Genomic DNA, 144,179 nt, shown 5'->3' on the forward strand with positions numbered 1-144,179 from the left:
AGACAGCATATTCAAAAGCAGAGATATTACTTTGCCAACAAAGGTCCATCTAGTCAAGGGTATGGTTTTTCCCGTGGTCATGTATGGATGTGAGAGTTGGACTGTATGATCACCGGAGAATTGATGCTTTTGAACTGTGGTGTTGGAGAAGACTCTTGAGAGTCCCTTGGACTGCACGGAGATCCAACCAGTCCATTCTAACGGAGATCAATCCTGGGTGTTCATTGGAAGGACTGATGCTAACGCTAAAACTCCAATACTTTGGCCACCTCATGCGAAGAGTTGACTCACTGGAAAAGACTCTGATGCTGGGAGGGATTGGGGGCAGGAGGAGAAGGGGACGATAGAGGATGAGATGGCTGGATGGCATCACCGACTCGATGGACATGAGTGAACTCCGGGAGTTGGTGATGGACGGGGAGGCCTGGTGTGCTGTAATTCATGGGGTCGCAAAGAGTCGGACTCAACTGTGCGACTGAACTGAACATTAACTTTCAAGGGTTAAGCCACTGAAACCCAGTGTTTTCTTTCTTACAGAGTTACAGCCATTTCCCTGACTAATACAACTTGGTATATTCGTTTGTGCTTGGCTCATTTCATTCCATATAGCAGGTACTCAAAAAATAATATTTATTAAGTTGAACTGAAAACTCAGACACAAACACAAAGAGATATAAATTAGATTATACTGTTAGAAGATAGTATGAGATATCCATTCACACCAAAATGCTCTTCCAGCCCTATTTTCTGAAGAACAAAAAAAACCCAAAAATCCCTCACCCCAAGTCTCTTGTTTTACATGATAAGTACTCATACTTTGAGATCAGTTGTCACTTATTCTCAGCAAAGAGAAAATAAGATGTTTTGAGAAGTGACAGTCACTCTCATTGGATGAAAGTGCCAAGTTTTCTTCTGGTTATAAGAACCAGATGGAATAACTGTGAACAATAATGGCAAGATGAAAGCTATCCTCTTTGATTGTCAGTTACTTGGGTCAGATTTTCAAATAAGACATAATTAGTGGAAAAGGGCCCTTGGCCAGTAGCACTTTCATTCACATTCCAATTCAACTTTCATTGTAAAATGATACTGTTATTATTGCTGGTATAATTTTTTAGGCTGAGCTAAGTTAGACAAAAAAGAGATCTCTATTAGCTCCAAGTTCAAAATGTCATCAAAACAAGATTGGGTTATCAGTCCTCCAAATCAAGCTTCAGGTTAATGTAGTATGATTGAATTATTGCATTAGAACATCAGCATATAAAGTTTGAAGAGTAAGAGGAAGGTGATAAGGTAATCAGAAACTTGGCATAGAGAATCCGAAACTGGCATACGGCTATACAGCTCTTCCTAGAATTACTCTTTAACCTCTTCTCAGAGTGCTTCCCCCTGAATCCCCCCACACCCCTGCCCCGCACCTGGCTGTGTGGCTTGTGGGATGTGATTTCCCAGACCAGGGATCCAGGAACCAAACTTACACCCCCTGCAGTGGAAACTTGGATTCTTAACCACTGGGCCACCAGGGAATACTCCTCAATGTTCTTCTTCCTTTTTTAAACTTCCTTCACCCATTTTGGGCTTCCCTGGTGGCTCAGATAGTAAAGAATCTGCCTGCAATGATCCTTGGGTTGGGAAGATCCCCTGGAGAAGCAAATGGCAACCTACTTCAGTATTCTTGCCTGGAGAATCTCACAGACAAAGGAGCCTAGTGGGCTACAGTCCATGGGGTCTGAGAGACTAACACTTTCACTTTCACATTTTCCACCCACTTTATTTCTCATCTATCTCAATAAGCAAGCATCCACATGGAGCCCTAATCCTGCCTCTGTGTGTTCAGATATATTTTCTTAAGACCTATCTATATTCCTGGGCTTCCCTGGTGGCTCAGCAGTAAAGAATCCACCAGCAATGCAGGAGAGGCAGGGAATATAGGTTTTATCCCTGGGTCGGAAAGATCCCCTGGAGGAGGGCATGGCAACCCATTCTAGTATTCTTGCCTGGAGAATCCCATAGGGTTGCAAAGAGTCAGACATGACTGAAGTGCATGCATCTATATTCCTGCTGCTGCTAAGTCACTTCAGTCGAGTCCGACTCTGTGCGACACCACAGACGGCAGCCCACCAGGCTCCCCCGTCCCTGGGATTCTCCAGGCAAGAACACGAGTGGGTTGCCATTTCCTTCTCCAATGTGTAAAAGTGAAAAGTGAAAATGAAATCACTCAGTCGTGTCCAACTCCTAGTGATCCCATGGACTGCAGCCTACCAGGCTCCTCCATCCACGGGATTTTCCAGGCAAGAGTACTGGAGTGGGTTGCCATTGCCTTCTCCGGATCTATATTCCTAGATCACTTAATTTGCCAGGCTGTCCTATTGTATCATCAGATTATTTTCCATGAAAACATTCATGAACATGTATACATTTGTTTTTGATAATTTTTTTCCAAATATTTTTTGCTTTTTCCTAAAACAAAACAAACAGGTTGAACCCCTACTTTCTGATAGCAAGGGGACTAACTGATTTAGACCCACTTTTGGGCACCCATTGTGCTCAGTTGTGTCCGACTCTTTGTGACCCCATGGTCTGTAGCCTGCCAGGTTCCTCTGTCCACAAGATTCTACAGGCAAAAATATTGGAGTGGGCTGCCATTTCCTACTCCAGGGAACCCATTTGTGGTTCATAAAAATAAATTTACTGAGTCATGACCGGCATTTCCAAAAATGAAATAAAATAGAACAGGAAAAAACTTTAGAGGTTGTTATATATCAGTTCAATTCAGCTCAGTTCAGTCGCTCAGTAACCCCATGGACTGCAGCATGCCAGGCCATCCTGTCCATCACCAACTCCCAAAGTTTACTCAACCTCATGTCCATCAGGTTGGTGATACCATCCAACCATCTCATTCTCTGTCATCCCCTTCTCCTCTCGCCTTCACTCTTTCCTAGCATCAGGATCATGTCAAATGAGTCAGCTCTTCGCATGAGGTGGCCAAAGTATTGGAGTTTCAGCTTCACCATCAGTCCTTCCGAAGAATACCCAGGACTGATTTCCTTTAGGATGTACTGGTTGGATCTCCTTGCAGTCCAAGGGACTCTCAAGAGTTTTCTTCAACACCACAGTTCAAAAGCATCAATTCTTCAGTGATCAGCTTTCTTCACAGTCCAACTCTCACATCCATACACGACCACTGGAAAAACCGTAGCCTTGATTAGACAGATCTTTGTTGGGAAAGTAATGTCTCTGTTTTTTAATATGCTGTCTAGGTTGGTCATAACTTTCCTTTCCAAGGAGTAAGTGTCTTTTAATTTCATGGCTGCAGTCACAATCTGCAGTGATTTTGGAGCCCAGAAAAATAAAGTCTGCCACTGTTTCCACTGTTTCCCCATCTATTTGCCATGAAGTGATGAGACCAGATGCCGTGATCTTAGTTTTCTGAATGTTGAGCTTTAAGCCAACTTTTTCACTCTCCTCTTTCACTTTCATCAAGAGGCTTTTGAGTTCTTCTTCACTTTCTGCCATAAGGGTGGTGTCATCTGCATATCTGAGGTTATTGATATTTCTCCCGGCAATCTTGATTCCAGCTTGTGCTTCTTCTAGCCCAGCGTTCCTCATGATGTACTCTGCATATAAGTTAAATAAGCAGGGTGACAATATACAGCCTTGACGTACTCCTTTTCTATTTGGAACCAGTCTGTTGTTCCATGTTCACTTCTAAACTGTTGCTTCCTGACCTGCATATAGGTTTCTCAAAAGGCAGGTCAGGTGGCCTGGTATTCCCATCTCTTGAAGAATTTTCCACAGTTTGTTGTGATCCACACAGTCAAAGTCTTTGGCATCATTTATAAAGCAGAAATAGATGTTTTTCTGGAACTCTCCTGCTTTTTTGATGATTCAGCGGATGTTGGCAATTTGATCTCTGGTTCCTCTGCCTTTTCTAAAACCAGCTTGAACATCTGGAAGTTCATGGTTCACGTATTGCTGAAGCCTGGCTTGGAGAATTTTGAGCATGACTTTACTAGAGTGTGAGATGAGTGCCATTGTGCGGTAGTTTGAGCATTCTTTGGCATTGCCTTTCTTTGGGATTGGAATGAAGACTGACCTTTTCCAGTCCTGTGGCCACTGCTGTGTTTTCCATATTTGCTGGCATATTGAGTGCAGCACTTTCACAGCATCATCTTTCAGGATTTGAAATAGCTCAACTGGAATTCCATCACCTCTACTAGCTTTGTTTGTAATGCTTCCTAAGGCCCACTTGACTTCACATTCCAGGATGTCTGGCTCTAGGTGAGTGATCACACCATCGTTGATTATCTGGGTCATGAAGATCTTTTTTGTATGGTTCTTCTCTGTATTCTTGCCACCTCTTCTTAATATCTTCTGCTTCTGTTAGGTCCATACACATCTGTCCTTTTTTGAGCCCATCTTTGCATGAAATGTTCCCTGGGTATCTCTAATTTTCTTGAAAAGATCTCTTGTTTTTCCTATTCTATTGTTTTCCTCTATTTCTTTGCACTGATCACTGAGGAAGGCTTTCTTATCGCTCCTTGCTATTCTTTGGGGAATACTGATTAGTGAAAATTCTATTTAATTTGCTTGTATATTAGTATGGGCTTCCCAGGTGGCACTAGTGGTAAAGAACCAGCCTGCCAATGCAGCAGATGTAAGAAATTTGGATTTGATCCCTAGGTCAGGAAGATCTCCTAGAGGAGGGCTTGACAACCCACTCCAGTATTCTTGTCTGGAGAATCCCATGGACAGAGTTGCCTGGCAGGCTACAGTCCACGGGGTCACAAAGAATTGGACATGACTAAAGTGAATTCAGCGCAGACGCCAGAGATGCCGACCACGCGCAGAAGCGTGGCGGAGAGGAGCTGTCCAACGTCCAAGAGGCGGTGGCTGCGTGGGCACAGGAGGGCCGAGAGGAGCTACTCCACATTCAAGGTCAGGAGGGCCGGCCTTGAGGAGATACCCCTCATCCAAGGTAAGGTACAGCGGCTTCACTTTGCTGGAGCAGCTATGAAGAGATACTCCACAACCAAGGTAAGTGAAACCCAAATAAGATGGTAGGTATTGGGAGGGGGTATTAGAGAGCAGACACACTGAAATCATAATCACAAAAAACTAGTTGATCTGATCATATGGACCACAGCCCTGTCTAACTCAATGAAATTAAGCCATGCCGTGTGGGGCCACCCAAGACGGACGAGTCATGGTGGAGAGGTCTGACAGAATGTGGTCCACTGGAGAAGGGAATGGCAAACCACTTCAGTATACTTGCCTTGAGAACCCCATGAACAGTATCAAAAGGCAAAATGATAGGATACTGAATGAGGAATTCCCCAGGTCGGTAGGTGCCCAGTATGCTACTGGAGATCAGTGGAGAAATAACTCCAGAAAGAATGAAGGGATGGAGCCAAAGCAAAACAAATACCCAGTTGTGGATGTGACTGGTGATAGAAAAAAGGTCCAATGCTGTAAAGAGCAATATTGCATAGGAACCTGGAATGTTAGGTCCATGAATCAAGGCAAATTGGAAGTGGTCAAACAGCAGATGACAAGAGTGAATGTCGACATTCTAGGAATCAGTGAACTAAAATGGACTGGAATGGGTGAATTTAACTCTGCTGCTGCTGCTGCTAAGTCACTTCAGTCGTGTCCGACTCTGTGTGACCCCATAGACGGAAGCCCACCAGGCTCCCCTGTCCCTGGGATTCTCCAGGCAAGAACACTGGAGTGGGTTGCCATTTCCTTCTCCAGTGTGTGAAAGTGGAAAGTGAAAAGTGAAAGTGAAGTCGCTCAGTCGTGTCCGACCCTTAGCGACCCCACGGACTGCAGCCTACCAGGCTCCTCCATCCATGGGATTTTCTAGGCAATAGTACTGGAGTGGCTTTGCCATTGCCTTCTCCGGAATTTAACTCAGATGACCATTATATCTACTACTGTGGGCAGGAATCCCTTAGAAGAAATGGAGTAGCCATCATGGTCAACAAAAGAGTCCGAAATGCAGTACTTGGATGCAATCTTAAAAACGACAGAATGATTTCTGTTCATTTCCAAGACAAAACATTCAATATTACAGTAATCCAAGTCTGTGCCCCAATCAGTAATGCTGAAGAAGCTGAAGTTGAACGGTTCTATGAAGACCTACAAGACCTTTTAGAACTAACACCCCACAAAGATGTCCTTTTCATTATAGGGGACTGGAATGCAAAAGTAGGAAGTCAAGAAACACCTGGAGTAACAGGCAAATTTGGCCTTGGAGGACAAAATGAAGCAGGGCAAAGGCTACTAGAGTTTTGCCAAGAGAATACACTGGTCATAGCAAATACCCTCTTCCAACAACACAAGAGAAGACTCTACACATGGACATCACCAGATGGTCAACACCGAAATCAGATTGATTATATTCTTTGCAGCCAAAGATGGAGAAGCTCTATACAGTCAGCAAAAATAAGACCGGGAGCTGACCGTGGCTCAGATTACAAACTCCTTATTGCCAAATTCAGACTGAAATTGTAGAAAGTAGGGCAAACCATTAGACCATTCAGATATGACCTAAATCAAATCCCTTATGATTATACAGTGGAAGTAAGAAATAGATTTAAGAGACTAGATCTGATAGATAGAGTGCCTGATGAACTATGGACGGAGGTTCATGACATTGTACAGGATACAGGGACCAAGACCATCCCCATGGAAAAGAAATGTAAAAAAGCAAAATGGCTGTCTGAGGAGGCCTTACAAATAGCTGTGAAAAGAAGAGGAGTGAAAAGCAAAGGAGAAAAGGAAAGATATAAGCATCTGAATGCAGAGTTCCAAAGAATAGCAAGGAGAGATAAGAAAGCCTTCCTCAGCGATCAATGCAAAGAAATAGAGGAAAACAACAGAATAGGAAAAACAAGAGATCGTTTCAAGAAAATTAGAGATATCAAGGGAACATTTCATGCAAAGATGGGCTCAAAAAAGGACAGAAGTGGTATGGACCTAACAGAAGCAGAAGATATTAAGAAGAGGTGGCAAGAATACACAGAAGAACTGTACAAAAAAGATCTTCACGATGAAGATAATCATGATGGCGTGATCACTCACCTGGAACCAGACATCTTGGAATGTGAAGTCAAGTGGGCCTTAGAGAGCATCACTACGAACAAAGCTAGTGGAGGTGACGGAATTCCAGTTGAGCTATTTCAAATTCTGAAAGATGATGCTGTGAAAGTGCTGCATCTTGAGGAGATAATAGTTGAAAACTTCCCTAAAATAGGGAAAGAAATAATCACCCAAGTCCAAGAAATCCAGAGAGTCCCCAACAGGATAAACCCAAGGCGAAATACTCCAAGACACATATTAATCAAATTAACAAAGATCAAACACAAAGAACAAATATTAAAAGGAGCAAGGGAAAAGCAGCAAATAACACTCAAGGGGATTCCCATAAGGATAACAGCTGATCTTTCAACAGAGACTCTTCAGGCCAGAAGGGAGTGGCAAGATATACTTAAAGTGATGAAAGAAAATAACCTACAGCCCAGATTACTATACCCAGCAAGGATCTCATTCAAATATGAAGGAGAAATCAAAAGCTTTACAGACAAGCAAAAGCTGAGGGAATTCAGCATCACCAAACCAGCTCTCCAACAAATGCTAAAGGATCTTCTATAGACAGGAATCACAGAAAGAGTGTATAAACTTGAACCCAAAGCAATAAAGAAAATGGCTACGGGATCCTACTTTTCAATAATTACCTTAAATGTAAATGGGTTGAATGCCCCAACCAAAAGACAAAGGCTGGCTGAATGGATACAAAAACAAAACCCCCATATATGTTGTCTACAAGAGACCCACCTCAAAACGAGGGACGCATACAGACTGAAAGTGAAGGGCTGGAAAAAGATAGTCCATGCAAATAGAGACCAAAAGAAAGCAGGAGTAGCAATACTCATATCAGATAAAATAGACTTTAAAACAAAGGCTGTGAAACGAGACAAAGAAGGAAACTACATAATGATCAAAGGATCAATCCAAGAAGAAGATATAACAATTATAAATATTTATGCACCTAACATAGGAGCACCGCAATATGTAAGACAATTACTAACAAGTATGAAAGGGGAAATTAACAATAACACATTAATAGTGGGAGATTTTAACACCCCACTTACATCTATGGATAAATCAACTAAACAGAAAATTAACAAGGAAACACAATCTTTAAATGATATAATAGAAGAGTTAGACCTAATAGATATCTATAGGACATTTCATCCCAAAACAATGAATTTCACCTTTTTCTCAAGCGCACACGGAACCTTTTCCAGGATAGATCACATCCTGGGACATAAATCTAGCCTTGGTAAATTCAAAAAAATTGAAATCATTCCAAGCATCTTTTCTGACCACAATGCAGTAAGATTAGATCTCAATTACAGGAGAATAACTGTTAAAAGTGCCAACATATGGAGACTGAACAACACGCTGCTGAATAATGAACTAATCATAGAAGAAATCAAAAGAGACATCAAAATATGCATAGAAATGAATGAAAATGAAAACACAACAACCCAAAACCTCTGGGACACTGTAAAAGCAGTGCTAAGGGGGAAGTTCATAACAATACAGGCATACCTCAAGAAACAAGAAAAAAGTCAACTAAATAACCTAACTCTACATCTAAAGCAACTAGAAAAGGAAGAAATGAAGAACCCCAGGGTCAGTAGAAGGAAAGAAATCATAAAAATTAGGGCAGAGATAAATGCAAAAGAAACAAAAGAGACCACAGCAAAAATCAACAAAGCCAAAAGCTGGTTCTTTGAGAAGGTGAATAAAATTGACAAACCACTAGCCAGACTCATCAAGAAACAAAGGGAGAAGAACCAAATCAATAAAATTAGAAATGAAAATGGAGAGATCACAACTGACAACACAGAAATACAAAGGATTATTAGAGAATACTATCAGCAATTATATGGCAATAAAATGAATAACCTGGAAGAAATGGACAAATTCCTAGAAAAGTACAACTTTCCAAAACTGAATCAGGAAGAAATAGAAAATCTGAACAAACCCATCACAAGCACGGAAATTGAAACTGTAATCAAAAATCTCCCAGCAAACAAAAGCCCAGGTCCAGACGGCTTCACAGCTGAATTCTACCAAAAATTTAGAGAAGAGCTAACACCTATTCTACTCAAACTCTTCCAGAAAATAGCTGAGGAAGGGAAACTTCCAAACTCATTCTATGAGGCCACCATCACCCTAATCCCAAAACCTGGTAAAGACCCCACAAAAAAAGAAAACTATAGGCCAATATCACTGATGAACATAGATGCAAAAATCCTTAACAAAATTCTAGCAATCAGAATCCAACAACACATTAAGAAGATCATACATCATGACCAAGTGGGCTTTATCCCAGGAATGCAAGGATTCTTCAATATACGCAAATCAATCAACGTAATACACCACATTAACAAACTGAAAAATAAAAATCATATGATTATCTCAATAGATGCAGAGAAAGCCTTCGACAAAATTCAACATCCATTTTTGATAAAAACTCTCCAGAAAGTGGGAATTGAAGGGACGTACCTCAACATAATAAAAGCTATATATGACAAACCCACAGCAAACATTATCCTCAATGGTGAAAAACTGAAAGCATTTCCCCTAAAGTCAGGAACAAGACAAGGGTGCCCACTCTCACCACTACTATTCAACATAGTTCTGGAAGTTTTGGCCACAGCAATCAGAGCAGAAAAAGACATAAAAGGAATACAAATTGGAAAAGAAGAAGTAAAGCTTTCACTGTTCGCTGATGACATGATCCTCTACACAGAAAACCCTAAAGACTCTACCAGAAAACTACTAGAGCTAATCAATGATTACAGCAAAGTTGCAGGATATAAAATCAACACACAGAAATCCCTTGCATTCCTATACACTAATAATGAGAAAATAGAAAGAGAAATTAAGGAAACTATTCCATTCACTGTTGCAATGAAAACAATTAAATACTTAGGAATATATCTACCTAAGGAAACAAAAGATTTGTACATAGAAAACTATAAAACACTAGTGAAAGTAATCAAAGAGGACATGAATAGATGGAGAAATATACCGTGTTCGTGGATTGGAAGAATAAATATTGTAAAAATGAGTATACTACCCAAAGTAATTTATACATTCAATGCAATCCCTATCAAGCTACCAACAATATTTTTCACAGAACTAGAACAAATAATCTCACAATTTGTATGGAAATACAAAAAACCTCGAATAGCCAAAGCAATCTTGAGGAAGAAGAATGGAACTGGGGGAATTAACCTGCCGGACTTCAGGCTCTATTACAAAGCCACAGTCATCAAGACAGTATGGTACTGGCATAAAGACAGAAATATAGATCAATGGAACAAAATAGAAAGCCCAGAGATAAACCCACGCTCCTATGGACACCTTATCTTCGACAAAGGAGGCAAGAATATAAAATGGAGAAAAGACAGTCTCTTTAACAAGTGGTGCTGGGAAAACTGGTCAGCCACTTGTAGAAGAATGAAACTAGAACACTTCCTAACACCATACACCAAAATAAACTCAAAATGGATTAAAGATCTAAATGTAAGACCAGAAACTATAAAACTCCTAGAGGAGAACGTAGGCAAAACACTCTCCGACATAAATCACAGCAGGATCCTCCAAGACCCACCTCCCAGAATATTGGAAATAAAAGCAAAAATAAACAAATGGGACCTAATTAAAATCAAAAGCTTCTGCACAGCAAAGGAAACTCTAAGCAAGGTGAGAAGACAACCTTCAGAATGGGAGACAATAATAGCAAATGAAGCAATTGATAAAGGATTAATCTCCAAATTATACAAGCAGCTCCTGCAGCTTAATTCCAGAAAACTAAGTGACCCAATCAAAAAATGGGCCAAAGAACTAAACAGACATTTCTCCAAAGAAGACATAAAGATGGCTAATAAACACATGAAAAAATGCTCAACATCCCTCATCATCAGAGAAATGCAAATCAAAACCACAATGAGATACCATTTCACACCAGTCAGAATGGCTGCTATCCAAAAGTCTACATGCAATAAGTGCTGGAGAGGGTGTGGAGAGAAGGGAACCCTCTTACACTGTTGGTGGGAATGCAAACTAGTACAGCCACTATGGAGAACAGTGTGGAGATTCCTCAGAAAACTGGAAATAGAACTGCCATATGATCCAGCGATCGCACTCCTGGGCATACACACCGAGGAAACCAGAATTGAAAGAGACACATGTACTCCAATGTTCATTGCAGCACTGTTTATAATAGCCAGGACATGGAAGCAACCTAGATGTCCATCTGCAGATGAATGGATAAGAAAGCTTTGGTACATATACACAATGGAGTATTTCTCAGCCATCAAAAAGAATGCATTTGAATCAGTTTTAATGAGGTGGATGAAATTGGAGCCAATTATACAGAGTGAAGTAAGCCAGAAAGAAGAACATCAATACCGTATATTAATGCATATATATGGAATTTAGAAAAATGGTAACCTAAACCCTGTATAAGAGACTGCAAAAGAGACATAGGCATTTAGAACAGTCTTTGGGACTCTGTGGGAGAGGGTGAAGGTGGAATGATTGGAGAGAATGGAATTGTAGCATGTATATTATCATAAGTGACCAGTCCAGGTTCGACGCATAAATTTTCCTCTGTTCATTTCTTTGCATTTGTGCTTTTTTAATAAAATTCTTTTTTAGAAATAAAAAAAAAATATGCCAGCAGATTTGGAAAACTCAGCAATGGCCACAGGACTGGAAAAGGTCAGTCTTCATTCCAATCCCAAAGAAAGGGAATGCCAAAGAATGCTCAAACTACTGCACAATTGCACTCATCTCACATGCTAGTAAAGTCATGCTCAAAATTCTCCAAGCCAGCCTTCAGCAATATGTGAATTGTGAACTTCTGGATGTTCAAGCAGGTTTTAGAAAAGGCAGAGGCACCAGAGATCAAATTGCCAACATCCGCTGGATCATGGAGAAAGCAAGAGAGTTCCAGAAAAACATCTATTTCTGCTTCATTGACTATGCCAAAGCCTTTGACTGTGTGGATCACAACAAACTGTGGAACATTCTGAAAGAGATGGGAATCCCAGACCACCTGACCTGCCTCTTGAGAAACCTGTATGCAGGTCAGGAAGCAACAGTTAGAACTGGACATGGAACAACACACTGGTTCCAAATAGGAAAAGGAGTACGTCAATGCTGTATATTGTCACCCTGCTTATTTAACTTATATGCAGAGTACATCATGAGGAACGCTGGGCTGGAAGAAGCACAAGCTGGAATCAAGATTGCTGGGAGAAATATCAATAACCTCAGATATGCAGATGACACCACCCTTATGGCAGAAAGTAAAGAGGAACTCAAAGGCCTCTTGATGAAAGTGAAAGAGGAGAGTGAAAAGTTTGGCTTGAAGCTCAACATTCAGAAAACGAAGATCATGGCATCTGGTCCCATCATTTCATGGGAAATAGATGGGGAAACAGTGGAAACAGTGTCAGACTTTATTTTTTTGGGCTCCAAAATCACTGCGGATGCTGATTGCAGCCATGAAATTAAAAGATGCTTACTCCTTGGAAGGAAAGTTATGACCAGCCTAGATAGCATATTAAAAAGCAGAGACATTACTTTGCCAACCAAGGTGCGTCTAGTCAAGGCTATGGTTTTTCCCGTGGTCATGTATGGATGTGAGTTGGATTGTGAAGAAAGCTGATCGCTGAGGAGTTGATGCTTTTGAACTGTGGTGCTGGAGAAGACTCTTGAGAGTTCCTTGGACTGCAAGGAGATCCAACTAGTCCATTCGAAGGGAGATCAGTGCTGGGTGTTCATTGGAGGGACTGATGCTAAAGCTGAAACTCCAATACTTTGGCCACCTCATGCAACGAGTTGACTCACTGGAAAAAGACTCTGATGCTGGGAGGGACTGGGGGTAGAAGGAGACGGGGATGACAGAGAATGAGATGGCTGGATGGCATTACTAACTCGATGGACTTGAGTTTGAGTGAACTCTGGGAGTTGGTGATGGACAGGGAGGCCTGGCGTGCTGTGGTTCATGGGGTCGCAAAGAGTCAGACATGACTGAGTGACTGAACTGAACTGGACTGAAGTGAATTTAGCAAGCATGCATATGTTGGCATTTTCTAGGAGGCAAAAGAAAATATTTCTCAGTGTGAGCTGAAATAAAAAAGCCTGAAACCCACTGAACTAGCAAATATGTTTCTGGTTATTGTTGCCTTAATAATTTAGCTACCAATTATTGGGGCTTCTTAGGGTGGAGGGAAAAGGGGAAAGATCAAGATTTTAATAATTAGTATTGTTTCTTAAGGTAACAATGAAAGAGAGAAAATTCTTCAATGAAGAAACAGAATACAAACTTCAGCAAGTCTTTTTACAATGAAAAACTTTGAGGCTTATTTCCTAAACATCCATAAAATTCATAAGAAAATTATCACCTTGTCCTAAAATTATAGTAAAACATTAATTTGCTTAATTATTAGCTTTAAAGGCTAACTCACTTTTTAAAAACAGCTTCATTGAGATATAATTCACATACTAAGAAATTTATTTAGTTAAAGTGTATAACCCAGTAGTTTTTAGTACATTCAAAGAATTGTGCAATCATTACCATGAATTAATTTTCATCTTCACCCAAAGGCTCACACCCATAGCAATGACTCCCAGTTCCCCACCTCCCCCAGCTCTAATAAGATACTATTCTATTTTCTGTCTCTATAGATTTGCCCATTCTGGTCATTTCATATACAATTGACTCTTGAAAAATGTGGGGGTTGGAGGCACCTATTTTCCTTGCAGTAGAAAATCTATATAACTTTGCAGTCAGCCCTCCCTATATCCAAGTTTCTTCAATCTTGAATTCAATCACCTGCTAGTTATGTATTACTGTAGTATGGATTCAACAAGAAAATTCACGTATAAGTGGACCCACACAGTTTAACTCCCTCTGTTCAAAGGTCAACTGTAAACAGTATCATACAGTACATGTAGTCACATATAGACAAATTCTTACTGTCTTTCATGTTTGGCTTCTTTCACCAAGCATGTTTTCAAGGCTCATCCACGTTGTAACATGTATAAATATTGCCTCCTTTTTAATGGGTGAATAATATTCCCATGTAGGATATAAACATTTTCTTTATTTATCAGCTGATGGATGTTTGAATTGTTTCTACCTTTTGGCCATTATTGATAATGCTACTACAAATATTTTTGTACAAATTTTTGTGTAGATATTATATGTTTTCATTTCTCTTGAGCATATACCTAGGAGTTCAGTTCAGTTCAGTTCAGTTCAGTCGCTCAGTCGTGTCCGACTCTCCGCGAACCCATGAATCACAGCACGCCAGGCCTCCCTGTCCATCACCAACTCCCGGAGTTCACTCAAACTCATGTCCACAGAGTCGGTGATGCCATCCAGTCATCTCATCCTCGGTCGTCCCCTTCTCCTCCCACCCCCAAACTAGGAGGCCTTACAAATAGCTGTGAAGAGAAGAGAAGCGAAAAGCAAAGGAGGAAAGGAAAGATATAAGCATCTGAATGCAGAGTTCCAAAGAATAGCAAGGAGAGATAAGAAAGCCTTCCTCAGCGATCAATGCAAAGAAATAGAGGAAAACAACAGAATAGGAAAAACAAGAGATCTTTTCAAGAAAATTAGAGATATCAAGGGAACATTTCATGCAAAGATGGGCTCAAAAAAGGACAGAAGTGGTATGGACCTAACAGAAGCAGAAGATATTAAGAAGAGGTGGCAAGAATACACAGAAGAACTGTACAAAAAAGATCTTCACGACGAAGATAACCACGATGGCGTGATCACTCACCTGGAACCAGACATCTTGGAATGTGAAGTCAAGTGGGCCTTAGAGAGCATCACTACGAACAAAGCTAGTGGAGGTGACGGAATTCCAATTGAGCTATTTCAAATCCTGAAAGATGATGCTGTGAAAGTGCTGCACTCAATATGCCAGCAGATTTGGAAAACTCAGCAATGGCCACAGGACTGGAAAAGGTCAGTCTTCATTCCAATCCCAAAGAAAGGGAATGCCAAAGAATGCTCAAACTACTGCACAATTGCACTCATCTCACATGCTAGTAAAGTCATGCTCAAAATTCTCCAAGCCAGGCTTCAGCAATATGTGAATTGTGAACTTCCGGATGTTCAAGCAGGTTTTAGAAAAGGCAGAGGCACCAGAGATCAAATTGTCAACATCCGCTGGATCATGGAAAAAGCAAGAGAGTTCCAGAAAAACATCTATTTCTGCTTCATTGACTATGCCAAAGCCTTTGACTATGTGGATCACAACAAACTGTGGAACATTCTGAAAGAGATGGGAATCCCAGACCACCTGACCTGCCTCTTGAGAAACCTGTATGCAGGTCAGGAAGCAACAGTTAGAACTGGATGTGGAACAACAGACTGGTTCCAAATAGGAAAAGGAGTACATCAAGGTTGTATATTGTCACCTTGCTTATTTAACTTATATGCAGAGTACATCATGAGGAACGCTGGGCTGGAAGAAGCACAAGCTGGAATCAAGATTGCCGGGAGAAATATCAATAACCTCAGATATGCAGATGACACCACCCTTATGGCAGAAAGTAAAGAGGAACTCAAAGGCCTTTTGATGAAAGTGAAAGAGGAGAGCAAAAAGGTTGACTTGAAGCTCAACATTCAGAAAACGAAGATCATGGCATCTGGTCCCATCATTTCATGGGAAATAGATGGGGAAACAGTGGAAACAGTGTCAGACTTTATTTTTTTGGGCTCCAAAATCACTGCGGATGCTGATTGCAGCCATGAAATTAAAAGACGCTTGCTCCTTGGAAGGAAAGTTATGACCAGCCTAGATAGCATATTAAAAAGCAGAGACATTACTTTGCCAACCAAGGTCCGTCTAGTCAAGGCTATGGTTTTTCCCGTGGTCATGTATGGATGTGAGAGTTGGACTGTGAAGAAAGCTGATCGCCGAGGAGTTGATGCTTTTGAACTGTGGTGCTGGAGAAGACTCTTGAGAGTCCCTTGGACTGCAAGGAAATCCAACCAGTCCACTCTAAAAGAGATCAATCCTGGGTGTTCATTGGAAGGACTGATGCTAAAGCTGAAACTCCAATACTTTGGCCACCTCATGCGATGAGTTGACTCACTGGAAAAGAGTCTGATGCTAGGAGGGATTGGGGGTAGGAGAAGACGGGGACGGCAGAGAATGAGATGGCTGGATGGCATCACCGACTCGATGGACATGAGTTTGAGTGAACTCCGGGAGTTGGTGATGGACAGGGAGGCCTGGCGTGCTGTGGTTCACGGGGTCGCAAAGAGTCGGACATGACTGAGCGACTGAACTGAACTGAACTGAATGACCAGTTATATTGAGCATAGTTTCTTCTACTTATTGGCCATTTGTAATTCTTTGAATAAACCTTTATTTAAAGACTTTGCATATTTTTAACTGGGATATTTTTTCATTGCTAAATTGTAAGTGCTTTTGATATACTTTGAATACAATTTTCTTATCACAAATGATTTGCAAATATTTTCTCCTATGATTATCTTTTCACTTCTTGATGGTGTCATTAGTACAAACATTTTTAATTTTTATAAAGTCCAATTTTCTGTTTTTTTTATTGTGCTTTTTATGCTGTATCTAAAAAGCCACTGCCTAACACAAGTTTAAAAAGATGTATCCCTATGTTTTCTTCTCATTTTTTTATAGTTTTAGCTCCTAACTTTTGATCTAGGATCTATTTTGAACAAATTTTTGTATAAGCTATAAGATAAAGATACAACTTCATTCTTTTGTATGTGACTATCCAATGGTTCTGGCATCCTTTGTTGAAAGATGCAGAACCATTGATTTGGCCATCGAACTATGTTGGCACCCTTGCCAACAGTCTGCTTACCATAATTACAAGTGTTCATTCCTGGAATTTTGGTTCTATTCCATTGGACTATATGTCTCTCTTTGTGTCGGTACCACAAAGTCTTGATTACTTTAGCTTTGTTGTAAATTTTGATATTGTGGACTGTGAGTGCTCCAAAACTGTTCTTTTTCAAGGTTGTTTCATCTATTACAGATATCTTCCATTTCCATTTGAAGTTTAGAATCAACTTGCCAGTTTCTCCAAAAAGTCCAGCTGGGATTTTTGATACGCATTGCATTGAATCTGTAGATCAGTTTGAGGAATACTGTCATTTTAATAATATTTTCTAGGTCCATCTATGTCATACAAAATGAAGTCAGAAAGAAAAACAAATACTGTATTTTAATGCCTATGTGTGGAATTTAGGGACTTCCCTAGTAACTCAGAGGTAAAGAATTTGCCTGCAAGGCAGAAAATAATATAGATGATCTTATTTGCAAAGGAGAAGTAGAGACACAGATGCAAAGAACAAATGTATGGATAGCAAGGGAGAAGGAGTGGGTGGGAGGAACTGGGAGATTGGGATGGACACATGCACACTACTGATTCTGTGTCTAAAAGAGATAACTAATGAGAACATACTGTATAGCTCAGGGAACTCTGCTTAATGCTCTGGGTGGTGACCTGACGGGGAAAAAAGTCAAAAGAGAGGGGGCATATGGATTTGTATATGTATGGCTGATTCATTTTGCTGTGCAATAGAAACTGACACCACGTTGTAAAGCAACTATACTTCAATAAAGATTAGTTAAAAAATAATATTGTCTTGTGAGCCTCAAACATGGGATGTCTTTCCATTTATTAAAGTTTCAAAAAAAAAAAATTTTTTTTTCGCTGCATCCTGCAGTGTTTGGGATCTTAGTTCCCCAACCAGGGATTGAAACCACACCCCCTGCAGTGGAAGCCCAGAGTCTTAACCACTGGATTGCCAGGGAAGTCCACCAGGGGAGTCCTTGTTTATTCTTTCCTAACCTTTTTTAGACCATGGGAATTTCTTTCATGCTTGCTTATGCCCTAACTTCAACGTTTGCTTCTTTTTTTATTTCAGCGTTAATGATGTAGAATAATTTTCCTAGAGCTGCTTCAAAAACTTGAAAAAAGTCTTAAATTTGAAACTTCTATTTTAAAAAATCTCTGTTCTATTTGACCACTTCTAAGTCTGTAAAATGCAGACACGTGGATTTATTCTGATGGAAGCTAGTGCATCTGCCCTCAGCTACTTCCATAATGTGACTGGCATCAGAATTATTTTTGGCCTCATAAACTGTTTTTTTTTTCTCTTTTTTTAATTATAGGTAACTCTAATGCTCTAGAAATTCACATATACAGCAAAACACACACCCACATCCCCTGAAAAAAACCTATTTTAGCAAAAAGCTTCTCCATCCAGCTGGTTCTGTTCAGCTTCTCTTTGCTCCTTCTTCAGTTCTGCAAATTCAGGTTTATATTTAGCTCCCTTTTGATTCTCCATATGCTCCTTCTAAAAACATTTCCTATTAAGGACGTTTCAACGGTTGATCTCTTGGAGAAATACTGAGTGAATGTGACCCGGAATAGGTGTGACTGAGGTTTGTCTGCTGGGGGCATCCTGATCAAACCTCAGTCGAGGAAGCCCCTCGGGGCAAGGTCTGGTCTGCAGCTCTCCCGTTTTTCCAGAACACTTACTGCTGATGACCAGAGAGGGTTAAACACGGTGTGTGTGTCTTGGGGCGGGGGCGGGGCGGGGGTGGTGGTGTTTGTGTGGGGGCGGGGCGTGTGGGCGTGGTCAAAGTCACCTCTCTTTGCTCATCTTTTTCACTTCATGGGGAGGGGGAGTGGGCAGAAAATGGGAAAGGTGGGGTCCCAGCACCACAGACAAGAGCAAACAATCTCCTGGCAGGGAGAGGCCAGCATGCCTACCTGCCCAGGGTCAGGTCAGGTGGGGGCTTCCCAGCCCAGCCAGGTCCCTGACTCCCAATGGTGGTTCTATGACAGAGCTGACCCTGGCCCCCTGCTCTCAGAGCAACTGCTTATGCTTGGCCTGAAGGACAGGAAGGGAGAGAGGAAGGGTTTCTGGTGAGACTAGCCTTGGAGTTCCTCCACTGGCCCTTTAAAATCACTCTGGGCCTTGGTTTCCTGATCTGTAAAGACTATATAGTGCATTACTCATATCTGCTTTACTGCGTTGGTCTGGAACTGAACCTATATCTCTGAGGTATGCAACTCAGGTGAATTTTTTGTCTTCCTAGTGCATGTAAGTGCATATAAGGGAGAAGGAAATGGCAACCCACTCCAGTGTTCTTGCCTGGAGAATTCCAGGGACGGAGGAGCCTGGTAGGCTGCCGTCTATGGGGTCGCACAGAGTCGGACATGACTGAAGCAACTTAGCAGCAGCAACAGCAGTGCATATAAAAGTTATGGTTACGTGACACTGGAGTCTATTAATGTGCATTAATATCATGTCTAAAAAAATACATACCTTAATTTTAAAATACCTTATTGCTAAAAATGATAACCATGATTAGCATTCAGCATGTTATAACATTTTGCCTGTGGAAGGTCTTTCCTCATACTGATGGCTGCTGACTGATCAGGGTGGTGGTTGCTGAAGGCTGGGGTGGCTGTGGCAATTTCTTAAAATAAGTCAATGATGACAGCTGCCTCATTGATTGACCCCCTCCTTTCAGGAATAATTTCTCTGTAGCCTGCAGTGCTGTTTGATGGCATTTTACCCATAGTAGAACTTCTTCCAAAATTTGAATCAATCCTCTCAAGCCCTACCACTGCTTTATCAACAAAGTTCATGTAATATTCTATTTTTTTTTTTTTTTTGTCGTTGCCATTTCAACACTCTTCACAGCATCTTCACAAGGAGTTGACTTCATCTCAATAAATCACTTTCTTTGCTCATCTGTCGGAAGCAATGCCTCATCTATTAAAGTTTTATCATGAGATTTTATTGGGTCTTCCTGGTAGTCCAGTTAGCAAAGAATCCTCCTGCAGTGCAGGAGACCCAGGTTCAATCCCTGGGTGGGGAAGATCCCCTGGAGAAGGAAATGGCAACCCACTCCAGTATTCTTGTCTGTAAAATCCCATGGACAGCGGAGCCTGGCAGCTACAGTCTATGGGGTCGCAAAGAGTTGGACACGACTTTCCACAAAATTCCAGTAATTCAGTCTCATCCTCAGGCTCCACTTTTAATTATAGTTCTCTTGCTATTTCCACCATATCTGCAGCTACTTCCTCCATTGAGGTCTTGAACCCCTCAAAGTCATTCAGGAGGGCTGGAGTCAACTTCTTCCAAACTCATGTTCATGTTGATATCTTGACTGCTTCCTATGAGTCACTAATGTCCTTCATGGCATCCAGAATGGTGAATCCTTTCCAAAAGTTTTTCAACTGAGTTTGCTATGATTCTTCAGAGGAATCATTATCTCTGGCAGCTATAGCCTTATGAAATGTATTTCTTAAATAAGACTTGAAAGTTGAAATCACTCCTAGATCCATGGGCGGTGGAACGAATGCTGTGTTAGCTAGCTAGAAAACATCAGTAATCCCACTGTACATCCCCATCAGAGCTCTTGGGCGACCAGGTACATAGTCAATGCCAGTAATATTTTGAAAGAAATCTTTTTTTTCTGAACAATAGACCTCAACAGTGGACTTAAAATATTTAGTAAACCATATTGTAAACAGATGTGCTGTAATGCAGGCTTTATTGTTCCATTTATAGAGCATAGGCAGAGTAGATTTAGCATCATTCTTATAGGCCCTAGGATTTTAGAAATGGTAAATGAGCATTGGCTTCAACTTCAAGTCATCAGCTGCATTAGTCCTAATAGAGTGTTGTTGCTGTTGAGTTGTTAAGTTGTGTCTGGCTCTTTGTGACCCCACGAACAGTAGCATGACAGGCTTCCCTGTCCTTCACTATCCCCAGAGTTTGCTGAAACTCATGTCTATTGTATCAGTGACGCCACCCAACCATCTCATCCTCTGTCATCCCCTTCTCCCACTGCCTTTGATTTTCTCAGCATCAGGGTCTTTTCTAATGAGTCGGCTCTTCCCATCAGGTGGCCAAAGTATTGGAGCTTTAGCTTCAGCATCAGTCCTTTCAATGAATAGTCAGGGTTGACTTCCTTTAGGATTGACTTGTTGATATCCTTGCTGTCCAAGGGATCTCAAGTCTTCTCCAGCACCACAGTACAAAAGCGTCAGTTCTTCGGTGCTCAGCCTTCTCTATGGTCCAACTCTCATATCCGTACATGACTACTGGAAAAATCCTAGCTTTGACTCTACCAACATTTGTTGGCAAAGCATTGTCTCTGCTTTTTAATACAGTGTCTAGGTTTATCATAGCTTTTCTTCCAAGGAGCAAGCATCCTTTAATTTTGTGGCTATAGTCACCATCCACAGTGATTTTGGAGCCCAGGAAAATAAATGAGTGTTAGCCTGTTGTTCAAAGCTCTGAAGCCAGATACTGGCTTCTCTCTAGAAATGAAACATCTAGATGGCGTATTCTTCCAATATAAAGCTGTTTCACATACACTGAAAATGCTGTGTAGCCTAGCCACCTTCATTAATTATCTAAGCTAGGTCTTTCTAGATAACTTTGACACCAGCACTTGCTGCTTCACCTTCCACTTTCACGTTCTGGCGATGGCTTCTTTCTTAAACCTCATGAACCAGCCTCTGCTGGCTTCATACTTCTCTTCTGCAGCTTCCTCACTTCTCTCAGCCTTCATAGAATTGAAGGCCAGTTAGTGTCTTATTCTGGATCAGGCTTTGCTTTAAAGGAATGTTGTGACTGGTTTGATCCTCTATCCAGATCACTCAAACTCTCTCTACATCAGCAATAAGGCTGTTTTCCTTTCTTACCACCCATTGCTCACTGAAGTAGCACTTTTCATTTCCTTCAAGAACTGTCCCTTTGCACTCACACATGGCTAACTCGTGCAAGGTGCCTAGCATTTTGGCCTCTCTCGCCTTTCGACATGCTTTTCTCACCAAGCTTGATGGTCTCTAGCTTTTGATTTCAGGTGACAGATGGTGACTCTTCTTTCACTTGAACACTTAGAGGCCACTGTAGGATTTTTAACTGGCGTAATTTCAATATTGTTGTGTCTCAGGGAATAAGGGGGCCCCAGGAAAGGCAGAGAGATGGGGGAACAGCCGGTCAGAGGAGCAGTGACACGATTCTCATGAATTAAGTTCACTGTGTGGTCAAGGTTCATGGTGCCCCAAAACAGTTATGATAGTCACATCAAAGACCACTGATCACAGATCACCCTAACAAATACAACAATCATGGAAAAATGTGAAATATTGAAAGAATTACCAAAAAGTGACACAGAAACACAAAGTGAGCAAATGCTGTCAGAGAAATGGTGCCTATAGACTTGCTCGAAGCAGGACTGCCACAAACCATCAATCTGTAAAAACACAATTACTTGTGAAGTGCAGTAAAGTGGAGAGCAGTGAGGCGAGGCACGCCTGGGCTTTGTAGGGTCGTGAATGTGCTCGGCACCTGCTGCCCTCAATAAGTAGGATGATGCTCCCTCAGCTGCCACCCCTCCATCTCTGCTGGTTGCCGGTCTGTTCTCTTTCCTTCTCTCTCTCTCTCCGTTATTTTCCTGAATTTAGCTCCATGTCCTCAGCACATCTTGGATTCCCTTTCAGCTCTTCATCTTCACTCCTTGGCCTTCATTTTCAGTGCTTTCCATTCTATTCGAACGGATGCCAGCTCGATCCTGTTGATTCATTCCAGTTGATCCCAGTGGTCAGTGGGTTCGGCTTCTTTCTTTTTAGCCTCTTCGTTTTCACTGTTGCTGAATGTTACCATATTTATTTGCCTTGAGCTAAAAGCCACTTGAAGAACTCACCACCACCGTGGGAGGAGACGGCTTTTATCGGCTTGGCACATTCTGGAATCCTTTCTCCAGACGTCCTCAGCCGAGTGTTCCCGGGGGCCAGGCCAGCAACCTGGGCTCCTTCCCTTTTCTGGGATCTTCAAGACCATCACTCCAGGCCTCTCTGCCTTTTGACACATTTGGGGAAGGATAAACTTCTGAGACGTGGCTCAGTTCTGTCCTTTTTCCTCCTGGAAGCAGGTCTGTGCACAGAGCCCATGTTCCCTGTGCTGTGAGAGTCACCTGTATGTCCTACCCTCACCCAGTGTCACCTGTGACCTGGACACATAAATCAGCTTGGTTTTGCCTGCAGATATAATCCACGCCCTCCAGCCTCTTCTCTCTCTGTAAGTAAAAAGGATATTTTTGTTTTCAGCTTTATTCACTGTTTTCTTTCTCCAGCTTCTTTAGAACCCAAAGAAGGAAAAGAGAGATGCTGTTTATTAAAGGCCCCTCACAGACTCCCATGGTGTTGGCAATGCATGAAACTGGCTAAGGAGAAGACACTAAGGAATGGAGGGGACTGTGGCAAACTGGAGAGTGTACCGTCCAGGGAGGAAAGTGCCAACTCAGCTTTAACTCATTGCTGTCTTCTGGGCTTTTAGGCTCATTTTAGCCAGATACTTTCAAAAATTTCAAAGAAAGCCAGAGATCTTGATTTTTACTTGACATTTCCTCATTTTTTTTAATAATTTAATTTTAAATCAAAAACTTTTTTGGGGCCACATGTGGGATTTTAGTTCCCTGACCAGGGATCAAACCCATGTCTCCTGCATTGGAAGCTCAGAGACTTAACCACTGGACTTCCAGGGGAGTCTCTTATCTCCCTACTTCAAAATGTTGACAACAAAATTAAAATTAAAATCGTGAGAGCCAAGTTGGTGTGGAATGAACAAAACCTATCTGTAAGTCAAGGCTGTCCAAAGGCTGTCAGTCAGGGACAGCTGCCCGAATCCTGTCCTGGACCCTCAGCACTGCATCCTCCCTGCTCACATTTGCATGTAATTCCACTTCCAGCATCCCATCTGGAAAACTTCCTTACAGCCCATCAGCAAAACTTGAATTCCAGATTCAAGTAACACCTGAAGAGAGGCATTGCTGTAAGTGAATGAGTTCTTTTGGAACTGCAAGCTAATAATTTTCATCTGATAACATTTGATTCTCCTTTTGATCTGACTTACTTAAAATGTATCCACTTTTATACTAGTTACATATCAATTAACATGCCCAGTATGAAAAGCAAATGGCTCCATCCCTTTTTTTGGAATCATGTTGATAAAACACTGCTAACTCTTCAGCATCATTGACTCAAAGGTGCCTAATAAGTGGAATTTGAACTTAAAAACTCTTGCAGTGAGGTGGGCAATAATTTCGTGTGATGGTTCTAATCATAACATTGATTCAACAAATATTTACTTAGTGTATACATATGTGTGTATGCTCAGTTGTGTCCGACTCTTTGTGAACCCATGGACTGTAGCCCACTGGGCTCCTCTGTCCATGGGATTTCCCAAGCAAGAATACTGGAGTGGGTTGCCATTTCCTTCTCCAGGTGATCTTCCTGACCCAGGGATTGAACCTGAATCTCTTGCATCTCCTGCCTCAGCAGGTGGATTCATTACCACTGCACCACCTGGGAAGCTGTGTTTACTCAGTAGTTCTCTAAAAACCACAGCTGTGATGGCAAAATCCACCAGAACACAAGCCTGGAAACTTCCCCTGAAGCTGCCTTTTGTGCTGTTGAACAAGAACGTCAGGCTCAGCTGCAGCTGCTATGCAGCTGTGAACCAGGGCAACCTCACCGGCAACATGAAACGTCCGAATATGGCTACTGATGCTGCCCATCCCCTTGGGGTAGAGCTCCTGGAAGTCCCCCTCTTCTCTCTCGGTGAGGTCTTATGGAAACTTTGACATTCAGAAGCTGCAGGATAACTTCAGGAAGATGGTAATGAACATGGTCATGCCAGGGCTGTGAATGTGATTAACTTTCTGTAGCACCAATGTGAGCCTTGTTCCTTAGGCTTCTCGAATATCCTCGAGAATGCCTCTCTCTGGCTGTGTTCACGTCATCCAGGGCAGTCAGCTTCACCCTGGAGCCACCCAGGGCTCTGTGACTCACCCAGAGGAGCTGGGTGGGGGTGCCCCAGAACCACCTCTCCTGTGGGTTGAAAGCCGGGGGGTCGGGTCCTTCAGTGGTTCAGTGCCAGGTCTGACTGTTCTTCAGGCTCATCTCCTGCCGCCCCCCTCTGGCTCACAGCTGGTCTTCCTTCCCTCTGGGGAGCTTTTGTATTTTCCACTCCCTTGCTTGGAAAGCCTCCCAGCCTCTTTAAGCAGTGGTTTCTTTCTAGTCTTTAAAAATTTCCATTTAAATATCACTCCCTTAGAGTCCTCTCCTTCCAGTGAGTTCCCTTACGTATTAGTGAAGATGGGCCAGGCTATCCTGCATTTGTGAATAAGCTCCAAATCTCCATGGCTTAATAAGATGAAGATTTATTTCTTGTTCCTGTCTCAATCCAGGAGCTCAGGGCTCCAGCTCCTCCAGTCTGTCTGCCTCCGAGGCGTGAGGATGGGCGAGAAAAGGCTTTCAAGCAGGGTATGGCCCTCACCCTCATGGCCAGACCCAGTGCCCGGCCCCACCTTACCTGAAAGGTGGCTGGGAAAGCAGTCTTCCTTTATAGGCATTATTTCAGTTAAACCCCACAGCAGGCCTCTGAGGTAACTGGGAATAGCTTGCTCATTTTCCAGGTAGGACACTGAGGCTGAGAGAGGCTATGTGACCCCTCACCCCTGACCCAAGGCCGTGCAGCTAAGAGGTGGAGCCAGGATTCTACCCAGGCCATCAACCTCCTGAGTCCACTCAGAACCCAAACTCTGAGTATTGCCTATGTTGCTTTCCTGTTAAAGATAACAAGAAAATTGATAACCTGTAACTATTTTCACAATAATACTGAGATGTTATTCACCTTCTTTCACTCTCATTCTCTCATGAATAGATTATGGGGCTTTCCAGAGGCTCCCTACATATGACAATGCCATTGCTGTAACAGTGACACATAATGGCGATGTGGCTGTAACTTTACAATGAATTAACAAAGAGTTTGTTTTACTGACTTAAAACGTATCCTTTCTAATATAACATTAATAGATCTTACCCACACAAAGGGCTTCCTCAGTGGCTCAGACAGTAAAGAATATGCCAGGCCTGCAAGGCAGGAAACCCAGATTCGATCTCTGGGTCAGGAAGATCCCCTGGAGAAGGGAATGGCTACCCACTCCAGTATTCTCTTGCCTGGAGAATCCCATGGATAGAGGAGCCTGGTGGGCTGCAATCCATGGGGTTGCATAGCGTCGGACATGACTGAATAACTAACGTTTTCACTTTCAACCCACACAAAAGTTCTTTGGGGGGGGGTCCTCAATAATTTCAGAAAGTATAAAGGATCTTGAGACCAAAAAGTTTGAGAACTGCTGCTGGGTTAGAAGTTCAGGGCAATGTGTTTTCTAGTCACAGTTTAAATGCTAGTGTACAGCAATTAAGAGTCTCAATTTAAACTTTGCACTCAATTAAGAGTGCAAAGTTTAAAAAATACCTTTTAAAAATGCCCACATCTTGGGGGTTCCCTGGAGGTCCAGTGGTTAAGACTCTGTGCTTCCACTTGCAGGAGTCTTGGGTTCAATCCCTGGTTGGGGAACTAAGAGCCTGCGTGCTGCAAGGCATGGCCAAAAGGGGGGAAAAATGCCCACACATCTCAATTTCTATATCTTTAAAAAGAGGTTATGGTACAACTATAATATATTACAGGCTTCCCTGGTGGCTCAGATGGTCAAGAATTCGCCTAAAATGTGGGAGACCTGGGTTTAATCCCTGGGTTGGGAAGATCCCCTGGAGGAGAGCATGGCAACCCACTTCAGTATTTTTGCCTGGAGAATTCCATGGACTGTATACCCATGGGGTTGCAAAGAGTCGGGCATGAATGAGTGACTAAGCACAGCACATAATATATTATAACCATTTAGTACAAATAATCTGTATCACAACGTTGAATAAAAGAGTAATTTAAAACATTAATCACAGTAGGTTGGATTAGATTTGAGCATTCTAAAAACTAAGAGAGGAATATTACTACTTAATAATAAATTCAAAGAAACTTCCCATATTTTCTATACCTTTTCTCTCAAGTCCATTCCTTTCAAGAATAGTGGGGAAATGTGGCCAATTTGCTCTTACTCTAATATTCAATCAGTGAGAATTCTACTTTCCAGAGATTGATAGTCTAATCAATTTACCTTGGCCCATATTAATGGAAAGCCACTACAGGTAAAATTTATCGTAGCAAAACCCATGTTACCTATGTACTATGTAAACAGCTCTTGAACTTGGCTGATGGGTTGTCATGTTGTCCCATGCTGCTGTCATTGTGGGAAATTTCAGTTTAAATAAAATCAAGTAGGCACTGTCTTCCAGTTCACTGCAGTGGCTATACGGTGTCACAATGGCTCAATTTTATAATCTGATTTACCTTCCCATAGAGGGTAGGCCATGTGAGCAGAATGTTCATGGCAATGGAATACAGTGTCTGAATAACTTGATATTTATAATCCCTGTTACTTAATAGAAGGTGAACTGTATGAGTATAGAGTAGCCTATTTACAAAACGACAGCTAAAGATTGCACAAGTGCAAATAATGCTTGATTTAAGGTGCAATTACAATTCCTTTAAGATGTTCTAGCTTTTTGAAAAACTAAGATTCTAAAGAATAAATTAAAAAGGAGTAAATCAGAATAAGTGGTCAAATACTACTATTAGGTCAGGTGTTATACGTGGTAATTGACATGCTTATCATGTTATGTTTAGCATGTTAAATTGACATGCTCACCACCTCCCAACAGTTCAATGACATAGGCATTAGTAGTTTTGTTGTTATTCAGTCACTAAGTCATGTCCAACTCTTTGTGATCCCATGGACTGCAGCACTGCAGGCCTCCCTGTCCCTCCCTATCTCCTGGAATTTGCTCAAGTTCATGTCCATTGAATCTGTGATGCCATCCAACCACCTCACTACTATTAACCTATTTCTGAAAAAGGGAAGAAGTTTATCCTTTTAGGATTTAAACTCAGACGCTATGATTCAGTGGGCCAAGCTCTCGACCACTATCCATACTGGTGTCTACTATAAAATCGTGAATTTTAAGCAAATGTGGAGTTTTTTAAAAAAGCTATTTTTCATTAAAATTTTGTTATTTGTTGTCCTCACTGCTTTGTTGTGGATTGAGTTGTGTCCGCATAAAAGAGATGTTAAGCTCGAACACCTGGCACCTGAGAATGTGACCTTATTTGGAAAGAGGGACTTTGCTAAGATGTCATTAACAAGACATGCTAGATTAGAATGGGCCCTACGTCCAATGACGGGTGTCCTTATAAAGAGTGGGAAATCTGGACATACAGGGAGAAGACTGCCGTGTGAAGATGGAGACAGAAATTCGGGTTGCGTTGTCACAGACCAGGGAACACTGAGGTCACCAGAAACCGCAAGAGGCAGGGAAGGAGTCTTCCCTGCAACCTTTGGAGGGAGTATAGCCCTGCCTGACTACACCTTGATTTCAGACTCCCAGCCTCCAGCTCTGTGAGGAAGTATCAATACATTTCTGTTTTTATAAGCTACCCAGTTTTTGTACTTTGTTATGGCTCCTCCAGGAAATGGATACAGACTCCATGGGCTGGAGCCCCAGCTGAACTCACGCTCCTGAGAGTGAGGCCTTGACTACTGATGCACTGCTGTGCCAGGCACAGAGTAGATGCCCCTGGAGACAATGTTGGCAAGTGAACGGATGATCTGAACAAATTAAGCTAATAATTCGGTCTGGATTCTGAGACTGTTTTGAAGGTCTAGTTTTGTAGTGTGATCACTAAGAAGCTCAAAAAAGTAAGTAAGATCCTAAATATCCTAAATATCTTTTGGAACAAAGGAGGATAAAAAAAACTTAGGTTTTTGAATTTGATGCAATGAATTGATAGGCAATAGGGAGCTACTGAAATGCATGGCTAGAAAGATCGTGTGCAGGCAGAGTGGTCTCTTTAGAAGTGGGCTTTGAGAAGGGGACCAGAAAAGTGAAAGTATTAGTTGCTCAGTTGTGTCCAACTCTTTGCGACTCCATAGACTGTAGTCCACCAGACTCCTCTGTCCATGGAAATTCCCAGGCAAGAATAATGGGGCTCCCCTTGTGGCTGCAATGCAGGAGACCTAGGTTCGATCCCTAGGTTGGGAAGATCCCCCTGAGAAGGGAATAACAATCCACTTCAGTATTCTTGCCTGGAGAATCCCATGGACAGAGGAGCCTGGCAGGCTACAGTCCATGGGGTCACAAAGAGTTGAACATGACTAAGCGACTAACACTTCACTTTGAGAATGGGAGGGTGGTAGAGTGACGACCTGGTAGGACACTGACGCGTGGGCATGGCAGCAGGTCAGTCAGCCAGGAGACCAGTCTTGAGCAGCCAGCTCAGGCAGCTCACTCTTAGCAGCTTAGGTTCAGCCAAGGCTCTAGCCCATGAAGTCAGCGTAACCATTTCCTAGAGCTGCCACAACAAAGTACACCAACTGGGTGGCTTATAAAAAACTGAAATGTGGTGTGTGAAGTGAAGTCGCTCAGTCGTGTCCAACTCTTTGCGACCCCATGGACTCTAGCCTACCAAGTTCCTCTGTCCGTGGGATTCTTCAGGCAAGAATACTGGAGTGGGTTGCCGTTTCCTTCTCCAGGAGATCTTCCCAACCCAGGGATCGAAGCCGGGTCTCCCACATTGGAGGCAGACGCTTTACCATTTGAGCCACCAGGGAAGCTCGAAATGTGGTGTAGACAATCTTATTTCTCAAAGCAGAACTAGAGACACAGAGGGAGAGAAGAGACATGTGGATACAAAGGAAACAAGGGCAAAATGGGGGTGGGGTAAACTGGGAGATTGGGGTTGACACATACGTACTTGCAGCCAGTATTGGAATGTTTCAGCAGGGCTGCCCAATGTGTTCTGATGTTGGTGGCAGACAGGAGACCAGGAGGCCAGTCTACAGACAAGGGGGTTTGTCTCAGAGAAGGAAAGTGTTTATGAAGAAACAGTAAGAGCCTGTTACACATTCAGACAAACAAACTGAAGGACGGCAAATCATGTAAAGACTTCACGGTGCCCTCAGGTCAGGGGCAGACCCCGCGCAAGCAGCCTGGGTGGAGGAGGATGTCAGGATGGGATGGGGAGACCGAAACCACAGGCTTCTTCCCTGGATGTGCACCGCCAGGGCCAGTGCCTTGAACACACCTTGGTCACTGAAACCACTTGGGGTCACACGGGCACCGACGCAACAGCCTGAAGGATGTGAACACTGAAAGGCGGGAAGGTTACAGATCCTGTGAACTAGGGAAAAGCTGGGATAGCAGATAAGGGTGATGAAATAAGTAACAGCAGATGTTTAGTAAATATTTCCTGTGTGCAAGGTACTGGTCGAAGCAGTGAGCTTGTGGTCACCACCTTTCTCTTCCCATCAAGCTGGCAGGGTCATGATAAGACGTCCCTTTTGCAGATGAGGAAAATTCACAAGATGCTAATTCATGAGTCAAGGTCCTACACTTAGGAAAGGATATGGCCAGCAGTAAAGTCCAGGCCTTAGACTCTAAGCCTGCTTTCTTAATTTTTCACTCTAAAGATACTCAATACCATGCATTAAAGTGTTCAGTGAGCTCTTCCATACAGCATCCCTCTTGGTGCCTGCAGCAATCCTGTGAGGTGGGTATTATCATCAACCCCATCTACAGATGAGGAAACTGAAGCTCAAGGTGTGGTATTAACTTGCCCAAGGTTGTGAGATTCGGGACCAGTAGAAGTGGGACTCGAGTCCACATCCTGCAGTTCCAGCCCCCCACTCTTCCACTGCTTGGCCGAGCTGCTGAGCACAGCACTGCTTGTGCGGGAGTGGTGATTTTGAACGCACTGAACCCTGAAATTGCAGTAAAGGGGCTAAGTAGGCAAGAGCATAGGAAGAAAGGCCAGCATTCTGAGAAGCTGCAGAAGCCTGGAGGACCCTGGTGGCAGAAGGGTCCTGATGTTCTAGAGGAAAGAACCTCTTTAAGTCCAATGCCCAGAGAAGGCTGGTGCCAGGACAGAACCAAGACCTGGCACTGGTCAGAGGCGTTCTGAGAGAACATAACATGTCAGTGGGGCGCTGAGAAGAGTAGGCAGGTTACAGGCAGAGGCAAGCCTGCAGCACTCTTAAAATCCTGAATTTTCAGGTAACAGGGGACTGACTCTTAGACTTGTTTGAAGGCAAAAAGGAGCAGCCATTGGTGGAAAAAGTTGGGGAGCAATCCTCCCCACTTCTGGAGAGGAGACAGAAGTCCTAGGGCTGTGTGGGGGGGGGGGGCGCCTTTTCATTCTAGAGTAGACAAGAAAGATGCAACCAGAGATCACACTTATGTTTCGCCAACATATTTATCAAGGTGGGAGGGGATGCTTCCCAGGTGGTGCTAGTGGTAAAGAACCTGCATGCCAATGCAGGAGATGTAAGAGACATGGGTTTGATCCCTGTGTTGGGAAAACCCCTAGAGAAGGGCATGGCAACCCACTCCAGTATTCTTGACTGGAGAATCCCATGGACAGAGGAGCCTGGTGGACTACAGTCCATGGGGTCACAAAGAGTCGGACACAACTGAAGCAACTTAGCACGCATGTGTGGACTCCAGTCATCTGCTGACAGTGAGTGTGGAGAGGAGACTTTTTGTCTTTCAAACACAAGTCCATCTATCAGGATCATATTTGTTGTTTGGCAAATACAATAGCAAGTTATTATACAGGTGAAAGTTGCTTAGTAGTGTCTGACTCGTTGTGACCCCATGGACTATACAGTCTATGGAATTCTCCAGGCCAGAATACTGGAGTGGGTAGCTGTTACCTTTTCCAGGGGATCTTCCCAACCCAGGGATCGAACCCAGGTCTCCCGCATTGCAGGCGGATTCTTTACCAGCTGAGCCACAAGGGAAGCACTATTATATACATGAGGACCTTATAGAATATTCATTTTTCTGTTTACATTACTTCCTAAAAAAACACATCAAAAAATACAATAGCTAAAGCAAAAAAAGGGAGCTTTATTATCAGGTTCAGAGAAGGCAATGGCAAGCCACTCCAGTACTCTTGCCTAGAAAATCCCATGGACGGAGGAGCCTGGTAGGCTGCAGTCCATGGGGTCGCTACAAGTCAGACATGACTGAGCGACTTCACTTTCACTTTTCACTTTCACACATGGAGAAGGAAATGGCAACCCACTCCAGTGTTCTTGCCTGGAGAATCCCAGGGACGGGGGAGCCTGGTGGGCTTCCGTCTATGGGGTCACACAGAGTCGGACACGACTGAAGTGACTTAGCAGCAGCAGCATTATCAGGTTACACTGGCGTCCTGTAGACCCTGGGAGCCCAGGTGCAGCAGGACCTGGAGGACCATCTGGAGGCCTGGCTTCTCCACTCACAGCACACCGGGTGGCCCTGATGGGCATGGCTTTTTCTTCTTTGTTCAAGGAACCCGCCCAGACTGAAAGTATCAGGATTGTTTTTCTTCTGCAGGGGACACAAAAGGGAAAAAGCAGCTCAAACTCATTTAAGCTAATGAGGAAATTTAAAGGCTCAAATAGCCAAACACTTCTGGCTCACTGGATCCAGGTGGTCACTCGGCACCACAGGAGGCACTTCTCCTTCCACTGGCACCTGCAAGGGCTCCAGTCGCTTCTGGTTCAGCCCTCCTGGGACCAGATGACTAACAGGACTCGGATTTCTTGTCCTCCCTAACCCTGATTCTCCGAGAATCCCAGCAAGTCTCACGACTGGCCACAGGAAAGTCCAGTTTTGGTCACATGCCTACTTCTGACCCACCAGATGGAAGGAAGTACTCTTTGGCCAGGCTGGGGCCACAGGCCTGGTCCTGGAGTCAAGGCTGAGGTCAGTCCCACCCCAAACATAGAAGAGTAAGAGCAAATGTTACATGAAGTTCACTGTTTGCTGGGCATGGTTTTAAGTATTTTAGACAACTCATTTTAACCTCACCTTGCGTGCTAAATAGTTTCAGTCATGTCTGACTCTTTGTGATCGTATGCACTGTAGCCCGCCAGGCTCCTCTGTCCATGGGGATTTTCCAGGCAAGAATACTGAGTGGGTTGCTGTGCCCTGCTCCAGGGGATCTTGCCGACCCAGGGATTGAACCTGCGTTTTTTATGTCTCCTCCATTGGCAGGCAGGTTCTTTACCACTAGCACCACCTGGGAAGCCCTTGTTTACTAACTTAATCAGCACATTATCCCCTCTTTATAGCTGGGGAAATTGAGGCACAGGTGAATGCAACTTAGCTAAGGTCTCAAAACTAATTGAAACTAAGTTGCAGAGCCGGGATATGACCCAGATTCTTGAGCCCCAGGGCTCTTGACCATTAGCAAAAGGGGACTGCTACCAACAAAACAAGAAATAAATTTTGAATTAATAAAGATAATAACAAGAGATGTTCAGTCAGTCAGTCAGTTCAGTCGCTCAGTCGTGTCCGACTCTCCGCGACCCCATGAATCACAGCACGCCAGGCCTCCCTGTCCATCACCAACTCCCGGAGTACACTCAAACTCATGTCCACAGAGTCAGTGATGCCATCCAGCCATCTCATTCTCTGTCGTCCCCTTCTCCTCCCGCCCCCAACCTTTCCCAGCATCAGAGTCTTTTTCCAGTGAGTCAACTCGTCGCATGAGGTGGCCAAAGTATTGGAGCTTCAGCCTTAGCATCAGTCCCTCCAATGAACATCCAGGATTGATCTCCTTTAGAATGGACTGGTTGGATCTCCTTGCAGTATAAGGGACTCTCAAGAGTCTTCTCCAACACCACAGTTCAAAAGCATCGATTCTTCGGCGATCAGCTTTCTTCACAGTCCAACTCTCACATCCATACATGACCACGGGAAAAACCATTGCCTTGACTAGACGGACCTTGGTTGGCAAAGTAATGTCTCTGCTTTTTAATATACTATCAAGGTTGGTCATAACTTTCCTTCCAACCCTGAATTCTCGATCTGCAGAGGGAATTATCTGCCCAGCCCGGGCTGGGTATCCATCTTGGTCCAGGGCAGGATGACATTGTACCAGGGTGGCTGCATCTGCTGTGACCTTGTATATGGACCAGTTCCAGAAAACAGGAGGGATGAAAGAATAAACTCCCTTCTACCATTATTCTCTAGTGAGGAGTCATAAGATTGGGGAACGGCAGTTTTAGTCACAGGAATAAAAATAAAAAGCTATAAATTAAAAGGCCCTGGGTATACTTATTTATATTCTACCTTACCCTAAATTCTGCTCTCCACAAGGGGTGAGTGGGTATGAGGGTCCAATAGACTAAAGGTATATGGGGAACCTGGAGGAGATGACCAAGCATGGTCCCTTTTATTTGTCTGGGTCCAGGAGATGACCAGGGACCTTGCTATAAGCAAAAAGCACACAGATTTAGAGATTGTTATATTATGAACGAGCTGCACTTTGGAATTATAAATAATCCAAAAAGTGAATCTACCTTTTTGCACATCTCCCACAAGACTGTCTTCAAGCCTTAGAATCACAGTTGGATAAAGTCAGTCAGTAGTCTCAGTTGATGCTGATGCTAACAAGGGAGAGTGGGAGGTGTGTGAGAGCTCAGTTGTGTCTAACTCTTTGTGACCCCATGGACTGTAGCCCACCAGGCTCCTCTGTCCATGGAATTTTCCAGGCAAGAACACTGGCGTGGGTTGCCATTTCCTCCTCCAGAAGGTTGAACCCAGGTCTCCTGCATGGGCAGGCGGGTTCTTTACTATTGTGCCACCTGGGAAGCCCCATGTTCCCAAAAAGGATCACCTTTACTGAAATTGAGCCACCACACTATAAACTTCTCCCTGTTTTGAAATTTCCATCTTTTTCATACTTGTGTTTTGGCAGCTTCTGCTGCATTACACTGTAATAACCCCCAGTCTCACTGATGAGCTCAATAAAGGTTTATTTCTCACTCATGCTTCACGTATTACACAGGTTGGTTGGGGCGCTGCTCCACCGGGGGATGGGGTTAGGAAGCACCCCCATCTGGGGTCTGCAGGTCTATAGCAAAGGGAAAAGGAGCAGTGACAGGGCTCCAGATAGGGGCGGTCCCTAACCCCATCCCCGGGTGGAGCAAAGGTAATACAAGGGAGAAAAAAAACTGTCTTTTCAACAAATGGTGCTGGAACAACTAGACATCCTCATGGAAAAAATAATTCTAGATACAGTCTTACACCTTTCACAAGAATTAACTTGATATGGATCACAGACTTAAATTAAAATGCAAAACTATAAAACTCCTAGAAGATAAAATAGGAGAAAGCCTAGACGACTTTGAGCATAGTGATGATATTTTAGGTATAATACCAAAGGCATGATCCATGAAAGAAATAACTGATAAGCCTAACTTGCCTTAAAATTAAACATTTCTGTTCTGCAAACGAAACTCAAGAGAATAAAAAGACAAGCCACAGACTGGAAGAATATTTCCAAAAGACACATCTAATAAAGGAGTATTATCCAAAATATACAAAGAACTCTTAAAATCTAACTATAAGAAAACAATCAGATTTTAAAAAGGTCCAAACAACAGGCATGTGAAAAGGTGCTCAGCATCATTAATCACCACAGAAATGCAAATCAAAGCCACAATGAGCTATTTGTTGAATGCCTATTATCACCAAGGTAAGAGATTACAAGTGTTGGTGAGAATGTGGAGAGAAGAAAACCCTCTTGCTCTGTGGGTGGGAACATAAATTGCTACACTCACTATGGAAAACAGCATGGGGGTTCCTCAAAAAATTAAAAATAGAACAGAATTGCCATAAAATCTACCTAGAGGCTTCCCAGGTGGTGCTAGTGGTAAAGAACCTGCCTGCCAATGCAGGAGACATAAGAGACGCAGGTTTGATCCCTGGGTTGGGAAGATACCCTGGAGGAGGGCATGGCAACCCACTCCAGTATTCTTGCCTGAGAAATTCCATGGACAGAGGAGCCTGGAGGGCTACAGTCCATGGGGTCACAAAGAATTGTACATGACTGAAGCAACTTAAGATAGTAGATCTTAAAAGTTCTCATCATAAGGAAAAAAACTCTGTGTGAGATTATGGATATTAACTAAACTTACTGTGATAATCATTTTGCAATACTTACATATATCATGTTATTATGTTGTATACTGTAAACTAATACAAAGATATATGTCAATTATATCTCAATAAAACTGGGGAAAAAAAAGATGCTCCATGTCACATGTAATTAGGGAATTGAAAATTAAAACAGCAATGAGAGGCCACTACAAGCCCATTAGAATGGCCAACATCCAAACACTGACAACACCAAATGCTGGTAAGGATGTGAAGCAACAGGAACTCTCATTTTTGGTGGGATTGCGAAATCATACAGTCACTTTGGAAAGCAGTTCGGCAGTTTCTTATAAAACAAAACATACTCTAACCATGTAACTCAGAAATGATGCTCCTTGGTCTCTAACCAAAGGAGGTGGAAACTTATGACCATAGAGAAGCCTGTACAGGAATGTTTATAGCAGCTTTATTCATAACTGCCAAAACCTGGAAGCAACCAGGCTGTCTTTTAGTGGGTAAATGGACAACTGTACTACATCCATACAATGGAATGTGTGTCATTCAGAACTTAAAAGAAATAAACTACCAAACAATGAAAAGACATGAAGGAACCTTAAATGTACACTAAGCAAAAGGCTGCATACTGTACGATTCTAACTATATGATGTCCTGCAAAATGCAAAACTTTTTGGAGTTTAAAAAAAAAATGGAGAGTTTAAAAAAAAATCAGTGGTTGCCAAAGGTTATGGATGGATATGTAGAAGATAGAGGACTTATAGGAAGTGCAACTACTCTACGTGATACTATAATGGTGGGTATGTATCTTCATTTGTCCAAGTTCATAAAATGTACAACACCAACATGCTATGGAGATCAGTGGAGAAATAACTCCAGAAAGAATGAAGAGACGGAGCCAAAGCAAAAACAACATCCAGCTGTGGATGTGACTGGTGATGGAAGCAAAGTCTGATGCTGAAAAGAGCAATATTACATAGGAATCTGGAATGCTAGATCCATGAATCGAGGCAAATTGGAAGTGGTCAAACTGGACATGGTAAGAGTGAACATTGACATTATAAACTAAAATGCACAGGAATGGGTGAATTTAACTCAGATGACAGTTATATCTACTACTGTGGGCAAGAATCCCTTAGAAGAAACAGAGTAGCCATCATAGTTAATAAAAGAGTCTGAAATGCAGTACTTGGATGCAATCTCAAAAACGACAGAATGATCTCTGGTTTGTTTCCAAGGCAAACCATTCAATATCAAGGTAATCCAAGTCTAGGCCCCAATCAGCAATGCTAAAGAAGCTGAAGCTGAACAGTTCTATGAAGACCTATAAGACCTTTTAGAACTAACAGCCAAAAATATGTCCTTTTTATTATAGGGGACTAGAACGCAAAAGTAGGAAGTCAAGGAACACCTGGAGTAACATGCAAATTTGGCCTTGGAGCACAGAATGAAGCAGGGCAAAGGCTAATAGAGTTTTGCCAAGAGAATACACTGGTCATAGCAAACACCCTCTTCCAACAACACAAGAGAAGACTCTATACATGAACATCACCAGATGGTCAACACCAAAATCAGATTGATTATATTTTTTCCAGTCAAAGATGGAGAAGCTCTATACAGTCAGCAAAAATAAGACCGGGAGCTGACCGTGGCTCAGATCACGAACTCCTTATTGTCAAATTCAGACTTAAATTGAAAAAAGTAGGGAAAACCACTAGACCATTCAGGTATGACCTAAATCAAATCCATTTCAATTATACAGTGGAAGTGAGAAATAGATTTAAGGGACTAGATCTGATAGACAGAGTGCCTGATGAACTGTGGACGGAGGTTCGTGACATTGTACAGGAGACAGGCATCAAGACCATCCCCAAGAAAAAAAAATGCAACAAAGCAAAATGACTGTCTGAGGAGTCCTTACAAATAGCTGTGAAATGAAGAGAAGTGGAAAGCAAAGGAGAAAAGGAAAGATATACCCATTTGAATGCAGAGTTCTAAAGAATAGCAAGGAGAGATAAGAAAGCCTTCTTCAGTGATCAATGCAAAGAAATAGAGGAAAACAACAGAATGGGAAAGACTAGAGATCTCTTCAAGAAAACTGGAGATACCAAGGGAACATTTCTGCAAAGATGGGCTCAATAAATGACAGAAATGGTAGGGACCTAACAGAAGCAGAAGATATTAAGAAGAGGTGGCAAGAATACACAGAAGAACTGTACAAAAAAGATCTTCATGACCCAGATAATCACAATGGTGTGATCACTCACCTAGAGCCAGACATCTTGGAATGTGGAGTTAAGTGGGCCTTAGGAAGCATCACTACAAACAAACCTAGTGGAGGTGATGGAATTCCAGTTGAGCTATTTCAAATCCTGAAAGATGATGCTGTGAAAATGCTGACTCAATATGCCAGCAAATATGGAAAACTCAGCAGTGGCCACAGGACTGGAAAAGGTCAGTTTTCATTCCAATCCCAACGAAAGGCAATGCCAAAGAATGCCCCAACTACCACACAATTGTACTTATCTCACACAAGAAGGCAATGGCAAGCCACTCCAGTACTCTTGCCTAGAAAATCCCATGGATGGAGGAGTCTGGTAGGCTGCAGTCCATGGGGTTGCTAAAAGTCAGAAACGACTGAGCAACTTCACTTTCACTTTTCACTTTCATGCATTGGAGAAGGCAATGGCAACCCACTCCAGTGTTCTTGCCTGGAGAATCCCAGGGACGGGGGAGCCTGGTGGGCTGCTGTCTATGGGGTCGCACAGAGTCAGACACGACTGAAGTGACTTAGCAGCAGCAGCAGCAGCACACGCAAGTAATGTTCAAAATTTTCCAAGCCAGGCTTCAACAATACGTGAACAGTAAACTTCCATATGTTCAAGCTGGTTTTAGAAAAGGCAGAGGGACCAGAGATCAAATTGCCAACATCCGCTGGATCATTGAAAAAGCAAGAGAGTTCCAGAAAAACATCTATTTCTGCTTTATTGACTATGCCAAAGCCTTGACTGTGTGTATCACAATGAACTGTGGAAAATTCTGAAAGAGATGGGAATTCCCGATCACCTGACCTGCCTCTTGAGAAACCTGTATGCAGGTCAGGAAGCAACAGTCAGAACTGTACATGGAACAACAGACTGGTTCCAAATAGGAAAAGGAGTATGTCAAGGCTGTATATTGTCACCTTGCTTATTTAACTTATATGCAGAGTACATCATGAGAAACGCTGGTCTGGAGGAAGCACAAGCTGGAATCAAGATTGCCGGGAGAAATATCAATAACCTCAGATATGCAGATGACACGACCCTTATGGCAGAGAGTGAAGAAGAACTAAAGAGCCTCTTGATGAAAGTGAAAGAAGAGAGTGCAAAAGTTGGCTTAAAGCTCAACATTCAGAAAACTAAGATCATGGCATCTGGTCCCATCACTTCATGGCAAATAGATGGGGAAACAGTGGAAACAGTAGCAGACTTTATTTTTTTGGGCTCTGAAATCACTGCAGATGGTGATTGCAGCCATGAAATTAAAAGATGCTTACTCCTTGGAAGAAAAGTTATGACCAACCTAGACAGCATATTAAAAAGTAGAGACATTACTTTGCCAACAAAGGTCCATCTAGTTAAGGCTATTGTTTTTCCAGTAGTCATATCCGGATGTGAGAGTTGGACTATTCTTTTTAGCTGAGCGCTGAACAATTGATGCTTTTGAACTGTTGTATTGGAGAAGACTCTGGAGAGTCCCTTGGACAGGAAGGATATCCAACTAGTCCATCCTAAAGGAAATCAATCCTGAATATTCATTGGAAGGACTGATATTGAAGCTGAAACTCCAATACTTTGGCTACCTGATGGGAAGAGCTGACTCATTTGAAAACACCCTGATGCTGGGAAAGATTGACGGTAGGAGAAGGGGACGACAGAGGATGAGAAGGTTGGATGGGGTCACCGACTGGATGGAAATGAGTCTGAGTAAACTCCAGGAGTTGGTGATGGACAGGGAGGCCTGGCATGTTGCAGTCCACATGGTCGCAAAGAGTCAGACACGACTGAGCAACAGAACTGAACTGAATTGACAACACCAACAGTGAAGTCTAATGTGTAAACTCTGGTCTTGGGGTGATAATGATGTGTTAGTGTAGGTTCATCAGTTGTAATAAATGTACCTTTCTGGTGGGAGATGATAAATGGGGGAGGCTAGGCACCGGGCAGGGAGTGTTTGGGGGCAGGGAGTGTTTGGGGGCTGGGAGTGTTTGGGGAATCGTTGCACTTTCTTGCCAGTTTTGACATAAAGCAGCCAGTTTTATGCCACTAACATAAAAAAGTTAGTGATGAATAACTGAACAAAGCAAAGAAAGGAAAGAAAAAAGCAACAGATTTTCACTGGTGACCTTCAAAGTTCTTCAAGTCACTTTTGCAGCCCAGGGTCCCTGCTTTCTAAGGAAATCTGGACAGAGAGCAGAGCACGCCCCCTGCGGGATGCGAGAGGAATAGGAAGCGGGGACGCAGGAGTGGCGCGGGTGGTGGTGGTCCAGGCTGCCGGCCAGAATCACTCGGGAAGCTCTGAAAAACAGGATTGCTCTGGCCCCACCGCTTACCAGCTGAGACTTTGCAGTGGCAGCATCCAGCTTTGCAGGGTTGAAAAGCGCTCCAGTTTATTCCAAAGTGCAGGCGGAGCTGAGACTTGCTGTGAGAGAGCAACGGCGGGTGGGTTGCGGGGTCTGGGGGTCAAGATCCAAGAGGAAAAAGAAACCTTCCAGGGAGAAGGAAGGTAGCCCTCATCTCGCCATTTTCGCCCCCCTCCCTCCAACCCCCAGCGCAGTCACATTCCTGGATGCTCACTCCAACCACGTCCCTCCCAGGGGCCTGCGGCCCGATGCCACACTCTGAACAGCTTTCGCCTCAAGAACGGGTGCCCCCAGGGCAGGTGCGCTGACCTTTTGGCCGCGGGAGGAAAGAGACAGGATCCCGGCTGACTGCGCGTCCCGCCGCTAGCAACAACCCTGGCCAGGGAGCCACGTGAGGGCTCCGCGAAGGGCTTTGTCGCGTCTCCCACTCCGCAGCCACGGAGCGCGCCAATTCACTAATTCGGACTTCACCTTGGTGAGATGGTGAATGGTGATGGGTGGTGGATGGGTGACCACGTGTTCTTAGGGGCGAATTTTCTCCTACACCCGCTAACTGACCACCCTTAAAACGAAAAACCAGCAAGTGCACAAATTTGAAAAACACACACACACAAAAGCGCGAGCGCTGGAACTAGCAAATAGACGGGCAGGTGGACCCACCGCCTGTCCAGCGCCAGGCGGGTGGCTTCGCCGTCCCCGGCCGCGGTGGCACCCACGCCCTCCGCGCCCCTGCATCTCCAGTGGTGTATATCCAGTAGTGTAGTACTGTTAGTCACTCAGTCGTGTCCGACTCTTTGGGACCCCGTGGACTGTAGCCCGCCAGGCTCTTCTGTCCATGGAATTCTCCAGGCAAGAATACTGGAGTGGGGTGGCATTCCCTTCTCCCATCCTGATGGTAGTGGACACTGAAAACATTTAGGCATAAAGTGTTGGCTAGCATAGCTCACCAGTAGAATGAGATCACCTGTTCGTTGGCTTTCAGCATCGCCCTCAGTGTGGCGATCTGCTCCCGTTTGGTGCTCAGCAGAGACTTGAACTTGAGGATCTCTTCCATTAGGGCTTCCTTGTCTTTATCGATCACGGGGGTCAGCTCCCGTGCTGCAGCTCTTCGACGAGACCGTTGCAAGGACCGGTCCACGGCTTTCTGCAGATGTTTGATTTGGTCCCGGATTATGGCATTAAGGTTGTAGATATTCACTGGCTCTTTGCGAATGTCACTTGTATCTAATACTGGAGATGATGGTGGGGCAGTAATAACAGAGGGTATCGTTAATATCCAGAGTATCGTAAAGCGGGATAATCATACCGTTAATGCCCAGTTTAAGCTCAGGATCGACTCCGCCCAGTTTAAGTTCAGGATCGAGTCTGCGGTGGTCGCTATAGAACGCACCGATTTAGACTGCGTGGATCCCCCACGAGCTGCACCCTCGGCGGCCAGAGAAACTGACTTGCGGGTGCGGATACCTTGCGGACTGACGCAGAGGGAACCCCGCCTCTGCCCCGCCTGCGCCCCGCCATCCCCGCTCTGGGTCCCCACACTGCACCCGCAGCTCCGCGTCGCCGGCGCTCTGGGATCACTTGTTCTGGGAGGGCGGGGGACCGGAAACGGGTGGCCCGGCGCCGGCCGCCCGCCCCCGCCCGGCCCGGCGGGCTACCCGCTCTCTGGCCCTTTAAAGCCGGTCATTTCCGCCGCCGCCCTTGGGGGCGGGGAGAGCGCCGAGCGCGCCACGCGAGGCCGCCTCCGCAGCCGTAAGTAGAGGCGAGGCCGTGCCGCGGGCCCCAGCGTGTGGCCCGCCGGGCTCCCGGGGCGCTGGCCGCCCCTCGGCGGGGAGGTTCCAGCGCGCCCGGGCGGGCTGAGGCCGGGCCGAGCGGGCCGCCCCTCTCCAGGCTCCCGCCCCTACCCCGCCGCTTCCCGCCGCCTCGGGCCCGGGGGAAAGACGTGCGTCCCTGTCCGCCGCCCCTCCTTGGGGTCGGGGGGCGGGCGACTCCGGGGAGGGCTCCCAGCCACGGAGGGGGCCGACTCCATGCGGGACCCAGGGTCCCGCTCCCCGCGAGTGATTCAGAATCCCCGAGTGTCTTTCACTTTCAGTCTCCAGGAAATGGATCTGCGTAGACCGTGTATATCCAGGTGGTACCATAAAGCAGGATAATCACAACGTTAACCCCAGGTTGAAGTTCAGGTTCGAGTCCGTGGTGGTCGCCATTGAACGCACCGAGGGAGAGGGAGCGAGGGGAGAGCAACACAAAACAATAGATGCCCCGCCGACCGCGGCGGGTTGCAAGCCGCAGTCCGCGCGGGCCCAGGCGGTTTAGAAAGCGCTACTTCTCCGCGCTCTGAGCTGTCACCTCCACTTTGCTCACTCTTACCGCGCTGCGAATTCAGTGAGTGGTTAGGGCATCCAGGACCTTTGGCATGAATTCAGAGCGAAATCTCACTTCCCAGGAGGGCCGTGCAAAAGGGATTAGAGACTTCGCCCCAACTCTTTCTTCTTTTGAACTTGTAACAACTGGCTTTGAGCATTTGGAGCTGCTAAAGAGGTCATGCATTTTCTGGCTACAGCCTCACTCGGGATTCTTTTGCCCCACAGCTTGGAGGGAGCAGAGAGCTGGGCGGGGACGAGATGGCCCTGGTGCCCTATGCGGAGACCGCGGAGATGGGGCTGCAGAGATTCCACAAGCCTCTGGCCACCTTCTCTTTTGCAAACCACACGATCCAGATCCGGCAGGACTGGAAGCAACTAGGAGTCGCAGCGGTGGTTTGGGACGCGGTAAGTGAGCCCCGGAGGCCTCTGAAAATATCAGCAATTGATGATAAGACTGCTCTTATTTTTGAAAAGTTAACAGCTTTGTTGGCTTGTAATTCATATACTGTACCTTTCACTTAAATTTTTTTTAGTAAATTCACAGAGGTGCAAGTACCACTATGCTCAGTTTTAAAACATTGCGTCACCACACCCTGTCCCCAGAAAACCTCTACCCATTAGAATCATTTTCCTGCCCCCTGCCCACCAAATAGATTACATTTTAAGGGTGAGGAAAGAAAGCTGAGAGAAATTAAATGACTTGCCACTGGAGCCCCTAGCTGCTTTGGACACTTAGTTTTTCAGTTAAGTTTAACATTTCACAAAGAAAATGTAACTGACAAAGCCCCACATGAGGATCATGTGTTTTCTTTAAGTTTTCCATGGTTGTCATGATCAAAAAACGACACTGTAATTGCTGCTTTTTCCTCTCCCCAGCCCTGTTCTTTCAGCTGCTTCTGGCAGACTTGCCCTCCGCCTCTAGCCACACCTGGGATTCAGTGGGAACTCAGGATTCAGTGAATGCTGGATAAATGATTGGCATAGATGCAGTTTTACAATCTTAACATTGTATTTGGGGTGTCAGAAACATTCAGGGATACAAAATATTGATATATCTGTAATCCAGTAGTACTACTTCTAGGAATGGAGTCCAAGGTAACTACAAGAAAAGTTTTCTCAGAAAGAGTAATAAAAATACAGAATAGTGAGGAATGGGTGAGTCTCCTTCATTCTCACCGAGAAGAGGAATTGCTCGTAATACTAATAGTATGTGGCCATGAAAAATTAAAATGATGTTAAGAGCATACATTGATTTTTTAGAGTTGTTTGCAAATGCTAACTCACATATCAAGTCCAACCCTTCATCTGAAACTTACCCCTTGATGTCCAGTCGCTGTGGGGTGATGAGTGTTAGGGGCTCAGGAGAGCAGGAGAGAGGGATGCAGCTCCTAGAGCCTTAGTGGGGCTCTGCTTGTCCCCTTTGGTTGTGGCCTTGCTGATTTGAACTTGGTTTAGGAACTGGACATTCCTTAAGCCGAATCACAGAGACTGTTCATGTCAGCTCTGCCAGAATGGGTTTGTAAACCTTGGTGCTGTGACACAGAAGTTAACCTTCCCAGATTCAGCAGGACCCGGTCTCGGGTGGACAGAATCACTGCTGCTGTCTCCTCAAGGGCCTCCGGTGGGGCTGGGGGCAGCTGGGTTGTGGGACTCAGTATCCATGTTTGCTCTTGGTGACCCTACCAGCAGCAGCTGAGTTCCCATGGGTGCTGTTAACCTGGGAGTTGAGCCTTGCAGTGGGAGAGGGTATTTGGTAACTTCCTGGAGCATGGAGCCTGCTGGAAATCCTAAAGCGCTTATTGATCTTAACTGTCATACTGTGTTTTGACTCAGGCTGTCGTTCTTGCCACGTATCTGGAGATGGGCACTGTGGAGCTCAGGGGCTGCTCTGCTGTGGAGCTGGGTGCTGGCACAGGGCTGGTGGGCATAGTGGCTGCCCTGCTGGGTGAGTGTGACGCAGGGCTCCCTCCTGTTTGAGTGGAGGGGTCGCCTTTTCATGACGCAAACCCATTGTTAGTTTCCCTCTTGCTGGGTTACTGTCCTTCTCCTTGTACTTACTATGAGTCACGGGCCACAACTGCTATGCTCACAACTCCAGGAAAGCTCATTCCTTCTCTCTCTCCCTCTCATCCCGTTATTTATATTCTCACTGGAGATGCTTTGCCCCCTTCAATTCTGTGATGATCTTAAGGAGACTGGGTTCAAAGAGAATTATCCAATCCATGTATGTAGTTTTTTTTTTTTTCCATTTTAGGTATCGACCTCCTGCAATGCAGGGGAAGGAGGTTTGATATCTGGGTTGGGAAGTTCCCCTGGAGAAGGAAATGGCAACCTACTCCAGTATTCTTGCCTGGGAAATCCCATGGACAGAAGAGCCTGGCGGGCTGCAGTCCATGGGGTCTCGAGATCTGGACATGACTTAGCAACTAAACCACTATCCCTGTCTCTATGTTTGGATTTACCTCAAGGAAGTAAGGAGAGCAGAAAATCTTTTACCTTTGTTGCTGAGGCATCTTTGGTGGTTTGTTCCTTTTAGGAAGGGCTGGGCTCCCTGCCATTTGAACCGACATCTTCTATTAAACAGTATTAGTTCTGACTTGATGTCAAGGTTTGTGTTTTTTTTTTTTTGCATACAGACATTAATTTAGGCCTACAGCATTTTTAACCTTCATTTCTATTTCATAATTCATTGACTCTTTGTTGACAAAGAGTTGACTGTTGACAAATTTTTTGATTCTTTTCTACAACTTCTGGCTTGTGCAGTTCAAGCTATTCGATGATTGGGTAGACCTGCCTCTAAGATACAATATATCCTATTCCTCACTTCAGTATTGTCAGCTGGGGCTCTTGTTTCTGCTTCCCTGGGACTGGAGTGGGGCCCCAGAGCCTGCATCTCTCATGAGCTCCCAAGTGGTGCCAGCGATGCCCAAACTGCTGGTCCTCAGACCACACTGGGGTGGTCAGGATCTAGAATTCCATCATGTGTGTACAAGTACTTGCTGCTGCTAAGTCACTTCAGTCGTGTCCGACTCTGTGTGACCCCATAGATGGAAGCCCACCAAGCTCCCCCGTCCCTGGGATTCTCCAGGCAAGAACACTGGAGTGGGTTGCCATTTCCTTCTCCAATGTGTGAAAGTGAAAAGTGAAAGTAAAGTTGCTCAGTCATGTCCGACTCTTAGCGACCCCATGGACTGCAGCCTACCAGGCTCCTCCATCCATGGGATTTTCTAGGCAAGAGTACTGGAGTGGCTTGCCATTGCCTTACTTGAGGATCCACTAAATCCCCACTTTTGTCCTGTTCTTTTTCTGGTAACATATGTTTTTCAGTTTTCCTTTCTCTGTTTAGATTTTGCCTTCCGATGGGGAGCACAGGCAGGGGCAGTGGATGGAAGTATGTACCTGGAAGCTGATTTAGGTCCATCTGTCTGACATCACAGGTGGCACTAGTGATCACCTGCCAAGGCAGGAGACATAAGAGATGTGGGTTTCATCCCTTGGTTGGGAAGATCCCTTGGAGAAGGGAATGGCAACCCACTCCAGTATTCTTGCCTGGAGAATCCCATGGACTGAGAGGCCTGGTGAGCTACAGTTCCATGGGGGTGGCAAAGAGTCAGACACGACTGAAGCGACTTAGCACACAAGCGTGTCTGACGTCACAGCAGTTTCAGTCACCGGGGAGGCCCTCACTGATACCATCTTTCGTTCTCACATTAACCTTGTATCATCCCTATGCATGTTAAGTATGTTAAAATTTTCATTTTGCCAGGAAGCTGGAAGTTCTGGGAAACTAACCCACTTTCTGAAGTCTGGATCAGTGTCGAGCTGAGCCTCAAACCAAGCTTGTTGGATGCAGCAGCCTGAGTTATTTTCATTCTGCATCACCAACCCTCGTCTTGGTGACGTGAGAGGAGTTAACTGGATGCAGAGATGAGGTTTCTTCTGTCTCTTCCTGAGAACAAGGGCCTCCTCACTGCTGTCAAGACAGAGTGTGGTGATGTGCACAGGGTTAGAGGCCCACTAGGCGCTGACCTTTTTTTTTTTCAATTTAATTTTACTGAAGCATAGTTGATTCCCAATGCCAACTTCTGCTGCACAGCAAACCGACCCAGACATATATACACATTTTCCATTATGCTCTGTCACAGCACACTGAGTACAGTTCCCTGTGATGCACAGTAGGACTTTGCTGCCATTCATCCCACATACAATAGTTTGCACCTGCTGATCCCAAACTCCCAATACACCCTCCTGTCCACTCCCTCACCACCCCCCAGCCGCAAGTAAGCACTCCACCGCCTCTGACTTCTTTTAACTCTTACTGGCTGTGTTACCTTTGGCAAGTTGCTGAATCTGTAAACCTCAGTTTCCCAATAAAATGGGGATAATGACCGTATTCACTGCCCCGCGAGGATCAAATTAGATCATGCGTGGACATCTGTAGGTCATTGACTGGCACAAAGTAAATGCTCAGCAAGTGTTCCTAGCCCTTCTGCATGTTTGTTTCTGATCTGGAAATCTGAATTTGTGGGCTTGGGAAAGCCAGGATAAGGTTCTTCAAAGACCATCCTGGAGCGAGGGACTAGTTAGTTGTTGCCACAGAAGATGGGGCCTCTGGGAGGGACCAGCGTGCAGAATGGCAGACAGTGTGCCCGTGGTTGCCCCGGAAGTAACTGCTGCCTCATTTCTCTAGCGCCCCAGTGCTCGGTGTCCCCTCTGCCCCCCAGCACTGTCACGTCTGGCTCTGGGCAGTTGTTTCAGGCGTCTGTCTGTCCTGGCAGGCTGAGGCTCCTGAGGAAGGGGACAATGTCTCATTCTGTGTGTCCTTGGTGCTCATACAGAAGCTGGCACACAGTAGATGCCCACATAGCTTTGGAATGAAAGATGAAGTAGAAAATCAGGAAAATTACTGTTAGTTATAAAAATGATATAACTCTATTACAAAAACAGCCCTAGAAGCTGTCTAAAAGGAAAAACCCACCAAAGATTCTGGTTGTTCATGACTTTACAACATAATTACCATTAGCATTTTGGTGTATTTCCTTCTTTTCCTTGTCTCCATCCATACTTTTACAAATGTATTTTTAATTGAAGAGTAATTACTTTATAATGTGTTGGTTTCTGGCTTACAACAATGTGAATCAGCCATAAATACACATGTCCCTTCCTTCTTGAACCTGTCTCCCACCACCCACGCCATCCCACCCCTCTAGGTTGAAACACAACTCTCTGCCTGTGTTTTACAGCAGCTTCCCACTGGCAGTCTATTTTACGTATGGTAATGTATGTGTTTCAGGACTGCTCTCTCTACTTACCCACCCTGTCCTTCCCCAACTATGACCACAAGTCTGTTCTGTATGTCTCCGTCTCTATTCCTACCCTGCAGATAGGTTCATCAGTACCATTTTTCTAGATTCCATTTATTTGTTAATATATGGTATTTTTTTCTCTTTCTGACTTACTTCACCCTTATAACACGCTCTAGATTCATCCACCTTACTAGAACTGACTCAGATTCGCTCCTTTTGGTGGCTGAGTAATATTCCATTGTATTTATGTACCACAGCTTCTTTACCCATTCGTCTGTGGACGGCTATCTAGGTTGCTTCTATGTCCTAGCTATTGTAAACAGTGCTACTGTGAACACTGGGGTACATGTGTCTTTTCCAGTTGTGGTTTCCTCAGGGTGTATGCTCAGCAGTGGGATTGCTGGGTCATATGGTAGTTTTATTACTAGTTTTTTAAAGGCATCTCCATCCATACTTTAATCATAGTTATAATCGTGATTCCATACATGTGCCTATGCATTTGGTTATTCCCCTACCTAAGTTTCCTTCTCAGGGAGGCCTTCCCTTTCAAACCAACTCTCTTACTTCCTGATGTTTTATATCTCTCTCCTCCTTTATTGTTTTCCTTAGTGTGTACCTCCGACTAACACACTGGATATCCTACTTTTAAAAACGTCCCTTGCTGCCTCTCTCCTAACTTAAATGTAGATTCTGTGAAGGTAGGGGTCTTTGTCCCCTGGCTGATGGCGGCCACTTGGATATTTATGGAATTGGTGGATGTTTTGGGGAATGGTCAACTGACAGTAAGGTTCTACTAAAACTTGTGGCACACTTGGCAGGTCAGAAGCAGCCTCAGATACTTCTGAGGCAGGCATTCAAGGAGGTCTCCATCTAAGAGCTATCACGTGAACACTGAGGCGACATGGAAAACCACATCACCCCAGTGCTGACAGCAGAGTGCTCTGTAGCCTGTTAGGAAGTCCAGAGGTGAAGTGCTAGGTCAGAGCAGGAAAAGGCTTGTTACCAGGAGAGATGGAAAGTATCACTGAATTCTACTCGCCAGGCAGCATTCTGCCTAGCAACAGTGATAGGTGCATGCATCTGTCAGCTTGCACATTTTCACAGTGTCACACTCAGGACTGAGTCACATGTCCAACTGAATTATATACTCTAATATCTTATATGTCAAGATAAGAAACTTTCAGTATAAACTGTAATGAAATGGTGCTGCCAACAGCTGCTCTGGGGGATTGCCCATGAAGATTGCAGACTGAAGGATGCAGATGAAAAATAATTTATGAAAGAATGAAATGTAATGTTTATGTTTTAGAACTTACAGGGTTAAAACCAAGCAGGATTATGTGTACGATAGTGTTAATGCAGTGTAGATGAAGTGTTTCAGGGCTGACCTTATGTAGCTGCTTCACCTGAACGGTAACTCCCAGTTCAGACTTCTCCCCGCCATACTGGTTCAAAAAGTTGAATCTCTTAGTTCATTGTAAACAACACACAAGAAACAGATTAATACAATACTGCCTCTTTCATTTTACACATTGCTTGTAGAAACTTCAGTTCAGTTCAGTTCAGTCGCTCAGTCATGTCCGACTCTCCGCGACCCCATGAATCACAGCACGCCAGGCCTCCCTGTCCATCACCAACTCCCGGAGTTCACTCAAACTCATGTCCACAGAGTCGGTGATGCCATCCAGCCATCTCATTCTCGGTCGTCCCCTTCTCCTCCCGCCCCCACCCCTTCCCAGCATCAGAGTCTTTTCCAGTGAGTCAACTCGTCGCATGAGGTGGCCAAAGTACTGCAGTTTCAGCTTTAGCATCAGTCCTTCCAATGAACACCCAGGACAGGACTGTAATACAATCTTGTGATTTTTAACTTGACCATTTTTCCTTAATTATATATAAATTGAATGATTACATATAGATTGGCTGCTTCCTGACAGCATAAGTAGAGGTAGATTGAAATTTCTTAGTAGCCAGTTAATCTTTTCCATGCTTCTTTTTAAAGCTTTAGCCCCAGAAAGGAGCCTTTCTGTGTTTAAAAGTATCTCGCTGTCTTCATAATCGTTTGTGCGCAGAGTTTTCATCTTTGGCTTCCATTTTGCCCTGAAGCCTACTGACTTGAGGATGGTAACCTAGTGAGTGAAGTGTCGTGGCAGACACCTATGGAGGGTGGGCCACTTCTGCCTGCAGAACTCAGCAGCAGCAGCTAGCTTATCGCTTGGGGACTTTGTATTTAACAGGCATAACTTCTGCAAACAGTAAGAAGTCATAGAGGCAAACCGAAGGTTCACGTTTACCTGCAGGCAGTAGAGGAGGCGCTTCTGGCCGTTGTTCTGATGTATCAGGGGAAATGTGTAGAGACGCTCACCCTGCTGTTTAACGTGACCCCTCTACTTGTTAATTGTACTGATGTGCGCATTACTTTCTGTCCCACATTCTAGGTGCTCATGTGACTATCACGGATCGAAAAGTAGCGTTAGAGTTTCTTAAATCAAACGTTCAAGCCAATTTACCACCCCATATCCAGCCCAAAGCTGTTGTTAAGGAGCTGACTTGGGGACAAAATTTGGGGAGTTTTTCACCTGGAGAATTTGACCTGATACTTGGAGCTGATATCATATATTTAGAAGAAACATTCACAGATCTTCTTCAAACATTGGAGCATCTCTGTAGCAACCACTCTGTGGTTCTTTTAGCTTGCCGAATTCGCTATGAACGGGATTACAACTTCTTAGCAATGCTGGAGAGGCAATTTACTGTGAACAAGGTTCACTATGATTCTGAAAAAGACGTACATATTTACAAGGCACAGAGGAGATGCCTGAGAGAGGACTTATAATTGGTTCTAATTAATAAGAATGTTGTCACTGAGTGTATCAATTGAGGTCTTACATGGGGAATGTAATCATATGTAATAAAGTAGCCCACTGTACAAGTTTAACCAAAGGTTCTCAAAAGACAAAGCAAATGTGCAGTTTTAAAACAAAGCAGCACTTTGTCCCATTGCTGTGACTTCTTTAGTTATATTTTACTAACTCTGAAATTCAATTAACATTAAAGGAAAGTGTGTGATTTTGGTTTGTGTTGTTTCTGTATCCCATATGCTCCTTCTCAATAAACAATTTTCACCGATGCTGTGATGAAGGGTTGGTATAAAGAACTTGTTTTGGTGAGGCTGCTGCTGCTGCTAAGTCGCTTCAGTCGTGTCCAACTCTGTGCGACCCCACAGACAGCAGCCCACCAGGCTCCCCCATCCCTGGGATTCTCCAGGCAAGAACACTGGAGTGGGTTGCCATTTCCTTCTCCAGTGCATGAAAGTGAAAAGTGAAAGTGAAGTCGCTCAGTTGTCTGACTCTTCGCGACCCCATGGATTGCAGCCCACCAGGCTCCTCCGCCCATGGGATTTTCCAGGCAAGAGTACTGGAGTGGGGTGCCATTGGTGAGGCTAGGTCATGCAAATCATTTAAAACACATTGTAAGACATATGTTTATCCCAGTTCTCTAATTTTCTGAGTATAAGACAAGAAGTTTAGTGTACATTCCCTGAGCTGTTAATACTATTGAAATCTTTTGTCTGATGTGTTTAGGCCTTAAGTACTTTTGGTTACTAGAGATTAGGATGTGAGTTTTCAGAGCTCTCATATGCTTTTTTGGTGTAATTCCAGATTTAGGTATATAAACAAAAGAGTAAATAAAAATAAAATCTTAGTTACTTTTTGGTAAGCTTCTAAAATCTTGGACCTCTGTGTGCTGGGAATAGGTTATCTTCTTCAAATCAAAAGCTAAAGTATCTCTCTTCAGCTTTACCCTTTCTCGAATGTTTTTGTATTTCTCAAATGTTGTTTTGTAGGCTTTCCCTGCCTCCTCATGATGCACAGGATGACACTAAAAGTTTTAGACCTCATCCCTCCATGGGAGGTTAACTCCCCAAGTCTCAGCTCCTTCCACATTGCACTTGTAATTGTTTATTCAATGTTTGTGTGCCCCAGAAGGTTGTACAGTTCTTGGGGTGCCAGGAATGCTTCTGCCTCTTTCATTATGGTCTCCCCAGTATCTAGTATATCATAACCAAATATTTGTTGAATGAAAAAGATACATTACAGTTAGAGGGTATTGATCTTTGGATTGATTGCTACATTGTTTTATGATTACCTTTGATAGACTTTATGAATTCACACACATAACCTGCTCTTTTGTTTTTTACCCCCATAATGGAAAAGCTTAAACAGCTTAAACATTTAGACCATAAGACTATTATAATCTCAGTATGATGTTTCCTACTAGAGATAGATTACTTTGTAAAACATTAGAAATAAGACCTCCTCCCTCTTAACCTTTTAATGACTATTTTGGATGTGTCATATTTTAAATAGAGGTTTAGATAGAGGTTTTACTTTAATAAAGGTGAATTTAAAGTTCTGAGCATTGTGATGTACCAGTTCAACACAATTCTGATAAATGCACATGAAATGGAAATATCCACAGATAACCGAATCCATAAAATGCTAGAACTGTACCATGGGCCTGGAACATCTTTAAAAACAAGTAAAATAAAAGCCCTGCAATATTAACAACACTATAATGAAAGGCCATTCCCATCTAGGTATGTTACTAGAAATGAATATATTAATTGGAGTTCAGCTCCTTTGCTTGAACATGCCTGACTTTGGAGAGAGCTATGAGAATGGCTGTGGGTATGGATGGGGTGGGGTGGGGTGGGGTGTGGGCAGGAGAGTGCTTGGATGCACCACCAAATGAAGTAAGCTGTGATTGGGTTCTTTTACATTTCTGTAAAACATTAAGAATCAGAAAAGGTAGATGGTAATTTTTTCCCCTTGCCCTACAAATAGATGAGAAAAATTCACCAGGAATGGCTCGGCTGTCTAAGTGAAAATCAAGTCATTTTTTTTTTTTTTTTTTGGCTTTGGGTTCAAAACGTCACAGGTCCAGTTCCCCAGGGAAATAGACTCAGGGTTGAAGGTTAAGGTTCAGAAAGTTTAAATGAGAATGCTTTCAAGAACACCTCTGAGGGAGTAAAAGTAGCAGGATTGGGAAAGAGGGAGAAATTGGGTTGGGATGTAGGTGGGAAAGCCCTCAGCAGAATTTAGAGCTGGGGTGGCCAGAAAATGGGTATTGAGGCAAAGGGGTGGGACTTACATCCTTGTGTAGTCAGTCATTGGATCCAAGCGGCTTAACACTGGGGTGGAGACAATTCCTGAGAGACTCAGCTGAGTGCCATCAGCCACCGATGTTACCAGAAGCTGGGAAATGAGTGTTTCAGGGGTGTGTACAGAGGGAGGGGGGTGTAAGAATATATCTGGTCCACTATAAATGTCAACAAAGTTGTGACTTTTTTTATTTCTGAAAAAAGGATTAATTTATCCCATAAATATACATTTTAAAGTGTGCTTATTTTGTCCTCAAGGACAGAAATCTAGTCTCCTCTAGATCTACTGTACTAAGCCTTGATTCTCACATTGCTGTTTCTTGTATGTGGTTAACAGCCAGTGGGTATCAGTAACTTTTTTTTTCCCAGTTAAAATCAAATGCCAAGATGCTGAGTTAAAATATACATCAGGTTTTTAGAACTAAAACTATAAAGTACACTTGTTTTCTAAGATCCCTCTTAAGGGTATCTTGCTGTAGTTCATGACAGAACCATCTGAAGCCATGGTTTCTAACAGCTCTAACAGTACATTTATTCTTCGTACTCAAAGATCATAATTATAATTGATCAAAACACTGTCTAAGTGAACTGAACACTAGATTGAAAACTGAGGGCAGAGTAACATTGTCTGAAATGTTTCATCATCTTTCCAAGTATAGTTTATGCTCCAGCAAGGCAAGGATTGTACCTCATATTTTATATTTCAAGTGTTAACAGTGTCCTCTTCATAAAAGTTGTTCAATAAGTATATACTCATGAAAAATCCATATTCCTTTATATATCAGTTACCTTATTAAATTGCCTATTCCCAGGGATATCAAAATGTAAAGCATATTCTCAGTAACAAAATTGTTATGAACTTATATAATTAAGATTCAGTTCCAATATCATTTGTTTAATCTATGTTTTTAGTTTATGGTGGTTGATAGAATAATTTTCAGTCATTTTTAAAATCAAGAAACACAAATAACAATTTAAGATACTGTTCTTAAAATTCAAGCACTTTAATTTTTTAAATTTCTTATTTGACTGCACTATGTAGCTTGTGGGATCTTAGTTCCCTGACCAGGGATTGAACCCACACCTTTGACAATGAATGGGCAGAATCTTAACCACTGGACTTGCCAGGGAATTGAAACAATTTATTAATAAGATTCTTTTAAAAATCACTTTTAATGCACTACTATTGGTAAAAGTCCCTTGGACTGCAAGGAGATCCAAGCAGTCCATCCTAAAGGAAATCAGTCCTGAATATTCACTGGAAGGACTGATGTTGAAGCTGAAACTCCAATACTTTGGCCACCTGATGCGAAGAACTGACTCACTGAAAAGACCCTGATGCTGGGAAAGATTGAGGGCAGGAGGGGAAGGGGAGGACAGAGGATGAGACAGATGGCTGGATGGCATCACCGACTCAATGGACATGAGTTTGAGTCAACTCCAGGAGTTGGTGATGGACAGGGAGGCCTGGTGTGCTGCAGTCCGTGGGGTCGCAGTCAGACATGACTGAGTGACTAAACTGGTAAGAGGTCCTAGATATAGTTGGTGAAATAAACATGTGATTTAGTGTGAGGAAAAAGTCATGTTACGGCTCCCACAACCTCTGCCGAGACAGAAACAGCATCTTCAAGTGCTTTACAACAATGAGGTGAGACGCTATAGTGAGTATATTTCTGTGTTGTTGGAAACTGGAGACTTGGGTTCTCTCACCACTGACGTGAGCTGCCAGGAAAAGCAGGGCACTCCTCAGGGCTCTTTTTGTCACTTCAAAAATCGAGGACTTGTTAGCTCAGAAGTTTCTGCTTTAAAATCATGTTATGCTTTTCTTCCTACAACCAGAGAAAGGTTAAAATTTAACACTAAAAAGATGGCATCACCGAATGCTCCCTAGCTGAGGACAACTGTTGCTCAGGAAGATTAGAAGGGAAAACAGTGTAACAGAAATGAGAAGGACTAACTTTAGGCTGCTGCTGCTGCTAAGTCGCTTCAGTCGTGTCTGACTCTGTGCGACCCCACAGACGGCAGCCCACCAGGCTCCCCCGTCCCTGGGATTCTCCAGGCAAGAACACTGGAGTGGGTTGCCATTTCCTTCTCCATTGCTTCTAATTTTTCTTTGAATATGAAAGAGAGACTGTGAAGTTTGACATTAAAAATACTAATGAATATGACATTTTAAAATTAACTGAGCAGTTTCTTAATACTGCTTAGCAAACCACCTCCAAATATGAAGAAAACTATACTTAATAAGTAAGTTTCCACTTTTCGGTATCTATCCTGGAGATACACTAACTTGTGTATATCTTAACAGTCAGCAGTTTCAAACAAGTTAAATGTCCAGAAAGAGAGTACTAGTTAAATAAACTATTGCTATATCTATACAATGGGATACTTCACACCTGTCAGACTGAGGTAGACAGACATGTAGTGAAATACAACTATTGCCAAGACACATTCAGAGGAACAGAGTACCATTTATATAAAAAAGGGACAAGGAGAGAAGAGACATTTACATTTGTGTGTACATTTAGTGACAGACTGTCACTAAAAGGATATACAAACTCACCCATTTGTACTGTTTTTTTCCAAATATACATTATTACTTTAAAAAACTAAGTTAAAAAATTAGAATGAGGACATTATCAAGAAAATGAGAAGAAAACTTACAGGATAGGAGAAAATATCTGCAAAATCTGTTATTTGATAAGGATGTAGTATCCAGAATATATAAAGAACTCAAAACTCAAGAAAAAAAAAGCCAAGCAATGAAGTTGGACACGTCTCCAAAGGATATACAAATGGCCAACAAACACATGAGAAGATGTTTAGTATCATTAAGGAATTACAAGTCAAAACCCCAGTAAGATACCACTTCCCCATCCGTGAGAATGGCTTTACTATTTTTTTTTTTCCAAAAAGTAAACAAGTGTTGGCCAGGATGTAGAGAAACTGGAACACTTCTGCGTCACTGGTGAGAATGGAAAATGGTGCAGCCACTGAGGCAGTTCCTCCAAATTTAACTCATAGAATTATCATATGACCCAGCGATTCCACTCCTAGGTGTACATACCCCCGCAAAGTTGAAAACAAGCACTCAAAACACAAAACTTGCACATGAGTGTTCACAGAAGCATTATTTACAATGGCTCCAAAGTGGAAACAAAAAAAGTACAACAGATGAACAAACTGTGGCATATACATACATTGGAATATTACTCGGCCATAAAAATGAAGTACTGATAAATGCTACAATGTGGAGGAACCTCAAAAACAGTATGCTAACTGAAAGAAGCCAGACACAAAATGTCACATATTTTGATAATGTGAAATACCCAGAACAGGTAAATCTACAGAAAGATTGGTGGTTGTCAAGGGCTGAAGGGAGGGGAAAATTGAGTGACTCTTCTTTAATGAGTGCAGCATTTCTTTGGAGTGATAAAAATGTTTTTACTAGATATAGGTGGTGGGAATACATCATTATGAATGCACACTTCAAAATGATGTTATTTAAATTTGCACCTCAAACAAGAACAAACATCACATCCAAACTCAAATTACCTTCTCTCTTCACTCGTTAGGCCCTCACTGGCATTGAGCCCTAGTATGGTCAATGTGCTTAAGTTGTGGAGAAATTAAAAATGAAGAGGAAGGACAACCCTCATTACGGCAGCTTAGTGGATAATGGTCTCACCTTCAAGATGGAGAAGAACCAGCTTAAGGGACAGTAGATTTAGAGGAGACATTAAAAGTTCAGTTTGGACCTCTATTTTGCAGTCGGAGTACAGATGACAAATGAGAGTCTAGAGTTCAGGACTCAAATTGTATAAATGTGTTAGAATTGTTTCCTTGGCTGTGCGCCTTAGGTTCTTGAAGACAGGAACTTTTCAGTGACCCGAATTGTGTTCTCAACAAGTACGTGTTTGTGAAATGAGCAAGTGACAGTGAAGTTGTGGATGGAGAGGCTAGGCACTCTTTGCTTTTACTGGAGGTCCAAGCACCTGAACTCAGCTTACAAGGAGGGTCACCCATAGGTCCCAATTTGCTCAGCACAGTCCTGGTTTACACCTCACCCTTTCCCTCTCAAAAATGTCTGTCTGTACAATACATTATGTGGTCACTCTTTGTAGAAGAAAAAAGGAATAAAATTCATGTATTTCTTTCAATACAATTGCAGATATAACAGGCTTAAACAACATGGCAATTTTTAAAAGTCCTTTAGACTGCAACGGCTAATTTTCAGAAATTGAATCAATAGTACAGGAGAGAATCTTTTATTCTTGTGCTTTAAGAGCAGATTAACCACATCTCCTCCCCTTTCCTTCCATTTTATGTGATCACAGAACTTTAGAATTACAAGGAGACCCAAGAAGTCATCTATTCTTATCCTTCCAATGCAAACATGCATTTTGTGACATTAAACACAGCTGGCTATATGTCTCCCATCAGTTGTCTCAACAGGGCAGGTAACATCTCTAAAACCCCAAAAAGGCACTGTTGATTAAATCTTACTGAAAAAAGAAATCTTGTGCTAAAAACCAGGAATACAGTGAAATTAAGTAAAGATATGTTGTTTGAGTTAGTTTTCTGCTGCTGTGCAACATAAGCTTGTGATATATTCTAGCATAACTTTTGCCATTTAACAAAATAAACCAAGTCCACAAAATATTGCTTAACACACCTAGGAAAAACCATAATGGAGATGATCCCATCCCAAAAAAGAGACTTAAGGAGTTTTTAAAAGCATGTTTATGTGACAGCACATAAATGTGTGTAAAAAGGGCATTATGACAGTTGATACCACAAAGAGTACAGTAAGAAAAAGCACTTTATGACAGTATTTCACAAATTCACAAGGATTACTTTAATATACAAAGCAACTGCTACCATTCAGAACACAAAGCAGCTAATATGTACATAGTGTTAATAAAATGCATTATAACTCAGTACATTTTTTTCTCTTTACACAAAGCACAAAAAGATTTAGGTAATAAAAAAAAAACAACAGGGATGCTTCTAGAATGTAGGGAATTTTATTAGAAATGTATTTTCCTCACTATAGTTACTTATTTAGTATTCAACTCCAATAGCAACATCAGAGTTAAAAGTCAATACCCTGTTTTGTGCTGACAGTTTTGGGGGGAGGTATTCTTGACCCCAATCCTCAAGGAAAAACAAAACAACAAAACCAAAAACCTGACAGCTTTCTCTCTAGAAACTTCCCTGATTATTTTGTTTCTAAAGTTTCAAGTGATACAGCTAGGTTAGAAATAATTCCTTTTTTGGGTGGGGATGACAACTGACATGACAAACCAGTCAGGGACTTTACATGGAAAACTGCAAACTAGGACTCTTCTCTGCCATCCTAATCTATACTCACGAATTATTTCCCAATTTTAATATAAATAATTACATACACAAATTGGAGTGGCACCTGGATAAAAATACAATGTCTATAAAGCATATACCAATTCAATTTTAAAAACGTAAGAAAATAAAACCTCCCAGACACAATGACAGATCGTTTCACTTGGCCAGCTGACTAAGGTCATTATCTGCAGGGATTTTCTTCCTTCCCTACCAATTCTTGAACTATGTTAGATTTACTCTCACATCTGAGACGCTCCTCAGACACCAGCTTAGAAATGCCATACTTCTACAGGCAAGTATTAAATAATGCCTGTACAAAGCAGGTAAAATTTGCATTTCCTATGGTTTGACCTTTTCAAAAGACATTTACTGAAGAATATTCATTTTCCTTTTACTTGCTGGTGAGAATAACTCAAAATGTATCGTGTTTTACCCAACTAGGACCTGTATGCACAGTACCAGAATGCAGACAGGTCAATATTTTCTCTCTGTGCTAAACAACTCAGCCTGCTTATAGTATCAAATTGCTTCACAGGCTTTGTTCTTTTTTTTTTTTTTCTATTTTTATTTTTTTAAAAAATAAATTTCAAGCTAAAACACCTGAAATATAATCCCTCCATTCAAACGTTATCTGGTCCCTCTTAAAGTTTGTCTGCCCCCTGAGGACACATACAAAGGCTTAAGCTACATTCACTCATCAATAAGAACTTATCATTAGCAGATGAGACAGATGGAACTGCAGCACCCTGTTTGATTGATTTGAAATTCTTCCATACTGACTCAGCTCCATGATATGTTCGACCCCTCAGGGATTAGTGCCTCTCTCAGCCGTTGATTCTAGACAGTCAAGGAAACCAGTTCCTAGTACATACAGTGACTGTGCAGTCAACTTAAAAAAAGTCAACACATCAACATTAAAAGTATTCAAGATGTATGTAAGCCATCCAACAAAAAGTTATAGTTGTGCTTTGTACAACTGAGTGAGCAAATTTATCCCACAATTCACCTGTAGGCTTACTATAAGCACACCTCACTTTTCCTCTCATCTGAAACCAGTCAAATTTAGAGAGTTATTTTTTATGTTAACGAAGACAATTTAAAGTGAAAAAGTTAATCAAATTATTACATGTTCTCCATGACAATAATTAATTACCTTGAAGTCTTTCACTGTTCTGCACAAATTCAAGGATATCTTAGGATCCTATAGATAGTATTAATGTTGGGGTGAGGACAGAATCTCATTTAAAATTGGAAATATTTATTCACTTGAGTTGTATTTCCTTCTATCTTTATTCATGATGAAAGTGAATTAGATAGGGTTTGAACCCATTTTTAAATTAATTGAGCTAGTCTAATTTCCTTATTTTCCTCTTTTTACAGCTATTTATAAGGCTAGCGTTTAGGTGTTAAATAAAATATTTTAATCAATAAAAAGCTTTGATAAAAAAGACACATGATTTGAAGAGAGGAGAGACATAAAAAGTCAGATGACAATTAATTGATGAGGATATTTCTCAAGTTTGCTAATACCCCAAACAGGGTCATTTTAAAAGTGCAAGTTACACCAAACATTTACAAAGAATATAATGTAAATATAATCCAAATAAATATACAACTTTTGTATTAAGTCAATGGGAAACAATATACCAACAGTTTTCAGGGTTACAAGGGCAACAAATAAAGCCTCTTGAAAAAAATGAAATGGTGTGTAACAAGTGTCTTTGGAACCTACTTTAATTCAAAATTTTAACTTTAAGATGTCAGGCTTATTTAATCCTGCAAAATGAAGCAGCCAACCCTCTGATCTTCAAAATAAAGAGACCAATTTATGCTGACAGCTGACTATAGCTGATCACAGAATTAAAAATATTAGAAATGAAAATAAGAAATCTAGATTGAAGTCACTTAAAGTAAGTAAAAGCATCCTGGTTTAAACAAACTTGTATCTTCCTAAGCCTTTGTATGATTCCACATGTCACCCTAAATGGTCAAAAGGATCAGGGATTAGGCCTGAGAGGCAGAGATAAACTTCAGCCAGATGACTTCTGATCGGACAGCCTGCCTGACTGGTATTGTGCTTTCAGATACTAGCACTGCTGCTGACTTACCATCTAAGTATATTTTGACAAAAATCCCTGCTCAAATGAAAACACCAAAAATTTCCCCCCAGGATGATTTTTGAAAAAAATCAGTGGTACCTTTTAGAAGCTATCTTCAAAATGTTTTTACCACTGTTATAGCTGCCAGAGACAAAGCATAAAAACCAGATACTTTGGGGGTGGTGGTGGTTATGGTGGTGGTTCAAGTGACTAGTAACATGTTTAAAAGTATCAAGTCAAAGAAAATTAACAATTAAAAAAAAAAGAAAATTAGCAGATAAAATCCATCATGAGTGCTGGAGTAATGCAGTCCAAGAAACTACCAAAAGGGATGCAACAGATCACGCAAAAATGTAAAATTTCATCTGACCTCAATAGACTATAATACTCAGCATTCCTGACTTAAGAGCTCTCAGAGCCTCAGATATATACTGTATGTATATATATATGTACACATATATTATACAAATGCCATCCCTCCAGAGTATCTAAATGAGCAGAGCACCTATGACAATATTACGGTTGCCAATATGGTACTTGAGTTTGAAAAAGAATGAACTTAAAAATTACATCTGGTATCAATTCTTTTTAATAATGTGAACACATTGGATCTAGCCCTTTCTAAACCACTTTTCAGTTAAACACTATCAAAGCCTAAAAACTCATAAGAGCAATATATCAAAAATAAACCCCTCCCACTTCATTTTTATTAGAGTTAATCTGTCCTATAGATAAAAGTGCCACATGGCCCTATATTTGCAAAGTGAGCAATACCAAACTTGCTATTGTCTAGGCAAATCAGTAGCATATGTACAGATTCCTATGATGACATTTTTATTCCCTTTTGGCCAATATGAAGAGAAAAAACATTTATAATGTGGCCACATATATTCTTGGCTGTAAGATTTTTAAAAATTATGTTGTTAACAAAGATTCTCAAAGTTGCATGCTTAAAAACAAACACATTTTCCCCAATTCTCTTAAAAAAAAAATTCTTCACAAAAGATGCTTAATTTCTATCTGTATAAACAAAAATCTTCAAGTCTCTCCAAGGTCTAAACAGATTTAGCAACAGAATATACTTCTTACCTCACCATTAACTGACTTCAAACCAGAGCAGTCATCCTCAAAGAACTTATAAATCCAACCAGCTAATATGGATGTGATTGCCTTGATTTATCAGGGACTAAGAGACCACCAACTTGCTAATTAAACAGAAAGCCTTGATTTCTGAGAACATTTAATTTGCTAAATATTAAGCAATTTTCATTTCTAAAGCTTATGACTTTAAAAATGTTCAGTTTTGACATTCTGACTCATTTAAAAATTCTTATTTGTGAACAGATTTGTGATTTTGCTTGGTTTCTATCAAACCAGTTTTGGAAAATGGTATATCTATGCTGGCATACAAATAACTTTTATGCTATAACTTTCACCGTTAGCTCAGCAGGATAAACAACAAAATTTACAGTCGTTTGAAAGCCTTCTTGAGAATCTGGTGAACTGTCCAAAGATAAGACTACATCACTCAATTCTTAGAATGATGCTGGCTTCATAAACTCTGTTCATCCTTAAAAAAAGACAACGGTTTGTTACAAACAAAAAATACCATTTACAAATATTAATTAAAAGTCTTACTTTTCAAAATGGACTCAATAATTAACACCCACATCTGCATATTGTTAAAACATTAACAAACTTTTAAAAACAACCCATGACATAACTAAATATAAAACATTAAATCCTAGACTCTCTTAAAAAAAGAACACCTTCTCAAATGAGAAATTATAATCTAACATTATATCAGTTTCAAAGTTTTCAGATCTCAGTCTTATTTTTTTTTTAAAGGGTAACTTAAATTTATCGACTTTGAATAAAATGAGTATTACTAATTAAAAGCTGTATTGGAAACAATGTGTGATACATACAAATACAGATGGTTCTAGTCAGGAGTTAAAACAGGTAGCTCCTTTACAGAATAACAAAGGCTATATATAGCACACTGGAAAGCTAAGCATCCCTATCCCTTTTGGAAGAAAACAACAAAAAAGGTCTTGCAAGAAAGACAATTCAAATATTGTAGTACAGCAGTCATTCAAATAAGTCTGAAGAAAATTATTTTCCTTGTGTATATCTAATATTGTACTTTTAAACTATATCCTTATAACTTCTTTCATTAAAAAATTCACTAAACTGTTAAAGTATGTTAATATGGAAACAATTTTAAATCAGTATTTTTCTATAACACATAACATTTTATAAACAAATATATCACTTTGCGTCAACATCTTGAAGGCTTTCCTGTTGGTGGTGTAAGTGCAAAGGGGAGCAGTTTAATTAGAAAAACCTTTTTAAGTAAATGTGTGACAATATAAATATTTTTGAAGGTGATGACAAAAACATTTATTTAAAAACCTTGTTATATAATTCAAGGAACTGGTTTACTAACGAGCATCTATGTACTAAAAATTTAGTACTAAACTAAATGAAGCTTTGTAATTTTACTTACTTTGATTTAATTTAAAATCAAATACCATGCTTTTTCATTCAGTTGGTTACTTCTTTTAATGTATTCAAAAATGTTGAACACATACAGAACTGAATTAAGAAGCAACAACTGCCCTATCGAAGAGCTATAGTTAATACAGAATATTTTTAAGAACCAAGGACAAGTGTTCAGTATTGAAGAGAATGTACATAGAAAGCACTCTGAATTCATTCTTAATTTCTTCAACACCATCCTAAAATTCTTTTCTCAGAGGGTCTGTCTCTTTAACGATTTTACATAATTCACAATGGAAATGTGAAAACGTCAATTTGGCAATCAACACTTCTTCATTGCACCTTACTTACTTTAAGCATGTGGCCCAAACATTACGTCAACTCAAGAAGCTGGGGTAATTCTGTCCCTAAGGCAATCAAGGAGCTCAGCACAAACCTTGAAATCATTTTAAAAAAGATTTTCTTTTCCTCATTTCCCCCATCAATTTACAAGTAAACAAATTATTACTTCTTGAAGAGGGCAGGGGATAAAAAGCAGAAGTCTCTTCATGATTCCTGGTGCTGAAAATTTCTTGAGGGGAGAAGTGGAGGCAGGTGTTGGAGCATTCACAGTTTAATGCAAAAGCACAAATGAATGAAATTCTGTAGTTGCTTTCAGGCAGTTTTGCGCATAGAAAAAAAGAAATGTTTAGAAAATAAAATGTTTATTTCGTCTTTCTGGTTGTGGCCAAGCCAGTCCTTTTCCCACCATAATAGGTGAAAATTTAAATCCCAAATTAATCTGATTTGTGGCAGTAAAGGTCCTTTAGTGCTTTTAGCTCCTCAATCAGTGTCTTGTTTTGATTTTCAAGCACTGCCACTCTGTTTTCTAGACATTTCACATATTCTTTCTTCTTTCTACGACACTCTCGTGCTGCTTCCCTATAAGCAAAAGACAGGAAAAATTATGCACCATTTCTGCATCCTTTATTTTGTGTTAGATAGAATACATTAAAAAAAAAAAGATCTGGCTCAAAGCAACAAACATTTTAATATATTATAGATTAGGCACTTGAAAAAAATAGAATGACTTGGAAATTGCCTAATGTAAAATTTTCAACATACCATAGAAAACTGATTAAGAAAAAAAAGAACTGTTCTGAAGCACCAATTTTAATTGATGGGGCAGAAGGGTAGCAAGCTTTCTCACATGAAAATAAAAATTATTATATTTTGGAGTAGAATACAAAATTCAAATGAGCTTTAAATAAAAAATTTAAAGAACTCTTTAGCTTGGAGAGTGCCTCTTAAAGTGTCTCAAAAATTTCTATCTGAGTATTTTTAAGAACAGAAGAGAAGAAAAGATTCTCCCAGTGGACTGGATGGGCAAAAGGGCAGATACACAAAACAATGAAGCAAGCCAGACACCCCAGAAACAAGCCTATACAAATATGGTCAATTACATTTTGACAAAAGTACAAGGGCAATTCCACAAAGAAAGAATAATCTTTTTTAACAAATGGTGCTAGTTTAAACAGCTGATACAGAAAGATGAACCTGAACACACTTCACACCTTACAAAAATTAATTCAAAAGGGATCAGAGACCTAAATATAAAATATAGTTATAACATCTGATACAGAGCACTTGGAACTTTCATACATTGCTGGTAAAAAGGCAAATGGTATAGCCACTTTGAAGAACAGTTTGGCAGTTTCTTATAAAATTAAATTATACTTACATTCCATCCATCCATGCCACTCCTAGATATTTACTCAAGTGAACTGAAAGTTCATATAAAAACCTGTATATAACTTGTTCATTGTAACTTTATTCATAATCCTTCAAAACCAGAAACGAAGATAAACTTTAAGGTGAATGGATAAACCACATCCATAGAATACCAGGGATAAAACCAACTACCTGATTCGTACACCACTAACAATGAATCTTGAATGCACTGTGCTAAGTGAGAGAAGTCAGATCCAAAAGGTTACATCTATAGGAGATTCTGGAAAAAACGGAAGAAGATGGAAAACAGTTCAGTCGTTTCCAGGAACTGGGGAAAGGGGTAGAGGCTGACCACCAAGAGTTATCACCGGGAATTCTTTTTATAATGGTATAAATGTACTGTACGGCACTGTGGTGGTAGACATGTCTGTCAGATGCCATAGAACCACACAGCACAAACAGTAAAGTAATGACAATTTAAAAACAGAAAACAAGATGTCAGGTAATCCCAGAATTGAATGAACATGTTGACAAATCTAACTTCACTGTAAATGTATGACATAACCTCACTGAGGGCATCCCAGGTGGTTCAGGGGTAAAGAACCTGTGAAGCCAGAGATGCAGGTTTGATCCCTGGGTCGGGAAGATTCCCTGGAAGAGGAAATGGCAACCCACTTCAGTATTCTTGCCTGGGAAACTCCATGGATAGAGGATCCTGGTGGGCTATAGTCCATGGGGTTGCAAAGAGTCGGACAGAATTGAGCAATTAAACCACCACCACCACCACCCACATCACTGAAAGGAGTGGAGAAAAAAAAAGCACAGCTAAGTAACTTTGAAAACAGTGCCTTCACTAGTACTTTAAGGTTATAAGCAAAAAAAAAAAAAGAATTGTACATAAATGTTGTATTGTAAATTTTGTTTCTCACAGGGGTATAAGTTAGCAATTATAAAACTATTTTATATGATACTAACATTTAATAAATACATTAATAAACCATCTTTTTTGGGAAGCCAAGTTTCTGTCAGAGAACAAAGTTACAAATAAGCAAAGGGGGAAGAAGGGAAGGCTAAAATAAACCCTGTGGTTACAGTCAGTGGGGTTAATAAAACATAGTAACTACTACAGTATATGTAATACACAGAACTATAGATGTGTGGATACATGAGCTAGTGTGTATACACACACACACATATATATTTCCGAGCTCTGTCCTTAAGAGGGCCTGTGAAACCTCAGTGGCAAAGAGCACTTCAAAAAATTTATAGAAAGAGAAAAATAACTGTAATGGGGGGACAGTTGGACAGCACTTTAACCAAGTGGTCAAAGTAAACCATTTTCCAGTGAAAGAAACTAGGGCTCACTGAAGAAATGGCTGATTTCAAAGCTAAGGCAGAGAAAACCGTAAGATGAGAAGTTTAACCTGGATAATGTAGTGTCAGAAAATAAAGATGTGCTTCAAGAAAATTAAGATGCCATCTAAAGGACACAGGAATCAACTTACAAGAACTCCTAATGGCCAAAGCTGGAATAATCTTAACAATACCATAATTAAGTAAAATGGAATTACAGCCCAAAGAATAAGGTAAGTAGCTGTAAATTCATACTGATATAAATAATAAATACATGGGGAAGGGACAGATTTTCCTTAAAGAATTCCAGTTAATAACTGCAGAAGGGATGGGGAACAAAATCCTCATTGGAATATCACAGTAATAATCACCGCAGCAAAGATCCCCCTGTGAATACTAAAATTAGTGGGGAATACCTAAAAGAGAAATAAGATATTTGCATAGTCTCCAAGTATCTTTGTGAAATTACACCAATTACTGTGTTAGTTTTCACCTTTAACCACAAATTCTTTGATACTCTCTGTTCCAGGAGGTGGCATTTAATAATCCTCCATTTCAGTGTGGGCTGAATGTAGTAACTTGCTTGTAAGGAATAGGGTGTAAAAAGAGAAAAATAAATGTAGTGGAGCAGCTGGACAGCACTTTAACCAAGTGATCAAAGTAAACATCGTCAGGAATGAATCATGCTAGTATGTGCTTCCTGATAAGTGACAAGAAGGGGCAGACTACATCTCTGTGGGATTCTTCCCCCAAATTTATCACCTTCACCTAATCATAAGAAAACATCACACAGGTCCAAAGTGAGGGATATTCTGAAAGAAACTTAATTACTACTCTTCAAAAGTGGCAAGGCCACAAAAGACAAAAAAAAAAAAAAACCAAACTGCTACAGACTAGAGGAGAGGAGCTGCAATGAGTAAATGCAGTGTAGCAACCGGATTGGGTTTTGGTAGAGAAAAGTGGAATAACTGAGGAAATCAAATAAAACGGATAGTTCAGTTAATGGTATTATACCATGATAAAAAAGAAAGAAAGTGAAGTCGCTCAGTTGTGTCCGACTCTGTGCGACCTACCAGGTTCCTCCGTCCATGGGATTTCCCAGGCAAGAATACTGGAGTGGGTTGCCATTTCCTCCTCCAGGAGATCTTCCTGACCCAAGGATTGAATCCTGGTCTCCCGCATTGTAGGCAGAAGCTTTATAGTTTTAGCCACCAGGGAAGTCCAAAAATACTATGTTTATTACTATCCATAGTATATGACAGAATGTTAATTTATTTGTTTCAAGAAACACAGACTAGTTATATAATATGCTAAAATTTTAAGAAAGTTGAGAAGGTTGATAAGAGTATCTAGAACTCTGTACTAAAATGTTTTTAACTGTTCCCATAAGCTAAAATTATTCCAAAATAAAAAAAACTATACTAAAAATGTTATTTATCATTGCACATATATACTAGGGGAAAAAAATTATACTCCAGAATGTTAACATTTTGGGTGGCACATTAGTGGGTGAGTAAATATTTTAACTTATGTTTTCTAATATGCTTATAATGAGATGTTTATCTTCTGTAATAAAAATAAATAAAAATGGGATTATTATATATATATTCCACTATATGCATCTTCCCATCTCAATAGAAACAAATCTTCATTATTAATGGCTGGTTTTATATAGTTGAATGAAAAAGTGAAAGTCGCTGGAGTCGTGTCCCGACTCTTTGCAACCCCATGGTCTGCAGCCTGCCAGGCTCCTTTGTCCATGGAATTCTCCAGGCAAGAATACTGGAGTGAGTAGCTGTTCCCTCTCCAGCAGATCTTCCAAACCCAGAGATTGAACCCAGGACTCCCGCACTGCGGATGGATTCTTTACAGTCTAAGCCACCTGGGAAAGCCCAAGAAAACTGGAGTGGGTAGTCTATCCCTTCTCCAGGGGATTTTCCTGACCCAGAAATCGAACCAGGGCCTCCTGCTTTGCAGGCAGATTCTTTACCAGCTGAGCTACCAGAGAAGTTGAATGGATGTATCTTCACTGACATAGCATACGCTTTACTTGGTTTTAATTTTTTTTTTTAAACCCTATTTCTAATTCATTGTCTTTAAGTCTACCTATTACATACCTTTATCAGTCTTCTGACTTTATATGTTAAAAAGGTTTATAGTTTGTTTGCTTTGCTATTTTATCTTTTCCTTGGGTAATCATAGGTGTCATACCTACCTAACCTTTTCCTTTATGACTTCTACTTTTATGAAACCTGTTAAATTCTTCCTGCATTCTAAAATTACAAGACAGGGGTTGCATTGCTTCCATAATTTTTTACTCCTCCCTCCCTGTGGGAAGAGTATACATCCCCATTTCACTGACGCTGGGCTTGTCCTCACCTGTGCTTTCGCCAGTGGTACTCGAGTGGACGTGATGTTCACCACAATCAAGCAGATGCTTCAAAAAGCATTGCCCCTTTCCCTTTGCTACAAGGACAGGCCTCAAAGAGATGCTCCTCCTTTGGCTGGGAGCATGTGGAGGAGAACCATAGCATATGACTTGCAGCTGCCAAAATGTAAGTAAGTGAGGAAGAGATTTTTGTTTCTAAGACACTGATTTTTTTGTTACTGTAGCAACACAATTAATGTAACCATCTTTACTTTTAGAACATTTACCACTTATTTTTGAGTATAAGGCAATTTGAATGTTACAGAATTTGAAGGATCACAACTTTTCCTTATCCAAGTTTAGAGGACAGCCTTTGTGTGAGGTACACAAAGGGCATCTATCCTAGTGAGTATGTTCAGGAGAAGACTGATTCTCTAACTTTTCCACCTAAGTAACCATAATACCAGAGAAAACTAAGGATGGGGGCACAATCCAAAGCAACTACTGTTGGTATGAATTTAGTTTTACCTTTAGTTTTGAATCTTTAGTTTTACCCTTAAAATTTTGTTTCTGTCAAATTTTTGAGCAAAATAAATATTCAAGGAAAGTGCCCATGTTTGCTTCGTGGCCCTACATACCTCCAGCACACTGCCACCATGTTCTCCAGTTTGAGTGGCTGAGCATGCTAGAACCGAGAGGCAGCATGTGCACATGCTCTGGTGCCAGATCCAGGCTCATATCCCAGTTCTACCCATTTCTTAAAAGGCGTGACCTCTGGCAAATATTTACCTGCTTACTGTAAAGTGGAGATAAGCTTCTTTCTTACTGTGGGCAGAACTAATGAAATATATAAAGAAACAAAGTACTGTGTCTAAAATATACTGGTATCTAAATAAGTAATATCTCAAGGGAAAGGTAAAAACCAGTATATAATTAAGTTGTATCAACATAAAGGTGATGCCTGAAATACAGGTAGGCATGAAAGTTTCAAGGGAAAATTTGAAGTAGGCAGAAAACCAGGTGAATAAGCCAAAGAAGAGTTTAGAGAAATGAGCAGTGAGAAGTGTCAAATACTCCCATAAAGGTAAAATGAAATGAAAAGAGAATACTAGATGTGCCAAATGGAAGGGTATCTGTACATTTCTGTAGACACAGGAGTGGTATGGTGGACACAGAAGGCAAATTCTAGTGAATGAAAGTTGAAAGGGTAGAAGCAGCAGACATCTGGGAGTAAAGGAAAAAGGGAGCTATAGCAGTCAACGGGAAGTTTCCCTAGAGTGAAATTAAATCCAAGCCAAAGTATTCTATTAAAGAGTTCACAGTAAGTTAGGTAGCTTCCCTGAACACCTCAGGCAAGCAGAGGTTGTTAGGAGCTGTAGCTCTGTGTGCCCTATCCCCAACCTGGGGGTGTGTGTGTTTGTGGGTGGGTGGGTGGCTGTGGGTGTGGGTGGGTGTGTGGGAAATCATAAATCAAATGAATAGAGAAAAAGGAAAATTTGGTATGCCGGTCAAATTAATTTGCTTTTATAAATGGGCAGCTCACTCTCTGTACACCAGAGCAGACAAGAAGCTACAGTGCTGCCTCACCTAATTCTTAAGTGTTTCTGTTCTACAGAGCCAGACTACATAGACATAATCTGAAGTCCTTCTGATGTTTTCATAATCAAGAGATTTATTTTTTACCTGACTGCTGTGTCTGGTGAGAACTTGTTTCTTCAGTAAATACTGTTATCTTGTATTTTTTAACCTAGGCTTTACTTGAGACTTCTAATCAGACTTGCTTCTAATTTTAAAAAGGGTTAAAGATTTCCTTACAAACACTTAAAAGTGAAAAAGTTTAAACAGTTTATATTTTTAAATACATTTAAATATGAACATAGCTTTTATGTTTCTGCTTATTATTCTAACTTAAATACTTACAGAAAGTCACAGATTGATGGAGCACAAATAAGTTACCCACCTTGTTTCCAACTCTTTTCCTAATAACCCGGAAAAAAACCTGCCATTTCTCATAGTCTAGAAATGGCAACCCACTCCAGTGTTCTTGCCTAGAGAATCCCAGGGACGGGGGAGCCTGGTGGGCTGCCGTCTGTGGGGCTGCACAGAGTCAGACATGACTGAAGCGACTTAGCAGCAGCAGCAGCAGATGTAATTTACTAACATTCTGTAATGCTGCTGCTGCTGCGTCACTTCAGTCGTGTCCGACTCTGTGTGACCCCATAGACAGAAGCCCACCAGGGTCCCCCGTCCCTGGGATTCTCCAGGCAAGAACACTGGAGTGGGGTGCCATTTCCTTCTCCATTGTGTGAAAGTGAAAAGTGAAAGTGAAGTCGCTCAGTCGTGTCCGACCCTTAGCGACCCCACGGACTGCAGCCTACCAGGCTCCTCCATCCATGGGATTTTCTAGGCAAGAGTACTGGAGTGGCTTGCCATTGCCTTCTCCAACATTCTGTAATAGCTAGGAATATTTTAGGAATGAAAGAGGCTGATCTGAGCTGAAAAATGAAATTGCAGAAAAACAGATGTTTCAATAAAGCACTGCAGTTACAAAGTGCTTTCAAAGGAATTATCTTATCTGACCCACAGAACAACCCTCTGGGTAGTGGGATCCTATTTTACAACAGATCCTTTGTAAAAACGCCAGAAAACGAGGTTTAGGAGGTTATGTTCTGAAGTCACAGCAAACGGGGTAGATCCAGGATTTGAATCTAGATCCTCTAAATTCAATTTTCATGTTTCCTTCACTTCATCACAGATTATGAAAAATCTTGGGGTGAAAGGCAGAGGAATATTTTCAATGTTTCAAACTTTTAATATCTTTATTTTCCTTTTCTTTGGTTTGTCTTAGGTAACTTCCATATCTTAAATATTTAAATCCTAAGCTAAATACATAAAAATACTGAGGTAAATACAAGTAAATAAATTTTTTATTCTGCTTTTGTTTTTTAATGACAAAGCTATTTATAGTTATGGATTTACTTTATGGAAATAACTTTCCCATGTTTAATAAATTTTTGACATCTAGCATGTTCATTGTTGAAGACTAGCTCTATTTTAAGATTTTTGTCAATAAGATATTCTCAGAATTAATCTACTTTTTGAAAAATCTTTATTTAGGTGTTTCCTGCGTTAAAACTTGGACTGGCCATCATACATATATCTTATTACAAATACATTTAATGTAAATAAAGCTTACCATTTATACACACACATACACAACTCTTAATTTTCTTAATGATACTACTCGTGACAAAAAACAATTTTTAAATAACTGAGTCAGCTGGCTGAAGCAACAGTGAAAATATAGCAAAGTTTTGCATTATCTCTCTCATGGAGAAACTGCATGAAAGAAAACTACTCATCATCAAAGACTAACCATTAGCCATCTCATTAAGTGCAGCTTTTTAAATAAAGAAGTTTTAGCAGGATCCATCAATTTTACCAGAAAAAAAATCCCAACGCAAAGATCCTACTGACATACATCTGGCAGAATCTGAAGTTATACTTGACTTACAACAGTCTAAGTAAATGCAATGTATGTACCTGTTCTTCATTAAGCGAACCTCTCTCTTTCGTGCCGCTTCTTCAGCAGGCTGTGTTGGAAGTGCTGGGGAAGACGCCATAACAACTCCAGGGGCAATGGTGCTAGTGGGTGCTGTGCGAATCTGGTATGTCTGTACATCTCCAGAGGCAGCTGAAAAGAGAAACAGTGAGCATGGTGTGAGGAAGTGAAGCACTGTGACTTGGTAAAACTATGGGTCAATAATCAATCAGAACATACATTTTGGATTAAAAGGAAAAAAAGCAACAGATGATTCTGACTAAAATGTTGAGAATCAGCAGCAAGCACCCTTTGGGTCATTCATTACTCAGAAATAATTCCCAATTTTATTGTATTTATTAGTATAGGCACTTGGATGAAAAAGGATCTTCATGACTTATATCTGCTGGATCTTACATTTATCTTTCATTGGAGCGTAGTTCTGTTCTGTTGTTAACATATTTACCAACCTTAAACCTAAAAGGTAAGTAGGGCACAGCTTGGATGATATTCCTAGACAGAGTATTGTCTTCAATGTCTTCCTTTGATATTGGAAAATTCATATTAAAAAATTTCAAGTAGACTCTTGCCACGACATAAAAATGACCATGACTTTTCATAAAATAGCAAAATGGAAGAGAAAATAAAGCATTATGGTCAACTATTATACATTCCTATAATTGTAACAAAACTGAAAGAATGAAAAAGTGTATCACTTGATAACAATTATATTACCTGTAAGCACTGTTTTAATGTAAATGATAATGGCTAAATAAATTGAAGTTTTATTTTTATAATTAAATGATCCATCATTTGTGAAATAAAAGTCACTTTCTAAAAACAGCTTAATAATAAATATGCCCTCCTAGGAATAAGAAACCTGACATTATCTGAGAGAATTTGAAACTCTTTAAAAATCATCCATATTTGTTATTAATATCAATTAAAATGTGTAGTTTGAGTCGAAAAGATGTATATACTAAATGTGTTACCATCTTCAAACTGACGTTCAGAATTCAAATTCACTGACATCCTGCTTTACAATTTTTGAGTACCTGCATGTAAAGTGAAAAGGTGTTTTACTCCCATTAATAAGCAAAATATTATCTTCTTCAAATATTATTTGTTTAGTAACAAAATATTCTGTAAGTACATTAGGGCCCTTTAAATATATTATGATTCTTTAGCTGGTTTTAATTATTGAAAATTAATCATCCATGGTGAAGGGGCATATCTGTCATTACCTAATAGAGACAAAACATACTATTAATGAAATTATTTTTAGAAACAGATTTATTATTTCCTTAATATGCAAATCTGGCATAAATCATTCTTAAAATATGCAATGAATTCAAAGAAAAATGATCCACTATTCATAAAGGTTTCTGAAACAAACAGGAAGAAAACAACAAGAAAACAAAAAAGAAAAAATTTTTGTAATTCACCATGGATTTAACTACTCTTGCTCATAGAGAGTGGACTTGGACACTGGCAAAAGATTTTTCAGAATATAATGCTTTCCTTTGAAAAAAATGATGACCACAGAAATGAAGATATAAATTACTTTTGACTAAAAGCTGAGAAACAGAATTTGAACCTCCAAAGATTCTTATCAGTGATTTAGTACAACTTTTCATTTGACACATTGAAAAAAAATGAGGTCAAGGGAGGCTGGCTCTTACTCAAGGTCACAAAGCAAATCTATATACTTAGATTTAGAAACTAGCTTTTTAAACTCCTAATTTTATTGTCTTTCCCTCTAGCCTACCCCATTTCTCCTACATCCAAATGTTAAAGGTGTTAAATATAGAAGTTATATTTTTAAAACTGAAAAGTTGTTTTTATGCCATGACATTTTGGTCCAATTGGAATAACGGAAGAGTTCATGGAAAATATTATCTATGATGCAGAAAATAAGCTATATTTTAACAGTGCTTTGCATTACCATACTTACTTTTTTCTCAGTCTATAAAATTTTAACCTTTTAAAGAATTTACCACAACTGTGAGTTCTGAATTCTCTTACCTTGAACAACAACTTGGTTGCTGGGCACTAGGATTTGCTGTCCATCAGTGGTTTGTGCATACTGCAGGATGGTAGTACCTGGCTGAGTGGCAGCTGCATTGGTCATGGTTAATGTCTGCAGGCCTTGTACCCCATCAGTACCATTGTTAGCCAGCTGTATTGCTCCTCCCTGGGTAATGGCAACTAAAATCCAACAGATTTTATTGTTACAAGTTTACTTAATACCATATAGGACATGCATACACTAAATTCAAAGAATAATTTGCAAGACATATCTACGAGAAATTATTACAGCAGATAACATCACCAAGAAAGATTCTGTATAGTCAAGTAACTTTCTGCTCTGCTGCTGCTGCTAAGTCGCTTCAGTCGTGTCCGACTCTGTGCGACCCCATAGACGGCAGCCCACCAGGCTCCCCCATCCCTGGGATTCTCCAGGCAAGAATACTGGAGTGGCTTGCCATTTCCTTCTCCAATGCGTGAAAGTGAAGTCGCTCAGTTGTGTCGGACTCTTAGCGACCCCATGGACTGCAGCCTACCAGGCATCTCCGTCCATGGGATTTTCCAGGCGAGAGTACTGGAGTGGGGTGCCATTGCCTTCTCCAAACTTTCTGCTCAGGAAAACTTATATCCAGTTTCTAGAATACAAGTATACTCTATGAACATTATAATTTGTAATAATGTCAGTTAACAATTAAAAAAATAAAATGAGAAAATGTTAAATTCCATTTGAAGTTATTTGGTTGAGAAGAGGTACCACTCTGTGACCCACACTTCCTTTATTCTGGCATTAACTATGTACTATATTTCTTCTCTATATTCATGTACTTATTAGCACAGACATGGGTATGTAATAGGCACCCAATAAATGATTACTTTGATGCATAATTAATAAAGCAGTTCAGTAGTGCATTCTGTTCTCTTACCCAATTAGGAATACATAAAGTATAACAGAAGTCCACTCAATGAGACAACTGAAATGTCCTATGGAACTTAATTATCACAGACCTCTCATAGAATTTAAAACTGGAGCCCAAGACGATCATTTAGAAAAAAGTATCTTATTGCTATTTCTAAGTTACATATTCAAGCCTTCTCATGTAGAATCCATTGATTATTCACATGTCATTCATCTGCTCCAAAGGAAATAAATTTTGGCTCAATTAAGACATATCACTTGAAAGAGAAGGACTAAAAAAATCACAATATTACATATAAAACTGCATAATATGGATTTTAACAAAGTCAACATGTCTGACTTGAGCATGTTACTTTGTGTCTCCTAGAAGGAAATTATTGATAGTCTGGGATCAACTGTCAGCTAGCTCTGCGTGACTAATATCCCGGAGTCATCTGTGTATTAAAAATTATATTATTCGAACTGTGGTACTGGAGAAGACTCCTGAAAGTCCCTTGGACAGCAAGGAGATCAAACCAGTCAATCTTAAGGGAGATCAACCTTGAATAGTCACTGGAAGGACTGAAGCTAAGGCTGAAGTTCCAGTATTTTGGTTATCTGATGCAAACAGACGACTCACTGGAAGAGTCCCTGATGCTGGGAAAGATTGAGGGCAGAAGGGAAAGAGGGTGTCAGAGGATGAGATGGCTAGATAGCATCACTGACTGCAATGGACATGAACTTGGGCAAACACCAGGAGATGGAGAAGGACAGGGAGGCCTGGCGTGCTGCAGGGCATGGGGTCACAAAGAGTCGGACATGAATGGGTGACTCAACAACAACAACAACTGTTTAATCAAGAAATAATAACAGTCAATGGCTATGATTTAGTTTAGTAAATAATACCTGTGAAAATTCAGATACTGGCATATACAATCCATCCACTTTAGCCAATTCCATAAATTTTACTTATCTTAGACATGGGGGAAAAAAGAAATATGTAAAAAGTATTCTGAGATTAACACTGCTGGATAACTTGAAACAATTAGAAGGTTAACAGAATCAAATCACAATTTCTCAAGTAGAGTTAATAAGCAAATTCCACTGTATTCAACACACACAGCTTTCTTCTTGACTATATACCAATGAAATCAAGGTAGAAGGAAAGAAGGAAACTAGAAATCAGGAGATCTGGGTTCTAGTCCAAGTTCTATCACTAAACTATTATTTGAATCTGTTATCTCTTCTGTAAAAATAAAAATATCTGGTTCTAGCCTGTAAGTATAATCGTTATAAAACTCAAATGAGACCATGTATATAGGAAAGTACTCTGAAAACTGAAGTCTGATCCTATCAAACATTGTTTTTCTCTTAATATTTCTATACATATATTCATATTTTATATACATATATACATAATGTATGTATATATCTACACACATATGTACATGTATATATGTACATATTCATATTTTAGAAGGACTTAAGATTGCTCTCAAAAAAACTAAATTAAAACAAAAGGCAAGTAACTAATGTGTATTTAGATGTATATAATGATTCTATCACAATATAAGGAAAGTATATAATTAAACAAACTTAGCTGAAAGTTTGAGTAGCCAAAACGAATAGAAAAACAATTTTATTTAGTCAAACATGTTTTTCTCCCTAAGAATAACATCTTTCAACACTTATTATCAGGGATTGTGAACCAAGTAATGGACAAAACTAATACTAGTGTTAATAAAAAAACACAACAACCAATTTATTGGCTACAAATTGATGTAATAACTGGGAAGGGTAACTGGGCAGCCTGACTAGGATTCAACAATTCCACTCATTAGATGCTACCCCACTGACAGGATAGGACACTATATACTAGAAGAATGTTTATATAGCATTATTTGAAACAGTAGAAAATCCTCAATATTCATCAGTGTATGTGATTTTTAAATAAATGTTGTATTTATACAGTGAAACACAATGTAGCTATTAAAAGAAACCACTTACATAACTATATATGCATATATTTGTCTGTAGTATATAAATAATGTAGGTCTCACATGTATACAAATACATTTTACATGTGTATGTATAAACAGAATGAAAAAGAATGAAGGATATATACCAAACTCTTTCTACTGGGGAGGGATGGGAAGGGTCTTTACTTTTTATTAATACCATAAACCTCTACCATTTGAATTTTCCCAACCATATACTTGTTTTATAAGAAATATATAACATTGTTACATATGTAAGTGGTCATTATATTGATTGTTAATAATAATCAAGAACATAATGTTATATCAGTTCCATCAAAGTCATATATGCATATACAGAGAGAATAAGGCATAAACATTAATGCATAAAGCCTTTAAAATCTCAAAGTATTAACCTTTAAAACAAGCAACTGTTAGCCGCTGGATGGAAGGGGTGTGCCAATGAAACATCTATTTTTCTGAGCTTTTAGCTCCCTCAACTTCACTTCCCTATGTGAGATTCTAATATGCCTCTGTCTGGAGAGCATGCCTTCTATTTCTAATTAAAATGAGAACTGCTGTGGTAAATGAATCTCTGTTACTAATAGGACTATGCTATATTCCTCAAGTGTACTAAAGTTGGAGAAAAATAAAATTCGTGTATCAATGTGTTAGAACACATACCTTGAATAGCTCGAATTATTTTGATAAAAAATACACACACACACCTATTTCTGCCAACGAAGAAGGAAGAGGATGAGTGAATTCTAATAAGCTTACAGAATAGACAAGAAGCTTAGTCAAAAATGCCTGCCTTCTACTTACTATTAAAATTTTCAGTTTTGGTAGAGCTAAAAAGTCTGCTACTTGTTTTTAATATGCTGGAATGCAAATTAGTTATGCAAACCAAGGCCAAGGTGTAACTGGAAAATTATGAACTTGGGAGTCAAACTTTTATACATATTTCTGACACAGACTACCCCAGGACATTAGAAAACTGATGTAGTAAAAGAGTTTCGATGTGTACATTTGATGTGTTATTAAGGAAGAGAGGGAGGGCAACTATATAGTGGGCAGCACTGTATTTAATAAACAAATAAAAATGAAGACATCAATGTGTGAGGCACTGTGAAAGGCAAAAAGATATTGGGGGAAAAAGAGAGGAAAAAGGTACCATTCACACAAATGCCTTTGATCAAGCAAAGGTAGAACTCAAAAAGTACTTCTGTAACAGATTGAGACGAAAGATAAGAGAGACCCAAGTGTCAGAGACATCAGAGGAATGGGGACTTTGACAATTTTTCAAAACAAATCTTTGCTTTCTATGAGACATAAATTGGCCTTAAACATAATCAAAGAATAATTATCTGAAAAACTCATGTTTTCTATTAACACGTTATATAAGGACTGAAATACATTCTTAAGTAGTGGTCTGAAAAACTTTTTAGACTCTCCATGCACCTGAACAAAACAAAGGGCCTCTAAAAGGTCTTACATACCTGGGTAATCCTAACTAAACCCTGAAGAAAAGCAAATACTTCTGTTACAAAACTTTGCATATAAGTAAAGGAAATCTAACAGTGACAATCAAGATTTAGCAAAGTGCAGACTGCTTTTATAAAATTACTTTGAGGAGAATGCAGACATTAGTTTTTCATCTCATTTTCCAAAACAGAAATATCAATTACTCACTATACTGTCCACTGCTAGTCTGATAAATCGGAGTTGGCACCGTGACAGTGGTGATGGCAGGTGCTGAAGTCTCCTCTTCGGATTTCTCTTCTTCAATCCTTGGCACTCCTGGTGCATCAGAAGATAAGTCATTCAAAATTTTCCTAGAAAAACAAAGAACTATATCAGTTAAAATGAAAGTAACATTTACAGGCCAAATGAAAAGGAAAAGATCAGAAAACTGACAGACAGTGACAGTGCTTAGGATAGAATTTAAAAATGTTATAGTTTAAAATGTAAAAACTTACAATAATAATAAAATTTGCAACATTAAAAATGAATCAGGGCATCTACATGTCAAAACCATATGAGGACTAGAAAAAATACAGATGTATTTCTCCTTACAGAGAATATAAAAAAAGACTATGATTCAAAATCCAGGTGCAATTAAAGAAGAGATGAATAGAAAAACTGACTACAGGAAAAAAACCCTTTTGCATGGCAAAGAACGCTTCTCTGGTGGCTCAGCTGGAAAAGAATCCACCTGCAATATGGGAGACCTGGGCTCAATCACTGGTTTGGGAAGATCCCCTGGAGACAGGAACAGCTACCCACTCCAGTATTCTGGCCTGGAGAATTCCATGGGCTTTATAGTCCATAGGGTAAAAGAGATGGATACAACTGGACAACTTTCACTTTAATCTAGACACTAGGTTATTTTTTCCTTTTAAACCAATACAGTCTTATGGTGTTTTGGCTTTTTTGGCAACCACATTTAATCAATGATAGTTCAGTTCACTTCAGTTCAGTTGCTCAGTCGTGTCCGACTCTTTGCGACCCTGTGAATCACAGCACGCCAGGCCTCCCTGTCCATCACCAACTCCCAGAGTTCACTAAAACTCATGTCTATCGAGTTGGTGATGCCATCCAGCCTTCTCATTCTCTGTCGTCCCCGTCTCCTCCCGCCCCCAACCCCTCCCAGCATCAGAGACTTTTCCAGTGAGTCAACTCTTCACATGAGGTGGTCAAAGTATTGGAGTTTCAGCTTTAGCATCAGTCCTTCCAATGAACACCCAGGATTGATCTCCTTTAGAATGGACTGGTTGGATCTCCTTGCAGTCCAAGGGACCCTCAAGAGTCTTCTCCAGCACCACAGTTCAAAAGCATCAATTCTTAAGCGATCAGCTTTCTTCACAGTCCAACTCTCACATCCATACATGACCACGGGAAAAACAATAGCCTTGACTAGACGGACCTTGGTTGGCAAAGTAATGTCTCTGCTTTTTAATATGGTGCCTAGGTTGGTCATAACTTTCCTTCCAAGGAGTAAGCGTCCTTCAATTTCATAGCTGCAATCAGCATCCGCAGTGATTTTGGAGCCCAAAAAAATAAAAGTCTGACACTGTTTCCACTGTTTCCCCATCTATTTCCCATGAAGTGATGGGACCAGATGCCATGATCTTTGTTTTCTGAATGTTGAGCTTCAAGCCCAACCTTTTCACTCTCCTCTTTCACTTTCATCAAGAGGCTTTTTAGTTCCTCTTCACTTTCTGCCGTAAGGGTGGTGTCATCTGCATATCTGAGGTTATTGGTATTTCTCCTGGCAATCTTGATTCCAGCTTGTGCTTCTTCCAGCCCAGTGTTCCTCATGATGTACTCTGCATATAAGTTAAATAAGCAGGGTAGCAATATACAACCTTAATGCACTCCTTTTCCTATTTGGAACCAGTCTGTTGTTCCATGTCCAGTTCTAACTGTTGCTTCCTGACCTGCATACAGGTTTCTCAAGAGGCAGGTCAGGTGGGCTAGGATTCCCATCTCTTTCAGAATTTTCCAGTTTATTGTGATCCACACAGTCAAAGGCTTTGGCATAGTCAATGAAGCAGAAATAGATGTTTTTCTGGAACTCTCTTGCTTTCTCCATAATCCAGCGGATGTTGACAATTTGATCTCTGGTCCCTCTGCCTTTTCTAAAACCTGCTTGAACATCTGGAAGTTCACGGTTCACATATTGCTGAAGCCTGGCTTGGAGAATTTTGAGCATGACTTTACTAGCGTGTGAGATGAGTGCAATTGTGCGGTAGTTGGAGCATTCTTTGGCATTGCCTTTCTTTGGGATTGGAATGAAGACTGACCTTTTCCAGTCCTGTGGCCACTGATGAGTTTTGCTGGCACATTGAGTGCAGCACTTTCACAGCATCATCTTTCAGGATTTGAAATAGCTCAACTGGAATTCCATCACCTCCACTAGCTTTGTTCGTGGTGATGCTTTCTCAGGCCCACTTGACTTCACATTCCAAGATGTCTGGCTCTAAGTGAGTGATCACGCCATTGTGATTATCTTGGTCGTGAAGATCTTTTTTGTACAGTTCTTCTGTATATTCTTGCCACCTCTTCTTAATATGTTGTGCATCTGTTAGGTCCATACTATTTCTGTCCTTTATCAAGCCCATCTTTGCATGAAATGTTCCTTTGGTATCTTTAATTTTCTTGAAGAGATCTCGTTTTTCCTATTCTGTTGTTTTCCTCTGTTTCTTTGCATTGATCACTGAAGAAGGCTTTCTTATCTCTCCTTGCTATGATAATTAAAGAACATTAATTATCTTTTTTAGATGAATTCTTAATCCAGAATCCTGTATGGGAATAACTGCTTTTATTTTAAACTCTAGTTCAGAAATTTTACCATTATCCTCAACATTTCATCCTATTCATTTCACTCTATTTCCCTTGGCTGCTATGATCTTTCAAGGTTTATATTCTACCATCTATCAGGGTACTTTGCCCTTAAGTTTCTGTTATTTGTGGATCTGATAAATATGGCTTTTATTTTTCAGCTCAATTACTGATAAAAACACCAAGCCAGATGAAACCAAGTGAGAACCCTTCAAGGACTTCCTCTGGGTAAAAACTGATCACTATAAAGCTGGGCTGTTCCAATAAAAACCCAGCATGTATTATTTAATTCCCATTTCTCCAACTTCACAAAAATATCCTAAGAATTTTGATACAGATCTTGTTATAATCAAATTAAGACATACAGGCTAGGTTTTGAGAGTTCAAAAACTAAAAGCAAAATAATGGCATACTCCACTATGGAGGTTTGATTGTAAGGGAAGATACCCTTCTCTACACATGTGTGGTGCCAATTAAGGCAAAAAAAAAAAAAAAGATTTTTTTCCAACATAAAACTCATGTAACATAAGGTTACAGCTAGGGTTTGCCTAGAACTTACATAGAGAAGCCATGTAGCTTGTTTCTTAGTATCAAGTTGAATTTGCTTTAGGATCAAATGTGTTACATAGTAACACTAGATATATTTCAAAGTTAAAAGATAAAATTAGCTATATTTTAAAAATTATGATTATAAATAAATACAACACATACTTGGTAACATAGAATTCTCAAGACCTCAATTTACTGGTATTCTTTAGGATCCCTAATTAAATTGTCAGGATAGAGAAAAGGGCTAGCTTAGTAGCCAAGAAAATGGAAAAAAAATTATAACATTCCCTTGAAAAACAGAAATGTAAATAGAAATAACGTAGGCTAAAGAAGGGAAGAATAAGCTTGAAGTTTATTAAACTATGAATTAAGCTTAAAGATTTGTGGAATTGCTCTTCCTGGAGCTATTTAATATGGCTCCAATTTCAATGGAGTACTAAAAACAGTTTTGGTCCATCTTGGAAGCAAGGTATGGATTAGGCAACTTTTGTAGCTGAACATAAAACTGTAGTAAGGTGCCCCTAAAATTAGGGACTATCACCAAACATTACCCTGCTGCTAAGTCACTTCAGTCGTGTCCGACTCTGTGTGACCCCATAGACGGAAGCCCACCAGGCTCCCCCGTCCCTGGGATTCTCCAGGCAAGAACACTGGAGTGGGTTGCCATTTCCTTCTCCAATGTGTGAAAGTGGAAAGTGAAAGTGAAGTCGCTCAGTCGTGTCCGACCCTTAGTGACCCCACGGACTGCAGCCTACCAGGCTCCTCCGTCCATGGGATTTTCTAGGCAAGAGTACTGGAGTGGCTTGCCAGTGCAACTATTAAATTAACAAGCAGTAATCAAGATAAGTACCATGGAATAAGAAATGTGTTATGAAGTACGTGGTACAGTCTAAGAACTGATTTATAACTAGAAAATGCTATAACCTTATCAAATGTATTTCAGTCTTTTACACAGAAAAGCAGCCGCCAGCACAGTCTACAAAAACAGAAGGAAAAAAAAAATCAGTCTTTATCCAGGACTGTTCAGAGTAAGGCTTCTCTGGTGGCTCAGATGGTAAAGAATATGCCTGCAATGCAGGAGACCTGGTTCGATCCCTGGGTCAGGAGGATCCCCTGGAGAAAGAAATGGCTACACACTCCAGTATTCTTGCCTGGAAAATCCCATGGACAGAGGAGACTGGTGGGCTATATACAGTCGATGGGGTCATCATGAAGAGTCAGACACAACATGTTCAGATTAAGAAGTTCTCTTATTCTGTATGACAAGCTTCAACTTATTTGAGAGAAGCAACTCAAGATGAAAAAACATGTTCTGTATGGTCCTGAATCGAGCATCTAATTGGCCTTCCGACATCTCTTCATCTATAACTACATAGGGGTACACCTTTATACTTCTGATTCTAATTTTTTTTATCTATTCAATTCCATACCTGTAGGAAGGCCTCCTTGAAAGAATTTCTCTTCGTTTTTGGGAATCGGTTACACTATCCACTGACTCCTGTGAATCTTCACTTTCTGCAATAGTTGAAATCTGAAAATAAAGAAGAACTTTATCATGATTTTAAATTTAGTTCCCATAAAATTTTTATGAATTTTAAGAAAAGGTCAAATACAAAAGGGCATATATCAACCTTATACATGCTTCAGTAGAAAATCAGTTTTTATGGGAGAGCAGCATCCCTTTCCTCTCCCTTTTCTTCCCCATCCTGAAAGAAGTCAGAGAACCTAAAATTTTTTTTGTCAAAACCAAACTTTTGTGATATCCAAATTCAGCCTAATCTCGTTCAGGATTTCTTATAATCAACACTGAATGTATCAGTATCACTTGTCAGTTGTTTTCTTCCAGTTAGAACAAAACCACCAAGAAAAATAAAGTTCTGAGATGAAGAATAAATGACTAAATATCTAGTTACTGGTCTACTGACTGTACAAATATTTTCCTTAAACTGATGTGTAAATACTTTTGGGTAAATTTACAATTGTACAAATAAGATCAGTGATCCTTCAACCATGTTCCAGATGGCTGTTTCTAGCAATTCTGGAAGAAGTCCTCTGCTACATATAGACATGTTTCAAAGTTGGCAATCCACAATTTTTATTAAGCAAAACTTCAAGATAAAGAATGTATTTCTGGAAAGTATGCTTGGACTGAGAAGGAATAAAGGTAAATGAATACAGATTTTATGTGGGATAATAATAGCAACTAGCATTTACTGAGAACTTACTATGTGGCAGATGCTATGTTAAAGCATATACATATATTATATTACTCAGTACTCACTAAAATACAGTAACTTTAGGTGCTAGATAAGTACCATTAGAATGTCCAGTTTACAGATGGAATAAGTGAGGCATAAAGAGTTTAAGTAAATCACCCAAGTCACAAAGCTATGAAGTAGTGAAGCCACTGTCAACACTTCACATCTCAAATTCAGATGTCCATGCTGCTGCTGCTGCTGCTAAGTCACTTTAGTCGTGTCCGACTCTGTGTGACCCCATAGACAGAAGCCCACCAGGCTCCCCCGTCCCTGGGATTCTCCAGGCAAGAACACTGGAGTGGGTTGCCATTTCCTTCTCCAATGTGTGAAAGTAAAAAGTGAAAGTGAAGTCGCTCAGTCGTGTCCGACCCTTAGCGACCCCACGGACTTCAACCTACCAGGCTCCTCCATCCATGGGATTTTCTAGGCAAGAGTACTGGAGTGGCTTGCCATTGCCTTCTCCGTCATACCAGCATCAAAATCCTGCTGGTTCCAATCTCGAACCAATTTTGTCAGAAGCAGCAACCCAGAGCATTTTCAGACCATTTTTAGACTAGAACTTCAGTCATTTAGGTAAGCTAGTCTGTCAGATTTACACTGCCAAGTTTCCCTAGGCTAAACAGCACAAGCCTCCTGCTCTCTCCTAACCTAGGTGAGCATGCTGCTGTCGGAGTAAGAATTAAATTTAACCAAGGCAAAAGGGTCTATGTGGGATAGTGCCTTATCAAAATTTATGGCAAAGGCAGTAAGAACGAACACATTTAAGAGAAACTTGAGAAATCAAGTATGTGGTCCGAGCCTAAGGGTTCTGGAGAGCAGGCAGTTGTATTCGGAGGCCTTTGTGATACACACTCACTTTAAAATGAAGTTTGTTAAATCTAGTAATGTTTCACAAAATAGATCTACAATAAAGTAATGTATGTGCCCCTAGTATAGTCCTATAGACCTGTGATTCGCGGTTGAGTAACAACACTACAGTTACTGCCAGAGGAGCACACAGAATACTTTCCACTGATCTGCAGCTGCTGTTACCTAGCTCACTCAGCACAGTCTCTACACAGGACTTTCTTAAAGACGTAGAGCTGATGAGTTGTAAAAAGGCCTTAGCAGAGAATCATAATTTCAAGGGATAACAAGATCGAACTCAACGTGAATAATCTGACAAATGTTTACCCTCATTAATGTTTTTTAGAACCTTAGTTTCTCTACCATTATGTCTTTTTTGCTTAACTCTCATTCTTACAACCTTCCTTCAAGGATATATGATGACTTAAGCACATTCTTCCAAGTTGAAAGTCATTAAAATAACAATTTTAAAACATGCTACATAAAATACCCATAGGGCAATTTTGAAATGAAACAAATTAACACTGCTTTTTAAATATATGACCTTTAATTTTTTCCCCCAAACTCAATGTATCTATTGCTCCCAGTAGAACAAAGTCTCCTATTCCTCTTACCTGAAACAATTTGTAAATTCACACAAAAGGAACTAACTTATATTCTATGACTGCAATTTAAAAAAAAATTGAAGTATGACTGCTGTACAATGTAATTTATAAGTATACAGTATAGTGAGTCACAATTTTTAAAGGCAATATTCCATTTACAGTTATAAAATACTGGCTATATTCCCTGTGTTGCACAATAAACTCATAGCTTATTTTATACTAATAGTTTGTACCTCTTAGTCCCCTACTCCTATATTGCCACTTTCCTCATCCCTATCCCCACAGGTAACCACTAGTTTGTTCTCTGTATCTGTGAGTCTGTTTCTTTTTTAATATATTCACTAATTTCTTGTATTTTAAAGATTCCACATATAAGTGATGTACATACTGCAATTTTTTAAATGTAAAGGGAATTCAGAACTACTCAATACTACTTAATGAATGCAGTATTTCCTCTTTGGTGGAATACTATCCAGAGAGAACTTATAATTATGAATATGAAGCCAATTCCTATGGACTATCTACCAAAAAACCAACAAAACTCCCCCCAACTCTCAACACCATACCCCTCAAAACCAAAACCAAACAAAAAAACCAAAAAACCCCCCAAACCACTAAACCCTCATTTCTAAGACCATTAAAATCCTTTTTAATAATATCAGTTCAACACATATTTAATTGCTTATTAAAAATAACATGAAAAACTATATCCCACTTCTAAGTATCAAAGACTACCATCACCTTCCAGTGACAGAGCCCCTTCCTCTGGTCTTCACCTCTTGCCACCTCTATTATTAATCCCTTCCTGAGTTCCTTAAATTGGACTTTAATCATGGCCCCTTATAGGTCAAGAAATTTTTAAAAAGCCATACCCATCACTGAACCTGTGAAGTTTTAGATCTGTATTTCTCAATATCCTCTTTATTTGTTAAAACAAAGTTTGTTAAAAACCCATACCTCCTGTTTTAAGAAGGAAAAAACCTCCCTTTTTCGATATTATTTGAAATGTCAAAATAAAATATACAGTGACTAGCACAAAATTTTAAAAATGGTTGTATTAGATGTTTTCTCAAACTACACATGGTCCCCTGAAAACTTAAGCACCTTCCTGGAGTACAGTTCAGGCATAGTTGTTTCTTCACTAGATCAAGGAGTTTAATAAAAGTCTAGAGCAGTAATCTCCAAACTGTTTTGATCTGCAGATCTCCCTTATAAATAAGAAATTTTGATATAAGCACATACATTTATTTGCAAGTTTTAAGTATTATCTGTATCATAAAACAAATTAATTTTTAAAGAGTCAGGATAAGTATTAAAGTACACTTGTAAATTTCTTAATATTTCAAAGCAACAAGAGTGATGTGCTTTAATATGGTTCATTAAGAAACCATTTAAGATTTTATAACAGTGACTCAAAAATCTGATTCTAAGCCTGGACTTTCTGAAATGTGATCTGACATCTGCAACTGCTGAAAAAAGGAGTTCATGACATGTGGATTACACGAGTAAGTGCTTTGTGGCCAGGCTTACTAAATAAAACACTCATTTTTTTTTCACTTTCATCTATTAATTGCACAAACTTTTGATGAGAGTTACTAGTATATTTTCATCTCCCTGATTCTTGGTCAGTTATTACATGCTAATAAAAGCTTTTATATTTTAACAAATAAGTTCAACACCTACTGAAACTCAAGAACAATTCTGAATAGTTTGGAAAACTATTTCCAGAGTTTTAAAAGAATATATATTTTAGTTTCTTGGTGACAAATTTATACTGTTTTCAGTTTAAAAAAAAGTATGGGAACATTTCCAAACTTCTATATTCAAAATATTGTCCAAAGCATGATTTCCTTTCAAAATGCAGGTATTCTCTCATACACGGTTAAAATGTCACCTTCTCTCAGAAAGGATAGTTGAAAAGAATTTCTTTTTTTCAAAAATATCTGTTAGTTAACATATCCTTTAGAGGTTATCTCTTGCTTGCCATCATTATAAAGATCAGCAACTTTGGAACACTTATGTAAAAACAAACAAGTAACATCCTTATGTTTGTTCAGCAACTCAAGTATGTGCTATATGATAACCACGGGATATCTTGCACAAAAGATTTTTATTGTTGTTCCCATCACATTATAAAGTATTATAAAGGCTGTATCAAATATCTCAGTGCCAACCACAATCCCTCTTGCTCACTCTATTCAGGCCATGTCGTCTTGCTATTCTTTAGTATGTAAAACATACTCTCACTTTTGGGCCTCTGGACTTGCTTTTATTACTTGTATGGCTTAGCTTTCTTCACTGCTTTCTAGTTTTCTGCTCTTTGTGTTCCCTGACCACTCTACATAAAATAAAATACCCTTCCCGCCACATCATTCTCTATCCCTTTCCCCTGCTTTATCTTCCCAGCACTTATCCTCACCTGACATATTTTATTTTTTCATTGTCTCTCTTCGCTCAAATGTGATCTTCATGAGAATAGAGAAGTATTATTTGCTCACTGCTGTCTTTCACAGCACCTAGAACAGTGACTAGCACATAGCATGTGATCAATAAAAATTCATTGAAGGAATGAATGTAATAATTTAAGGTAACATAATCCATAAATCCTATGAAATGTTTTAACTGCATTGTATTAAAAATGCACCCAAAATTAACAAATGAAAAGTGAGGATGATATTGTTAACTTCTATACATTTGTGTAACTCCCATTATTTTTGTGGTACTTTTTACATAATCTGTCAGATCTGACTTAAACGTATTACATAACGGATAAGTTAGGGCACTGATGAATATGAAATATTAGTAAAGCTTAGTTTCTAATCCTCTGAGATGAAAAAAGATAAACAGAAATCTTAATATCTTATTCTCACATCAAGAGAAATGTACCTTATATATTTCGGAAATGCTGTTCTAGAATACTAATATTCTTCCATCAAGAAGTTTGAGGAATCAGTTCTCTCCTTGTTTGATCACCTCTTCTGTTATAAACCATTCTCTAATGATTAATTCTAATCACTGTTAACCAGTTGAAATGACCACTGAAGTTTAACAGCTTCTCCATGGTTTAGGGCCTTTAAATTAAAAATACTGTTTGTGTTTCTGTTTGTAGAATTCAGGTTTCTAATTATAAGCACAGCCCACACATTTCTACAAGTTAATGGTCATTATTATTATTCTTACCACAAAGTAAAGATTAAAATTAAGAATTTAATCAATAATTAAACATCATTTACTAAAACCAATGTTTACAATGTTAGCAAATTTTGTGGTAATTTTTATGTGTTCTTTATAGAAAGACCTCCTACCGTAAGTGAAAAAGAAAAAGTAAAGGTTAATGTGAGATCTGGAATCTAGGTCTCCTGACTAGGAGGTCAGATTCTTTGCACTATTATCAAGAGGAAGGTACGAGCAGGGAATTAGTAATGGCATACAGCATATGAACAACAGTTAGGCAGCATTCAATGAAATAAAAACTGAGACAAAAGATAGGAGACTACTGCTCAGTCAGTGTGGTTCTATAGAAATATCAAATTCTTCATTCTTTACCTGGACTGTACCATCTATTTAGTAACAACAAATTCGTTTTCAGTATTACAGCTTGATGATTTTACTTATATAAAAACATTCGCTCTTCTTTCTCCTTCTACCCCTGCTCTAAATGCCCAAGCAAATGAAAAGCACAGAGATCAAATGAAGTAGAGGTGAGTTAACATCTAGTGTATCCTTTGATGACACTAACAGAAGACAAAGAAAGGACTTCTCCCCTCTACAGGTATCAATCAATCTGGCTACTGTACTCAAGGGGAAAAAAAAGAAAACAGCTGTCACCCACAAGAGGACGACATGGATGGTGAAGAGGAAACAAAGCAATGTCAGTTATAAATGGCTGAAGAAAAACAGGCATTTACTTGGTCTGGACCTTTTTTTTAATGGGAAGGATGTGGGAGATAGGAAAAAGGAAGCAGTCCAATAGAAAAAGGAGTTAAATTTGCTTGTTTCTGAGGATAGAATTGGGACCACTAGGTAATACTTTTAGAAAGACATTCTGGTTCACCTCAGGGAAGAATATTTTAGCAATTACCCCTGATTATAAACTGGTTACCTCTGGATATTGCCTCCTTTCTCTGAAAGAGTTGAAGTAATGTCAGACTACTGTTTGGAGGAAGGGAGAAGGATGTAAATAGGGAAACTAAGTAATAGATTAAGGGCTGGATAGGTAACGAGTTTGGCCTAGACCTAGATGATACCTAAGATTTTTATTCAAACTTTGAGTTCCATGTTTAGAGAGAAGGGACAAAGATATAAAGAATAATTTCTCACCTTCCTTTCTAAAAATAGGACCTAGGACTCACCTGAGTTCCGGAGAAAAGTCTTTTTAAGTCCTTACAGGAAGACTGTGAAGCAAAAAATATGAAATGGGAGGCTGGGGTTATGGCCTACTTGAATGAACGTTCAAGTCTTTTTTTATTTTCTTCCCCAATAAGCTCACTGCAAAGATGTATACTGCCCTAGGTTCCCTACAGTTAAGTAGAGGTTTACATGCCTTTATTCCCCTTGGATCCAAATTAAAGGAACAATCTCTCCAAAGAATAAGATAACATGCATGGAAAAATCCCTGATTCTTAAGGTACACTTTCTGAAGGTATCACTTCTAAGTTGTATATACTCTAACTTAAGACTCCTAAACATAGTTGTTTTTCTTTAAGGTTATCAATTTTTGACAAGGGTTGTTTTTTCCAATTGCATGTTTAGAAAATAATTACAAAGTTATTATTTTGCATCTTATTTCCCTGAGATATCCTTACAGTCTCTCCCAACATTTCCACTTTATCCTGTATACTTTGATTTTTCCCAGTCAATTCTTTTTTTCCTCCAGTTTAAGAAACAGTTTTTTATTATGTCTATTCTTGTGTATATATGTTCCTATACTTAAGGTGACTATACAGATGCAGCATATTCCATAATTACTATAAAATAAAACTCTAAACTAGACATGTTCCTATTTTCGTAATGAAAGGAAGAGAAATATGGCTATAAATGACAGTCATGGAGGTAGATGCAGAACTTTTTACACACGTACCTGAACTGTCTGGACTTGTGGAGACTGAATAACTGATGGCTGGGCCGCCTGAATAACTCCATGGACTTGAACCGTCTGCCCATTGGGCAGCTGCACTAAGGTTACGGTGGGAGCAGATGATGTTGCGTGAGCTGCTGGCATAGACACCTGTGGTGTTGAACATGGAAAACAATTACCATCACAGATACCTCCTTGGGAGTACTCATGTTTAATATGAAGCAACTTTTTAGCAGCAAAAGGATGACCCTTCTGCTAGGTTAAGTATTCCAATGGTGTGAAAGGAACTAACATTAAACTTAATATTCTGGGAAAAACAAAAACAAACACTACAAATACTTCCCATGCCCCCCATTTTTAAACTCCTCCCAAATGACAAAAAGCAAAACACTGTTTTAATGGAATATCAAAATATGTAACACAGACTTTTTAAAAACACTAAATACCACTTTATTTGTATGGTGCTTTACAGTTTCCCACCTATTTCCATATTCAATTTCTCATTTGCTCTTTGAAGAAATCAGACTGGGTTAGAATAAGAGTTATCCCCATATTTTCTCCCCACTGACAGACAGAAACATTAAGTGCTCCAAGAGATTAAGCAACTTACCCAGGGTCAAGAAATAAGCTAGCTTTGAAGGAATGTAAAATTCTTCAGAATATCATGTGTTAAATTAAGCCATGTTCTAAAGTATAATTGTTCCCAAACTTGGGTGAAGCTTAGCTACTAAGTCTAAAACAAATACACATCTTATAGTATAAAGCATATTTTTCTCTTATAAACTTATTACAAGTATGCCTTTCATTCATGAGGAAGTACAAACTGAAAATTTCTATCTCCTCCCAGCAATGAACTGGTAATAGTTGATATTTTAAGGATTTATATTCTTCCTGAAGAGATAAGGGGGCAGAATTGAGAGAATTTGAGAAACCAGTTTTCTCCTGAGGCACAAAGAAGGCAATTTTAATAAGTCAATACTCAGGTTAAAAGGGCTCTTAAGTCATACATATCTATCAGATTATATAGTATTTATGGTTCCTGTGCTTGAATGTGTTTGAGGGTAGCAATTTTATTTGTCCATTTGGTAATAAATTTGGGGATTTAATGAAGGTCATGTAATCATACTCTTTCCTTGGACTGCAAGATCAAATTAGTCAGTCCTAAAGGAAATCAGTCCTGAATATTCATTGGAAGGACTGATGATGAAGCTGAAGCCCCAAAACTTTGGCCACCTAATGTGAAGACCTGATTCATTGGAAAAGACCCTGATGCTAAGAAAGACTGAAGGTAGGAGGAGAAGGGGACAACAGAGGATAAGATGGTTGGATGGCATCACCGACTCGATGGACATGCCTTGAGCAAGCTCCGGCAGTTGGTGATGGACAGGGAGGCCTGATGTGCTTCAGTCCAAGAGTCATTCAACTGAGTGACTGAACTCCACTACTGGGGATATGTGTGCCAGAACAATGCTAGAACTGAAACTACAGAAATGAGAAAGATACAGGTTTTTGCCCTTAAAGAAATTATTGAGGCATGTGTATCAAGGAATGGGGAAAAGACCACAAATAAATATAATTCAATGAAGTAATGAAGTCTGCAAAGAGAAAAATGGACACACTGAGGAGAGCTATCCCGCCCAAAGCAAGAGGAGGAGAGGCTACCAGGGAAGTATGTTAATTTGAAACAAAGCATATTAGTTAAAAAAAAAAAAAAAGAAGAACGAGTAAGGCATGTACTTATAAGTTGCAGGGGAGGCACAGAACTTCACGCAGAGGGTGACACTGGCAAAAGCAAAGAGAACAGCAGTGTCTGTACATGGCAGAGAGGGATGACCAGCAGTTAGTACTACTGGAACATTAAGTGTGTTACTATAGGAAGTAGGAAGTGTGGAGAGATGGAATAACAGGCAGGGGCCAGATGGGCTAGTGAAATCTTATACAAGTTACATTAAAGAATTTGCATTTTACCATGGATTGGAAAAAACACTGAAGGGCTTTTGAACTCCTGAATATCATAGTGAGGCTTGCATTTTAGATAGATCACTTTACTTTAGAGGTAGGGTGCTTAGTCACCCCAGTCGTGTCCGACTCTCTGCGACCCCATGGACTGTGGCCCGCCAGGCTCCTCTGTCTGTGGGATTCTCCAGGCAAGAATACTGGAGTGGGTTGCCATTTCCTTCTCCAGTGAGAAAGTATGAAGCGAGTGAAGTGAAGTGAAGTCGCTCAGTCGTGTCCGACTCTCTGCGACCCCATGGACTGTAGCCTACGAGGCTCCTCCATCCATGGGATTTTCCAGGCAAGAGTACTGGAGTGCGTTGCCATTTCCTTCTCCAAGAGGTAGGGTAAAAGATACTTATTTCAGAGGAAGAAAAAAGTAGATGTGAGACCAACTGAGAATGTCTATATATAGTAGTAAAAGTGAAGGCCAGCAATTAGGCACTAGGTGTATTAGGGATGGAAATAATATAAGTGATTTAATGAAAATTCAGGAGGCAGACCAGAAAGGGATTTATGAATGACTGAAGGAAGGAAGTGAGAGAGAAATCAAGGACGACCCACACAGTTCACATGTGGGTGAAAACGGGTAAACTATGCCAAACAGAGAACACAAGCAGCAGTTTATGGGTGGCTGGGGTAGTGGTGGAAAACGATGGAATTGATAGGACATCTGAATTTGCAGAGATATTTACAAGGCAGTTAAATATTTGACTATAAAGCTTGGGGGAAAGATAGCTGCTAAAGTCATGAGTTTCCCCTTTGCACAGTGAGGAAGTCCTTCCTTATCAATCACTTTTTTTTCTGGCCACTATAAATCTTACTTAAGTTTTACTTGGTTCTCAAAATGTGATCCAGGGATTACCTCCACTGGAATTACACAGGGTGCCTGTTTATAAATTAGTTACAACCTCTGATGGACCCAAGGACATGTTCCCCGACACCAAGGTTGGAGAACCAAAACTATTCAGAATATCTCATATCAATGGAAAGCTATTCTAATATTTGAAGCAATTAGTATGTCCTCTTCTCTTGAGTATTCTATAAGGTAAATATAACAAGCTAACTTAACAAATAATCCTCTTTCTATGCTAATCATTCCACATAATGGTTCCTCTCACTGTAAATTTAGAAAATTCAGATACACCAATATAGAAAAAAATCACTTATATTCCCACTACTCAGAGATAATCATTTAATATTTTTGCTGTAGATACACGTTTTTAAAGATACATATATATACTCAATTTTTATAGCTCTATCACAGAATCTTTCAAATCCATTCCAAGTATCTCTTCATACCATTAATAGTATTCTTTGATGGTTTTAATGACTGTATAATGGTAAAAATTACATAATTTAATAAATTCCTTATTATTGTCTATTTAGGTTTTCAAATTTGCTAGTTATAAGAAAGTTAACTGACAACAATTTTGCAGCGATCATCCTTTCACCCAACTCTTTACTTAAAACCCTCCGTAAAAACCGACATTCTTATAGTCAAAACCAACATGTTTTTTCCCCTTTAAAAGAAATACTTGTAAATTCCAAAAGTAAAATAAGACATTTCATTATTATTTTAGATTGACTTTCCTCCTTCATTAGTTAGCCTGAATTTGTTTTTTTACATTCAATGGTCAAATTACAATGGCCTGACAATTTTATTATAAATTTCTAGTTTACTACTAGACAACAAAAATAGGTATCAGAATTCTGAGAAATTATGTCAAAATATATATGTTAAGGACTTGGATGAGCAGGTGAAAAAAAAACCCTCTGTAATTAGGTATTAAAAAGAACAACAAAATTGACAAAAGTGAACAGACATTACTTTTCCTAAAACTCGGGTAATTCCACTTATCAGTGATTATATGCTAATTGAACATGTGCATCTAATTTTGTTCCTTCCCGAATTTCCAATTAAGCTTCATGAAACTGATTTTGTTTTTACAGGCATAATCACACCAGCAGAGAAGAATGGGAAAGGAAGTAATAGTAGAGTTTTGGAGGTTGGAAACAAGTAGATAAATGGTAACGTACTCGGAAGAGCTCAGATGGCCAACTCATGAGGCGGAGGCAGGGACAGCTTGATTTGTGCCACAAGGTCCTTAAGAGGCTCAGAATCTAAGGCACCCTAGAAGGTAGAGTGAAAGGAGGGGCTGAAGATAAGGAAGGCTGATTGAAGGCTCTTTGAAAAGCAAGTAGATCCCCTCCTCACTCTCTGTGAACGGACACTAATCTCCCCTATGAGGACAGAAAAACGCTGGTTTACTTTCTGATAGAGGGTTTCTTGACTGCTCGATACCAGGCATTGCTGAGGTGAGGTACTAAACTCCAGTCTCCTTCCGTTGGTTGGCTCACAGGTCTTTACTTATATGCAGGAGATAGTAAAGCTTTTCTCTGGGGAACCTGACCAACAAACACCAAGTTAAGAAGAAAGACAACATAATGACACTGGGATGCCACCCTACCATGAAGCTCACAACTCACAGACGTCAGGCCCCAAATGTATACACACAACGTCCAACATAGGTTTTTGGTCACCTACTCTTAAATAACCACAAGTTATCAAATATCTGAGGAAAGCTTTTAATATGAAAGATGGTGATCAAAAACAGAAGAGGAAAACTGTATACAGAAGAAAATCTATGTAGAAAGGAGAAAACACTTATTATTATAAACAGAAAATACTGCCTGCATGAAATATTAAAAAAAAAAAAAGTGAAAGTGTTAGTTGCTCTGTCATGTCTGACTCTGCGATCCCATGGACTGTAGCCCACCAGGCTCCTCTGTCCATGGAATTCTCCAGGCAAGAATACCTGAGAGGGGAGCCATTTCCCTCTCCTGGGTATCTTCCTGACCCAAGGAAACCTGCATTGCAGGCAGATTCTTTACTGTCTGAGCCACCAAGGAAGCCTAAAACAAACAGGATACTATTAAAATACAAAAGGATTGTTCAGAAACAAAAGGAACTCTTGGAAATATGATAGGAGAATAAAAAAAATCCGGTAGATGGGGTGAAATGTGAAGTTGAAGAAATCTGAGGGCAGAGCAAAAAGACAGACTGAAAACAGGAGAGAAAATTAGAGAAACAGTCCTAGAGGTATTAACAACTGGATCACAAGATTCCAAGAGATAAAAGAGAAAGTAGAGGGAGAGAAAAAATCATCAACCAAGTAACTTGAGGAAATTGCCCAGAATTGAAGACCCGAGTTTCCACTTAAAAAAAAGGGGGGGCCCACTGAATACTACTGCACAATGGATGCTAACGATGCAAGGCCTTGATAATGCAATGGTGAAGCACTGTAGACAGAGATTTTTACAAAAGAGATACAGAGTAAGAAATGGGTTTAGTCTTTTGAAACATCAATACTAGAAATTGACTGTGCCGTAAATATTTGAAAAACATTTTCTGAACCAAGAATTCTTTACCCAGTCAAACTTGCTCAAGGAACCACTGGAAACAAAACTCCACAAGAGAAAGACAGTAGGAAGGCAACCTCCAGAATGACGTTACACAGCAGCGGTGGAGGACAACCAGGCCAGAAGAATGGTGTCCCCAGAGAGAGGTATGTCGAAGACTGTCATCACCGAAGTCCCTGCTGGTACCGTATCTTCTTTTTACCAGAGGGCTGAGTGCTTGGATGAGCCCGATTCTTATCTGTCCACATTTGCCTTGACATGTACTAATGAGGCCCTGATGCTTTTCACCTTTGTTCCTGCACCTGCTTCATCTTGAGTACGTTTACTTCATCCCTAAATATATTCTGCTTTGCCTTACTCCTCAGGGCTGGAGGTGGGCCCTGGTGATCTTAGGAGAAAACACAAAACATCCCACTGCTTCTGACTACCGGAAAACCTAGTATCCCGCCCTAGTATTCCTGCTAGAGACCTAGTATTTGACCCGAATTTTAGCTCAGTGTGGTGACCATAGGTGATTAGTCCTCCATTTCCCAAGATCCATTCTTGCTCATGACTCCTGTAGGAGAGTTTTTAAACTCTCTGGGAAGTGGAAGCTCCACATCCCAGCACCTTGGCTAGGATTATTTTTTCTAAGGAGCTTTCATCTGAAAGAGGCAAAATTCTACTCTTCTTACCTAGCAGGTTATTTGTTTGCCATTTGGTTTTTATATTAACCACTTTTCCCAGTCATATATAACAACATGCCAATAAATGTTAATAAAATATTTGAGGAAAAATACGTAAGAACAAAAAATAAAGATGAGAATATAACCTTAGAATGTTTAAGACAAAGACAAAATGAAAGAACTATGAATCATGCTATAAGAAATACAGGGACAAAAACTATCATTCTTGATATTTACTTGTGTGTCAATTTCTTTGTTTATTCTTTTTCGTTTAAGCATATGTAAATTTAGCCTTTCAGATTATGTGTCCCCATGCCCTCAAATAAATCTATATGATATGAAAAAAAATACCAGTTATCATATTGTTTTATTCCTTTAAGAGACCATCTACCCATCAGTTTAAATGTAATTATCCTGAATCATGTCACTAGTACAAATAGTGTGTTAGTATTTAACAATACATTTTTCTATGTTACTGAATACTGTCACTTCTAAAATTAGGCTGATACTAAATAGGAATTTTTATATTCTAAGAATGTTACCACTTGTTCTATGTATACCTCTAATAAAAACTAAGTTCTCTCGTATTTAAAACATATTCCTCTTAGAAGAGACAACTTGGAATCTCTCCATGTTTTTATACCTGGGCTAATGTGGCAATCTGTGGCTGGGCTTGAACTGTCATTTGCTGGCTTTCAGCTTCTGTTACAGCTGCATCTCCACTCTGCTGGTTCTCTGCTCCAGATTCCATGGTCATTTAGTTACCTACAATAATATGGAAGAGTGTTACAAGCACTACAGTGCTTTGTGCTTTTGTGGTTTTAAAGGCAATTTTCAAGTTATAAAAAGGTATATGTGGTGGTTCGGTTAGCAGATGCACTCAGAAATCTAGTTAAGCTACAATGTAGTTGAATTACTGTCAAGACTTATCCAAATATGCTGAGCTGTAAAAGTTCTAGTTTTTTCAAAAAAAGAAAAAAGTTTTTTCCTTTTACTTCCCAGTATTACTCCATCTGTTATGGAAGACAGGATTTCCCTCTTCCATGAATCTGTCCTAATAAGGAGAGGAAGGGCAGCAGCAAAGTTTTAATTTTTTCAAAATGTATCAATCAGGTAAGGAGGGAGGGCAGAGAGCAGAAGTGAGCTGATGACAGGGTCTATGAGATATTGGCTTCAAGGTACCTCCTATAAAGGTATTCCCTCTATCATAGGGAAGAAACAGAAAAATCATAACCTACTTCCTCAGGAAATTGCTGGTGGTTAAGACAAAATAGCCCAAGTTTCAAGAGCTCAACTTATGGCTCTTGACACAGTCAAATTAGAGACCTCAAACACGGAAAAGGTTCTTTTGCATTCTGACTCCTTACCCTACATAATGTGCAACACTCCATACATGTGCATGTATACACACAAACAACACACACACAATAAAACACTTAAACATTTTAACTGTGAGATTCTGGATAAATTAATCAAGGCTGATCCTTTTAGATCCTGCTTTGCTAAGAGTTTAGTATGTTTGTTAGATCTGGCACTGGGTGACTGCAAAAGTGGAGAGCAATTCCCAGCAGCAGACACTACTTTGAGGTTAGAAAAATTGATTATATATAATAGATATAACTGGGGGAGGAACTGTGTCTCAAGGAGTCACAATAAAAGGGATTATTTCTTACTTGTGTACTACTGTTTATCACTCAGTTCCTAACATATTACCTGTCAAAAATAAATAGTAAGGACTACCTATGGTGATTTGATAAACAACACAAAAACTCCAATGCTTTTCCAGAATTTATTAATTTATTTTATAACTCTGATAATCAAAATAGTCATTAATCCTTATGTGATTATTACATGCCATCAAAATGTATCACATACTAACATTCTGCCACCATTCACAGGAGTCTATAAAATGTTTTTACAAGTGACAGTTAAAAATGAAAATATCTCTGTGGAAATGAATAATTTAGAAATAAAGAAGCCACAGAACAAATGACAAAGGAAAAGATCAACAGATTTGACTGCATAATTATTTAAAATATTAACAAGACAAAAGCCACCAAGACAAGTACACAAGGAGAAAATATCTCATACATACAATCAACACAATAACATCTAGAATACAGAGAAACTACTACTCAGTAAGAAACTCTTATTGTTGACTAGTTTACAAAAACAGAATTTTTTTTGGAATAGTAAAAAAACTAGAAATAATTATCCATCATTAGAAGGACCATTAAAAAATTAAAGCAATGAAAAACAATGAAATCTAACTATAATGGAATGACAAAGCTTTCCAAGACAGTGAAATGGCAAGTTTTAGAACTTATTATAAAGTAGAACCCCATTTACATTAAAAAAAATAATAATGTTAGACAAATTGTTATAAAGGTATATGCATGGAAAAGGTGTAGAAATTTTAACTGAACCATAATAAGTGCTGGCTCTGAAAAGAGAAAGATTTGGTAGAATTGTACATGATTTTCACCTTTTATATATTTCAGTACTTTTATTTTTTTTCTTTCTATGAACATGGATTCAGGATTATGTGTGCAATTAAAGACATTTTAATACCAAAAATGATGGGTAACATTTTGAAAATATGAATCAAAAGATTTCAGTCATGATTTTGAGATATCCACTGATAAAGTTTTTAATCTGATACTTATGAAATTAGTATTTGTTCAAAATTTACCTAAACTGTTTACCCCAATTTCCAAAGAGTAAAAATAACTATTTTTTAAAAAGAATTGTAAAATAACTTTACTACCCCCTGTAATAATTCATTGAGTTGTACACTTAAAATAGATGCTCTTTTAAACTAAAAAATTTCACACAAATTTAAAAGTAACAGAAAGCAACATCAAAAAATAGTTTGTGAATACCAAATACGGTCCATACTGTTGCTCTGGAAGAAAACATGAAAGCAAAAAAGTCTAATCTTAATAACAACTAAATGATCCATCTGAGGACAGCACTGCTGCTGCTAAGTCACTTCAGTCATGTCCGACTCTGTGCGACCCCATAGACGGCAGCCCACCAGGCTCCCCCGTCCCTGGGATTCTCCAGGCAAGAACACTGGAGTGAGTTGCCATTTCCTTCTCCAATGCATGAAAGTGAAAAGTGAAAGTGAAGTCGCTCAGTCATGTCTGACTTGTAGCAACCCACTGAGTCAAGCTAAGTAACAGCAGAAATCCACAAACTTTTCTCTATCTTCTCCCCCATATCATCAACTTAATGAGAACAAAGATAAACACAAATTTACCATCAAAATACCTTTTTTGTAGACAGAGAATACACAACCATTTTGGAAAGACTTCAGTCCAAGCCACATTTTGTTTTTTAAATTTTCTGGCTGTACCACGCCACACGTGGAATCTTTCCCACCAAGGATCAAACACCCACCCCTTCTCCACCAGCATTGGAAACATGGAGTCTTAACCACTGGACCACCAGGGAAGTCCATCACATTTTTTTTAACCTACGCTATCATCCAAATAGTTTCACCCTACCATCTGATTAAAAGTAACTCAAAGCATAGATCATACTTCTTCTGTTTACTTTTCAATATGTTAGAGCCACTTAATTTTCTTTTAACATTTAAGGTGTGTGCTTGCTAAATTACTTCAGTCGTGTCCGACTTTTTGCGACCCTGTGGACTGTAGCCCACCAGGCTCCTCTGTCCATGGGATTCTCCAGGCAAGGATACTGCAATGGGTTGCCATGCCCTTCCTCAGGGGATCTTCCTGACCCAGGGACTGAATCCACATCTCCTGTATCTCCTGCATTGGCAGGCGGGTTCTTTACCACTAGTGCCACCTGGGAAGGGTATCACTGCAACTTGCTTCAGAAAATAAAATATTTATGATTCTATAATAAAAGAATAAAACCATTAGTTAACATAAGTAATTATAGTTACAAGGTCACATTCAAAAAAAGAATGTGATTTGCATCTTCTTCCCTCCCCAACTAAATGATATTATTTTACTTACTTTTAATTTTCTTCTAAAGACAAACTGTGGTATTTCCAATGGTTAGGATCCCCCATGTAAATAAACTGCCAGTGTTTCATTACCATTTCATTCTGGAAGACAACCAAACCTTTTTCAAAGTGGGGGACAGCTATATTAATTAGCTTCAGTAGATATCAACCACTTGAGCAACAGTATAATTGTTGTCTTTCATCAGTTAATTCAGGCCTTTCTCAAAGTACAAGTGAGAATCATTTAAGGAAAAACAATTTGTTTCAGGTAAAAAATTTAAGAGAGTCTACTATAACAGAAATTGTTCTTCTGGTTTTCACCTTGAAGGTACTGAAACAGCAGTCTGCAACTAAACTAAATTACCATTTAATGTGAGCACATTAATTATGACTTTGAAGGCTTTTACTCCCTTGTGTTTGTATCTTCAGGTGGAGAGAAGAGATAATAAGGTATGATGTGTACAGTCTTCAATTTTTCTATTAACCCAGGAGCAGTCTTAGTCAGCAAAGCAGTATTCAGACACAGGATCATTTAACAGAGCCAATATATGGGTTTCCAAAATTACTTGAAGAAAGGAGATTCCTAATTGAGTATACAAATGAAATGCATTTTTGGGAGTGCAAAAGCAAGCAAAAGACTGAATAAGCAAAGATAAGGTACATATGAAGTCAGATAGAATGCTGTAAAAACACTGGATCTGGAACATTAGAAACAACAGATCTTTAGAAATCATTGAAAATCTAGTATTAGCTTGACAGTGTGTCAAGAATTCTTGAGTTCTTCCAGTAATTCTGAATTCCAAAATTTATTTGGGAATGATATTTAAGATTTAGGTATTTTCATGATTTAACCCTAAAAATAGAATGTTATTCTTTGAAAACTATGAACTTAAAAATGAATTTCAAAATAGTGTCATGCCTAAAAAAAATTTTTTTTAAATAAATTCATTCACAAAGACATGCCATTTTGCTCTAAGGGTCTTCAGAATTCTATCTCTTAACATGAAAAACAAAAAGAGAATGATTCTGCAGTATTATGCACCTCACCTTGAGCAAAACAAAGAATGCTATTCTGAATAGTTGGGAAATAGCCTAACATTTGATGGAAAGCTGGAGCTGTCATCAAGTGGTCATGGGACAAATTAAGTTTTTTGTGTTCTAGTTTCCTTATCTGAAAACAAGAGATGGATAAAAAGATCTCTCTCAATTTTAAATGCTTTGATCTTTGACAACATAAGATGCATGCACACACACATAATTATGCAGGCCACTTAGTATTTATTACCTCCTTTTACTATATGGTTCACAGCAAAGACGATGGACTAAAAATATGTCGCCTAGCCCCTTAATCTTGGGCAAATATAAAAATATTACCATTCAGATAAATTATGATACATAATATTTATCAGTTTAACAGTCCTTTTCTTAATTTTCAAAGAGAATAAAGCAGCTTTTTCTTTCCATCTTAGAAAGTTTCAAGAAATTTATCTGACTAGGATTGTATCACTTTTGTACCTTTACATGGTCAAGACAATTGATATTCAAAAATTTCAATATAGTTAGGATAAACATTCCAGTTAAGTGCCTATTTAAGACGACAGTATGCTGCAATAGTCAAGAGTGGTGGAATGCCAAACACTGAGGATAAATACAGTATTAATAAATTTGGGGATTTATTTTCTGGTAAGAAAAATGTTATAAGCAAAGACTTTAATTATAGTAGGCCTTTAGAGAAATGAGTGAGTCAGTGGCTGGTATATAAAGGATGAAAGATAAAGGATGGTCATTCCTAATCAATCTGCAGCTAATAGGGCAAAATAAGAATATGAGAATGATGTCTCAAAGTTAAGTTAATGGGTTTAGAATTTTTATGTTGCAATGTATTTTACTCTGTAAAGCAATATATCCGGAGGTAACTCACCAGAAGTGAATAGTTCACTATTTTTAAACCAACAGGATCTTCAATTTTAACAACTTACATTATATACAGTATACTTGTATTATAGCATTATATCCGAGTACTTACATGTTGGGCACTGTTCAAGTCACTGGAGATGAAGAAATAATTTTTTTTAGAACTTTGTGGAATTTATATTCTAGTGTGTGGAAATAGAAGAAAGTATAACAAGTAAAACATGTCACAAATCAGAACACAGTTAAGTGTTGGGTAAAATATAAGGGTGGGAAGGATGCTGAGGGATTTTCAGTACTATAAAAGTGGATAAGTATAAAGCCGTCATGGATAAGGTAGCCTTCAAATTCACCTACCCAGTGCCTATACAGAACGATACCAAATCAGGGAGAAATTTCTGGCAGTACCAAATTCTGTAATAAAGGTCACTGAACAAGAAAGCAAGCCTGTATCATCACTTTCGCTAACAACCATTAAGTGAAAGGAAAGAATGCTGTAAATCTTCACCTTGTTCTTTATCCTAAAATACTTGGAACTTTAAGAAGTGCTCAGATCCTTAAGATCCTAAACATTCTAGCTCAAGTTTATAAAAAATAAATCCATCTCCCTCACAAGTTTACTTTTTAATCCCTTACATCTATGACAAATGTAATCCAGTTTAGAATGAAAGGTTCAGTATTCATAGAAATGAACTGTGACTTTTGACTCTAAAGAAGAAATAATACATTCATAACTAAGAGAACATATGAATATATGCCATGGTTTTTAAAATGCAAATGATCTGTTATAAATGAGGGGAAAAGAAACCTGCTCCTGTATCTAGCAAGTGGGTGACTCCTGAACTTTCACCAAGTCCAGGGATTTTTAAGGAACTCACAAAAGCAGACTTTAGACTTAAAGTCTCCAGAGTTAATCACAGCAAAAAGTCACATTTGGGCACACGATTTTACAACTAAATGACCAGCTTGTTGTCACAGTCAAATGTATTACTAAAAATATTTTGAGAAAACCTAAAAACATCTAGGGCTCATGTACAATATTTTTTACATAGTTATTATTTTGTACTTGTTCATTTTTTAGTATATTACAGCTGTTTGAAAGCCTTGTTAGCATACTCGTACACCTTCAATATCTCTCAATTATTATTCTGAGTGTTACGATTAATTTGAGCTTTCCTTGTAGCTCAGTTGGCAAAGAATCTGCCTACAATTCAGGAGACCCAGGCTCGATTCCTGGGTTGGGAAGGTCCCCCGGAGAAGGAGATGTCAACCCACTCCAGTATTCTTGCCTTGAAAATCCCATGGACAGAGGAGCCTGGTGGGCTACATACAGTCCATGCGGTCCCAACAGTTGGACACGACTTAGCAACTAAACCACCACCACATGATTAACTTACTAAAGCAAATGAAAGCAAAATGTTCAGCTGCTACATAAAGGACTCTAACTTTCCAGGAGTCAACGATTATGGTGCACTGCTTCTTTTCCTCTATTTTTTCCTCCTGTATGCTTTTTGGTTGTTAACCTTGAGACACTTCATTTATCTTCATTGTATGCCCTATTAAGCAGAACTGAGATGTATGCAATCAATACTGGAAATTTAATGCTTCAGGTTTCAGATGCTAATAATAGTCATTTGGTATTAAATACAGCATACTTTCACTGAAACCAGATAGGAAAATAGCATATTTGAATGTTGTAATGTGTATGTATACATGTGTGTAGGTATGTACATACATACACAAGCACATTCCACGCTCAACACATGTATCACGTATCAACTCCAGCTATAAGAACCTTATTTGATTAGAGACTGATTATACCCTAACAAATTAAGGTTTTATATATATATACACACACATATACATATATATATCAGAGGTTAAAGCGTCTGCCCCCAATGCGGGAGATCCGGGTTCAGTCCCTGGGTCGGGAAGATCCCCTGGAGAAGGAAACGGTAACCGACTCCAGTATTCTTGCCTGGAGAATCCCATGGACGGAGAAGCTTGGTAGGCTACAATCCACGGGGTCGCAAAGAGTCGGAAACGACTGAGCGACGGAACGGAACGGCTATATGTTTTTAGGGAAAGAACCAGAATAGGCAGTGTGAAAAACTAAAATAGCTTGGTAACTTTAACAAGCTAAGTAAATTCTGACATAATTTTCAGAAACAGTTTTCTCTATGATCCTACCAAGATCCTTCTCCCTTAAGTGGAATACAAATCCATACTTTAGCCTATAGTCCAATATTAGAGGAAGGGAAGAAAAGCTGTATCTGAAATTAATTCTATGTGATCTGAATCTGATGAAATTTAATCACTAATGAGACAAAAGTAAAAGCTTGAAAATGTGCTTATATGTTTTAATAAATTATTAATAGTAACTGCCAGTACTCAACTACCATTCAGTTCAGTTCAGTCGCTCAGTCTGACTCTTTGCGACCCCAAGAATCACAGCACGCCAGGCCTCCCTGTCCATCACCAACTCCCGGAGTTCACTCAAACTCATGTCCATCGAGTCGGTGATGCCATCCAGACATCTCATTCTCTGTCATCCCCATCTCCTCCTGCCCTCAATCCCTCCCAGCATCAGTCTTTTCCAGTGAGTCAATTCGTCGCATGAGGTGGCCAAAGTATTCCAGTTTCAGCTTTAGCATCAGTCCTTCCAGTGAACACCCAGGATTGATCTCCTTTAGAATGGACTGGTTGGATCTCCTTGCAGTTCAAGGGACTCTCATTACCTAAAAAAAAACCACATACAACAGAAGGGAATCTTTCCAATGTTATTTATTAAAACTAATTCCCTAATTTGTTTATTGGGCTGAACTTAGAGAAAACCACCTTAAGTTCAAGATTTACATGTTATGATTTATTGCATTTTTCTGATTACTACAGCATTTGAATGCTATTTTTAATGTTATTTTAAAATATGTAGTATGCTCTGTAAGAAACTGTCCTCAAAGAAAGTACTTAACAGAAATGAATTAGGAAAGTTATTATTCGATTTACATAAACCATCCTCATATTCTAGTGTGACTAATTCTATACCATCTTTCAATTAGAAAGCTTTCCGTTCCGTTGCTCAGTCGTGTCCGACTCTTTGCGACCCCATGGACTGTAGCCTACCAGGCTTCTCCGTCCATGGGATTCTCCAGGCAAGAATACTGGAGTGAGTTACCATTTCCTTCCCCTCTCAAATCAATTACTCTTATTTTTTTAAGTACTGGCAAAATGTATCTGCCTTGTTTTCCTTCAGGTAAGACTACTCATGGCTCTGAAACAAGCCTTCACATACCTGGTCACCAAGAGACAAACAATGTTGCTTAGCAAAGCAGCAGCTATGACTATGCATTATTTTAGATAATAACATTTAACTGAACTCTTCCCATTCTTCTTTCTATCCAAACACCCATCTGATACCATTTTCACAACTTTTTCCACCTTGAGCCTTTCAAAGAAGTGACCTTATATAAGGTTCTATATATGAAGTTCTACTAATTAGATTTTTGAAGCTGCTTTTTTTTTAAAGGGACAAAAGCATTATGCATCTCCTACATGTAATTACTTTTAGAAGAGCAATTTCCATGTTGAGTAAAGAGTGAACCTGTCTTCGAATTTCAAGTTCTGCTTCATAAACTAGCTCAAGGCTAACACTGTTAAGGACTTACAAAAGTTATGCCTGGAGGTTAAATATTTATAGCCCATTATTCCATTTACTCAACAAAACCTGAGTGACTATGTGAAAATCACGATATTGAAATGAAAAACGAATGTCCAAGTGTTTAAAAAAAAAGTGTATAAAGTTAATGTTTATTATTATAACAGTCTGCTTTGAACTAAATTTTAAAATGCTATTCTTGGTGAATTATTTACATACTAGACAACAAAGAGTGAAAATCAAGTTTTCCTGAAGTAACACAGAACACATTATATGGCAGGAGTCATAAGACAGGAATTCTGATTTTAGCTCTGACTTCACAGATAGAGAACTAAAGATGTTAAGAGATTTCTAAGAACTTTACAAGACTGTTTAGGGCTATGCACATCTAGCTTCCGATATTATAAAAAGTGAAGAAATACCTGGCAGTAGAACTGCATAAACTATTAAGCAACATGCTAATCATTTTAATTATATTTGGCTTACTAGAAAAATCTCAAGCACTCAAAGCACCAAGGTTATATTGAACTTTATCTTAAAAATTAGCCATGGTTAATCTATTGATACTTTTGAACTGTGGTGCTGGAGAAGATTCTTGAGGGTCCCTTGGACTGCAAGGAGATCCAACCGGTCCATTCTAAAGGAGATCAATCCTGGGTGTTCATTGGAAGGACTGGGGCTAAAGCTGAAACTCCAATACTTTGGCCACCTCATGTGACGAGTTGACTCACTGGAAAAAGACTGATGCTGGGAGGGATTGGGGACAGGAGGAGACGGGGACGACAGAGAATGAGATGGCTGCATGGCATCACCGACTTGATGGACATGAGTTTGAGTGAACACCGGGAGTTGGTGATGGACAGGGAGGCCTGGCGTGCTGTGATTCAAGGGGTCGCAAAGAGTCGGACATGACTGAGCGACTGAATTGAACTGAACTGAACTGAATCTACAAAGATGAAAAATGACATGTAGACCACAGTTGACTTAATGTAAAGTTTTGATAAGGATTCACTTCACTTTATATTTAGGTATCTTTTATCTCTAATCTTGAAAAATCAAGTCCAGCATTTCAGGACTTTTATTTATCAACCTGATAGTGACTTCTGGTAATCACTTTAATACAGTCTCATGCTATTTTTCCTGTTTCAGAGGTGAAAAGCGTTAGTAAACCATCAGAATTAATTTAGATTCCAGAGAGAAGTTTCTTTTTAAGCTTCCTTGGCTTTAAAAAAAAAAATCTGTAATCTGTCTAAGCAATTACAAGTGTCTGACTATTTGTGATCCCATGGACCGTGGCCTCCCAAGCTTCTTGTCCATGGAATTCTCCAGGCAAGAATACTGGAGCGGCTTGCCATTCCCTTCCTTCTCCAGGGGATCTTCTCTACCCAGGGATGGAACACAGGTTCTCTCGCAGTGCATTGCAGGCAGATTCTTTACCGTCTGAGCCCCAGGGAAGCCCCTAATTTTCTAAGCATATGCATATATGTCAGCTTCCTCTAACCTCAAGGGGGATTGGTTTTAATCCTGCTTTTCAAATCTGTGACCCTCCAAGAGGGATTCATTCATTGTACGTTTTCGTGCATATTACATAACAAGTGTTCTGCCAAAAACTATGGGGACTATAGTGTAAAGCAGCCAAGAATCCTTTGTCTCAAAGGGCTCGCAAACTCACCAAAGAGCTAGGCAAGTATAAACTAATCCCTACTTCCCTGGTGGCTCAGATGGTAAAGCATCTGTCTACAATGCGGGAGACCTGGGTTCGAGTCCTGGGTTGGGATCCCCTGGAGAAGAAAATGGCAATCCACTCCAGTACTATTGCCTGGAAAATCCCATGGACAGAGGAGCCTGGTAGGCTACAGTCTAGGGGGTCGCAAAGAGTCGGACATGACTGAGCGACTTCACTTTCACCATCAGTTTACATATAAATTCCCTCCAAACAAGTATTTAGTTAATGATTATTTCAAATCATAAACTGTTTTGAAATGATAGAAAAACAGTGAATTATGGAAAAAATGGAAGAGCTGGCTATTTATGGTAACCTTTCTGTTGATGCAGACTTGATTAATAAGATATCGAAATCAATATTTTTACAAGACTTTGGCTACAATACTTCCTTCAAGTAAATGAACTTTTAGAAACCAAAACTACTGATGAGGAACAACAAATTTTAGTAATCATCAATAAAGCTAAACCTTCAAAACTTTCTTCACAAAGAGATAATGCTATTAATATTCAGAGTGATGAAGACTATGCTTTACTGTTATTTCTTGTCCAGGGAGAATGTTCTACTAGTTTGTAAATTTAAATTCTCCAGAGGTCAGTTTAGTCAAAGGCAAAAAATGGAGTTAGTATTGCCTCCATGGTGTGTGTGTGTGTGTGTGTTAGTCACTCAGTCGTGTCTAACTCTCTGCAACCCCATGGATTGTAGACTGCCAGGGTCCTCTGTCCGTGGGATTATCCAGGCAACAGTATTGGAGTGGATAGTCATTCTCTTCTCCAGGAGATCTTCCGGACCTAGGGATGGAACCCATGTCTCCTACACTGTAGGCAGACTGTTTATGCCTGAGATACCACAGATGCCTCCGTGGTAAAAGTCTGCTAACTGTAAATTCCCCTAATACAGGAGAATTTAAATCCACACAAACATAATAAATTCTCTAGTAACAAATAATTCACAGAAATTTAAATTAAACTTTGCTTCAAAGTTGCTATTTCTTGATATTTACCTTTGCTTCTTTTGGTCAGTACTCAAAAACTAAGGAATCTGGACACAGGATATAAAAGAAGACCAGAGCAAGTGGGGTATAATTCCAAATATGTACTAGGAGATTTAGTTATATTTTTCATTAAATAGTCGTGGCTTTCAGAGATATTTAGACAATGTCTATAATAATTAAGGAAGAATTTAGAATGTCCAAGATATGACAACAAAAAGCGCAATGAAAGGAAGAAAAAAAAAGATGAATTGGAAATTGTCAAAATTAAAAACTTTCGTGCCAAGGAAGTGAAGACAATCCATAGAAGAAAATTTCATAAATCATATACATCTGGTAATAAACCTGTATCTACAATAACAAAGAACTATTACAACTCAATCCGTCCGTTCCGTTCCATTCCGTCGCTCAGTCGTGTCCGGATTCTTTGCGAACCCGTGGACTGTAGCCTACTAGGCTTCTCCGTCTATGGGATTCTCCAGGCAAGAATACCGGAGTGGGTTACCGTTTCCTTCTCCAGGGGATCTTCCTGACCCAGGGATCGAACCCGGGTCTCCCGCATTGGAGGCAGACGCTTCAACTTCTGAGCCACCAGGGAAGCCCTTACAACTCAATAAGACAACCCAATTTAAAAATGGGCAAAGGATCTGAATAGACACTCCTTCCAAGAAACACAAATGGCCAATAAGTACAGAAAAAGATGCCTGACAGCATTAGTCATTAGGGAAATGCAAATCTAAACCATAATGAGATACTACTTCTTACCCACTAAAATGGCTACAATGAAAAATAAAAACAAGTGCTGAGGATACAGAGAAATCTGAGCTCTTATACACTACCAGTGGGAATGTAAAAGGGTACCACTCTAAGTCTGGCAGTTCCTCAAAATGGTTAACATGGTTACCATATAAGCCAGCAATTCCACTCCGAGGTATAAACCCAAAAGAAATGACAATATGTGTAATAAATAAATGTTCATAGCAGCATTATTCACAATGGCCCAAAGGTCCAAACGTCCATGAATTCATGAATAAAATATTGCATCAGAAAGGAATGAAGTCCTGATAAAATTCAACATGGATAAACCCTAACAGTTTTACTGTGTTAAGTAAAAGAAGTTCATCACAACGCAATCTATTTACATGCAATGTTCAGAATAGGCTTCCCCAATGGCTTAGCAGGTAAAGAATCCGCCTGCAATGCAAGAGACACAGGAAAGGTGAGTTTGATCCCTGGGTTGGGAAGATTCCCCCTGGAAAAGGAAATGGCAACCCACTCTGGTATTCTTGCCTGGGAAATCCCATGGACAGAGCACCCTGGCAGGCTACAGTCCATTGGGCCACAAGGAGTCGGACACAACTAAGCACTGAAAGAATTCAGCACTGGAGACAAAAAGTGCCTGGAGAACTTTAGCAGTTGCCTAGGACTGGGGATATGGAGCCCATTTACCTACATTTTAGCTTGTCATATCACACCATTCCTCTATTTATGTTGCTCCACCTCTTACATGAAATTTACACCTTCCTGCTTCACACTTAGGGCTCCTACATTTAACACAACACTGTCTTCTCCTCAAGAAAGGTGAATGTATCAAGTTCATTCTGCTTCCACGTCTTCACTTTTGTTGTCCATGCCACTGCCCATAATACACTCGCCTTTTACCTTTCAAGTTCTTCCATATGCAATTTGAGTACTATCTTCTCACAAAGTTTCCTCACTGAACACCTTTTCTTCTAAACTCAATAGTCCTTTAAGACAGTGAAAACTGACATTCTGACACATATAAACTGTTTTTTATTATACTTGTTTCTGACATCTCCTTATACTGTAAGTTCCTTGTGGGCAGTAAAGCCACATACTCAGGCTTCTATAGCAACTAGAACAATGGTTTATGTAATATCTCTAAATATACCTGACTAAATTTTCTTATGACTTCACCAACTATGAAAAAGATGATGATCAATAAATGTTTGCTGAATAAATGACTAGACGGATAAATGACAGTAACAGCAAGCAATAAATATTTTAAGAATATGATGCCCTTTTAAGAGTACACAGTTCAGAACAAGCAATAAATTTCAATTAAATGATTGATTTCCTATTGCTAACTGCTTACACAAAAAGGGATAACCACCCTCAAAATTGTTACTCAGCTTCATTTAGATTACAAACATTTTTAGTTACATCTATACGGTCATACTCTCGCCTGGAGAATCCCATGGACAGAGGAGCTTGGTGGGCTACAGTCCCTTGGGTCACGAAGAGTTGGACATGACTGAAGCAACTTAACACAGATACTGTCATATAATAATAATAGGAAATTCAAACACAGATAACCAGTTCATTAGAGAAAGACTTAAAATTAAAGAAAGAAATCTTAGTTTCCAAGATTTACTAATCTTTGGTAAAGACATTTTCTAATACCACTGGTATAAACTCTCAGACCCATCCTCCACTCAGACACCAAGGTCATTACTTAGCTATTTTAACTTCTCACTTAATTCTCTCTTCTCCAACCAAACATATTTACTTTTCTCCTCTGGGAAAAAAGTTAGCATCAATGCCTCAGACCTCTTACTCTTTAAACCTTGATGAGTGAGTGATACAGTATTCAGAGATTCTAGATAAATCCAACCAGGAAGAATTTGTTCAGACAGCCCATTTCACTTATGGTAAACTAAACTTTAATAATCTTACCTCAACCCTGAGGAAAAGCAACTCAGGTATTTAAAAGTTTAACAAGGGGTACCATTCTTAAGCTATGATTCATGTAATTGATTAAATACATAAAGGTAATTTTTCATCACTGGTTATGTAAAATATTGTCATCTACTTATCTGCTGGAACACCAGAAATCTTTGCCCCATCTTCTTATTGGTAACAGAGGAGACAGGTAAGCAAAACTAGGTAAAATAATGAAACGTATCTGTACAGGATCAGGACTGGCAGAGCTAAGAAAAGAGAAAAATGCAAAGCAAAACACAAGACAAAGAGTTTGTATATACTAAGGGAGCATACTGAGTCAGAAGAGAAACAAATGTGTTTCAAATTATGTCTCAAAAATCTACATTTACAGATTTGATAGTATAAATTTAGAATCATACTTTCTTCTTATAATTTCAAAAAGTTGACCAAGACTAACCACATACAATGACTGAGTTAGCATAGTTATTAAATTGGCAGAGGAAAACAAGTAGCCATCTTCACAGTATCTGCTTGTTGTTTTAGTTCATGATCTTTACCTCCAACCCAAAAGGCAATTCACTGGTACAATGAGACTGTGAGAAATCATTTAATTCCCTGGTAGCCCCCAGATATGTTGCAGAGGAAAACTTTCCTGTCTTTACAGATTTCAATTATCCACTCCCGACCCCTACCAATCTGAAAGTGCTTTGTAAACATTTTAGTCACTGAGTGGGTAAAATTGGCATGTATTAGTATTTTATATAAAATACTAGTAAATCCTCAAAATAACAGTAAGACAATATTCTTACATTAAAAGCTTTAATATATCTGTCAAGTTAAGCATACAAAGAATGAGATCACCAAAACAGCTTCATTTAATGATTTGTTTTTTTGAAAGATAAGAGAGCTTTTTGAGTCCCTGCTGCTAGATTATTAGTTATCATTTTCTAAGTTTAGTCAACTTAAAGACCTTATAGCATGTGTATTTTAAAGATAAATATACTAACCCGATGTATATTTAAAATGTACTAATAGTTAAATGCTGCTTAGAAGGTCGAAAAAAAGAAAAAGAGAGCACTGAAACTCTTCTTTTGTGCTCTTGCTGAAAGGAGTTATTACTTGGGCCAAGTAATAACTTGGCCAAGGACTTCCACAGTAAAAGAAAAAAAAAAAATTCATCTAAGAAGTAAAGTCTCAGTAGACAATCATATAGGTGAAACTGTTTATTTAGGTATCAAATATAAAACTCACTGATAACTACACCAAGAAATATTAGAAAACCATAAAAAAATAAGTTAATGAGTGTGTAAAAAATTAACTCGGAGAAAGCTAGTACAGTAATCAAGATTACTGGGTAATCACATCCCGTGAGAATGGTCTACTTAAAAAAAGGTCTGGACTACATAAGATATTCTTTCTCATTTAAAGAGAAAACTATAGACTTTTATTGGCTGAAATAATAAAAGGAAGAGTCTGTTTAGGACTATAAGAACCACAACAAAGGGGTTACATACAGACTAAATTTAAGAGTTAACTCTTATACAACTTGCTTCCCTATTCATGCACATCTCGGACATTTTACTAAAACTTAAAAAAAACACCAAAACTGAAACTGAAGACAATCGAGGGAGTTTAAATAACTTCCTATCACAAACTGCAATCTCTCATTCAAACAAAATCTTTCATTTAAAGAAATACAGGCATAATGACAGATTTCCTTACTTTAAAATGCCATGAGAGAATGGAATTGTAGCATGTATATTATCATAAGTGACCAGTCCAGGTTCGACGCATAAATTTTCCTCTGTTCATTTCTTTGCATTTGTGCTTTTTTAATAAAATTCTTTTTTAAAAATAAAAAAAAAAATAAAATGCCATGAGAGCTAAAAATAAAATCAACACACTAACTGGTCAATAAACAAAGGTATATCCAGATGATGAAGTGCCTGATAATGAAAAGAATGAAGGTCTTTATGTACTGTCACAACCCAAATGCTAAGCTGTGTTAAGTGAAAATTGCAAGATATAGGAGTGTACACAGTGTACTACATTCGAATAAAAAGGGGGATTGGGCATACATATTGGTTTGTATATGGATAGAGCACCTTTGAAAGGACAAAAGAGAAATTGGTAACACTTGGGTGACTGGAGGGTGGAGGCAAAAAACAAGACCTGCTGCATGACATTTTATGTATTTTGAATTATGGACTATCTAAAAGAATACTTATTAAAAAATAAAATTGGAAATACAAAAGTATAATCCTCTTTTCTTCCATCTTCATCAAGTGTGATCTCTCTTTCCTTTTGACTGCTTTCTTATGGCATATATTCTGCCTTATTAGTCATCATGTCCCCAATAGTTCCTTGAGGGTAGAGAGATATGACAGTGTAATCCATCTTTGGATTTGCTGCAGCTTCTGGCCTAGTGAATTAAAACACAGTAACAATAATGATGAAGAATAATTTAAAACGTAATAGGAAACATTTGTTGACCACATGTGACATGCCTAGAGTTTTATATGTATTAACTCATTTAATTCCCACATGTGTCTGAGTTAGTCATGAGTTTGAGTGAACTCCGGGAGTTGGTGATGGACAGGTAGGCCTGGAGTGCTGTGATTCATGGGGTCTCGGAGAGTCGGACACCACTGAGCGACTGAACTGAACTGAACTTAGGATCAAGGAAAATGAGAAGTACAGAGAAGAAATCTGCCCAAGGTTCCACAGCTAGGAAGTTAAAATAAAACTTAAAAATAAATTGAATCCCCAAGGAAGTACTTTATAATTATCTGATAACACTAAAAGTAGCTGGCATTACTCTAACAGATAAAGAAACAAAGACTGAGAAAGATCAAGAAACTTCTTATAGGTTACAAAATTTCTTGAGGGTAGGCACAGGATAATAGTGGCAACAGTAGGATTCAAACTAGCCTGTGATTACCAAACCCAGTGCTTTTTCCACTAACTACATTCTCTGCCACAGTAAACGCTAACTATTATTTGCTGCTGCAGCTAAGTCGCTTCAGTCTTGTCCGACTTTTGTGCCATAAACTGTGTCTCAAGTGATAATGTAGAAATGTGTTCATACCTGAGTAAGAAGAAATAAAAAATCGTTTCATTTTCTTTTTCTCATTCTCTGACTACTATATCCTTAAACTCAGATTTGAGCTCTAACTAGTCAATAAAGAAGCGTCACTTGAAGTGACACTATGTATCAAGAAAGATATGCCTGTAAGATTATGTCACAGGCTGGCTATAAAAAAGTCCACATAACCATGCATGGTAAGACATTTATAGAATAAATTACAAATTTCACTGATACATTGTAAGCATAAGATTACAAGAATTTTTTTCTACTGTGTAAATAAAGGAAAAGAATTTTTAAAATGAGGTGAAGTGAGGGCTATATACCTGGTTTTACTGTAGCCATATTATATCTCCCCAAATAAAACTCAATGTCTTAGAATGAAAAATAAAGGTACGTCTCTATGAAGAAACAAAAATGTCTATCAATCAGATCTAATCATGAAAATGAATCTCAGAAAGCAGAAAAAGGTGCCATTTTATGAATAAGTTTCCTTAGGCTCTTGTGTGGGGGAGAAAAAAAAATGATTCAAAAGGAGTTACACTGGAGTTTTATTTTCCATAAGAAATGCCCTTTTAATAATCTTCAGTTAATTTCTATCAAAGACTCACTGGCTTTCTGAATACACATCCATTAAAAAAAGGTTCAAGCAGATTTAACTGTGATTTCTGCTGATTCTGGGAGGGGGTAGAAATATAACTTAGTAACATGTTACAAATAAATATTCAAATATTAATGACTACAAAAGTTTACAAAGTTTCACCTGAGACTGGTAAGAATTATGAATTTAAAATTAAAAAATTTAAAAGATCTTTTGGCTAAAACAAAAAAAAATAACTATCATAACTTTAAAAAAAAATTCAACAAAGAGTCATTGTCAGATAGTATCTGTAAGGGAAAAGAATTCTATTCAACTTATGCTGCTTTGCAGAAAATCCTTAAGGAAAATCAGTAATCTGTGGCATCAAGACCATAATTTCCTCAGTGTTTGGAAATAAAATCATCTTCCCAACTCTTAACGGAAAAATACTCTTTATTTCATCTTCTTAATTAAATTTCTTGGCAATGAAAAATGGCTAATGTGTTTTTTTTTAAATACTAGTAATACAGCAAGGAGGTTTTGGAAAAGTGACCTGGATAAAGAAAATCAGAAGACACTGCTTCTACTAGCAGTATTTATTCCTAACAAGAAACCTTGTATCAATCAACATTCTATCATACCATGAGACAGGGAAGTATTTTAAAAAGAACCTTTTGCATTACTTAAAATAACCGTTTTGGCTTTATATTTAAATCAGGAAATGCATGTAAAAGGTTTGAACAACTGGCAACCAAAAGTATTATATACTAAACCTTTAGAAGGCAGAACTGATGAAAGCTAACGCTAGCATGAAATTTTAACTTCTGAAGAAGGTAAGACAAACTTAAATAGGTCACATCCCATGGTCCTTTAAAAACTGTCTTTTAATTTTTGATGTGTCAATGATTTTTCTGCTGTCCCTTTTCCCCAACAGGGAAAGAAAAAATAAACCTTGTGGCTTAAATTATTGTGGGTCTGGGGCTAGGGTTACCTACTACGGGAGAGGAAAATAATGGATACTTTTAAATGGCTAATTTTAGAATTAGGGTTAACCGATCTCGTATTGAAGAAAGATGTGAGAAATATGGTTGGGGTGCCAGGGGAGATCCAAAGGACCCAACCCCACGGCTGCCCCCCGCCAAGGTGATGTGAAACAAAAGTACATCGCTAATACTCGTTTCAACGAAGTGTTTCAGAATGATAGCGCTCAAGTGATTACCTTGTTGAAAAGGGTTAAAACCGAAACTGTTTTCAAACATCAGCTTCCCTTTTACAAGATCCCAATAGGTTGTTTTTTTTTTAATTACAAATATACTTTTCTTAGCACCCCTTTCCTCCCCCAAAGAATGCATTTCCATGACTACTGATTAAAAAAAAAAAAAAGAGGGTGAGGGGAAAGAGCAAAAAAATTATTTTAAAAAGCGCGAGTTCTCATTACCTCATGTAAGCAAAAAAGCACAAAAAACAGCATTTTCCCAATGGGGCGGGAGTGGGGGGAAAGGGCGTGAATAAAATACAGGACGAGAGGAAAACCTTGGGTTTCGAACTTTATTGCACAAAGAGAGAGGAGAGGAGAGTAGGTCAGAGCGAGCACCGCTTCCCCTCGCTAGGCGGGCATGGCAGACACGGAGACTACCAGGAAGGCAGGCACCTTCACCTCCTCTGCCCTTAGCTGTCGCCTTCTTCCTCCTCCACCCCCCGCGGGCACCCCGGCGGCGCGGCCCCTGCGGACCGCGGGCCGGGTCGGGGGGCGAGGCTGTCGGCGGGGGCCGGGCCGGCGGCACAGGGGGCAGCGCCGGCCGGGCCGGCGGGCGGCCTCCCCCGGGGCGGCTCCGGGCTCCCGGCTCCGCGCCCGGCCCGGCCCGGCGGCGACGCGAACGCGGGCGCCAGCTCGCCGCGGCCGGCCGCCCGCCCGCACACACCCCCGGCCGCCGGCTCCCACCCCGCCCGCCCGCCGCCCCCCGCCATGAGCGCCGCCGCTGGCTGCAGGCAGAGTCGCTGCCGCCCCGGCCGCCGCTGGCTCCAGTCCGCCGCCATTATTCTTTGTTCGCTGCGAGCGGCGGCGATGGTGTGGGGCTCGGGCGGAGGCTCCATCTTTACCGCGGCCCCTCCTGCGAGGGGAAGGCCCCGAGCGCGGGTGTCCGGCGCCTCCCCGTCCCCCCTCCGTCCCCCCGGCTCTCTCCGGCTCCTGCCTCCTCCTCCTGCTCCTCTTACCGGTGGTACAAGCTCCTCCGTCACTGCTTTCGTTCGCGGCCCGGATCTCGCTGGAGTTTTATTCTCTCCCCCACGTAACACACCGCGTCAAACTACACCTCCGCCGCGTCACTCACCAACACTCCGCTTCTCCCAGCCGCCCGGGCCACAGGCAGCAGCAGCCGCCGCCGACTGAGGACTCGCAGCCAGGGAGCCAGCCAGCGCCGCCCAGTGCCGAGTGCGCAGCGGCCGCGCACGGAAACAGCCGAGCTCGGCCCGGAGGAGCTCGAGCGGCCCCGCCCTCCGCGCTGGAGGCGGAAGTTGCCGAAGACCTTCGAGTTCCTTCGGGCGCGGCGGAGGGGTTCCTCCGGGAGAGGGAAAGCGGCGGTGGGCTGGGGACCTGGGGTTGGGGAAGTGGGGGGCTGGCTAAAGCACCTTCGCTGCCCTAGCCGCGTATCGACGGTTTAAAACCCGCGGCGGAAACTTGAAGGAAGAATTGGGGTTTGTGTGTGGCGTGGTGGGGAATTCCCGAGGGCTGTGGACGGTTCGATGGAAACCCCCGCGCGGGCTGCCCTTGACTGTAAGCGGCGGGCTCTAGGGCGGCTGCAGCGACACGGGCCTGGGCCCCCAGAGCGCCGCCCGCCCCGGGAACTTTCAAAAGCTGCGGGGACCAGAAAGACGCTCCACCGGGTCGGGGCTGCGGCTGAGCGCGGAAGCCCTGCGGAGCCAGGGAGGAAGGCCTGCTGCAGCTCTGCGGTTCCCCGAGGCCTGGGCCGGACGCTGGGATGCTAGGCCTCGGCGCGGCGCCGGCGCCGCCCGGGGGCGTCGTGGGCCCCTGTGGGAAGGGTTTTCCGCCTTTCTGGGCAGGCCGGGAGGCTCCGCTCCGAGAATCCGCAGAGAAACCTGGCGGCCGCCGGCTGCTGCTGCTGCTGCTAAGTCACTTCAGTCGTGTCCGACTCTGTGTGACGGGACCGTTCAATTTCGAGGGACGGAGGCCCTGGGACTCCGGGCAGCTGGCGGAGTTTAGCCGGGCAGCGAGGACGGCCAGGCCCGTGGGGCACACCTTCGGCCTCTGAGCCATGACCTGCCCTGACCGAGGTTGCTCTTTTGCATTTTGAACATGTCTTCCCCTAACCCCCCTTACCTGCCTGCCTTTTTTGGGGGTGGGGGGAAACCATCCTGTATTGCTTTCATTTTCACAGTTTTCTACTGCAGCCACTGCCCCTTTCTCTTCACCACCCACTCCCCCATCCGAACCCTCAGTGCGACTTCCGTTGCCTGGAAGCTGCTGATCTTGCCCCCTCAGAGGTCACCGGAGACGCGATGCTGACTATCATTATCCGTTTTATTTAACTCCGCAATGCTCTCTCCCGGGCTTTCAGGTCTGTTGTCATTCACTTTTAGTCGCTTAAAACTCTGGAGAAGGAAATGGCAGCCCACTCCAATATTCTTGCCTGGAGAATCCCATGGACAGAGGAGCCTGGAGGGCCAACAGTCCATGGGGTTGCAAAGAGTCGGACACGAGTGAAGCAACTTAGCAGGCACGCTTAAAGCAAATGTGTCTTAGGAAGCGGAGAGGGTCCAAGTCAGAGCTCCGCCCCATACTTACTTCCTGTTGAAAGAGTTCCCTAGCCCCGTACGGTAGCCTTGTACTGTAGATCTGCTTTCTCTTTGGGCTGAAGAATAACCTCCTTTCCTTCCGTTATTTTCAACCCTTCTTCCTCTACCGGCGTTTCTCTCTAGTATTTAAACATCCTTAAGTCTCTCCCCTGGAGAAGGAAATGGCAGCCTGCTCCAGTATTTTTGCCTGGATAATCCCACGGACAGAGAAACCTGGCAGGCTACAGTCCATGGGGTCACAAGAGTCGAATACGACTTAGCAACTAAACCACCACCAAGTCTCTCACGTCTAGATTTCTGTCTTTAAGTCCCTCTCCATCTCTTACCACGTGGACATTCTCTCATGACTCACTCTTCGGCCCTCTCTAGTCTAGTTTCTGTTCTTACCACACACCTGGAGCAGCTCTGAAATGTCACAGACAAGCTTCAGGCCTCTGCTTACAAGACCTTGTTCTGGCATCTTACACTATTGCCCACACCCTCATCCACATATGCTCTTGTCTTACACTCTTGTTTTCCGCTTAACTCTCTGGTTCTTTAACAATCCGCTTCTCCTCCTTTAACCAACTGTTAAATACTAGAATGCTGTTGAGCTTCACCTGCTTCTGGAGTCCCACCGTATGTGCTCTCCTAGGTGGTCTCATCCTCTTCTGTTCCCTTCAGATACCACACGCCAAAGACTCCAGCTCAAAGCTCAAGCCTAGATCTTACTCTTGAACTCTAGTTTCATATTTCCAAGTGCCTTTGCTACACTTTGATCTGGTTGACTTGGTTGTGCCAAACCCCTCTTCTTATAGCCCTTGGTTCAGTAAAGGAAATCGTATCAATCTACTCAGTTCAGAAACCTAAGACACCTCCAACACATATCAGAATCACCTAGACCTGCCTTGAAAAAATAGGATTTGTGGCTTCTCTCTGTTCTTATGACCACTTTTCCATCCCACTCTAAGCTAACTTCACCTCTTGCTGGAAGTTCTGCAGTAACTACCATCTAGGTCCTACAGAACTGGTCTTGGCTCATTCCAATCCATTTGCCACACTGCAGCCAGAGTGGTTTTTAACAAATACAAATCTGATCAAGTGGCTACCCTGATTGAATTCCTTGAGTCCTTCCCTTTGTTTACTGAACACAATCTGAGTCCTTATCATGAAGGCCAGGCCCTCTGCTATCTGGCTTGTGTTCTCAGCCTCACCAATGATTTCTCTAGTTGTCTGCACTCCAGCCATGTTAGTCTTTTATTTTTCCAGGCTCTTTTCTCTTGTTCTCTACTGTAGGCTCTCAAGGTATTTAAAAATTTATACATGCTATTCCCTTTCCTTGGAATTCTTTCCTGTCACCCACTCCTCCTACCTAACTAACTTAGCACTTTCCTGATTCATCATTCGTGGAATTATTTGTTTACTGTCCATGTAAGTCTATGCAGGTAGTGACCAAGTGTGCCTCGTTTGCCACCAGAATTTCTCTCCTCCCATCCTCAGCACAATGCAGTGGTGTTCATTAAGTATTTATTGAACAAATAATATCTCTGTGGTCATGGCAAAATTTCCTAATATTTTAGGATTCAAATCCTGGTTCAGCTGTGTGACTTTGGGCATGGTCTTCCCTCCTGCACCTCAGTTTTCCCATCAGTGAAATGAAGATGATTATAGCTACTGCATCATAGTGTTCTTATGGTAATTAAATGAGATCATTCATGGAGAGTATACTTGGCACAATGACATGTAGCAAGTGTCGATTTAAATGTTTCCCATTATTAGATTTATTTGTATATCTCATCTTTGTGTCAAATACACTTTCAAAATGTAGCTTATTTCCTTGCTCTTCTTCAGTTCAGTCGCTCAGTCATGTCCGACTCTTTGTGACCCCATGAATCACAGCATGCCAGGCCTCCCTGTCCATCACCAACTCCCGGAGTTCACTCAAACTCATGTCCATCAAGTCGGTGATGCCATCCAGCCATCTCATTCTCTGTCATCCCCGTCTCCTCCCACCCCCAATCCTTCCCAGCATCAGACTCTCTTCCAGTGAGTCAACTTGTCGCATGAGGTGGCCAAAGTATTGGAGTTTCAGCTTCAGCATCAGTCCTTCCAATGAACACCCAGGATTGAGCTCCTTTAGAATGGACTGGTTGGATCTCCTTGCAGTCCAAGGGACTCTCAAGAGTCTTCTCCAACACCACAGTTCAAAAGTTACCCTGGCCCTATACATGATACCAAAATGTTGGAATTATTTGGGACTTCCCAGGTGGCTCAGATGGTAAAGTATCTGCCTGCAATGTGGGAAACCTGGGTTTGATCCGTGGGTCCAGAAGATCCCTTGGAGAATGGCAACCCACTCCAGTGTTCTTGCCTGGAGAATCCCATGGACATTGGAGCCTGGCAGTCTACAGTTCATGGGATCATAAAGAGTTACTCATAGCCTATACTTATCACTCACAAAATATGGTAATTTTTAATTTTAAAATTTCCCTATATTCTCCTTTTCTGTTCTCACTGTGAACTCACTTAGGCCCCACCTCTTCATGTCTTAGTTGCTTTGCTAACTTCCTAGGTGCTTTTTAACTGCAGGCCCACTTCCCTGATTCACCTTTGCCCTATGGTCAGATCAGTGAGCCTCCAACAGTCATTCAGTCGTATTTTGTCCTTGATGTCGGCTCCCCCAACCTCTGTTCTTACCTGACCTCATTAATTCACTTATTCATTCAGTCATCCAGTCATTCAAGTGCATGTTATTTTACTAAACACTTTGGATATACTTCAGATTTGAAATATAGTCTTCTAATTTCATGTATTTGCATATCCATAAACCATAGACATGAACTAGAATCATCCAACTTTAGCATCCATTTTTATCTCTGGGACTTGAAAGCTACTCCCATTTTTTACTTAATTTTTCAGTTGGAAAACAGGGTTAATGAAAGAGAAGAGCACATGGGTGCAAGTGTACTTAGTGTAAGGTAGATGAGATGGAAAAGGGGAAAGGTCTCATGAGATGATCGTAAAAGGCTTCAAGGAGAAAGTGGTATCTGAGCACTTTTTTTCTAACGACCGCTTCCTTTTCCTGTTATTTTTCTCTCTTGCTTTCGCTGTTGAACCTAATTTTTACCCTCACTGTGAACTCAAGTTCCATGAACCCTGACTGTTTTAGTTCATCATCTCTCGTGACTTAGTTTGTTTTTCTACCTAACCCGAGGGCTGTGGTGACCTATTTTGTTTATTCTAAAAATACCTGTTGAGCACCTACTTTGTGCCCTGTACTGCAAAACTGGAGCTATAGCAATGAATAAAAGGTTGTTTCTGCTCTCAAAGATACTGCTTTCAAAGATACTAGAACAAAATCTTCAACTTCTCCAGTATCTGATATTTATCTTTTTTTGTTCACTCCTTTATGCCCTCATCCTCTTGTGATTGTAAGTACAATGCCCATGCTGATTAACTCTCAAAATTATATCTTTTCCCCAAATCACTCTCGCAAACTCCAGATTCATTTAAACAGCTATCCACTCATGCCTTCACTGTTGTCTTAGGATGTTGTCTTAGCCTTGGTTCTCCCAGAAAACAGAATCTGAGGTAGAGGCTTCTGTGCTCTTATCTTTTTAGGGAGTACAGTCCTAGGGAAATGAGGGTAAGGAAAAGAAGTGAGTCAGGAGAGAAGGTTAAGATTCAATCACAGGATGCTAACATTACCCTTCTCTGGAACACGTACACAGTTACGTTTTGTGTGGGCACCAAGCAGACGTTTGTGTGAGGTGTGTGGCCTGAGAATGAGGCAAAGCACTAGTTGGGTGGTTACTGCCTGAGGTTGGGTGGCCTGGCAATAGGGGCAAAATAAGTTGCAAATTGTCCCACAGGCAAGAAGGCCAAGAGGATCCTAGGTGCTACAGAGGTGTCTAATAGCTTAAGCTCAATATGTCCAATGCTGAGCTGATTTCCCCCTCACATCTGCACCTACAGCATTTTCCATCTTAGTGGCTGAGGTTAGAAATCTTGGAATGATTCTTAATACCTTCTTTTCTCTCTTATTCTACATCTATTCTTGTAGGTAATTCTATTAGCTGTACCTTCAAAATATATCCAGAAACTGACTACTACCTCCACTGCAGGTACAGGTGACCTGGATCTGCAATACCTTCATCTCTTGCCTGGATTACTGCAATTGCTTTTTAAGAAGTTTCCCTACTTCTCCCACTGCCACAAACCAGCTGCGCTTCCACCTTAGCACCTTGGGTCTGTTTCAGTGCTTAAAATGTTTTTTTTCCAAATTTGAAGATTAGCTGACTCCCTCACCTCCTTCAGGTCTTTGCCCCAACGGTCACTTTCTCACTGAGGCCTTGCTCATACTGTTTAAAATTACAATTTGACACCTACATCAGCCACCCCTATTTTTCCCTGTAGCAGTCATTATCTTCAGATACACTGTCTGTTTTACTACTTTTTATGTTCATTGTTTGTTGGTTCCCCTGCTAACATACACATTCTAAATAGGAGTGTCTTTGTTTTGTTCACTGATGGATCGCAAACACTTGAACCATTGTTGTTGTTTAGTCTGACTCTCTTGTGATCACATGAACTGTAGTCCTCACTGGAGTGAGTTGCCATTACCTTCTCCAGAAGATCTTCCTAACCCAGAGATTGAACCCATTTCTCCTGCATTGGTAGGTGGATTTGTGAGCCATCAGGGAAAAGAAATGACAGAAAAAAGAAATGACCTAGATGTCCCCATACTAAGCAGTTAACTATTTAATTCAAATTTTGTCTCTTATATGTACACATACCTCTTTTACCATTAAATGAGAACTATTTATTTGCTTGTGGTTCAGTCACTAAATGGTTCTAACATACCTAAACATCTGACATTACATACCTAACCATCTCATCCTTTACCACCCCCTTCTCCTTTGGCCTTCGGCCTTTCCAGGCATCAGGGTCTTTTCCAGTGAGCTGACTCTTTGAATCAGGTGTGAAAGTACTGGAGCTTCAGCATCAATCCTTCCAATGAATATTCAGAGTTGATTTCCTTCAGGATTGACTGGTTTGATTTCCTTGCTTATCTGCATCCTTTATTGAACCATGAACTTGCTAAAGGCAATGTTATGTTTTGGCACTTTGCCCTCCTGATGCTCATAATGCCCGACAGCCACCGTTCTCAGTCGCTTGCGCTCACTGGCCTCTTACGCTTGGAGTGCCCCAGGTCTGACCTCGCATCTCTTCTGTCTCATGCTCTCTGCCTCAGCACCTCATCCAGTCTCACGGCGTCAGACATTATAAATATGCTCCCAACTCCCTAGTCTCAGATTAGGCCTTGTGTATCCAAGGATATTTAATAGACCTCTGAAAAGTGAGAGTCACTCAGTTGTGTCTGACTCTTTGCAACCCCATGGACTCCCTATACAGTCCATGGAATTCTCCATGCCAGAATCCTGGAATGGGTAGCCCATCCCTTCTCCAGTGGATCTTCCTGACCCAGGAATCGAAGCTGGGTCTCCTGCATTGCAGGTGGATTCTTTACCAGCTGAGCTACCAGGGAAGCCTTGGATGTTTAATAGACCTCTCCATTTTATTATATCTAAAACTAAACTCCTGATCTCTCCTCTGCTCAAAAACCTTCTATCCTTACAACTTCTCTGTCTCAGTTAATGGTAACTCCATCATTTCCACTGCTGAGGCCGACTCAGCAACTCTTTTACACCCCACATCCAATCTGTCATCAAATCCTGCTGCTGTTTCTTCAAAATATGTGACTAATTCTCCCATTTCCACTGATACCAACTTGGTCCAAGCTGCTGTTACCTTCAATCAGGATTTCATATCAGCCTCCATTAGCCTTCATTCTCTTCTCAGCCCAGCAGTCAGGGTGATCCTTTTAAACTGTGATTCTGTTCGAAACCATCTAGTAGCTCCCACCTTGCTCAGAAAAGGCTGTGATTCTTTCAGTTAGGCCTGCAAGACCCCGTTTCCTTTCTGACCCACTTCCTGCTCTTCTCCCCCCTACCTTTCCCTGCTCAGGCACATTGACTGCCTTGCTGTTCCTCAGCGCTTTGGACACACTCTCCTCAGGGTCTCAAGTTGCTGTTCTTTCTGGTCAGGACGCACCTTTGAGATGTTTCTGTGTCCTTCTCACCTCCTCAGGTCCCCATTTTCATAAGGCCTTCCCGTATTACCCTGATGAAAACTGTTCACCCCACACCCCTCCTCTCTCTTTGCTCTTTTGCTCTCTCTGTCTCCTTTTGGTCCCTCATTATTCTCCATAACACCTGTCACTTTCTGGTATGATATATACTTAGCTCATTTAATATGTTTGCAGGGACTTTTGTCTCTTTTTTTGACTGCTATATTCTTAACATTTAGAACAGTATTTTGTACATAGCTGGCACTCAAATGTTTGATGAGTGAATGCAGTTAAAATTATGGACTTAATCACCTGGCATTGGTTTGCATAAACAGGTCTCCCTTAGTCTCTGAATGCATCTATAAATGTTGTTTCTGTATTACAGCCTGAATCATAAGAGTCCACCAAAGTACTGCCTTCTTGTGGGACCTGATTTCAGCATGGTCACACTCTCTGCCATCTCTGTCTTAGTTCTATATAACCTGAAAGAGATGAAGACCTCTTTGAAGCTTTCTGATCTTCCTACGTTCAGAGTCAGAATTGAAGGACTGATCAGCAAGATTCTGGTTGCTTCTTATTTCTATTTTGAGGACCAGTTGGTAAGCTAGTAGTCCTGCTGCATTCTTGTCTTCCTTGTGACTGAAAGCAATGCCATGTAAACAAAATCAACTGACCTCTTATCCTCCTGGAAATTACAAAAGGCCAGTGGTTGGCAAATAAAACTGGTAGCAGCAATAAGTGAAGATTTATTGAGTTCTTACTTTGTGCCGGGCACTGTTTTAAACACTTTTGACTTATTAACTAACTTAATCCTCATAATAACTTAATGAGGAAAATAGTAACATTAGGAACATTTTGTACATAAGTAAGCTGAAGCCTGAAGGGATGAAGAAAATAACGTCTCCAAGGTCTTAGAGCTAGCAAGTGGCAAGAGTGAGAATGTGAACCCAAGCTGGCAACCTGATTCCGGAGCCTGCACTCTTAGCCACTGTGCTCCACTGCCTGGCTGTAGAATGAGAAGGAGGGGAGGGAATTTACTTTGAGAAGAAAGCAAAGTAATTATTATTCCATTAGTGTGAGTCTATCATTCCGATAACATCATAGTAATACAAGCACTTTCCTCTCATATCGGTCCTGTCACCATTTCATACATGACACAAGAATTAGGCTAAAAAATTTCCAAAATACCTTGTCAGTCTTCCTAGGTGAAGGAGTAGGCCCCTTGGCACTCTCTGTCTAACCATCCCCTTTCATTTTTGCTTTGCTAATTCCTGCTGTGTGGCTGAGCTCTGAAGGGTATGTCATGAACTCTGGGCATGGTACTTAACCCCCTACCTCAGACTTGCACCCTAATCTGATTTCACTGCCTGAATTCCATGTTTTGGTTCCCATTAAATCACCTATCACACTTACTTGCCATTTTTTGTTTAATTGTCTGGTTCCCTGCTGGTCTGTAACCTCTGTGAGGGCAGCAGTTGCGTCTGCCTTACTCACTGCTATATCCTTAATACCTAGCATGGTGTGTGACACATTGAAGGAGTTCAGTAAAAAAAATAATAATGAGTAAAAGTGGTATTTCTATAGAATATCTGCAATCATACCCTTGCATTAAGGTGAATTTTCTTATGGCTAGACTAGTCCATCTTTTTCTTTCTTTTTTAAAACTCATTGTTTTAGAAATAGGAAAGAAAATTTTCTTTTAGTCTTCCTTCCAGCTGTTGAGTTCTTATATTATCATTGCTTTGCCATAATGCTAGTTTTCAATTAGTGCCGATTTCTGCTTTAGATTCAACTAACATCCAACTGCAATGTGATGGATGGCTCCCTGAAGGTTTTCATATATGTCTGCTAATTTAAATTGAGATAACTTTTTTGGGTTTCAGCTTCAGCTGTACAACCAAGGCACCTGATTGACTTACACAAGATCAAACTGTAAGTTTGAGAATTGGGGTTTGAATTTAGAAATTCCAATTCTAAATTTAGCTTTTTTTCATATGTGATGTGACCTTTCTGTTCTCATCTTTGATTCTTGTCTGTTAGTCTGTGGTTAGCACCCATATTTGGAGAAGGCAATGGCAAGCCACTCCAGTACTCTTGCCTAGAAAATCCCATGGATGGAGGAGCCTGGTAGGCTGCAGTCTGTGGGGTCGCTAAGGGTCGGACACGGCTGAGCAACTTCACTTTCACTTTTCACTTTCACACATTGGAGAAGGAAATGGCAACCCACTCCAGTGTTCTTGCCTGGAGAATCCCAGGGATGGGGGAGCCTGGTGGGCTTCCGTCTGTGGGGTCACACAGAGTCGGACACGACTGAAGTGACTTAGCAGCAGCAGCACCCATATTACTGTCAAGTATATTTCATAATCTTGTAAGCACCTCCTTCAAAAATTTTTTTTCCTACTCATTTGTTCTGTTTTCCACTTTTATTCATTTTCTTCCCATTTCTACTCAGCCAGATTCTCTTCCAAACAGTGATACTCATGATTCATGAAAAATTTCTGAAGGCTGTTCTAATGTCATGTATAGATTAAAGGCTTCAGTGATATTTGGTTATTTCTATTATTATTACAATCTGTTATTTTTATCTATTTGAAAAAAGATTTGAGAAGCATCCCAGGGATTGGAAACAGTACACATACTATTTGGGCTCCTGATCAAACAAGGTGATTGAACACATACTTTTTGCTTTGCTCATTTCTGACACTCCACACTAAAGGAGTAAAAAAAGTGTAAACCCTTACAATAGACAGAATAATAGTCCCTTCATAAATACTCCTATCTTAATTCCTGGGACCTGTGATTGTCTTATTTGAAAAAAAAGGACTTTGCAGATGTGATTTAGTTAAGAATTTTGAGATATGGTGATTATCTTAGATTGTTTGAGTGGGCCCAGTGTAATCCCTGAGGGCTTCCAGGGTGGATCAAATGGTAAAGAATCCTCCTGCAATGCAGGAGACCTGAGTTCAACCCCTGGGTCAGGAATATCCTCTAGAGAAGGAAATGGCTGCCCACTCCAGTATTTTTGCCTGAAGAATTCCATGGATAGAGGAGCCTGGAGGGTTATAGTCCATGGGGTTGCAAAAAGAGTTGGACACAACTGAGCGACTAACACTTTCTCTTTCAATGGAATCACAAAGCTTTTTATAAGGGAAAGAAGGAGGCAAGAGAGTTAGAGAGAGAGAATGGAAGATGCTCAGCATCTGGCTTTGAGGATAGGGGATGAGGTCACTAGCCAACAAATGCAGACACCCTGTAGGAACTTGAAAAGGCAAAGAAACAGATTCTCCCTCACAGTTTCCTAATGGGAGGCCACCTGCCAACACCTTGATTTTAGCCGACTGAGACTGATTACGACTTCAGACCTCCAGCATTTTAAGATAATAAAATGTTGTGTTGTTTGAAGACATTTAGTTTGTGATAATTTGTCACAGCAGCAATAGGATACTTCTACAACCCCTTAAGGACAAAAGGAACAAAAAAGCTGACAACAGCAGTTGAGAGAATTCAGCACATACTTAGAAGATATGATGGATGGAGGAAGAGTAACTGATTTAGCAGAGTTGGGGAAGCTGATACCTAAGCCTGCAGAAGGGGTATTGATGAGAAGGAAGCAAATTCGCCTGACAGGAATCCAGAGTTCAGGGGTTAGTGGCCGTGTCTGCTTTATGCCGGTTGTAGAGCCTGGGAAAAGAGCATAAAAAGAAGCCTACGTAATATTTCTCCAAATATTTAAAAGTTATAAACCCAGCTAACAAACTGCTAACTAAAGTATATTCAATCCTTCTTTCTTGAGAAATGAGGAGAAAGGACCTCCATTTGGGAGTACTCCAGTGAACTTAAGGGAATTGTCCAGCATGAAAGAGAGAAACCAACAAACTATCCAACCAACTAACCAACCAACCAGAAAGTCTGACATGTAAAAATATACTGAGATGAAATTTAAATGAGTAGTAGAGAGTTTTGAACTGGCAATACATGCTTAGGAAACTTGGAGAAGGCAATGGCACCCCACTCCAGTACTCTTGCCTGGAAAATCCCATGGACGGAGGAGCCTGGTAGGCTGCAGTCCATGAGGTCACTAAGAGTTGGAGACGACTGAGCGACTTCACTTTCACACATTGGAGAAGGAAATGGCAACCCACTCCAGTGTTCTTGCCTGGGGAATCCCAGGGACGGGGGAGCCTGGTGAGCTGCCATCTGTGGGGTCGCACAGAGTTGGATACGACTGAAGCGACTTAGCAGGAGCAGCAGCAGCAGCTTAGGAAACTAAGTAAATGATAAGAACAATACAATTATTAACAGGGAATACAAAAAGTTTGGTAGGGGAGGAAAAGTAATCATAGTTATTACATGATTCAAATCTAACTGGAATACAAGGTCCCAATAATGTAAATACTCAAGATTAATTAAAGTTATGATATATAGTGCAAGGAGCATGTATGTTGTAGGTGTGCAGAGAAGGAGGAGAATAAATCCTCATTTCCATAATGAAAATAAATAATGCCTAAAACAGAAATTATCACAATTAAATATATGTGTAGAGATAGGAAGGTCAATACCAAAGAACTAGCTAAAAAAAAAAAAATCAAAGTGGCTGTCCCTGGGGAACAGTAAATATTCAGTGAGAAGGTTGTTGACTCTGCAAACTTTGAGCATGTTTAACTTCAATGGAACTAAAATTTTTATTAAAGAAAAAGATGATTTTAAGAGAAATATTGAAGATTCTGTCCTAGATTTGAAACACATGAGCATTAAGATTGAAAGAGATACTCAGATCTTTTGAAAAAGGTCCATAACAAAGCACATCACCACAAAATTTTAGAACAGCCATTAAAAGCCTCTGGGAGTGGGTGAAGATACACACAAAGGACTAGAAATGAAAATATCAGTGGTCTTCTCAACAGCATCATTGGAAACTAGAAGACAATGTCGCAATGCTTTCTGATTCTGAGAGAAAAATTATTTCAAATTCAGTATTCTATTATTTTCAGACAGATTAGATGTTTGCCTGTTATAGACACTTTCTCAGGAAGCTACTGGAAGATAAATTGCCAAAATTAGAGCATAAAACCACCAAAGGAGATCTAGGAAATACAGATATATTCATCAGCTCAGGCTGTGATGCAGTCACAAACAATACCAGACTCTCAATGGTTTACAACGTAGGTTTAGTTCTTTTCACCCAGTGTGTCCATTGTGTAGTTCTGCTCCTTTTCATCATCATAATTGGACTCAGGCTGGTGGAGCATTCTTTATCTGTGAGATTGCCAGACTTATGGCAGAGGGAAAAGAGAGGACAGAACTCTCTCTTAAGTTTCCACCTTGGAATATCACATGTCATTGGCCAAAGCAAGTCACACGGTCACTTCTGAGTTTAACAAGGCAGAGATGGAAAATCCTCCCATCGGATGGGACATCAGAACTCATAACCAAGCCTGACATCAATGGGGTGAGTATAATCAACCAAGGCAGGAGCAACAAATATTTTGAACAGTATTATAGTCTTTATCAAAGGGTACCCCTGCCTAGAAAAGAGGCAGAGGGAATACCCAGGTCAGCAGCTGTGAGAAGAGAGGCCTAGGAGGAGAGTCAGGCTGGGGGAAGGGAGGCTGGCAATGACAGCTCCTCTGATCAGTGTGATTGTTAGACAGCTGCTTCTTTGGGTACGTACTGAAGGGGAGAGGTGGGGTAGGAGACTGCTGCTTTCTCATCAACTTTTTTGGTATAAAGCGGATTTTAAAGAAATATGTAAAACAATTATTTTATATATATTTAAATTATTTTTAAAATGGATAGAAATTTATCTTTACTTTGATGGGTTTGTGTGTGCTTCCATGATGTACATGTGTCCCATGTTTGTGGATAGGTGTGTGGTTAAGACAGTTCTTTTCAGACTGTAGTTCAGAATAGTTTGTTATCCATCTGCCACAAGGTAAGTACAGAAGCTGAGAATAAACTTTTATAAACTTTAATAGCAATTTGACAGAGTATTTTATGCCTGTTGAAATCACTAATACAAAATTTGGGGGCTTATATTTTGTATATTTTTTAAAAATTTACTTTTCTAGTAACTCATTTCTACTATAATTTATAAAAGCTTGCAGTAGATTGGAAATTTTAAAATTTGGTCCTTTACCACAGAATGTTTTAGAAGCTCTGACTTAGACTACAAAGGATGAATATATTTGAGATTTATTGTGCTAAAACAATCAGTAAGTGACCAATGCCGTATTTTCTGATCATCTTTCTTCCTCTGCAATTACACATATGAGAATTTTATACAGAAAGAACAGAATCAGATTGAGGTTGGCATTTCCCATCCTTCCACAGTGAAGTTGTTTACAGTATTTTCCTCTTCCTCCATTTTACTCTCTCAATAAAGCACCTGGAAAGAGCCCAGAGAAAACAGCGATATTTTCCAAGAAGCTGTGGGAAAACAGCATTAGTAACCCTGAGAAGGTGGAAACATTTGACTTTCTAAGGATAACAGCTTTCTTTTTTGCAGTCCTGTCCAAATACTGCATTTTTGGCTACACTACTCTCTTACTAGTGTTAGCAGTCAAATATCTACGGCATTCACTTCAGTTCAGTTCAGTCGCTCAGTTGTGGCCGACTCTTTGCGACCCCATGGACCGCAGCACTCCAGGCCTCCCTGTCCATCACTAACTCCTGGAGTCCACTCAGACTTATGTCCATTGAGTCAGTGATGCCATCCAACCATGTTATCCTCTGTTGTCCCCTTCTCCTCCCACCTTCAATCTTTCCCAGCATCAGGGTCTTTTCAAATGAGTCAGCTCTTCACATCAGGTGGCCAAAGTATTAGAGTTTCAGCTTCAATATCAGTTCAAAAAGAGAGGTTTCTCTTACCTTTTTAACTGTCTTACTGGATTCTTAACTCCTTTCCATTTAGGTTTTATGCCTTTGCTCCCTAATGCTTATTCAAAGAAACAAAGCATCCACACAAAATGTCTTTTGGGGCTTAAAAACTGATGCTTTACTGTGCTGAAGTGAAATATAATTTATCATAGGATGTACTTCAGAAGTATCAGAACACATTTCTTCTCTAGAAGAGTTAACATTTCTTTCAATATATGAATAAAAAGGGTGAAGTGGTTGTTAATTGCGTCAGTCTTCATGCTGATGTTCACATGCAGCTTGATAAAATTTTTCTGATCTCTGCGTGAGTTGTGGTTTAGTCATGGATGTAGTCTTGGTGACACTGGAAAACAACACAGCTGACTCATGCCCTCACAGGGATTGTTACTACCTAAATTCAGGTGCAGGATACAGCGGTTCAAGCCACACCCTAGGAGGCATCTCATCTCTATTTAGTGGAAGGCTACTGGAGGTAAGCTCAATGATAGCAGTTACTGTATCTCCTGAAACTATCCGTATCAAGGTATCTGGTTGTGTGTTCAGATATTTCAGATGAGTGGTTCTCAGGTTTTCTCTTTTTCACACATAGACCATTTCCATCAGTAACATCCAAACATGGAGTAGGGAAGAGACACTATTTTCAAAAGTTCCTCCCACCTAGGCTTTTACCCCTTCCCTCTACAAGGAATTTAGATGAAGTTACTTGTTTGAGTTTATAAGGATGATGGGGAAGGAGAGAATAAATCTTTTCATCCTTACACATCCCAAGGCTGCAGATGAGAATAAGAACCCTTAAAAAATTTCAGTGTCATGATTGCCAGTGTTGCTTCCATGGCAAGGAACACAGCTTTTAGCAAGGAATCTAGTCATGTCAGCTAAAATCTTATATTTTAGTATTTGACACACTTTTTTTTTTCCTAAGGGACCTGTCAAAAATGACAGTGGTTTGGTATAGGTTTCTGTAAATTGCATTAACAACAGTGTTGCTTCTTCTAGGAAGTATCTTCTTGCCAGCTGAACTTAGAGGACATTGTTGCTCATCCCTCCCCTGCACAAGCAGATTTTATACCATTAGGGTCTTGCAGTTGCAGATCAGGAAAAAAACTTTCATTTCATCCTAATCCATTGGTTTGAGCAGATATTGTCACAGTTCTGAGATGCTGTTAATATAAGAGGTCCCTTAGTCCACATAGTCTCAAACTATGAATGAGGGTTATAAACATCAGTAAAATGGGATTGAATTTACTAGAATTTGGTGTGTTTATAACTCTGGTTTTTATTCTAGGTTCACAGAGTCTCCCTAACTAGACTGATCCTTTTCCAAGATTAACTACGTCCTTTTGTTCCCCCTACCCCCTAACCCCAGTACAAGTACCCTTGTTCATGTAATGAATCTGTAAATGTTATTGTTTAATATATTATTGACTAATACTCTGTAAATGTCAATTAACATCTATTCTACAGTACATTGCTAAATAGTTTTTGTAACTGTGGTTTTTGAGCCCAGCCAGTACCATGCTTTTGTAATTGTGTGTCAGAGTTTTTTTTTTTCCCCCTGGGAAGCTGGAACTGAATCATTTTCAGACTTACATAGAACCTAGTCTGTCATCTTTAGTCCAAGATTAAACAGTGTATGCTCTTGTGGCCTACGTGATACAAGGTAAGAAAGAGTTATAATCAAAACACCCCCTGAGTGGCTCACTGCAGCCCAGGAATGTTTACCGGAATGACCCGCAATCCTGCATGAAGCTGAAGGAGTTGAGAAAATACCCACTTTTTCTTTCCATGAGGGCCTGCCCTAAGTTGTCGCTGCGTTGTCAGAGCTTGCTGCACGCAGACACAGAGCACCTGGTGTGTGAGAGGCAGTAGATTATCCGTTCATGTGTCGTTTCACCAGTTAGACTGTAGGTGCCTCAAGGCAGGGGCACAGCGTTACTCATCCCTTTAGCCCTGCACCTCCTTCTGTGCTCTTTTTTTTAAAAAAATATTTATTTATTTATTTGGCTGTGTTAGGTCCCAGTTGCGGCACATGGGATCTTTAGTTGTAGCACTTGAGATCCAATTCCCTGATAGCCCAGTTCCTAAAGAATCTGCCTGTAATGCAGGAGACCCTGTTTCAATTCCTGGGTTGGGAAGATCCGCTGAAGAAGCGGGGATAGGCTACCCATCCCAGTATTCTTGGGCTTCCCTTGTGGCTTACCTGGTAAAGAATCTACCCACGGTGTGGGAGACCTGGATTTTATCCCTGGGTTGCGAAGATCCCCTGGAGGAGGGAAAGGTTACCCACTCAAGTATTTTGGCCTAGAGAATTCCATGGACTATATGTCCATGGGGTCACAAGAGTTGGACATGACTGAGTGACTTTCACTTTCAATTTCCCTGACCGGTGATCAAACTGGAACTCCCTGCATTGGGACCTTGGAGTCTCAGCCACTGGACCACCAGGGAAGTCCCCCATGCCTATTTTTTGACTTGAAAAAGGGAACCAAACAAAACCCCAAACCCATGGAAAAGACTGGAATTAGAAGTCTATGTGTAACAGAGAGAGCAGCTGGACTTGGGATAATAAATGCAGCAGGCATTGAAGACCCATGCTAAAGATTTCCTTCTTAATATTCTTAAAGGTGAGGAATTATTAAATAGGAGGCTGATGATTTTTTCCCAAGGGGAAAAAGTAGTAAAGCACAAAGATTGTATGGGGCATACAAAAGACATGTACGTTTTCTTCACTATATTGGGCATTCTCTTAAAAGGAGGGAAATTGGCTACTACTACATAGGATTGTTGTGAGAGTAAAAAAAAAAAAAAAAAATTCCACGCATAGCACTTAGCACTGTCCCTGGCTCATTGTGGCTAATAAGTATTAATTATTTTTAATCATCATTATTTCCTTGTATCCAATTTAAAGATTTTTTTTTGTGTCACTAAGAAAATCATTGCCCATTAAACTATTACATGGTGATTTCTTACCACTGAAGTTATTTTCTATTTTTTGAAAATTTAGTCCTATCTAGTGGATTTTTCGGAGAAGGCAATTGCACCCCACTCCAGTACTCTTGCCTGGAAAATCCCATGGATGGAGGAGCCTGGTAGGCTGCAGTCCGTGGGGTCGCTAAGAGTCGGACACGACTGAGCGACTTCACTTTCACTTTCATGTATTGGAGAAGGAGATGGCAACCCACTCCAGTGTTCTTGCCTGGAGAATCCCAGGGACAGGGGTGCCTGGTGGGCTGCCGCCTCTGGGGTCACACAGAGTCAGACACGACTGAAGTGACTTAGCAGCAGCAGCAGCAGCGGATTTTTAAAATCATATTTTATTCCCAGGTCATGTATAAAGAGGTAAATGTAGATAAATCATTTGAGGTATTTTTAGATTTTTTTCATGTTCAGAGTCTAATTCTTCACCATCACTTTTAGATTCAAAGACATTGATTTCTGTGGTTTTCCTCACAATGTTGTCTCCGATATCAAGTGTTGGGAATTTGAAATGGAGTACTTCTAAAATGTGCTGCTCTGCTGAATCCCAGATTTTCTTTCAGACCACCCACACCCACTCTCCTTGTATTTATTCCATCTTACCAGAAAGTGTCAACAGAACATTTTCAGACAACAACCAAATTCATGTTCTTTCATGAATTCCTGCTCTTCATATCCTAACCTGCCTCTTCCGTGGTCTTCCCACACTGGTTCATGATACCTCCATCGTAGTAGTTGCTCAGGACAAAATCCCTGGAGATGTCTTTGGCTCTCCTCTCTTTGTTATTGGGGCTTCCCTGGCGGTCAGATGGTAAAGAATCTGCCTGCAGTGCAGGAGACCCAAGTTCAATCCCTGGGTTGGGAAGATCCCCTGGAGAAGGAGATGGCAACCAATCCAGTATTCTTGACTGGAGAATTCCATGGACAGAGGAGCCTGGCAGGCTACAGTCTGTGGAGTGGCAGAGAGTCAGACATGACTGAGCGACTAACACAAGGATTACACCCTACATCCTTCCCCCATGACGCTAAATCCAAAATCTGGCTCTCATCTGCTCCACTTCATGCTACTTCTCTTGCCTGAGGCATCCTCCTCTCTCATAATTACCTCCTAACAGGTTTTTCTGCTTCTGTCTTGGCCCCGCTACAATTTTATTCTCCGCATAATGACCTGAATGAATCTTGCAAAAATAAGATCATGTCTCTCCACTACTCAAAACCCATCAACAGTTCCCTGTTTCACACAGAGTAAAAGCCACGTGTTTGTAATGGCCCACAAGCTGCCATCATTGTTGCTCCCTGCTTTGCCTCTCTCTTCCCCTCCTATTCCCTTCTGAGGCATTTTGCTCCAGACTCACTGGCCTCCAAGCTTCTTCTCAAACTCACCAAGCATATTCCTGTGTGAGGGTCTTTGCTCTTGTTCTTTCCACTATCTGGAAGCCTCTTCTTCTGGGATCTGCAAAGACTTGAAGGAAGTGAGTTAATTCCCTCACCTCCTTCAAGTCTTTGCTCAAATCCTGTTCTCACAGAAGAGCACATGATACTCTTATATGTGGTTCAAGTACTATAACTTGAACCTTCTTCTGTACCCTAATCCATCCCAGCCCTCTTAACCCGCTCCATGTTTTCTGTTTCCATAGGTTTTTGTTGGTCAGTTGCTAAGTTGTGTCCAACTCTTTTGCAACCCCTTGGACTACAGCCCGCCAGGCTCCTCTGTCAATGGGATTTTCCAGGCAAAAATACTAGAGTGGGTTGCCATTTTCTTCTCCAGGAGATCTTCCTAGACCAGGGATTGAACCCACATCTCCTGCATTGGCAGGCAGATTCTTTTACCGCTGAGCCACCAGGGAAGCCCTTTACTTTTCCACAGCACTTATCATTATAACATACTATAAAATTTACTTATTATAGTTTATTTATTGTCTGTTTTTCCTCACAAGGGTAGGCATCTTTGATTTGTTCACTGATGTTTCCCAGATGCCCAGAATGGTACCTCATCTGCATTCATTCATTACTTGTTAAAATGTACTGAATTGTGGTAAGTACTGACTAAGGTCTGTACAAGGTGCCATGGCCCACACTGAGCAGGCTAAAACTTTGTGAAGGACCTAATGCCTCAGCTGAACTTTAAAGACTAAATACAATGAGGCAGCTAAAGGAATCACAAGAATCAGTGAAGTTACGGGTACAAAGTGCTCCCTCAGGTATTGTTTCAGGTGGATATTTAGATTGGAGTCTATATGTTGATTACAGTTCCAGGTATGAAAGTCAAGAAGCCCCAGAGGTAATACACTTTGCAAAAAAAAATAGAAAGCTTATTTTTGTCTTGGTGTACCACGTTATAGTCAGCATGTATCACATTTCATGGTCAGACTGGCATGGGCCAGGAATTTCAGCTTGACCAGCCAAGGTGCCAAATCCTTGTTTTGATCAGTGGAGTAATCAGTAATGAAAATGTTAAGGTTCTACCAGCCAAAATAATTGTTAAGGAAGTTTACACTGAATATCTTCACAAAGGAATGCAGTGACATAGGAAGTTTTCTCCTTTGAGGTGTTCTCTCAGTATAGACCAGGGATTGTCCTCAAAGATAGAGCCTTAGTTATTTTAGTATCTGGGATAAGATACAAATTCATTCTTAAACAGCCTTGTAACTTCTGATATATGACTTATGTGTTCTTAAAAATTTATGCCATCTGGTGGCTTTATATTTAAATAATTATTCTTGATAATTAGATGTCAAGCTCAGTTGTTTCCTGCTATTGAAGGAGTATATGTGCTGTTCCCATGTAAAATACATTTTAGAATTGTGCACAGTTTATTAATAAAATGTTTGCTTGTGCCCTTTAATTTCAGTAGGTAGATACAAAGCTCTTTCTGCCTTCCTAATTGTGCCTCTCTTCATAGAATCAGCTAAGCTCAGTCTTTGATTGGCAGACAGTAATCAATACACATTATTTAAATGAATCAAATACATTTTGGTGCAGAAGAGACGTATATTCTAAGTCTCAAAGACTTGGGGAAACCGAACTTAAGGTACTCTTTTATCTATAAAATACGGCTCATCATGGTTCCCATCTCAGTTTTCATGAGAATTAATATATGTCTTGTTTAAAAAATAGACTTCATTTTTTAAGAACTGTTTTAGATTTACAGAAGTGAGCAGATAGTACAGAGAATATAGACCTACATCCCCTCCCCTTACCCCATCCCATGCCCAATTTCCCTACTACTAACATCTTGTATTAGTGTGGTACATTTGTTACAATTACTAAACCAATATTGACGTATTATTATTAGCTAAAGTCTTTAATTCATTCAGATTTCCTTTGTCTCTACCTAATGCCCTTTTCTGTTCCCATAATTCCATCCAGAATACTAGGTTACATTTTCTAGTCATGTCTTCTTAAGTTCCCTGTGACACTCTCTCAGAAGACTTTCCTGTTTTTGATGACTTTGACAGGTTTGAGGAATACTGGTAAGGTATAGTATGTGCCTCTTTTGGCACTTGTTTTGGTGTAATGCAGGAGACACTGGTTTGATTCCTGAGTCGGGAAGATCTGCTGGAGAAGGCATAGGCTACCCACTCCAGTATTCTTGGGCTTCCTTGGTAACTCAGATGGGAAAGAATCTGCCTGCAATGTGATAGACCTGGGTTCAGTCCCTGGGTTGGGAAGATCCCCTGGAGAAGAGAAGGGCTACCCACTCCAGTATTCTGACCTGGAGAATTCCATGGACAGAGCCGCCTCAGAGGCTACAGTCCACGGTGTCGGAAAGAGCCAGACACGACTGAGTGACTTTCACACAAGATGTATAAAAGTGTTAGTTACTATTATTGCTTCATATTTAGATTACATTGTGGAACAGATAAGATGTTGTAGGAGATAGTTTTACTGGATGTAAAAAGATTTATTTAAGGCTTGATCATTTTATCAGTGCTTAAAGATCTCAGGAAAAAATGTGGCTTTCCTACATCCATCCTTTCATCTGTCCATTTGATTCAATAAATATTTTCCAAGTCCTTGTTTTGAGGGTAAAATGTGTCGGATGCTGGGGATTCATTATGAACAAAACTGCCCCCATGAGCTTCCAGTCAAATAGGGAGACAGTTAATAGGCAAATGAAAATAGAAACAACCTAAAGAATAGCTTGTGACAAGTGAAGAAAATAAAATATTCTTATATTAAAGAATATTTCAGCTGGTGAGGGGAAAGGGTACTACTTAGAATGATATATTAGTTAGGATTTAATTGTGAGGGGCAGAAAACTTTAAAAACAGAACTGAAGATAGGAATTCCTCATGTTCAGGAAGTCAGGGAACGTGGCATCTCCGTAATATCAGGGGCCTGGGCTCCTTCTATCTTGTTGCTCTGCTGTGCATGGATTCCTTTCCCAGGATCATCTCATGATCAAAGACAGCTTCCAGGGCTCCACCCATCATATCTGAATTCCAGCCAGCATGAAGGTGAAAGAGACAGAGAAGGGAGGAGAAGGGAACACCCCCTTTCCCATTTCTGCTTACTTTTTGTTTGTCAGAACTTAGCTGTGGCCTTACCTAGCCACCTAACCTAGTTTTTATCCAGGTGGCCATGTATACCAGTTAAGCTTCAGAAGTGTTATTGCTATAGAACAGTGGTTCTCACACTTCAGCATGCATCAGACTCACCTGCAAGGCTTGTTGAAATACAGATTTCTGGGCCCCATCCTCAGAGTTTCTCTATCAATAGAAGGCCAAGAGTCTGCATTTCTAACAAGTTCTCATGTGTTGTTGATGCTGCTGTTCCAGGACCACATTTTGAGGGCCACTGCCATAGAAGAAGGTGAGCAGGGGTCTGGGGGAAGTGGTCTCTGATTTGGAGCATAATTTGAACTTCAGTCATTTACATTTTTGTGTTTAGACAGATGATGCTTTCTGAGGTTAAGTATTTCATCTTTGATGTACCAAATCTGGGTAGCTGTACACAATTTAGTCATTTTGTGTAAGGTCAGTAGTTTGGTTATCTACTGCTAGGTAACAAACTACTCCAAAACACAGTGGCTTAAAGCAGTAATTTGCTTATGATTCTGTAGACCTGTAATCTGAGCAGACTCAGTGGAAAAGATATGCATTTGCTCTACATGTGCGGGCTGGTCATGGCTCGGGCTGGAGGATGCAGCATGGTCCCACTCACATATCTGGGTATGGCTGTCAGCTGGGCACCTTGGGGCTCCTTCCTCTAAGACACTTGTCTAACAGGACAGCCTGGGCTTCCTTACATGGAGGCTTGGGGCTCCACAAGAGTGCCTGCAACTCACACCTGCCAAATTCTGTGAGTCAAGAAAGTCACAAAGCCAACCCAGGTTCAAGGGGAGAGGAAATGGACTCCACTCACTGATGGAAGTATTCTTGCCTGGAGAATTCTATGGACAGAGGAGCCTGGTGGGCTACAGTCCATCCGGTCCCAAAGAGGCAGACATGACTGAGTGACTAACGCTTTCACTTTCACTGATGGAAGAAGTAGCAGAGTCACATTGAAAAAGCATGCAATTAAGGGGGATTATTGTGTCTGTCGGAGAAGACAATGGCAAGCCACTCCAGTACTCTTGCCTAGAAAATGCCATGGATGGAGGATCCTGGTAGACTGCAGTCCGTGGGGTCGCTATGGGTCGGACACGACTGAAGTGACTTAGCAGCAGCAGCAGCAGCATTGTGTCTGTCTCTGGCAATAGTCTACTGTAGTGAGAACTCAGAATGTCAATATTATAGTAGGAATCCCTAACAGTTGTAAATATGGACATAGACTTGTCAATCGTGTTTTATCCCTACCAGGACTAGAGTATCATGGATAAAACACTTCCAAAAGTGCACTGGTAGAAAAGAAATACAACGGGGAGTGTGGCCCGGCCGGGGTTTAACCATAATGCTCAGCGGACGCTGGCACCATGGAGGAGTATGCTTGGGAACCTTGCCCATGGAGAATTGTGGATGATTGCTGTGGAGCCTTCACTATGGGTGTTATCGGCGGTAGAGTCTGCCAGGCCATTAAGGGCTTCCGCATTGCCCCTGTCGGAATCCGGCACCGATTGAGAGGCAGTGTCAATGCTGTAAGGATCAGAGCCCCTCAGATTGGAGGTAGTAGCTTCTCTGTGTGTGTGTATGTGTTGGGGAGGGGGCTGTTTTCCACCATCGATTGCGGTCTGGTGCGGCTTCAGGGCAAGGAAGATCCCTGGAACTCCGTCACTAGTGCAGCACTGACCGGGGCTGTGCTGGCTGCCTGCAGTGGCCCATTGGCCATGGTGGGCTCGGCAATGATGGGGGGTCATCCTGTTGGCCCTCATCGAGGGTGTTGGCATCCTTCTCACTTGCTATACTGCCCAGCAGTTCCACAATGCACCCCCATTCCTGGAGGACCCTGGCCAGCTGCCCCCTAAGGAGGGTACCCCGGGCCCAGGCTACCCCAGCTATCAGCAGTACCACTGAGGAAGTGACCGCCTATCACCTCCACTGTGAGAGCTCCTTCTTGGTCCCCTCCCTGAGGATCTACCTCAAAGGGAGGGCTGGCTCCCAGTTGGCCCATGGGACCCTCCAGAGAGGGCCTCTGTTTCCTTATCCAAGGCTGGGGGTGGGGCACCCCAGCTACCCTGATGGATGGGTCCCTTTTCTCTCAGGGCACCCCAACCCCCACTCATATATGTAACCTGCTCTCACCCCAATCCCTTTGCATGGTGCTCTGATGAGTATTTAAAGCCAGTTTTGAAAATAAAAAAAAAAAGATTAAATAGGATTTTAGAAAGTTGTTGTTTTTTTTTTTGGTTATTGAAGACACTTTTCCATATCTTTACTGATAACAAAGTTTACATATGAGGAAGAGAAGACAAGTTGGAAATAACATCATAAATATTTTTCTGGTCTGCTTTAGATTTTAATTGAAAGTAGTGACCTCAACTTTTGAAAGTCAGTATTAAAAAAATAATGTTCTCACTCCCATAAAACAGGACCTCATACCCTTAAAAAGGTCAAGTTTATAGCATATTTTATATGTGGTACCAAGTAGGATGTGGGTAGGTGCTAGAGAAGACTCTTGCGAGTCCCTTGGACTGCAAGGAGACCAATCCATCCTAAAGGAGACCAGTCCTGGGTGTTCATTGGAAGAACTGATGCTGAGGATGAAACTCCAATACTTTGGCCACCTCATGTGAAGGGTTGACTCATTGGAAAAGACCCTGATGCTGGGAGGGATTGGGGACAGGAGGAGAAGGGGACGACAGAGGATGAGATGGCTGGATGGCATCACCGACTTGATGCACATGAGTTTGGGCGACCTCCGGGAGTTGGTGATGGACAGGGAGGCCTGTTGTGCTGTGATTCATGGGGTCGCAAAGAGTCAGGCACGACTGAGCGACTGAACTGAACTGAAGAGACATTCCTCCCCGCATGAAATAGCTACAAGTTCCTGAACTTTTACAAGGAGTGATTCATTATTTGTTCCAAGCATTGTTCCTTTTCACTGGATTATTACATAGCAGATACTTCTGGGAAGGGGAGGATAGGAAGTCGGTAGAACCGTCCTATGAATAATTTAGAGGAACACTCTTCTCAGAGAATTCTGAGTCTGGCTGCCTTTGGAGGAAAGGGTTGCCAAAAGCAGGAGCCAGGTGAGATGAGGAAAGGCTGAGGTGGCATGCACTGGGCTTATGTGATGTGAAACCAACTGGCTCCATACCCGCTCTTTAGTTTGGAGAGAACATTTTCTTCCTCTAATATGATATTCATGCACTATTTTTGTTTTTTTCCCAAACACTTCTCCACCAAGAATATTTCTTTACCCTTAAAATAGCTCCTGCCACCTGCTTGGAGATCCTTCTCTTATAATAACTTTTAGCGGTTGTGCTTTTCCTTTGGAATGAAGTTATCTCTTTCAGCCCTTCCTTTTCGCTCTTTTCCCAGGTGGGAGAGATGTCCCTGGCAGTCTGTTGGACCTCTGAAGCTGCCGGTCCACTGTGGGGAAAGTCCAGCTGGGGCAGACACAGTGCTGTCTGTTCACCAGGTGCAGAATCCACTACAGGGCAAAGCTGCCTGCAGCCTGTGTTTTCCTTGTTTGAACAGAAAGCTTATTTACTCCTTTGATTTTTCTTAAGGGTACTCAGTCTTTCCTTTTAATGTATTCCTTTACCCAGTGAAAACTCAATCCAACCCAGAAGCCCTGAGGAGTTGCAGTCTAGGGAGCTGCTTTTTGTTTGAGGAGCTAGTATAGTGCGGGCCTGGGATTTTATTATTCCCACAGAAAGCAAGAGCCTGTTCTGTGGTTAGGATAAAAAACTCTGTGACTAAAGGATTCTTTCTTCCTTTCTTTGGGTTATATTTCTCCCACTAGCTTCCAGGTCCTTTCGCAACACTTCTTCCAGCTGAAGTGATCTATCACGTATAGAGTGAAGGAGAAGTGGGAGCTGTCTGGTTTCCTTCCCCACCCCGGACAGCGAGACTTCTACTCCTGCAATCAGGACAGGCCAACAGCCTGTCACTTAGGAAGTGGGAGCTGAGAAAAGGAGGCTTGACTCAGAAGTTTTGCAGCTCTGGAGTAGTCCCCAGATACAGGGCAGTGAGCCAGTGGGTGCAGTCTGCCTCCTGGTGTTCCCTCTCTTGGAAGCCAAGGCTTAGTTTTGCAGCCAAACTAGAGATGGGGTTCCTCCTGTGGTAGTCCTGGGAATCTACTCAATATGGATTTTATGG

General features: G+C 40.6%; 2 protein-coding genes, 2 long non-coding RNA genes and 1 pseudogene across 14 annotated transcripts; 3 read left to right on the plus strand and 2 right to left on the minus strand.

Moving 5' to 3' along the window:
• Positions 1-31,999: 31,999 nt before the first annotated feature.
• LOC148778522 (uncharacterized) lies at positions 32,000-42,151 on the minus strand. The gene is made up of 3 exons (XR_016035315.1): positions 40,973-42,151; positions 40,634-40,722; positions 32,000-32,466 (listed from the first exon to the last, which is right to left on the minus strand). It is a non-coding gene; the product is annotated as an uncharacterized LOC148778522 (long non-coding RNA).
• Positions 42,152-42,273: 122 nt separating this feature from the next.
• Positions 42,274-51,458, plus strand: METTL21A (methyltransferase 21A, HSPA lysine). Of its 6 annotated transcripts, XM_088828030.1 has the most exons (5): positions 42,419-42,602; positions 42,753-42,843; positions 43,252-43,431; positions 44,860-44,971; positions 50,768-51,458. In XM_088828030.1, the coding sequence occupies exons 3-5, from the start codon at positions 43,285-43,287 to the stop codon at positions 51,163-51,165; spliced, it is 657 nt and encodes a 218-aa protein (XP_088684156.1). In that variant the 5' UTR covers positions 42,419-42,602; positions 42,753-42,843; positions 43,252-43,284; the 3' UTR covers positions 51,166-51,458. The 6 variants fall into 6 exon arrangements, with proteins under 6 accessions (XP_055254624.1, XP_088684156.1, XP_055254623.1 ...); XM_055398649.2 differs by lacking the exons at positions 42,419-42,602; positions 42,753-42,843 and adding an exon at positions 42,274-42,412; XM_055398648.1 differs by lacking the exon at positions 42,753-42,843.
• Positions 51,459-58,699: 7,241 nt separating this feature from the next.
• On the minus strand, positions 58,700-119,438 carry CREB1 (cAMP responsive element binding protein 1). 5 transcript variants are annotated; one of them, XR_008682219.2, is made up of 10 exons: positions 117,915-119,437; positions 97,735-97,856; positions 91,012-91,158; positions 90,284-90,325; positions 83,653-83,753; positions 79,022-79,164; positions 74,456-74,638; positions 72,433-72,583; positions 63,810-64,379; positions 58,700-62,526 (listed from the first exon to the last, which is right to left on the minus strand). XR_008682219.2 is itself a non-coding variant. In XM_055398644.2 (9 exons), the coding sequence occupies exons 2-9, from the start codon at positions 97,846-97,848 to the stop codon at positions 64,235-64,237; spliced, it is 1,026 nt and encodes a 341-aa protein (XP_055254619.1). In that variant the 5' UTR covers positions 97,849-97,856; positions 118,031-119,438; the 3' UTR covers positions 58,700-64,234. The 5 variants fall into 5 exon arrangements, 4 of the variants coding, with proteins under 4 accessions (XP_055254619.1, XP_055254618.1, XP_055254622.1 ...); XM_055398644.2 differs by having other exon boundaries at positions 58,700-64,379; positions 118,031-119,438; XM_055398643.2 differs by having other exon boundaries at positions 58,700-64,379.
• LOC148778523 (uncharacterized) lies at positions 72,579-97,076 on the plus strand. Of its 2 annotated transcripts, none has more exons than XR_016035321.1 (2): positions 72,579-72,914; positions 94,957-97,076. It is a non-coding gene; the product is annotated as an uncharacterized LOC148778523 (long non-coding RNA). The 2 variants fall into 2 exon arrangements; XR_016035316.1 differs by lacking the exon at positions 72,579-72,914 and adding an exon at positions 88,720-89,842.
• Positions 119,439-138,221: 18,783 nt separating the features above from the next.
• The window catches only part of LOC129538005 (mitochondrial import inner membrane translocase subunit Tim17-B pseudogene), a 7,660-nt pseudogene continuing 1,702 nt past the window's right edge, over positions 138,222-144,179 (plus strand).

Source organism: Moschus berezovskii, chromosome 2 (genome assembly GCF_049115385.1).
Source record: "Moschus berezovskii isolate FMDL1 chromosome 2, NW_MosBer_1.0, whole genome shotgun sequence".
Lineage (NCBI taxonomy): Eukaryota > Metazoa > Chordata > Mammalia > Artiodactyla > Moschidae > Moschus > Moschus berezovskii.

What these genes read in the sequence shown, in the direction of transcription:
- METTL21A (XM_088828021.1), top strand. Translation starts at nt 43,077, where the DNA reads ATGAATTCAGAGCGAAATCTCACTTCCCAGGAGGGCCGTGCAAAAGGG. An exon ending in CAGCGGTGGTTTGGGACGCG is followed by an intron (nt 43,432 to 50,767) that starts GTAAGTGAGCCC and finishes CCCACATTCTAG; the next exon opens with GTGCTCATGTGACTATCACG.
- CREB1 (XM_055398644.2), bottom strand. Translation starts at nt 97,848, where the DNA reads ATGACCATGGAATCTGGAGCAGAGAACCAGCAGAGTGGAGATGCAGCT. An exon ending in CACAAGTCCAGACAGTTCAG is followed by an intron (nt 90,326 to 91,011) that starts GTACGTGTGTAA and finishes TTTGCTTCACAG; the next exon opens with TCTTCCTGTAAGGACTTAAA. An exon ending in TCAAGGAGGCCTTCCTACAG is followed by an intron (nt 79,165 to 83,652) that starts GTATGGAATTGA and finishes TTGTTTTTCTAG; the next exon opens with GAAAATTTTGAATGACTTAT.